This window comes from Bolinopsis microptera, chromosome 1, assembly GCF_026151205.1.
Source record: "Bolinopsis microptera isolate Bmic1 chromosome 1, MBARI_Bmic_1.0, whole genome shotgun sequence".
NCBI lineage: Eukaryota > Metazoa > Ctenophora > Tentaculata > Lobata > Bolinopsidae > Bolinopsis > Bolinopsis microptera.
The window spans coordinates 22,045,003-22,146,602 of NC_087072.1; the positions used below are offsets into that span (position 1 = coordinate 22,045,003).

Genomic DNA, 101,600 nt, shown 5'->3' on the forward strand with positions numbered 1-101,600 from the left:
ACATATATGCGTTTGAGTTTTAAAATTCTTATGTACTTAAAAATCTTAATAAAAGCGTCGTGCACGCGATCAAATCTGGAGCATAATTACTATTCAATATCGAGTACAATAACCATTTTTAATTATATTCAATGGACCAAAACTTTATTTGTAAATTCCATGAGTTTCTTTGTTCAAAATTCACACCCTTAATTAAACTATATTTGGCCACAATAGCTTGGTAACCATGAAAACATTTTCATATTCCTTACGATGTAACGAATAACTTGTAAGTTATTATACATATCTATATATACTATTAGTGCATACTATTTCATCAATGTTAGTGCATAATACTATTATATGAAAGCGATTCACGCCCTATTAAAGTTAAATCTTTTTTAATAGAAATGAAACCAAATAAATCCTATGCCGAACGTTGCTATACATTAATAAGTATCGACAGAAATTCTATTCACTATGAAATTGTAAATTGTATAATTTATTGGTGACAATTCGAAATGACAAAAAATTATTTAATGAAAATTTATAAATTGATAATCTGCAGAAAATATAAATGTTACAGACACTACGATACTGAATGGTAAGGATGGTGGCTCGCTGTGTCTAACAGAAGTGTTGGCATAAGAAATGTTGGGCTTGGAAATTTTATATCTAAACTTTTAAAAGGCATTTTGGGTCAAATAATAACTATGAGAGACGGAACAGATTTAATCAAGCAGTAATTATAAAAGTAAGTGAAAGCATATCTACACAATAATTAAATCGAAAAATAAAATGTTAAAAGTTCATGTTTAACTCTTTACTTTATGCCATACTTTCACAAGCTGGAAATAGAATAAAACTACTCTTCTCAAAGCTAATATTAACAAAACTATATCCGTACCTTTCTGTTAGTCCAGTCATTTAAACACATCAAATTGGCCTGAACATTTTCAGATTCTCTTAAAACTTTTCTAATGGGTTAACTTATCGAAACACGCTCGGAGACAAACAAGTTATCATGGGAATAACCACGCCCATATTGGCCCAACGATACAACTGCCTTTTTGCGTCTGAAAGTTGTAGAGACTTCGGAATCAGCTTAATATGCTTGTTTATATAACACAAGTTACTGACAAACATATTACCTTAACCCTTTACTTTTCATAACAAACGAGACAAAAATGGCAAAATGTTCTCCGAACGTGTTTCGATAAGTTAATAAGGAAGGCCTGTGCAAAGTTTCCGGAATTAATGAAGATTTTGCACCAAAACTAAAAGAGCGACCAAAATCCAATTTAACGGGTGATACTCGTAAAATATTTGTTTCAAATATTGTTTCAAGACCGTCGACGAATCCAACTCGGCGCGCGTCTTGGTAGGTTATAAACTTAAAAAGATCCAATCCTCTCCAAGATTTTATTCCATTGTCAATTATCTTAGTGAGCCTCACCGTAAGTGTCCTTGTTTTTATACCCTACAACGTAGCCATCATATTCAAGGGTGTCCTCCCTAGTTCCTTTCAGACCTTTACCTTTTCCGTCCGTTCCGAATCTTTCCTTGTGGCTTCCTGGATGTAGGCGGTTTTACTGGTAGTGGTATTTGTATTAACCATATTATGTTGAAAATGGTTTTATATCTTCAAAGTAAAAATAAAAACACTCCTCAAAAAATAATCTTACGATTGTAATTGTAGTAGACTTGTCGAAGTTAGCATGATCTTGCCAAAAACTAACTAACCAATCAGAACACAGAAAACTAACCTGTATATCTGCTGGTATCAGTTAGACGATCAGTTACTCCCTTCGTGCTGACCTTCTACAAAAGAAACATCATTTAAAACTTACGCCATGGTTGTATTGTGGCCCGTGAACAAAACAAATTCGATGAATTTGCAAAATTACTTGTAATTGTGTGCCTAAAAATTCTCGAAAATGTTAGCGTATCAATAGAAATATCAAATAATAGATTCGAAATATGACTTGCGCTAATCTACAATCTACATTCTGCATTGTTAACTATTTGAACAGATTACATAAAACTAATCCTAAACTAGCATCTGTCAAAACAGAATCTAGAAATTAGACTAACCGTTGTTCCTTTAGTTGTTGGTCCCTTTCCAGCGATAAGAGTCCTGATAGCTTCCTTCTTCTCATCTAGTGTTTCCTTTTTAGGAAACCTCTTTACGCACAGGTCGTCCAGTATCAGGTTAAACTCTTTCAGGGTTATCGTTCTACCTCCTTTCCTGATATTTACATATTTTAGATCGCCACCAGCAAGGAATTGAGAGGGGGGGGGGCCAATGGCATAAAATGGAGACTTTTTCTATGGAGAAAATGGAAAAACCCATGAGTAATTCTCCATTTTCTCCATTTTATGCCATGAATTTTGTCTTCGAAATTTCATCTTTAACAACATTTAACACCTAAATTGGACATCCTAACATGCTTATTTACGCTTACTAGGGGCGTAACAAGCTTATAAAAAGCTCATAATAGGCTACTAGATGCTTATACTAGGTTAGTAGAGGCACACTTCAGGCAAACTCATAATTACTCAAGCCTAGTGTAAAGTTATTTCTACAGGCTACAGCAGGGGTGAGTAATAGGGGAGAGTAATAGGCACTGAGAAGTGAGACCTACATCCTCGAAAGTCTAAACCAGCTCGCACTGCAAAGGGGAGGCCTGCCTTCCGAGATGCATTACCAGGGGGAAGCCTCGAGTCCAAATTTGTGTATCGAGGGGTAGGTGCAGACTTCGTTGACCCGAAAAACCAAAAAAATATTTTCGGCTAATAATGAAGAGGGTAGCATGAAACGTGGAGAAAAGTGGTTTTTAGAAAAACTTTGAAAAATTTTGACTTAGAAAATTTTCGGCCCGAGTCATTCACGATACGTACCACTCGCATCGAGAGCTCCCGATTCCGAGCTCGTGTTGCAAAGGGGAGGCCTGCCTTCCGAGATCGCATTACCAGGGGGAAGCCTCGAGTCCAAAATTGTGTACCGAGGGGTAATTTTCTAAGTCAAAATTTTTCAAAGTTTTTCTGAAAAACACTTTTCTCCACGTTTCATGCTACCTTGTTGGTTATAAGCCAAAAAAATATTTTCGGCTAATAATGAAGAGGGTAGCATGAAACGTGGAGAAAAGTGGTTTTTAGAAAAACTTTGAAAAATTTTGACTTAGAAAATTTTCGGCCCGAGTCATTCTCGAAACGTACCTCTCGTATCGAGAGCTCCCGATTCCGAGCTTGTGTTGCAAAGGGGAGGCATGCCTTCCGAGATCGTATTACCAGGGGGAAGCCTCGAGTCCAAAATTGTGTACCGAGGGGTAATTTTCTAAGTCAAAATTTTTTAAAGTTTTTCTGAAAAACACTTTTCTCCACGTTTCATGCTACCTTGTTCGTTATAAGCCAAAAAAATATTTTCAGCTAATAATGAAGAGGGTAGCATGAAACGTGGAGAAAAGTGGTTTTAAGAAAAACTTTGAAAAATTTTGACTTAGAAAATTTTCGGCCCGAGTCATTCTCGATACGTACCTCTCGCAACGAAAGCTCCCGATTCCGAGCTCGTGTTGCAAAGGGGAGGCCTGCCTTCCGAGATCGCATTACCAGGGGAGGCCTCGAGTCCAAAATTGTGTACCGAGGCCGAGGGGTAATTTTCTAAGTCAAAATTTTTCAGTTTTTCTGAAAACCGCTTTTCTCCACGTTTCATGCTACCCTCTTCATTATTACCCGAAAATATTTTTTCGGTTTTTCGAAATTACACAATTTTGGACTCGAGGTAATGCGATCTCGGAAGGCAGGCCTCCCCATTGCAACACGAGCTCGGAATCGGGAGCTCTCGATACGGGAGGTACGTATCGAAAATGACTCGGACCGAACATTTTCTAAGTCAACATTTTTCAAAGTTTTTCTGAAAACCACTTTTCTCCATGTTTCAAGATACCCTGTTCATTATTGGCCGAAAATATCTTTTTTTAAATAATTTTTCTCGAAATTCTAAATTTTTCAGGTTTTCAATGGCATAAAATGGCATAAAATGGCATAAAATGGCATAAAATGGAGACTATTTCTATGGAGAAAATGGAAAAACCCATGAGTAATTCTCCATTTTCTCCATTTATGCCATTGGCCCCCCCCCCCCCCCCCCAATTGAGATGAACGAGTGTCATATTTTATTGTGTTAACATTAACTCGTACGAGGTTTATATGTAAAATCTCCGTGCGGTAAAACTATATGAGCTAAATTGACAAGCACGATAAAAAATTAGTTCTCTTACGGTTTATATTTGGAGAAGATGATGTCGACATCTGTAGAAGTGACAAGTTTTCCCATAATCCCGGAGTCTTTACACAGCTTGCTGAATTTCTGGTTATCTAATTCCTTTCCGGTTGACTTAGTGTCTCCAAACTTTGAAAAGTTCGCAAATGTTTCCTCCATTTTTTGGTGATCGGACTTAAAAGTTTCTATGAATTTTATGAATAACATGTTTCCAAACATGTTGTTTTCTAAATATGGACAACTAAAACAAACAATTGGCATAAACAGCTTAATAAAGCGTTGGAAACTCAGCAAACGATATTCACAATAGCATTATAGGATATATTTAAATTTTCAATATATATTCACACACGTAATTAAAATGTATTTGGCCACAATAGCTTGGTCACCATGAAAATATTCTCATATTCCTTACCATGTAACGAATAACTTATAAGTTATATCATATTTACACTATTAGTGCATAATACTATTATATGAAAGTGATTTACGCTCTTATAGCTAACCTTTTTTAATCGAATTAGATGAAACCAAAAATCCTATGCCGAGCTTTAATATGTATTAACAAGTATCGGCGGAAACTCTATTCACTATGAAATTGCAAATTCATGCCTACAAAGGCATTATAATTTATTGGTGAAAATTCGAAATGACAAAAAAGATAATGAAAATTTATAAATTGATAATCTGTAAAAAATATAAATATGTTACAGACACTATGTAACTTCTCCTATGTTAAATTCAAATGTTTACAGTATCATTTCGCTAAATTTTACTACGACAACTAATTATTATTATTCTGCTCATAAATTAATATTAAAATCCTAAATTCGACTAATAAATATTCATAAATTACTGCAAACGTAGATTAAGAAGACACGACGATCAAACGTTCAAAAAACTGTGCAAAGTAAATTAACAGTTGACACTGATAATAACTTTCTGGAAAACAGGACACCTAGTTTTAAGGTTATGACATAAAGTTAATTTTCACTGCAATTTCGGTATTTCATTACCGTTTTAAAAGGCTACCAAACTTCCTTTAAAGGTCAAATTTCTTAAAAAGTGTACAAGTATCATATAACAATGTTCTGAGATAATTCGCATTCGACTCGAGAGAGATATCAGACAGGACGACTTTTTCAGAGTGGTTAATTCTAACAAATTGGAGTAATTAAGTTCAAGTCAGGCTCATTAAATAGAGAGACAGGGCCCTACGATAACAGTTTGATCTAGAATATAAAACAAGCGTCACACAAAACAACACACAGTAGTTCAGTTTAAATAGCTTTAAGGTAAATGTGAGTAATTTGCTGTGTTCATTGTAGCAGGTTACAAGCCAACATTCCACATTCCACTTGGTAAAAACAAAGCAAATAAGTCGCATTGTCTATACGTACAAATCATCATCAGCAGGACACAGGATCAATTAAAACTAACGAACGCACGAAAAGGACACAGTAAAAAGCTAGAGTATCAGCTCAGGACAAAAACACGCAAATTCTGATAAAACATATGGTAGTTTCTGAGAATGTTATTGACACAAGGTAAACAGATATGCACAAGGTTAAATTTTCAATAAAAACAGCCAGTCCATCGAATTTGTTTTTCAAGTTAAGGTGATGTTAAGGTGATGTTAAGGTGATGTTTCATATTGGTGTGAGGAGAATGTTTAAAAAAGCCTAGTTTCACAGATAGGTGCCCATCCTGTACCACCACAGATTAGTAGAAACCAGTGTTGCTCGCCAGACCCAGGACTCGTCTCTGTCTTGAAGTCTGTCTCCAGCACCGCTGTATCGTCTTCGCTGCTACCTCCTTGGTTTTCATGTGGTCTCTGTAGGACTGCTGGATGATAACCACTGCTCGCCTCATCTGCTCAAATGTACACTGCTGTTTGTATGTTCTGAATCTGAGGGTAAAAAAAGAGTGAGACGAGAGCTGGAGGGGGCGGGGGGGGGGGACAAGAGTAAACAGATAAACAGAAATATACCATGCCTGTACGATGCTTGAATTAACTTATTATTTTGGTATTTATATTTTTATTTGTTATTATTTGTACAGCAAACAGACCTGGTTTGAATCCTAATAGCAGCGTCGTTTAGTTTCTTCTGTTTGTAAGTCCTGTAGTGCAGCTGTATAGTCCGAGCAGCAGTCTCCCCCTTCTTGTTACCCAGACTAGTTTCATAGACCTCCCTGATGGGACGACCCCAGCCGTCCCTGGTACCCCTCAGTCGGGGGCAGCATCTCAGCAGGATGTAGATAGTGGGGGTGTGGCCCCCCACACAGGCCCACACCAAAGCGTTGTTCCCCATGTCGTCTAAAGAGCAGGGGTTACACTCCTGGAGCGAGGAGAACTTCAGGAGAAGGAGGAGGAGACGGGAGTAGCCGACAGCAGCTGCCAGGTGGACCAGTCTCAGACCTCGAGGAGCTCGGGGTAGCTTATCTGTTCTGGAGAGTTTTTTTAGGATGGTCTGGGAGATGGAGCACATCCTGGTTTGTAGGTCCCCGGTGAATTGGGTCGAGGACAGCATTCGAACCTGGAAAAACAAATAATTCGTGAAACAAATTCATAACCTGAGAAACTAGAGTAGGTAAATAATGAAACGTAAAATTCTATCGAAAATAGAATAAACTAAACTAAAAAATAAACTATCAGCTTGAAGTTGTGGGTTCAAAAAAACTATTGACTGAGCCTTCAATGTCGGAATGAAGTCTGCTGTGTCAGTTATAACTGTGTAATAATACCTGTGATTCTAGCGCCTCCAGCCGGTTGATAAGAGAATACTTGAAGTTAGAGTCCACAACATTGAGCCACTGACTCGGACTGTGTTGTTCTCTGTATGTAAACTTGGTCTGTGAGTCTGTGATGATTACACCCTGCCCTACAATGTGGACAGTAACCACACCCGGGTGGGGTGAGGCGGGGCATACGACTTGTAACACACCTGGGACAGAGAGGGGGAGTGTGATGTTGAGGGTTATTGTAATTACAACACAACAAATCTATTACATTTATTGAGGAAGTTACAGAAGGAATTGATTTAGTGTAGTTGGAGGAGTTCTAACTCTCCTCACGTCCATAAATGGAGTTTTCTTTGTATCATATATGAAGTCTCGATAAGTATTGAATTAGTACTTTAGTATCAAAACAGGATGATAATTCTGTGCCCAAAAGATAAAGATCCTTTTCAAGTATCTTACCATTTCGAAGGGGCTGAGCTGGTACCATTGTGTTACCAAAAACAACACAACATGGTCCCTGTATCCGTTCCCAATCCCCAACCAAAACTACCTGAAGTTGAGCTTGATGTTAATTGTTACTGAAGATTGCGCCTTTATAAATAATACAGATTCTTGAGTAAAATAATATCTAAACCAAGTAAGGAAGGAAGATAGTTGTGTTATTAATGCAGTTCAATTAATTAAGTTCATCTCAATATGCCATGTTCATAATTAAAATTGCGAGTCTACTTTGGAAATCAGTGACAGACTCACAGGTACATTAGTCAACTAGTTAGTCATCAGATGACATAGAGACGATGAACTAACCTTCTCTCCCCCAGCGAGGAAGGCCCACTCCGGGCTGATGGTTGTGATTGAGATACGGTACTCCGAAGTAGGAAGGACAGGGCTCGCCTCCGCTGATGACACAGGCTCCCTGGTGTACGAGTAACCATTCTCTGAGGGAGAGCTCTGAGCGACAGTGGTGATGCTCTGAGCGACAGTGGTGGTGCAAGGTGATATGGTGGTGATGTTGGGTGATATGGTGGTGATATGAGGAGAAACCGACGCGTCTAGCTCCATGGTATTGTTCTCAGTGTTACTGCTGTACTTCCTCTTTTGTCCAACTGGAACGTTCTCCTGCTCCCTTACATCAACCACTGAAATAACGGTGGATATTAATTTGGAGAGGTGCTTCATGTATCAGATGTGTGGTTTTTATTGAATATTATCTTAATTAACAAAACTATGTAGCACCTCACCAGTAGTGTGCAGAGATGCAGTGGGATCGTGTTGAAACGGAATATCTGGGCAACCAAACGACTCATGATTGGATGCCATATCAGCTTCTTCAAACAGTTCAAACAATTTCGAATCCTGCAATGCAATTCATCAAGGAGGAAGGAGGAGGAAGATTGTAGAATTTAGTTCAATTGTAATATATGCTACAACAGTAAGGCGAAACGGTCAAACGGAGCAGGTTCACTGATGACTTCAATGTCCACAGCTCTCATAACTTGAATCAGAATTTCCAAATTAAATGTAAATCGGGTGATGATAACCCCTGTGTTCCTGTGATGGATACTATACATCTCTCATCTCAGTACAGAGTGGTCTGCAATGTCTGTAATTGCCTGTTGTTTACGATACTTTGTCTTTTTTAAATTATTCGGTTTATCAACTTAGTAATTAATAAAAAAGGACCCAAACCTTGTCCTTGAGGGACGCCAGATCGTACTTCAGTAAATCTGGGTTGTTAAAGAACATGTCACATTCGTTCTTATTGTAAGAACTGGAGCCGGCGTCATCATGGCCCTGACAAAACAATGATATCATTCATCGACAATCGCTACGAATATATAAACAACAACACACAACAAACAACACACAACAAACGCCCGTACAAAAGTAGAAATAATAATCACAAAATATAACTCACCAAGTCACGGGGGGGGGGGGGGGGGGGGGGGGGGGATGGGGGTCACATAATGAATAACAGTCGAGGTACTTATTTTACAACGGTTTATCCAACAGCCTTATGGCTATGCATGGTTATGTAACCGCCAATTATAGGAACCGGAAGAACAATTAGGTTAGCGACGGTTGAGGAAGTGTTACTCCCCCGAGGCTTCTCTGCAATGGGCAGCTACTCATTTACCCTCAATCAGAGTTGCCCGATCATTCGGCTGAGTCAACCGAGGAGAGTTACACATATTTTTAACGTTGAATAGATCCAACGGAATCCTTAGCTTACTCCCTAGACTAAGCCGGTATTCGAACCGCCTACGCTCGGATTGAAAGTTGGGAATGCTAACCACTCGGCCACCTAGCCACTAAAAATGTTATAAAATCAAAAAAGGCTCAAAATTCGAAGCACATACATTGCTAAGAGAAGGAAGGATAGGATCAAGGAAAGGGTTGAGATCATCACTGCTAGAGTTGCTGAGGAGAGGGTTGTGTTTGCTGACCAGTAAAGAGTTTTGTTCCAGGTCCTCCTCCTGATTGTTGTGGACACTTTCCGTGTCCATCCGCTCGCTCTCTTTGCTTGTAGAGGGTACCGGACTCAAGGAGCTGTTACTGTGCATCACGCTGTCGTGCATCGTGCACGTGCTGTTAGACGTGCCGTTTTGAGTCGCGCATGCACCATTTCCTTCACAGCAGGAGTGATGTACGCTGGTACTTTGTATACATTTATCTGTCTGCGTATCTTTATCCTCCACCAAATTACCATTTTTACTGTCCTGAATTAATCAATTAATAATCACTTAGTCTTAATCATCTTCTAGACAAGATTGATAATCCTAAATTGAAAATGATTAATACCATCATTATAAAGTGAAGCAAAAAGTGAGAATTGAAACTGCTCACAAAGTAAAGACCTGGTAAATGAGCTGTTTGAGCTGATGACCCTGTTTCCTCAAGATTAGAAGGAGTTGTGAAGCCCGAGTTGAGTCCACCTCCGGAGAGGGTTGATCCTGATTTTCTTGTATCTCAGATGTGGGCGGTGAGCCGTTTTGGGAGGAAGTCACTGATCTCAACAGCTCATCCTCTGGTACGTTAACTGAAGGGGACAATGTTACACATTTACACGCTATTGCAAGAAACACGCAGTGTATAAAATATCAAAGTGGAACAAGCAAAGAGGTTGAATGTTAACATGGTCTAACATTATATGTTAAATGTTAGCATGGACTAACATATATGTTAAATGTTAACATGGACTAACATATTTTAAATGTTAACATGGACTAACATATGTTAAATGTTAACATGGACTAACATATGTAAACACTAACATATGTTAACATGGACTTACATATGTTAACATGGACTAACAAATGTTAAATATTAACATGGACTAAATGTTAAAATGGACTGACATATTTTAAATGTTAACATGGACTAACATATTTTAAATGTTAACATGGACTAACATAATATGTTAAATATTAACATGGACTAAATGTTAACAAGGACTAACATATGTTAAATGTTAACATGGACTAACATATGTAAACACTAACATATGTTAACATGGACTAACATATGTTAACATGGACTAACATGTGTTAACATGGACTAACATATGTTAACATGGACTAACAAATGTTAAATATTAACATGGACTAAATGTTAAAATGGACTGACATATGTTAAATATTAACATGGACTAAATGTTAACAAGGACTAACATATGTTCTGAAGTTGGGAGATAGCGTTATGAAGCTGTGAGATAGGTGGCGGTCCAGTCTGCACCTCCTCTGCTACGTACAGATAGTGTACTAGTACCACTTTAGGAGTCTGCAGGGGAACATAGTGTTAGTACAGTTAAGAGGACAATTTAGATGAGTTAGATAATAATATGTCTGAGAGCACCTGAAGCCTTACTCGGCAACCTCTCCCAACATTAACAACTAATTGTAACTTCTTAAACAACCAATTTGTTGCTGCAGATTTTGGATACTTGTGTATCGGTCGTGATGAGCCCAATTCACTATTAAAGAGGTTGTTAACTGTTAAGTCCGCTAATTTGGATGATACTACTACTAAGCCTGCTCAATGGTAATGTTCAGATCAAATGGTCAGGTCTGCAGCTGATGTCACATATTTTCTATTGAAGTATTACAGGATACACGCCAACTACTCCAACAAGCATGAATCTAAATCAGCACTAAAAAGCAAAAGTAAACGTTTCCTCGTATGCTTGTTAACTGTTCATGATGATCACATCCCCCGGGTCAGGGCTTTGTATTCTTGTGTCTTGGTACTATATGTTCGACGTTGCATATTGCATAAACATAATATAATATTGCATAAAGTGTATATCGAGTTACATGGCTCTACGCACGGTTTCGCCCGATGTGTCAAGACACGCATTAAGTCATAGCACATTGTAGTGGTCTGAATACATGGTTAATTTTCAAGTTTCGACTACGGTATAATCGATACCCCTCTTGCAGTTAAATAGATAGTGAGATAGTGGTTAAATTGAACTTGTTTTGTGTTAACAATTGAACTCTTCACTTCTTATTTGTGACAGAAGGAGCAGAGTTTTCATTAGTTCATGTTATGAGGAAACAGGGAGGAGGAAACAGGGAGGAGGAAACAGGGAGGAGAAAATAGGGAGGAGGAAACAGGGGGAGGAAACAGGGAGGATGAAACAGGGAGGAGGAAACAGGGAGGAGGAAACAGGGAGGAGGAAACAGGGAGGAGGAATCAGGGAGGAGGAAACAGGGAGGAGGAAACAGGGAAGAGGAAACAGGGAGGAGGAAACAGGGAGGAGGAATCAGGGAGGAGGAAACAGGGAGGAGGAAACAGGGAGGAGGAAACAGGGAAACATGTTATGCATGTTGAGGGATCAGGGCTCAGATAACTGATAAGGTATATGAATACTTCTAGTGAAACAGTAAGTTCAAGAGACATCATGCAACTACTACAGTACTAAGTACACACTACCAAATAGAATACTGTACAGGTGCAGTTTGTTTGTTTCTGTCTGAAAACCGGTCCCCTGCAAGAATCTAAAAATAGTATTGATATGCAGTATTTAAACGATGACGTCATAATGAAGGTGGGAACTCGTGATGCGAACGTAATCTTATCCCTTCTTTCCTTGTAGCACTTCCATGCGCCTAATTTCGCTTTACTCGATATTTCAATTTGATTATGCCTAAGTTATAAACATTATATTTACCGGTATAACGTTTCTCTCGCTTAGCCATTTGTCTTTGTGAGCGTTCACTTTGTATGTACATTTTGTGTACAATTCTTTGTCTTTAATTCGCATCACACTTTAATCTTTCAAGATGACTTTCCTATTTTAGTATTATATTTTAGTTCCTACTATTAGTAATCTTTTAGGATTTCAACTTGTCTTGATTATTCTACTTTCTAAATATCCCTACTCTTCTCAAGATGCAAACACTCTGATTCTGATTTGAATAGTAGAATTAAATAGAAGGTGGAGGCCTGGAGGGGATATTTAAAACATATAAGTGATACGAAAGGATTTTATTAGCAGGAGCTTTCAAATTACTTGTGTAAATCGTCTTCAGAAGGTGGGGGATTTATTAACTTTAAACCTGGTGGCACAGATTCATCAAACTTTATAGGAGTTTTAGTTTTTAGTCAGCTTGGGTATACTACAACTTGCTACTTAATAATAACACCAATGTTTATATAATAGTCAATGTGTACGAATACGAGGGACTATTTGGAGACAGTACTGAAGGATCAGAAAGCGAACATAACAGTGAGACCGGAGGATGTTTCATTTTGGGTGGTTGTCACTGACAGAGACCTATTTAGCTGTCTTCCTGTTGAACGTCAGCGATACTTGATATCGACCCCTTCTCAAGAGCTGGTAATTAACAATAGTTTAACTGATTTCGTTGATAAGCGAGTCTTTAATGATTACTACGACATCCTCACGGAAGAAAGTCAGAGGGAAATAGTATTCGATGACACAGTACTCAGTATAGGGGACAGTGAATACAGACTACTTGATAATAGAGTATCTGTGCATCTCTCCCTGCTGAGGACGCTAACAGACAAATCAGTATTGGTTGATGTCCTGGATTGTACTGTCTGGTTTCTCAGCAGTCCAGATAGGCTATTTAAGTATCTTGTTCAGCGTTATGGCAACTCAATCATTCACACTTTAGTCGACCATCAGAAAAAACGACTTTACATCCGATCCACATTGGACATAGTTCGCAATTTAACAGTTTTGAATGCTATGAAGATGAGGTTGAACAACAAGAACACCTTAGAACTGATGGAAAAGCACGAAGGCTGGATCTCCGATCTTCAGAATGAACTAGAAGGTACTATCTCAAACAAGGACTCTATCCACGTCATCGGATTTATCTCGGAGTTGTGTTTTGTGCTGCGGCTCTATAGAGACACAGTTACGTACGACAGGTATTTACACGACGATCAGGTGCAACTCATAAACCGGTCCATTTACAGACTCAACTCAACAACCATTTCCGCTGTGTTAAAACAGACTTTTATTTGTGTTAAAAAGATGTGGCTTGACTCGCCGGAAGACAAGGATATTGTTATAGAACTTCTGGTTTACATCAAGAAAATAGTCCGCAGAGTAAGGATGTCTTTGGGAGACGCAGATGATTTCAGTACTGTCATCAAAAAGACTTCAGCCGGGGATGGTACGTTTATGATTGATGATCTGTTGGATCTCATCAATTCTTCGTCACGCTCACAGAGTTCCATACAAAAGGAGGATTTGCATATTCTTATTTTGTCGTTTGACATCCTCCAGATCGTTACTTACGTCCCTAGAAGCCAAGAAATGGGCAACGAAATAGTTGCAAATTGGGCCCGTTATCTTCAGAAGTGGCGAAATCAGATAATTTACAGTACAACCACGGTACTCGCTAAAGTCAGATCAATACTACTTGTTGAACAGTGTTCAAAGATATTTAGCAACGTGCTTCTCCGGATACCAGAAGTTCAGGAGTATTCCCATGATTTTAATAGCCGGCATCTTACCGATGAACAGATTTCAGATGAGCTGATCAATTGTATGATAACTTTAATCAAAGAAATATCAGCAAATCTGATAGAGTGTCCTCTAGAAAGCTATGATAGACTACTATTTTCCTATTCTGTACCTTCTTCAGAAGGCAGATCATCCTTCTCCCTGGATACAAGATCAGAAGACTTGAGCTCAGATTGGATGAGAATATCCTGGCTATTTAACAACAATAAAGACGAATATGTGAAAGAGCTGAAGAAAAGGTTGCTTAAATGTGTAAAAGTGTGCACCAGTTTTGATGAACAAAACTTGGGGCGACTAACACGAATGATATTGCAGAAAATAATTCGTGAGGTCAGGCAACCAGCATTAGAATGTATCTTAAATATTTCGTCTGAGATATTGGACAAAAATGCCGTGACTGAGATGACACGGTTAACGTTCACCCTGTTGATCAGAATACCAAAATATCTCTCAAGCTTTTCGGGTACTGACGAAAATACTGGTGTTGGTGAGATGGACGCTCAAATGAAGCCGCTTATACCTAGACTATTGGAGTTTGCGATAAAACACAACCATCATGCAATGGCCTATCTGACCATGTGGTACACCTCCAACTACTTCAAGATAAACGTGGCCAACTTACATCAGTCTGTGTACCTGTCTAATGATTATCTCAAAGACGTTGACTCCCAAAACGTTATACACTCCATCGAAGATTTCAAACAAGAGGCTGGGGCCATAGTTACATTTTTAGAAAAATGTGCCAACTTTGAACCAAGTCAACACAACCTGGCCATGGAAAAACTCTTTGCCCACACTAAAGTTGTGCTCAACTCTATCAAGTGTCCCAGGGCACAATGTGAGGCTTTGGTCCACTGCCAAGATTTGTGGGGGAAACTTTCACAGATATTTCTAAAAGTGCCGTTTGGAAGCCACGCCGTGGGCATCTTCTTCGACATAGTTCATGAAATCTGCCGCAATCGAGACAAAAATATAACCAGTTCTAGATGGAGAAATAAGGCGATTAGCATTATTTTACAAGTTTCAAGCAGCAATGGTCTTCAACTTACAGATATAATTAGAAACTCGTTGCACGTCCACAGGATTTCAGATCGGAACAAAGTGTGCTACCTATCAGTTGTAAAGATGCTCAGTTCCCTAGTTAGCGGACCCCCTTATTTCTACCCTCTTTTCATCGACAAACAGATTTGTTTAGCATTATTGGGTGGCCTTAAATTCATAAAGGAGTCCGGGCAATCGTTTAAAAATGGAGAGTTTGACGATGTGGTAGCAGGTACAGCCAGAATCCTCAGCGCATGGGGATGCAACTATCCAGAAGATTGTTCGAAAGCATTCGACAAAACAACAAGAATCTTGATTTTGAAGCTGGACGCTTTGGAGATAAAAGAGTTTTACAAACGGTACTTGGAGGAGCGGGAACACAAATGCTATACCATGACGTCCAAGAAGGAATACCTTATGAGACTTTTCCAAGTTTCACACTACGGAGACTGTATTCAGCAGTGGTACATGATATTCTTCGGTTTGCTCTATCTGAGCCATGATGTACGTTCCAAACAATTTGATTTGGAAGATTTTCTACTCAATTTGATGATATTCCTGCTGTCATTTCTTTCTATGATCTACACTAACTATCTGTCGTTTGAGGCTCGTGTGCGACACAATAGAGATACGTTTACTTCGGATACTGTTATATGGGAGGGGGAGCAGCCTGATGATGGATCTACAATTTTAAGGAACAGAATACGGTATTATCTTATACCTTTCTCAAACAGCTTTTCTTATAATAACGTTTTAACTTTCCTGCAGATGCGACTGATTTTGGACGTGAAAGAGATTTTGAACCACAAGCCACAACTTATTCGGGTTCTTGAAAGAAAGATTAAAAACTTGTCCACACTCAAGCTTTACTTGAAACTTTGTGGTATTGTCAGTATGATTTTGCATTCGTTAGTGATCGCAAAAGTCATTCTCGCAACGGAGACATTCGGCGACTTGTTGCCAAACAAACAGGATGCAAATGAAACAATCCATGAAATCACAGATGCACGTGACATATTTCATTTCTTCTCCGTCATCTCTAACTCACCAATAACCTTGAAGATAGAACTCGCAATAGTGTTGCTATCAATGATTTGGAGTGCCTACAGCACTGGAGATAGTTTAGCTACATACGAAACAAATAGTAGCAGTTCCAACGACCGGCAGTTCCTCATTCTAACAGTACATCACTTCGTTGCGATACTCTGCCGTCTGATACTAGTGAACTTGATCTATTTTGTAAGTGGTACTTTTGCCCTCTTCTTTGTCGGTGTGCACACTTCCATATCCTTCCTACTAAACCTTCTTACCTCCCACAAATACCACGATCCAGCCTTAGATGAAGAGAAACAGAAAAGTGCTCTTCAGAGGCCTATCTTGCTCGCTCTCAGACGATCCACAACATGGGTTCAGGCTACCAGTCTCCTATTGAGGCTCCTGGCCTTCTCTGTTTCCGAAACCTTGATCGTCTCTGTGAGACATCCGATAGACATGCTAGATGCAATATACCACGAGTGGCACGAGAAGGCTGAATTTGACCTAGCTCCTACTTTTATATTACACATTGTGGAAATACTACTAGCCGCGGTCATTTTACAGAACTCTCCTGTTTTCATTATTATATGCATTTTAAACATTTCATCTTGGATCGTCCTGGTGGTCTATCTTAAAGCACGAACCAAAAAGGGGAACGAATGGGAATCAGAACAGAACACGTTTTGCGATGAGACCGTTGCCGTATGTAATGTTGAGACCTATGGTATTTGATTAGTTTTTTTAAAGTACCGTGTGTAAATGTTTGCCAATGAGATGGAGCTGTAAACTTTAGCTAGTAATCTGCAGTTACATTTCAGATAACATAAGTAATTACCATATTGGTGTGAATGAAGAAATTTGAGCTTAACCAGCTTACTACGTGGTTAAATATTTTATAGTGATTATATTTACAGTTATTATGATTTTACACCACGTAATTATGTGTTGGGTTTTGAGTTTGATGGTTCAGAATTCTGTATTATTTTGAGATAAAAATTATACAAATAAGTACTCAAATTAAAGATTGAATACTCATTTTGAAGACATTGAACGATAAGTAAATTGTAAAGTCCCTATTTTGCCATACGTACCTTTAATTTCCAGTAGCAACGGCGATGAAAGTTGGGCACTGCTTCATTGTGTACATACGCCCCGTAGAGACACTGTAAGTAGAAGTACTAGTGTAAATTGTGCTAGTGTTGCATACAATAGCACTTCTAATTATGAAAATTACTAATACAGCTCCGAGCTTAATTTGCCAAATGTATTGTACACATGTTTATGACAAACGCGCGCACTTCGAGCGATCAATTCCGTTGCACTAAGTTTTGGCACCAGAGTACTTTAAGTAATAATTGAGCTCTAAAACTAGCAATAGAAGGGCCGCGCGATGGTGGTATCATAGGCAATATCTATTATACGTTGCACCTTAAAGAAGCTACAGTAAAAATGATCATGCGAAAAAATCTATCATTGGCTTAATACGATAACTTAAATTTTTGAATCAAACTCAACATCAAGAAATACGATATGACAGAGAGTAGGACGACAGTCTCAGTGAATAGACTGCAGCAGTCAAAACAGATATTGTCAGGTTTCTTAGTGCGATAAAGTTAGTGCACAAGCTGTGATAATGACATAACAAGCCTTAAACTCTGTCTATATTTTCATGGCTGGCTAATTTAAAGAGCAGAGAAGAGTAAAGTTCCACGAAACAGTAGGGAGGTGGTACTAGACGCAAGTTTAGTGTACATTTTGAAATGCACGTGACTACTAATCAGCTTGCAGCAACCGTTCAAATTCCAGGATCGCTGTCAGCTGCATGTTAAAACAAACTTGTACTAAATGTTGCCATCTATTAGCTCAGTGTTAGAGCTATGTCAAACTATTTATTAGGAAATAAAGTACCGAAGTGTTGTTACCTCGACTCCGTTAACCTTTAGTTTCATGTGATCCTCTCTAACATTTTTACCGTCTTTTCTTTTCTTCCACTCATATCCATCTGTCTTGTAACGCACCTAAGATAAATTTCAAATTAGTAGGATACAAAATCAAGGGATGATTCAATGTATAGACTAGAAACTATAGTTCATGATTAAGACCAGTAGATGGGGGTGATGCAACGTCAATAAATGTCAATTAATGTCAATTAATGTCAATTAATGTCAATTAATGTCAATTAATGTCAATGTCAGTTTTGCAAAATTTTGGAATACTGACATTAATTGACACGATATTTTTCGACCAGAGATTATGTAGTTCTACCATATTTTTAGCACTTTAGAACGTTTATATCATCAATTTATTCACTACTATCACATATGGAAATGTGAAATGTGAAAAAAATTCAGATCATTAAACAATAAAACTAATATAATACGGTTTTCCTAAATTTAATTTTCTTAAATGGGCGTGGCCATCCAAGGGCGTGGTTCTCAACATCATCAGAACTTAAAACCCACATTAAACGAAATGCCTTCATGACATTTATATTTGAATAACGAATCTTAAACAGCTAACATTACTCCTTCATACTAAAAAAGCCGATTCTAGATATTTTACCTGTATAAGAAACCAATAAAATATGGGCGTGGCCGGTGGGGACCGAAGATGGAAGAGTTGGAAGCTGAAATTTTTTTTTGTGGTCTTTGAACCTCAGGATCAACAGATAAGAACATACTCATAATTATTCAAGGACATTTTGTTTTTTTGAACCGGTCTAACTTACATAGACGTGAATATCTGGAATATTTATCGAATAATGATAATCTCAAATTTCAAGACAAATTAATGTCAAATTAATGTTTTACAAACTATATCCTTATGTCCCTAGAAGGGTGTTCTGCTAACAGTTTTCGACTGACTTGAATGTCCTGCACAGCAGATTGAAGCTTCTTAAATTATTTTTTATTCTTATTGTATTACTGTGTAAATTTGATTCTAATTCTAATTCTAATTCTAATTAATGTCAATTAATGTCAATTAATGTCAATTAATGTCAATTAATGTCAATTAATGTCAATTAATGTCAATTAATGTCAATGTCAGTTTGGGGTTTTTATGAAATACTGACATTAATTGACGTTGCATCACCCCCCAGTAGATTAGCTGAAAGCCTTGATAGTTGATAAAGAATCTTTTTATAAGTTCCATGTAATTACACGACATTTTCGTCAAAGATCTGCACCTTAATTACACTCTATATGCCGTACACTAATAAGTAATAATAGAGTTGTATGTGTTACGTCACAATACAATTATTCTAGAATCGAAAGGAAATTCCATTCGAATAGCTAGACAGCTCTGTTATGAAATTGTATTTTAGTATTTGACGAAGGAGAGCTGTTTACCTTGACATATTTAGCGATCAAAATATTTAACGTATGCAACGATCCTAAGTCAAATAACCTAATTACATGACGACGAAAACAAAATTTTAAACATTTTAGCAAGGGTATCATGGTATGGCTAACTTGATATTTAAGCACTATTATCATCAGCTGTATAATTATCATTTCTTCAGGACAAATATCGTAGTTAGGTATTTATATACTGCATCCTAGCACAATGCACATTCAGACAGATTTATACTATTTTCCATGCCAAGTGGTCTTGAGGTATTTTAATTTGATGTGAAATAGTTTGGAGCTTAGACGAAGTGAGCCTTATCGCAACTTTTCTTTTTGATAAAATAAAATTAGAACTCGAGTTCATTGCCAAAATGAGGCTGGGAAATGAGAAAGAAGTATTTCTGACACCGCTATGAATATAATAATGCTGTTCTAATTATTAGTGCACAGTATAAAATGAATAGCAAAATGGGAGTGAGCGGTTACGTTACTTACGGTGTCCTTTCGGTGATAGTTTATGGTATTAATTAATGTTATGTCACAACTAATCAACTTATCAATAGGAAAGAGTATGAGAAGAGGGGCAACTACACAATCCAATTTTTTGGTTTGTAAAAACATAATATATTCGCCTCACGACATGTTCTTGGTAACCTTAAATACCCCTTAAAGGTCCCTAGAGTAACATTCCGGTCAGGAAAATTTCTGTGGAATATTCAAGAATGTGACGCAGCTCTACAGTTTTGTGCACATAAAATACCATTAATTATGCCTTTAAAGGTTTATGATTTGGTTGAATCACCTGCTCCGCTAATATAACACTTAAATTTAGAGGCTCCGTGTCCTGTTACAAACTTCATAAAATATATCGTTGCCATTTTCAGATTCAATTTCTCGATTTGAAAGTTTATGATATTACTTATGTTATAAAAGTATAATTATTTAAAGTATGATGTATCTAAGATGAGGTTACCTTGGTTCTGTCGAACAGTAGCATAGCTCCATTCTTGGCACGTACTATGTGTTTCTTCTTTAACACGTGAAAGTTCAGGCAAGCGTAGTTCAAGTATTGCAATATCTCCTGATAATGAGATAGTTTATTAACATTCAAGGCCACAGGGGGGGTCCAAGACCAAACAAATTTTTCCCCCCAGTTGGCAGACCACGTACTACCTGACGCTCGCGTACCTCCCCTAGCCCCCCAGAGCGCCTAGTTTGTCGTAAAATTGAGGTTAACATTGCCTATTTTATTAGTTAACATCACAAATAACCAGTTCTTAACATTTTGTTGCTCTCATCATAAGTTAAACTTATTCATGGGTACCAATTGGCCGTCCAACGTCAACAAAACTATTATATGCCCTTTATTTTGACGTTAACATATTTTCTTAAAAATCAGTCTTTTGGCTCTCCTGAAAACACCTTTAAAATCTATCTTCTCCTAGAGCTTTCATCCGTTTCAGCTCAAATTTGGAACACATGTTCCTAAGATAGTCACAGTTAGGAAGTATGGGGCGATTTTTAAAATTTTGCTTCTAACTCTTTTTATGAGGTTGACTGTCGAAAATTGTCGAAAATATCGTGACGCATACTTATTGTTAACCTCATATCTCAGCTTAGGGGCAAAATATCAAAAACCGCCTCATATTTCCGTTGGACAAGACCTTGAAAAACACTTTTGCCAAGTTACAAGGCCCATGATGTAAACTGTAAAAGATGATAGATTTCTGCCAAAACCTTAAGTTTTCATTTACAATAGAATTACAGGTAAACCTAAAACTTTGACACGCGATATCTACAGATGGGAAACTTTTTTTTCGTTGAGGACAAAAGCATTTGAAAATTTAGATCGAGCTCTACAACATATCTCAAAATCTCAGAAATGACCTCGGACCCCCCCCCCCCCCCCCCCCGCCCCCCGCCCCCCCCCCCCTCCTGTGGCCTTAAGTGTTGAGGTGATGCTGAAAATGAGGAATATATAAATAGGCTGACTATAATTCTTCAGCTAGGCTTGGTGTGATATGCTTCGAAACGAATTAAAGAGTTTACAGTTGCTTAATTTAAAATTACCTGATCCAACTTCTTATAGTTCATAGAACCAATCTTTATAATTACAATCAAGATAATCAAGATAAGATAGAATTAGGATAGAAGATACACAATTAAGTAGGTAGAAAACAAATTAAATTTAACGTTTCAAGAGAATACAAATCTAACATTTCAGGAGAATACAAATCTAACGTTTCAGGAGAATACAAATCTAACTTGAAATCAACTGACCTCGTTAGTATTCCAACGGTACTTGCATTCTGGAACTGCAAGATGAAATCATTTGACTGAATTGAATCCCAGAAATCAAGAGTTAGAGACCGTTGAAATTAAGAAGTGACACAAAAGAAATTGAAGATTATTTAGACAGGATCCCTAAAATCATGCAAAATCGAGGAGAAACTCTTGGACGAGAAGAGGATTATTTAACCCAATTTACGGATTTAAATGAATAATCTTATTTATACTTACTTTTCTCAATTCCCACCATTGAAAGAGAAAATATGTTTTATGCTTTCATTCTGGTAGTTGTTCAACATTTTCCATCTGGAAGATAGTTAAGGTTACAATTTTCTTTATTGTACATTATTCTACACTTTTGAAACAACATGTATAGTACTACAAATAAAAGACGAAATTAAATAAAAAGATTTACGTAATCTTTTCTTATTTTTTACTCGCTGACATCGTTTACCATGGGTGTCAAGCACGTCAGCTTTGTGACATCCCACTAAAATAACGACTACATTGATTTTACATTTAATTATCCATTATCAAGCTTGATGCAAGTGTTACATTAACCACATGAAGATAACAACAATAATCCTCATGGCTTTAGTCTGGTAATCTCTCAAAGGTAGCGGCTTACACTCGAATAAGATACTACTATCTGTAGTATCTATAGTATATCTTTCATTATTATTATTTAATCTCTATTATAATTTAGAGTTGTCTTTGTGTCTGACTACCCACCGTACATTACATTCAGGATTGTCATGGTTTACTGTACAACAACTAAGAAATTGCACAAAATATTGCACCAAATATTGACTGCCCACTTACAGATTAGGTAACAATTTTGCAGCTGTACATTAACAATAATAATAGGGCGTAAGTAGACATGTGCACAGATTTTTGGAGCGTCATTAGTCAGGAATTCTATTGTTAGAGATAAAACAGTTATGTTAGAAATTTACAAATCTTTGATAAGACCACACTTTGAATATTATGTACAGTTGTGGAACCTGCTACTCATGGTAGTTGGCAAATCATCCTTGAGTTGAAAGGTTTAAAGGGTTGAAAGGGTTAAAGGTTGAAAGGGTATTGGTATACAGCATGCAGCTTGGAAATTCGGAATTTAACTACATTGGTGAAAGGAGAATTCGCAGAGATCTCATAGAAATCTTCAGTGGTTTAGTAGAATACAGTTAAGATATTTTTAATATTAGTAGATCAAGTATGAATATTGTGCAATATTAAAAGGGGGGGGGGGGGGGGGGGGGGGGGGGGGGGGGGCCAATGGGTATTTTTTTGTGAAACTTGATTTCGAGATAGCAGTTGACCAACAAACTAGGACCAAACTGCATAGTCTGTTTAAATGTGGATACTAAGGCGTAAATACCCCAAAAAATGAACAAAACTGCCCGTATCTTCGTTCGCAATATTCGCAGAATTGATTTCATTTATTTTGAAATAACTCAATCAGTTTTTAAAATTTTTGTATGAAATTTTCGGAGTCGACTCTAAATCGCATTTCCACTTTATTGTAGGAAGCTGATTTTTAATTTAGGCCTCCAAAAAATTTGGCGGCCAAATTCTTAAATTTTCCCGGCAAAATTCAGAATTTGCCGGGAAAGTTAAGGAACTTCATAAAGTCTTTCTTTCCGAGAAATTTTAAGATTTAAAATCTAGAGTGTTTTAAAAAGAATTGTATCCTAAATGAAATTTATTATGTCTTTATCATTGGAAAGTGTCAGATTAGGTGAATGGTGATAAGTACTAAGTAGGAAAAGAAGGTGTCATTATTATTTGAGTTGATTCGATTAGGGCTGTTGAGCCTGATAGCTCATAATTTGAAATGTCTGATTTATTAAAATTAACTTTGTAGATGATCTTATTATTGATGATCTTATGTATCGATCATTATTTTGTTCCTGCTGGGAAAAGAAAAGCAGGTACAGACGACCGGAAGGAGAGTCGTGGTTTTGGGATCCTGAGTGGGTATCGGGATTGGATAGTGCTGTCAGACCTTGAGGGGCAGCTTAAGTTTCCCAGTGAGATTGTGGAAACACGGCTGAGGCCGGACCTTGTGATATTCTCAAGGTCGGCAAAGACAGTTATTTGGTGGGAGCTAACAGTACCATCTGAAGAGCGGATCGCTGAATCGCACGAGTACAAGCTCGACCGATACAGCGGTCTGCAGGCTGAGATTCAGGCGAAAGGTTGGTGCTGTTATAATGCCGCAGTCGAAGTTGGAGCTAGGGGAGTGGTTGCGCAGAGTTTGGAGAGAGCTGCGAGGAGGATTGGTTTTAGGGGAAGAGAGCTGAAGAAGCTGGTACGGGACAGCGGGAAAGAAGCAGCCCACTGTTCCAGATGGATTTACTTGTTATCGAGAAAGAGGGAATGGGAGTTCAGGAAGGTTGGAGCTTGAGAGTTCACTATAACATCTAGAGGTACCATAAACGTTATCTCGTCGCCAATTGCGAGCTCTAACGGGTCTCCTCAAGTGACTCTCGGATCAGATGGTGGTTCAAGGGTGGACTGCTGGGGCGCCTGACAGGAAACCGTATTGCGATTTAAGCCCCGAAACGGTGTCAGGTTGGTAACTGATGATTCTGATCCATGCTCCTGTGAGTTTGCTGTTGTATCTCAACTCGCTAAACTGAGGCATCTCCGCATCTTGGGTGAATATGAGTACATCTTCATACTAAACCCAGGTGTGGCATGTGTCAGTGAATACGGGCGAGCGGATGCAATAGCGAAGGTGGTGTGGCAAGGCCTAAAAGACACAGTCAGATAGTTGTCAGCTCGCTGACTGTAAGGGAGAAGGTATATCCGTATTTCGCTGCTACTGATGCAGTCCTTGATCTGGCAATCAAGGCTTCTCTGTTTTTCGTCTAACTATGTACCGTTGGGCTTGTGGAACCCTTAGGGGGGACATACATAGGTTAGAATGGTTTTGTGCACCAAGAGGAGTGAGGGAATGAGGGTTGAAGAGAGAGAGCTAGAGAGTTGTTAGGGTGGTTAGGATCAGTAGGTGGAGTGTTTGGTTGGAGCGTTCTGTTTTTGCTGTATAGCATTTTAGTCACTCCGCAGTTTATTAACTGTGTCTCAACTCTGATTATTGATGATCTTATGTATCGATCATTATGTATTTTTTATTGAAATTAACTTTATAGATGATCTTATTATTGATGATCTTATGTATCATTATGTTTTGATTTTATTTGATTTCTAACAATTAGACATTTTCACTTCTGAGGGTGTCAATATTCGATATTAACAAATTGTATTACATATGTTTCGATCTCATCCTTAACTACCGATCTTTGGTTTATAAACTCAGTGTCTTACTCTGCAACTGTAATAACGAGACTAAGTATGTAGTAGATAATGCTGTTAAGTGTTAATCTGGACACTGAAGCAGTAACAGTAAGAAGTCCTTTTGATAAGGCCTGGTTCAAACTTCAATTTCAAGTTAAATGCAAAAGACTGTGTTGGGAAGGTCAAAGGTGTTACATTATTGGGGACCATCTGTAATGATTCTTATTTATCTATTTACTTCAGTTTATGTTAATATTTACTGGTGTTCTAAATTGTTCAAGAATGCTATCTTTACCTCAGTGACTTTAAGTCATCCTGAATAAGGTTGCTTTACTTCTACTTCACCATCTCAAACACCTGCTCTAAAGACAAATGTACTTGAATTTCTAAAAGTTAAGTGTATAGCGAGCATATTTAACAATTTTTATGCAATAATGTGTTGCGAGCAGCTGTGACTTAAATATCGCAAAATCATATAACTCAAAACTAAAATTTTACTGGAATACGATGCAAACTAATACAAAATTAATGTCAGACCCGTCGCCACTCTCAGCAGTCATAAAAGCTTAACAGCGCCTGGTATGGGTCCTTTCACCAACTGTGCTAATGTGAGTGGCGGTGTGGTAAGACCCTTTTTAACAGCGTGTATACTGATTAAATACAAGCGCGCTAGCTGCTAGCATACTTGTATCATTTAATTTTAAATCAAATTTATTCGGATAAATATTTATTGATTGGTGATAAATAATAAAATTGTCTTTTCTCAAAAATTATATTTTCTTAGTAAGAGCTGTATGTATTAAATGGTGCCTTAGAGTATACTATGAGAATGGCAGAGCCCCAGTAATAATAATAATAATAAATTAATGTTATTTTTATACAGTTTAAATAATTTAAACTTAACCCTTATGCTCAGCTGTAAATGATACCTAATTGACAGTGGAGATTTTGCATCTCGCCTTGGACGGGGTGAAACTATTAGAAAAACAGACGTTTATAACTGCAAATTAAATCCTGACTAAATAAGGCAGATGCACCTAACAAGGAGTAATAATATCCCTCCAGGTTTACAGGTTATTTATTATTATATCGGATCTCAATAAGAGGTCTCGACTGCCTAGGCATCAAACCTTGGCAATCGGTAAATTTCCTCTGGCCCGGAGTCAGCAGACCCTAGGGACCAGAGGATAAAGACGTAGAGACTGTGTGTATCTACAAAAGTGGTCCTTTTTACAAGAGACAGGGCTTACAATGCAAGAAAAGAAAAATGGGAGAAACAATCACAAAGTGCATATTATATGCTTACTTACTTACTTACTAAAGAAAATATCGCCGAATGACCTTACATGTCTTGACAAGTGACAGAGTGTAAACAAAATTAGGGACACCGAAACACCAGTTGACTAGTAAACTGATCATAACAATTACATCGGGCCCTATATGCACCTATAAGTGAATCGATGCTGCAACCAAGGCATGCTAGGTTTATTTCATTGAACTAATAAGGTTACAGCCTAAAATATAAATATGGTAAATAACAATGTACCATAGATCATAATTATAAACACACTTTATGATGGTAACAACACTAATTGATGGTCATTATTGAACAAAAATGGTTTATCGACACATAGTTTAATTTGACTATTGTTAATGATTTGGCCCGGCGCGCGCTACTTCGTAGCACTTGCCATCGGGCCATTTCGAGAAGAAAGCGGCGCGCGCTACTTTGAAGAAATTTAGACGCGTAACATCCGTCAAAGTTGAAGAAGGATAGTTAAAATTTTAATAAATGTGGTCTGTGGAATGGTTTATATGTTTGACGGATGTTACGCGTCTAAATTTCTTCGAAGTAGTATAGCGCGCGCCGGGCCAAATCATTAACAATGGTCAATTTATATGTTTATGTTATAGTGTACGCGTGCGCGTACTTAACCATCTGTAGGCCAACATATTTAGTTTATGCTTAATTTCTTTATATATTATGTAACCACCATGGTGCCCAATACTTTTAGTGAAGGTCTGATGTAGAACTGTCAACCACCAACTGTGGTATATCAAAAAAACCATGTTTGTACGCGTGCGCGCGCGTACTTAACCACCTGGTATGGCACAGCATCGAGATATCACCATAATTCCAAAAGCAGAATACACCACTTAGGTGCCCAAAACTTTTGGCTATGGTCCCAATGCAATACCATAAAACCTTAAATGTGGCCTCAATGTGGTTAAAACAGTACATGTTTATATTTTGGACCTTTAGTCAACAGAAGCCATCACAAATTAATTATTATTCAGCAACCACCGAACTTTTGGTGCCTTATTTGTTTTGATATTTGATTATGAGAGATAGCTGAAGGATAATTAATAAATGATTTTAAAGATAATGCACCAGAATTTGTGGCCGTATGGCGGTTAAAACGTCCAAAAACACTGATTTAGGTCAATTTTAGACCTTGCTTGACGATGTCAACCCATTGAGCATTGAGATCGTTGCTCTGCTTCGCAGAGCAACGATCGACGATGCGAAGCAAGAATGCTAGTTCGCGCGGCGCGTCGAAGCTTGCTCTAACCAGAGCCCTCTCGCTTGCAGTAGCGCGCGACCGCCGGAGGCACATGGCTATGTGAAGACCTTTATTAACCATGCTGGATGCAACAAAGGACTCAGCAATGTTTCTGTGTATATAAATGAGCTGTTAGTTATATCTAAATAATGCAGCATGGCCAGCTATAGCTTTACAAAGTTAATATATGCTCTAAAAATGGTTAATTAGTGCAAATATAGTGTATTTTCAAGACATTTTAACCACCTTAGCTTTGACGGATGTTATTCGTCTAAATTTCTTCGAAGTAGCGCGCGCCGATTTCTTCTCGATGGCAAGTGCTACGAAGTAGCGCGCGCCGGGCCAGATCATTAACAATGGTCAACCTTAGCTGCACATTGATCGGAATGCATAAACTTCGAGTCAATTGTGCATTTGCAAACTCTCTCTCTCTCTCTCTGTTTCTGGCCTCTTACTAAAATGATGGAGGCCTTATCACCGTGCCCACAGAACGCAACTCCTGCTAGCTGCACGCCAGGACTCCCAAAGTATATACGAAATCATAAAATAATATATATCAATGCAACAGACCCCTGGAGTCTTGAAGCTGTCACTACCTGTCTCAGAGCAAACCCACTTCCGTTGTAATACTTCTGCGGGCAGACAAGGGACTTCCGAGCAAGGTCAAAGCCTGGGAGATATGTCTCTATGGGCCTAGGTTGAGTTCCTAGTATGGGATTTAGCGAAAGTTCCTGGTGAAGAATCCTAGGAGGTTACCCAAAAGGGTTTTCCCTATCCAGTCTTGTCGACTGTTCCACAAATTTGAAGATATGATTGTAGTTTACTGTTGTTAAGGTAGAGTTTACCAATTATCCTCATTCTGAACGTCATGATCTGGATGCACTGGCAGAGGAGGTCCTGGGATGTTTCTGCTTATCCTGAAAAGTGTTCACAATCTTGCGTCTCGAATTTGACGTTGTTTACCACGTTCTGAAAATAAACTAGTGGGCTGTGACCTATCCTGAAAGCGACCATGTTAGCCATCTGATGTGAGTTCCAGAAAAATTAAAGTTCCTGTATTTATATTTGTTGAGGAACATCTCAAGTGGAATGTTCCTCTGTCACTGAGTGTGGCCTAATTGGGAGGAAGGGTTCTGGTCCTATGGGGATGTTGTTGCATTGATCTTTCATTGTTCTTTACCGTGTACTCCTTCATGTCCTGGAACGAAGTTCTACTCGATGAGAATACCTAGTGAGTTGAGTTGGTCTGAGATGTTCAGATCGAACCTGGAGTTAAAACTGGTGCTGTTAAGCGCTTTAAATGCAGCCTGGGAATCTGAGAGGAATTTATGATTGATGGAGATCCTAAGATATCATTTGTCCAGATACTTGCCATGTGTAACGCAAATAGCGGGTACGATTTCCTCAATGAACCTGAAGAAGGAATATCTGTCCTGAATTGATACCATGTAACGTCGAGCTAAAAAATGAATCAAAAGTTCGAGTAAATCGTTAAACGTTGTATGTCCTATTTGCATCCCCTAAGCATTGCATTGATGTTTATTCCTGGCCCAGTTAGCTTTGCTTCTCAGAACTAAAGAGGTCCACTATGCTTTGGTGAGCTATGCTGTCCACCAGGGTACTGTAGATCTAAGGGTTCCCCGTGTAATGGGGCAGGCTGTGATAAAGCATCTCTGCAGGATGTCCGAGATGAACTGTTTTCGAGTGTTGAGAACTTCCGCTGTAGAAACTGAATAGAACCAGTAAGAGTGTCAGTCAAACTCTGCTGCTACTAGATGATTGTAGAGCGTCCAGTCACACTTCAATAAAGAGTGTGCCAAAGCTAACCCGGTCCCCTGAAAAGTGGTTACTGGAGGAAGAAGTGCCAGGAATTCTCGCTATCAGTGTGTCCTCGTAGTCAGAGTTGAAATACCTAATTCTGTCTTATCACGAGCCTGTGTCTAGCGTGTGTCAGCCCTTACGCATTAGCTGTCTTAACTGAAAAGACCTGAAAAGTGGTTACTGGAGGGAGAAGTGCCAAGACTACTCATTATCAGTGTGTCCTTGTAGTCAGGATGAGCGAATTAAAATCCCTAGCTCTGTGGTGGGTGACTTCGATGGGACCTGAAAGCTGAAATAGAATTTCCTGGTGATTTAATAGCTCTTAGAGCTAGGTATCTGTGTCTAACATATCGTCATTTGTGTGTGTACTATCTTGTAACCTGATATCTGAAAGAGAAATTTCCTGGTGCTTGGTAGCTGTTAGTGTTGACTTCCTGGTTCCTTTGGGAACTGTGAGTTGGCAAGTCCCAACCTTTGTACTCAACAAGAGAGCACACCACCCGTTAGTGCCAACCAGGCCACACTACGTGGAGGTTCGGAGAGGATTTTACTTTAATAGATCTATGCCTTGTTCAACAGCCTAGCAAGTCATATAGCCCTTTTAACCACTTTTATGACAACATTTCTTGATAACTTTTATCAAAACCCTTCAAATGTCCTTTGTTGACCAGAAAAATTTGACTAAAATCATTAATATTGTTTTGATTGGTGGTTAACAAAATATTTTGATGTTTTAACCATCTTTTTACCACTTTTTACGAATATTAACCACTTAAAATTAACCATACTATTAAATTGCACATTTGTGATGAAAAATTATCATCCATGTACAAATGAACAACCACCACTATACATCTATAACCAGAGCAATATTTATTGCTCATTCTCATCTTCCATTTAACCACCATTAGGACCACAAAATGCCCCCAATGAGGGTTTTAAACTTTTGTTAATAGTTGCACCATGGGATGATCTACTCAGTTCATAATATCATATCTCAAAATGGTGGTTAAACCTAAAACTGGTATTTTAACCACCATAGTGGCCACATAGAGGATTCATTAACCTCAATTATTAAACATAACTGTACTGCAGTGTTTTGTGCACCAGAAAAACATCACTCCAACATTGAGATTAACCACAATAATCTGCAATATCATGTTGAAGTCAACATACACAAATTTTGTGAAAAAAGTCAATGTCCACCAAGTTTCCCCAGATTTGCTGCTATTGCTGGAGTCTAACAAGTTACATATAAATGCAGGGAAAAGTTGTTATATGCATTTTCAGCCAGGTTTGTCAAGAGCAACACAGACCTGTGCTAGAACACGGCCCTTTAACAGGAATCTAACGATTTCAATAGATGGCAAAAAGCTATAAAAAGTTCAATGTACAAAGTTTCTTGGGGTGATAATAGACGAACAGCTAAGTTGGGAACCACATCTTAATCATTTATCTTTAAAGCTGAACTCCAGTATTGTATTGATTAAGAGAATTTGCAAATTCATTCCCAAATCTGAATATTTGAAACTAAACTTTTTATGTCACATCTTAGCTATTGTATAATAAAACAAATATTTAATAAAACAAATATTTATTTTTACGGCACAATCAAACAATTATATCAATAATAAATAAATCAGGGGAGATTTGAAGAGGTTTCAAGTGCCGAAGGCCACTGCTTATCTTTAGGATTTGAGAGTGACCTGTGCTTGAAACCCCCTTAACCATTTACTACGTCAATATACTTATTATACAAATATAGAAAAATATAATTATCTAAAATTGCTTATTGGTCTAGTTTGGTGACACAGGAGAGCCCAGTTGAGTTTTAGTTTCGGTTTAGGTTTTAAATCATAGTTTAAAAGGTTAGCCATGTTTCATGGCAGAGAGAGATATCATGTGTGCAGAGCCGTACCGGATGTAGAATTTGAGATACAATATAGATTAGTTACCATGTATTAGGGTCATCTCGATGTTGAAGGGATAGCAAGTGCTTTTTAAGGTTAGATTTAATAATACCTGACGAGGCTGATAAGTCTGAATTTTTGGAAGAACCCGGGATTATTATCCCATCTTTATTAGCATCACATATTTCGAATACATAGGGGATGAGATCGTTCCAAATTTTTGTAGAGGTGTACAAAAAGTTCTGTTGGGAGATATCTAACCTCAGTAATGGGACAATCAGACGAAGTTTTTCATTTCTAGGACAGAACTTGAAAAGATCTTTAATCGAATGGGGGACTCAAATTTTTAGAAGTAATACCGATATTTCAGTCATTTTAAACGTTTTTTTTGCTGATTTTTTTACTGAACATTATTTACAATCCGTACAAGTAATCCTTTAAAGGATTTGTAATTCAACAATAAATGACGAAGTTACAGACCAAACAAGGTCGAGAGAGGCAATATTGAAATTTTTGCAAAAAATCAAAGTTGTTTATTTATACTAAGTCGTTTGAGGCCACATTTCATACCTTAAAACTCATAATTGAGAGAAATCCTGTTCAAAAAGTTGGATATGATTATCAGCTACACTCACAAGAATTTTTGAAGCGATATCTTATGACCTGGGTGATTGGTAAAATATACCCAGTTATAAAATCCTTTTAAGGATTACTTGTACGGATTGTAAATAATGTTCAGTAAAAAAATCAGCCAAAAAACGTTTAAAATGACTGAAATATTGGTATTACAGTGACAGACTTCTCAAAATTTCCAAAACTTTCGAAAAAGAAAATAATTTTTTTTCAAATGTGCGTACTCTCAAAAAAATTTTTCAATGCCTCAAATCTTACAGTCGTTATCTATACTTTCATAATATGAAGTCAAATCCCGGGTCCCAGAAAAAAAGGTTTTGGTGTATGTCCCCTTAAATCCCACAAGCTCACGGTCCCACACTATGTAGCTAGAGAGATGTGTGATATGACAGAAGACGATTTTGAGGTTCCTATCAAGGGTGTTATTGTAGGAAATGGAGCTGTCGGCAAAAGCTCTATGATTCAGGTAAAGCTATATGATTCAGGTAAAGCTCTATGATTCAGGTAAAGCTCTATGATTCAGGTAAAGCTCTAAGATTCAGCCTTCAGGTAAAGCTCTATGATTCAGGTAAAGCTCTATGATTCAGGTAAAGCTCTATGATTCAGGTAAAGCTCTATGATTCAGGTAAAGCTCTATGATGCAGGTAAAGCTCTATGATTCAGGTAAAGCTCTATGATTCAGGTAAAGCTCTATGATTCAGGTAAAGCTCTATGATTCAGGTAAAGCTCTATGATTCAGGTAAAGCTCTATGATTCAGGTAAAGCTCTAAGATTCAGGTAAAGCTCTATGATTCAGGTAAAGCTCTATGATTCAGGTAAAGCTCTATGATTCAGGTAAAGCTCTATGATTCAGGTAAAGCTCTATGATGCAGGTAAAGCTCTATGATTCAGGTAAAGCTCTATGATTCAGGTAAAGCTCTATGATTCAGGTAAAGCTCTATGATTCAGGTAAAGCTCTATGATTCAGGTAAAGCTCTATGATTCAGGTAAAGCTCTATGATGCAGGTAAAGCTCTATGATTCAGGTAAAGCTCTATGATTCAGGTAAAGCTCTATGATTCAGGTAAGGCAATCAGGAAATGTCGTTTTAAACTGCTCAAACCAACTTTTCTATATCTTCATCAAGTGAGGCCTTGACATGAATTAAAATTTGCCACTTCTGAATCGGACTTCCTCGTTGGAAAGAAAAGTTTAGCTCTAATCAGGATCACATGATGTATTATTATTTTTATTTTATTGTAATGTACTCCTTCAGCGATACTGCAAAGGAATTTTCACATCAGAATATAAAAAGACGATCGGGGTAGACTTTTTAGAACGACAATTAAGGTAATTTCATATTTTTCTTTTAATGATTTCGAAACAACAATAACTGTTGTGAAAAAGTGGAATTTCTAGACTAATTTACTGTCCTGTACTTTCATATTCTCCACTGTTATACTGCACTCAGCACTGTTACACTTCACTGTTACACTTCACTGTTACACTTCACTGTTACACTGCACTGTTACACTGCACTGTTATACTTCACTGTTATACTTCACTGTTACACTTCACTGTTACACTGCACTGTTACACTGCACTGTTACACTGCACTGTTAAACTGCACTTTTACACTACACTGTTACACTGCACTGTTACACTGCACTGTTATACTTCACTGTTATACTTCACTGATATACTGCACTTTTACACTACACTGTTACACTGCACTGTTACACTGCAGTGTAACACTGCACTGTTACACTGCACTGTTACACTGCACTGTTACACTGCACTGTTACACTGCATTGTTACACTGTACTGTTACACTGCACTGTTACTCTGTACTGTTACACTGCACTGTTACACTGCACTGTTACACTGCACTGTTACACTGCACTGTTACACTGCACTGTTACACTGCACTGTTACACTGCAATGTTACACTGCACTGTTATACTGCACTGTTATACTGCACTGTTACACTGCACTGTTACACTGCACTGTTACGCCGCACTGTTACACTGCAATGTTACACTGCACTGTTATATTGCACTGTTACACTGCACTGTTACACTGCACTGTTACACTGCACTGTTACACTGCACTGTTACACTGCACTGTTACACTGCACTGTTACACTGCACTGTTACACTGCAATGTTACACTGCACTGTTATACTGCACTGTTATACTGCACTGTTACACTGCACTGTTACACTGCACTGTTACACCGCACTGTTACACTGCAATGTTACACTGCACTGTTATATTGCACTGTTACACTGCACTGTTACACTGCACTGTTACACTGCACTGTTACACTGCACTGTTACACTGCACTGTTACACTGCACTGTTACACTGCACTGTTATATTGCACTGTTACACTGCACTGTTACACTGCACTGTTACACTGCACTGTTACACTGCACTGTTACACTGCACTGTTACACTGCACTGTTACACTGCACTGTTACACCGCACTGTTACACTGCACTGTTACACTGCACTGTTACACTGCACTGTTACACTGCACTGTTACACTGCACTGTTACACTGCACTGTTACACTACACTGTCACACTGTACTGTTACACTGCACTGTTACACTGCACTGTTACACTGCACTGTTACACTACACTGTCACACTGCACTGTTACACTGCAGTGTTACACTGCACTGTTACACTGTACTGTTACACTGTACTGTTACACTGCACTGTTACACTGCACTGTTACACTGCACTGTTACACTGCACTGTTACACTGCAATGTTACACTGCACTGTTATACTGCACTGTTATACTGCACTGTTACACTGCACTGTTACACTGCACTGTTACACCGCACTGTTACACTGCAATGTTACACTGCACTGTTATATTGCACTGTTACACTGCACTGTTACACTGCACTGTTACACTGCACTGTTACACTGCACTGTTACACTGCACTGTTACACTGCACTGTTACACTGCAATGTTACACTGCACTGTTATACTGCACTGTTACACTGCACTGTTACACTGCAATGTTACACTGCACTGTTATATTGCACTGTTACACTGCACTGTTACACTGCACTGTTACACTGCACTGTTACACTGCACTGTTATACTGCACTGTTATACTGCACTGTTACACTGCACTGTTACACTGCACTGTTACACTGCACTGTTACACTGCACTGTTACACTTCACTGTTACACTGCACTGTTACACTGCACTGTTACACTGCACTGTTACACTGCAATGTTACACTGCACTGTTATATTGCACTGTTACACTGCACTGTTACACTGCACTGTTACACTGCACTGTTACACTGCACTGTTACACTGCAATGTTACACTGCACTGTTATATTGCACTGTTACACTGCACTGTTACACTGCACTGTTACACTGCAATGTTACACTGCACTGTTACACTGCACTGTTACACTTCACTGTTACACTGCACTGTTACACTGCACTGTTACACTGCACTGTTACACTGCAATGTTACACTGCACTGTTATATTGCACTGTTACACTGCACTGTTACACTGCACTGTTACACTGCACTGTTACACTGCAATGTTACACTGCACTGTTATACTGCACTGTTACACTGCACTGTTACACTGCAATGTTACACTGCACTGTTATATTGCACTGTTACACTGCACTGTTACACTGCACTGTTACACTGCACTGTTACACTGCACTGTTATACTGCACTGTTATACTGCACTGTTACACTGCACTGTTACACTGCACTGTTACACTGCACTGTTACACTGCACTGTTACACTGCACTGTTACACTGCACTGTTACACTGCACTGTTACAGTATAGAAGAAAACGACGTGAGGCTGATGTTATGGGACACAGCTGGACAGGAAGAGTTTGATGCTATAACCAGAACCTATTACCGAGGTGACTTTAATTACAGAGATATTAGTATTCCTTTTTACCTATATAAGCTGTCAGTTATAAACTTTAACTAAATAAGAGATATTAACAAGGATGTAGGCAACATACGTGGTAACCATGGTTACCAATGTATATTTAGGTGGTCAAATAGCCGTCTTAGCATTTTCAACCACTGACAGAGATTCATTTGACGCCATACCTTCTTGGAAAACGAAGGTAATATTATTTTCTCCATCTTTATACATGCCTTTTTATACATACCTACAATATTCTAAATTTCTAAAATCTTAATTTCCTACTTTGTTGCACGTAATAGTGACTCGTACAATCAGTGAACGAATATTCGTGTTGTAAAGTTGATGACGTCACATTGTAAAGCTGATGACGTCACATAATCAAATTGTAACTTTTATCAGGTAGAAGATGAAGTTGGTGATATAGTTATGGCTTTGGTTCAGAATAAAGTGGATCTTATTGATGAGGCCCAGATGACTGTGTGAGTTGGTTATTTACGGTTATTAGATTTAGGTTGTTAAAGTGATAGCTACATCTTTTCATTACTTACAATTAGATTGGGATTTAGTAAATGAACATCTCGACTTTCACAACGTTGGAAATCCTGCTGAATCCTGATCTTGTCGCTTTGTTTAAATTTAATTTGATCAGATTTTTCATCTTGCTGCTTTTTCAGGGAGGAGGTTGAAGAAATGGCAAAAAGGCTAAAAGTAAAGCTATTTAGGGCCTCAGTTAAGGAGGATTTCAATATAGAAGAATGTGAGTATCTGGTGACATTTAATACTCGACTGATATTAAATTATAGGATTACTGTCCTATTACATACCATTGATCTAACACTAAGCATTATTAGAAGGGATCTTCATTTCAAATTTAAGATACTTATTTAATTTCTTAAAGCCAGCCGTTCACTTGATGTTGCAGATGGCATACTTTAATTTGATTATGGGGACACCGATTGATTCTCTTATTATTAGTTATTACGATTGAGAAGTTTGGAAATGGTTTGATTGCCGAGTTCAATTCTTACAGTAGATTAATTGCTGTGGTCAAAATGTAGACAAACTCAAAAGTTACTTTTGATTGGGTTCCAAGCGATATCTAATAGTTGGATATGTGAATTGTCTGCTTAACAATGGTGTCTGGTATTATGTTCACCCAAATCTACAGTTTTTGCGTCAATTTGTTACTTGACCCAAGCGCCGTAGTCTGCATAAAATTTTTGCTACGAATGCATATTTTAACGTCGGGCGCAATATTAATTTTACATGGCAAACAAAAATTGTTTGTCTGCAGTATAGCATTTTGTGCGTCGCGCAATAGCGTGCATGACGTGCGCGTGGCTCTCTGTCTTAACTTACCGATTAACCTCCTTTTCAATTTCGAGGTTGTTTTCACTGACCTAAACTTATTTTCAGTATTCAAATATTTAGTCTCCTCCTACTTATCAACGCGAGATAACGTAGTACAATTAACCGTTCCCGAACACAAGCGTCCAGCAAATCCAGTCACAGGTACTCGTCACGCTCAGCTTGTTTGACAGCCTGCCTAGCAACAGCGTGTGGATCATATCGTTCACTAATTAGTGCTTGATATTGTTGCATCACTGAACTTATAATATAGTTTACTTATCATAGACTTTAGACACTACTCTCTGTCTCAACGACATAATTGGTTATCGATCCACCGTGTTGCTATGTTACCGCAGAGCTGTAAATTGACCTACTAAACTTTCTTGTTTCAGATAATCATAGCAGTAAGCCTAGTCAACCAGATAATAACCCCACTATAAGACTTCCTGTTGCGTCTGGAGGGCCGGAATCAGCATTTGAACTGAAACCTAGTAGGGGGAACTCTAGCAAGAAAGTGAAAGCCCCCGCATGTACTCTTTTGTAGCTTTATAGTGAGATTAAAGAATATTTATGATGTTGTAAAATATTCAATTTGGTACAATGATGAGTGAAGTTTTGAGTTAATGTGATCAGTGAATTTGGCAGTATTATTAGACTTTTGTGTTCTTCTGTAAATAGGTAAAAAGATAAAGCACCTCTCTCAAGTTATGTTTGACGGAAATTTATTGCCGGGTATAAGATTTTTATGCGGGAGGGAATTAATCCCATCGATGTAAACTGTTGGGGGAGGTGAATCATATTTTTTTCTGACACTTAACAGCGATAAAATATTTAGCTTCCAGCGTTTACTAATAAAAACCAAGAATCACTGTCACGTGTCAAAACAAATATAGTTTAATAGTTAGCCTACCCGTCAGTATCCTGATCTGTTTTTGTTCCTTCGAATTTGTTTATTGGCAATAACATCGAGTGAGTCGATGATGATTTCATTCAATCATTCCCGTGGATCAATTATTGCGCTGTCGATAGCAGTGGCGTAGCCGTAACGTTGCCTGTTGCCCCCCCCCCCCCCCCCCCCCCCCCCCCCCCGCCGAAAAAGCGCCCCACTGTTGGCGCCCCCTCCCCTTTTGGCGCCCCTCCCTTAAATTGAACAAATTAGGTGATTTTAGAGGATACGCCGGTAAAATCTCTAAAAAAGTGTGTTACTAAAGCAAAACGCACAGTTTTGCTGGTACCTCAGTTAAGTTTTTCAAAATTGTCCCACATTCAAACGACGATTTGGTGCCCCCGGGGCCCTTCGTTACGCCACTGGTCGATAGTATTTAAGAGCTGTCGCAGCTGTCATCGAATACCTCTAATTGAAACCATGAGTAATCTGAATCAGAGTACTGGAATGTCAGTATTTTGAAACTCAGACTTCCATGTCTTGAAGTTGATTTTGGTAAAATCTGCAATCGTGAATTACTCAAATACGTCTTTAAATGTCAAAACTCCACGGTTTATTTCTCATGGCAGACGAAAAAATGAGGTAATGACGTCGTTATGGGAATCGACGAGCATAAATCGATTTTATTACAAGTCGTAAAATCTTACGTTTACCTTCAAACGTCATCTTATATTTTGTATATTTGTCTAAAAATCTTGAATGATGCAATCATTCTCAAAATTCGAAAGTATGTATTTCTTTGAAAGATTTATAATTGAAACCGACAGTTATCAAGACGTTTTATTGGTTCACATAAATTTATTGATTCATTGTAACCATCCAATGGATGGGAAGTTTGAAGAGCAAATTTAAGTATAACAATAATTAATATTCAATGTTCTTAATGGTCATAATGGTATTCTGATACAATAGATGTGTGGGGGAAATGCTCACACTATAGACTGAAGTTATCTAAATTCTGAATAATCACAAATTAAATTTCTATCTTGATGCTTCCAAACAAATTCCAATTAAGTAATACACTATTGTACAAACATAAAATTATCGCATCAAAAAATGTGTACATTATTCTACATTCTACAAGGCTACAGCATTCACATGACGCTATCCTAGGCTAGATCAAAATGGATAGACATAGCCTACTTAGTTTTCTACGATATCATGCCGTTGTTAATGATGCTAACTGCCAGTTTTATCAACATCCAAGACTCTGAATACTCAATACTGCTATCAAATGGACAGGAGATATTTCTCATAGTTAAACAAGGGTCAGTTATAAGATCGTGAAATGTGAATTAAAGAACGCATCATTAGTATATTAATAATAACAGTGAATAGTAACAAGTTTTAATAAGATAAAGTGAAATGTTCACTAGGGATAGTGAATTTCGTTTCAGTCGTCTGAAAATGGGGTTCATTCATCCTCTGTCTGAGAGCTAGTATAACTAAGCTGATCACTGTGTACATACCCACTGGTACAAGACACCGGAGACATCCTGCCCAGGGCACGCTCCGCCAGCCGCTCAACATCAAGACAGTCTGACACAAAGTAGAACCTCCCCCGGGTGAACTCTAAGATCCCCTCTGCTACTGATATATCTCTCTTGAACTGAGTGTATTTTGAAGATTTGCGAGGGGCTCTTAAAACGTGTTCCTCTAGCCGTGTGCTCGACCTTCTAACTCCAGTAATGCAGCTTTCTGAGAGAACTCTGTGGTCTTCAGACCCGATGTGGTCTAGTCTGAGCCAGGCTGTACCCGCTCGTAAGGTTTTTCCCGTTGTTAGAACGTAAAATTTGGTGTCCTGTTCCACTCGGATGGGAGGATCGAACAGGGCCCCGCAATATGGTTTAGGACGGAGCATAGCAGTTGGAGTTACAATAAAAGCAGTGGGGGTTGTCGTAACCAGCAGAGTAGACACCACAAGGACAAAGAAAACGAACTGGTGTACTTTCCAGAAGCTCCAGCCCCTGAGGATCAGGGTGAGAAGGGAGCGAGCCAGGGCCACAAGAACTGCACAACCGACAGGAAAGCAGTAGATCATGGTAACAACATTGTCTCGGGTCTGGGAAGCGGTTATCAAGTTGAGGACACTGTCGAGGTACTCCTCTCTGTTGCTCATCTTCTTCTTGGTTGAAGACCAACTCGATTCTCTGCCCTAGGTTAGAAGGTGTGCTTTTGTCGGTTGTTTCTTTGTGTAGCAATTTGGTGTAGAGATTTGTTAGACTTAACAGATTTGGAATAGACTGTTTATTTTTACTATCAAATACAATCGCTCCTATTCATAGCAATCTGTGGTTAAAGCCAGTGCACGGTCGATGTATGAAACCATTTCACATTGCCCTGTGATATCATTATAGTTACATTAATTTTCAATATTTGAATACTAGGTATACACGGCAGCATAACATCTTAACACTAAGGTTAAGAAACGACACCACCCACAAAATATAAAACCTTCTCTCTTAATACAGCGAAATTGAAGTGAAATAGAATCTATTGTGCATCTATTATTACTAAACAGCCAAAATTAATAAAGTCGCAAGGACCAATATTGAATATTTATTAGACAAATGGGGCTACTACTAGTGCTACTAGTGGCCATGTGACACACTAACATATTGCTTTACATTAGGACTGCTTTGAAGCACCTAATAGTAATAATATAGCTACTTCGACGGCATCGACAAATGCTAAGAAAGGTCCATTATAACTGTACGACGTACAGTACAGTAATGTAATTTTAGGCTTAAGCTCTGCTTTTTAGCACTGGAGCGTCAATTCGCTCTCTAAAAAGTTAAAATAAGCCGCTAATTGATTGTTTCGTCTAATGTAAGCATGCGGCAAAATACGTATCTAAAGACCTTCTAGTCTTCACTGTTAAAGTACAAAGTAATCATCGTTTAAGGAAGCGTAAAGGTTTGTTCGATCATTAAGCAGTTAAAATCGCAATAAATCTTGGTAAAATTCACAAAGAGAAATGGAGACAGCGGTTATTGCCTGCTAACAACCTAGCTCAAACGACCTTTTCAATTATCTACTGGAAATGACGATAACAAAATAATAGTTAGTCTCCTAGGATGCAGCTGAATAGTACATTACTTGAACCTTGGTCCCAGAGCCGGATATGGGCTCAAGCTAAACGGACCATCTAAACGCACGCTTCTGTAATAGTTAGCATGGCTCATTATAACTCTTACTCGCTTATATCTTATACAGTACATCATGTACTTGTTTTCTTATTGTATAAATGAGGATAATGTACCGTAAATTTGTATAGAGGAATTTTAGGCAAATTTGTGATTAGGCGTTGAATCGTTGATAGCACAAAAACTAAAAGAAACAATTTACATTTTGTTAAAAATTGAAAAGTTATCGAAATCAAAAATACATATTACAGTCATATTTACAAATTCTCAATTCAATATGTTCATAAGAAAAAACAGTCAGCAAACAATCATTGTAACTTTAAAATATGAATTCTTCAAAATACTCATCTGCAATTTCAAATTAAATCAATAAAATCTTTAAATGTTCCGTTTTTATTAACAAAAATAATCAATTATTCAATTATCAAAAAATTTTCAGAAACGCTTGCTTATAATTCAAAAGACATCTTGATTTATATAAAACACTAACAGTCTGTTTTTAGAAGGATTGTTCACAGCTCCTTACTGAGCTCACTAACCAAACCGAACATTGCAGCATATAATTAGCATCCAAACTTCTGACTTATCTCCAACTAGCCAGCTCTCAAGTGTTCATGTAGTCTGACCTGGTGATCTCTGCCATGCCTCTCTCGTCAACAAATCCGACGTTGACCTGTATGGTGGATTATTTTTATTAGCGCGAGGATCATGCTAACAAATTGTGCCATACAATGTGCAGTGATGTGAAAGGTTCCAACAGCTAGATCAATACTTAACAGACTGCTAGACTCTTTTACAAACCGGTTGAATCTCTGCTGGAGCCTCAGAATTAGGTCTCACCATCTCCACTTGAGCGTACTCGGTACCCAGAGGATCACCAACTATCGTATCCTCCGGCTGGAGACATGGCTTTAACTCTGCGGGTGATTTGTGTTCCTTGTAGTCGTTCTTGAAGACCACACTGTCCCCTTTGAAAGCCACGTTTTTGTACTGGAGTCCCGGCACCTCTCCCCCGTTGCTTGGACCCGGTGGATCGGGGGTAATTTCTACCTGTCAGACACAATATTGGGCTTCGTTGTTGCAAAATTTAGCATTTTAAAAATTATTAATATCAGATAACAGAAAACCAGGGGCAAAATATATGAAATTTTGGGTGGAGGGACATAACATACCACTTGAGCGACGGAGGGGCTATCAGCAGGATCTTCTATCTGCAATATAGTTTCGTTGTCTACGGGTACGTACTCCGATGCTGTTTTCTCCTGTTTACAAGATTATTTGATTTTATATTCTTTAAAATTTGCAAAAATTGTATTGTGCAAGTTAGAATCATCAAAGAGTTAATATATAAAAACTTCCTACCTTGAAATCCAGGAAAGCTTGGTAGTGATTGATTTGTCCTTCTATGAAACTTTTGATTTCAGTGAAGCTCGGCCTATCCGCTGACTTGAACTCCCAACACTGAATAGAGACGGAGTATCATATTATGTTGATATTATGTTATGTCGATCAATAAAAAGTCGGTACCTTTTGGTTTGTTTCATGATAGCGGGAATTATTTTAAGTGAGACCGAGTACCTACAAAGCTACAAGTTCCATGTACCTGAAGCATAATGGAGTAAATGAAGTCAGGGGTACCATTAGGAGCTGACATCCGGAACCCGTTAACAAGTCTATCCCTAAGAAGAGAAGGGTCTATACCCGGATACGGGCTCCCACCTGTCAGGGATTAGTTGGGGATTAGCTGGCATTAGTTAAGGGTTGACTGGTTACTGATTAGTTTCTATATTTTGAGATCAGGGTATAGCAAAAGAGATTTGACGATCAGCTCATTACTAAATCTCTAAATAAGCTAACTACATGATATGGGAGCGCTTAAATTATCAGAGACAAGTTTACTCGGATCTTCAAATCTACCGCTTAACACTTACCCCATGAGAAAAGCTCGTACATGAGCACACCAAACGACCACACATCACTCTCTGTGGTGAACTTGAGCTCGAATATGGCTTCAGGGCTCATCCACTTTATCGGGAGTCGACCACCCTCGCTTTGGTATTCGTCGTAATTATAAAGGTCTCGTGCCAGCCCGAAGTCGGTTACTTTGCACTGTTTGTTCGTGCTGATCAGGATGTTACGAGCTGCCAAGTCCCGGTGAACGAAGTTTTTCTTGCTAACATACTCCTGGAATCATTGTGTCAGGTTTTGATATGTAGCATAATGCATATAATATGAGGAATTATAAAGAGAGACTTTTCTCACATGAAAGACCGAGTTCAATAATCCCTGGTATTACCATGCCATTAGAGATCTGCCATGCGAAGAAGACTTGATCCTCTTGAGAAATGCAAGCCTGGTTTTTCTCTTTATTCTTCTGCAGGAAGTTCATCAGGTCACCCCCATCCACATACTCCAAAATCAGGCAGTACGGCTGATACACGACAATAGAGCCAACGATTCCAACAATATTGGGGTGGTTTCCTAGCTTCTTGCTCAGCCTTATTTCTTCCAGGAACATTATTCCGTCCCGTTCAGTAGCTACATCTGATGGTTGTGTTTGGCTTTAAGTTTCAGAACATTCTTAAAAATATGCCTTAAAATTGTCCACATCTCACAGCGAGATGCCAATATTACAGTAATCTGAGTAATCAAGCGATCAAAAATAAAATTGACAAAATATAAAATAGCCACAGATTTAGTCATCATTATACAAAATAATCACATAGAAGCTGATCTAGAAAAAATGAAATCGCCAAATAATTAAAGCACAGTTCCGGGAATCATAGCCATCGGACAACATTAATTAATTAATTAATTAATCCCGTCACTTTCTAGTTTGTTAGGATGGCGTAAAATAAATTTACCATAAAAGCGTTATAACCCCGATAAAAATGGTTTACTTACTGGAAAGTTCCTTTACAGCCACAACAATTGAGGAATCGTATTTAGGTTTAGTCAGAAGACTTCCCTTGAACACCATTCCGAAAGCTCCCTCGCCCAACTTGTCTTGCAGTTCCAGATGCTCCCTCTTTACCTGATATATAGACATGTCAACTGACAGTTACAAAGAGAGTCGAAAGAAATGGAGATGATTTCCATAGAAAAACGGCTTCATACCTACCAAAAACCAGTATATACATTCAGTAAGTGTAGCGAATAGCGATGGTAATGGTATTCGGATCGTTTTTCAACAACAAAACATTCTTGATGATACAATAAGTTATTTATACTTTTACCGAACTGAACGTTCGACTTCGGTAAGAGTTCGATCGCGGTGATTGCTTTTTAAAGTTTTTGGAGTTTGGCACCTTTTAAAGTTCATTGAGTGCGTTTTCTCGACTATGCATCCTGGTATTTGCTGTTGTGTTTTCAAGTGTCCATCTAGAACAGGACACTAATGGATGGGAACAACACTACAGATACAAACCTCGCTCTAAACACGTAGTTCCTCAATTACTGGGCCGAGAATCTGGAGAGAACGGAGTATAAATCTGATATTCCTTACGGCTTACACTGCTACAGTTAATTAATAATTATTTTATCGCCTGATCCTCAAATATATTCCTGATTAGGCCAGGGTATCGGTTCTAAAAATGATATCCTTTAATTCAAGATATCTATCGAACAGCCTTGGAAATATAAATAACAATGATTAAGCAATGGTTATAATGCTCTCCAACTTAAAATAAAACAGGCAAACTGTGAAAGTTCGCCGATTAAAATGATGCCCTTAAATTCAAGTTATCAATTGCTCAAAACTGACACAGTTAATCGAATACATAAAGCTTCATTTCTTCGTTTATTGATATTTCCTTGTGTGTAACGTGATATTGAGAAAGTTTTCGCTTAAAATTAATCGTTATGCCTACCATCTTTATTGTCTATATATATAATATATATTATAAATAATACCTATTATAAATAAAGAACATGAGGTCCGGATTTTAAAAGTTTGTTTAATAAGCAAAACCGTTTGATAGTCCTCGAGTAAAATTGTTGAGCTCAAATCAGTTCTAATTCTCAAAGTCAAGCCATGATAGCCCTCATGCTACATAAATTTAATAGCTAAGAACTAGTTAATCGCATATTTTGTTATAAAATAAGTGAAATAGTAACTTCAACCCCTACTTGTAGATCATCCGAGACAAAATCTATTAAAAATAGTAACCTGCAGCTGCGGACCCATTTAAATAGCACAGCATTTGCGCGCTTATATATCAGTCTGAGTGCACAAGGGCGGGATGATATTTCCTCTGATCAATGTCAGTGTCAGCCAAGCCAATGGCGTAAAGCTGTATTTCAGTACATGGTTCGGCACAGTCAAACTCAAACAGTTCGGCTGATATGTGCGCAGCCGCGGACCAAATATTCAACTTATGTGTCTGTCTGTGTCAACTTTAAACCACACATAAACTTATACCGAAAGCGTCGCGTTTCAGCTACTTCCGGTCGCGTGGGTAAACTATTCGGCTTTTACAGCATAGTGGGCAGTGGCGACAGTAATAGCGCTGTTACGTACTCCTTCGTTACCTTGGTTACTGCATGCAGATATTGCAAGGTCTCTGAATCTGATTGTGTGCAGCCAATTTACGATTTACAATCTCCACTGATTATAAATCTGCACAGTCAGCTAAATGAATCTTCTTGAAGAATTCTCACAATACACACCTCTAGTACGATAAAGAATAATATATTATTATAGTCCTACCTCCCAATCATCAGTAAGACGCTTAACTCTGAGCATTTCAGCGCGTGTAGCTTTAGCTTTCTTGAGGAAACAAGCAGCGGGGAGCACGAACACAATGATAGCTGCAAGGATCCCAATCACAATCCAATGTGTGTCTGAGAAGCAGATTAATTGTTATTATCTTCATATTTTGCAACAGAATTGTGTTATATGCTATAGTATCTCAAATGCAATATATCGTTGCATTCTTCAGAATTTTTCTGTGGTAGGTTCAAGGTTGAATTGCGCTGCAATTTATTATATTATTAAATCAAGTTTGTTATACCGCTAAAGATATAGATAAGCATTAACAGTTTAAGGAGACAGCTCCTCTGTCGTCTGGATGCATTTTTAGATATTATAGAAAAATTTATTTATTTTGATCGTTCAGGTTGAAAATTCGGAATGAATTTAAGTGAAGAGAGAAATCGGGTTTTTATATTAATGTTTAAATTCTATCGTGTTGAAGATGTATGCCTGCCTATATTCAATAAGTCAATACCAGGCATGTTGTCATGGTAACAGGCACTTGTAACATCTCTATTTAGTGAACTTGTCAGCGTTAATTACTTGTCAGCGAATTATTGGTATAATGTTCAAGATGAAGCCACGCTATTTCTACCCCGCTCTAACGATTTAAGTGTGGCATTATTACCAAAATGTCATAAGTCAAAGTGACCTATACTTTATCAAAGTAGCGAAGTTTTATTCAATAATTTAAATATTAAAATATTTGATGCCATTAAATATCTCATTACTTTAGTCATTCGTATTTGATATAAGATAGAAATCAGCTCATCTCTAAGAATTAATAGTTAAATTTAAAATCGCGATAGGGTGAAATTTGAATGTTAGGTTAACTTAAGTTGTCCATTTCAATAAACCATGAAATTTAAGATCGAGCAGACACAATCATCTCAAATTGCACGATTGTCGTAATAATTAGATAACCATACAAATACAAATATTTATTAAATTATACTCGAACAGATTTGGTAACCACTCCACTTGCCACTAGAGCTCGGTTCTTGAGGGGGATTGACAACTTTGCACACTTATGTTGTTAATCTTCTAAAACATATCGGTGATAATATGACAAATCCAACCAACGCAATGCAGCTGAGTTGTAAAAATTCGGTAAACGTTTGAAAAAAATCACCCGAACTTTAGATCATTTGAAGTAAATTTTCAGTTAATTGACATTTTTTAACTTTAACAGTTTTTTTATAATTTTCGTCCGATTGCTCAAAATTTCTAACTTGATGAAGAAAATCCATTCTTTAAAAATTCATCATTCTACACATCGGTTATATATGGGTATATTGAATACATGTTATGTGTTGTTGCTTTCAACATAAGTTACCTACGACGAAAAATGTGAGCTAAGATATCTCGTCTAATCTTATTCTTTGTGATTAGGTTACTTCGCTAGCACGTTTAAATCTTCCAATCAGTCTCATTAAAGTTAAACTTAAATATCCTGCAAAAACTTTAATCTCAGAATATCTGAACCAGGTCGTTCCCGTCAAACCAATTTTATAAATTTGATGACCCAGTTCAATGTCTGTAACTAGCATCAGAACACTCTTCACTACCGACTACACTTCACTACCGGCGAGAAATTTACCAATCTTTTCTTGACATGTATCAGACATAACCTGACACAAAATATCTGACACGAAATCTTAATGTGAACGAAAGTAATTCCGTGGAAGATCGCTATTGGAACGTACCGGTTTGACACAACTGTACTTGTAGCTGACATGATAGTTGGGTACATCTGACATGTGACTAATGGATATCGGACGCTGGTTATAGACTACCACAGTACCCCATACCTAGCAACTCAGACAGCTGGCAGCCGGACGGGAGCTGCTGCAGGGAGCTGCTGTTACTGGCCTCACGTCACACTATAATATTATCTCTTATACTGAGAGATGCCGCATTTTTCCAGTACCCTTGTCTTGCACTCTTTCTGTCTGGGGTTGTCGGACAAGAATTGTAATTCCTCTGTAGCTGGTCGGCTGCTTGATCTTCCGTAACATCTGCATACCTCGTACGCTCAACTAATGATTTGGATAGCTGCTTTGTGACCGAGTGTAAAGGACAGTGCTGGACAGTGAAGGCAGGTGGTAGATTGCGTGTTACAAATCTGTAGTGCTAGTTCACCTCAGGTACCGGATTATCTGTACAAGTATGAAAACTTTTTAACAGCGCATTCCGCCCGTTAAAGCGGCAATTTAAATAATTGACGCACTAAAAAGGCTCGGATCGGTAAAATTACGACTGCTAGAGCTTGTTTAACACTAACTTCACCTAACGGATCCGGCAGCTGAGGAATGTGACTAGTTGACTGCTTTGATGGCTCGTTAGGCGCCTCTTCCTTTTGATTGGTCGTATACAAATCCTTAAACTAGTCACTCTTACATATTGTTAATTAGTTTATACGTAGTAATATAATTATGTATAGAGTGCCACGAAGTTGTATTCTGTTGTTGTATTTTGCTTGGACAGTGTTGATTTAATCTCGTAAAAATTGAAGTCAATTTTTAAATTCTGATGCTATTTAAGTTGTGATAAACATAACATTTTACTTCAAACGGGTTCACAAAGTTGACCGCGTGAGCTCAAACAGGGTCTTCCTCCCGTGTGAGTTTTATCAGTTTTATGAGTTTTTAAGGAACTTGTTGAAATTCCAAATATCTTGATTGAGCATGCTATAAATTTTCATCCATTATTAGGATTAAATTGGACTATTTATCACTTTGTTTCATGCTGACGTACGTTTAACTGAATTTGATTGCTTATATTAAGATTTGTGTGGAGGGGTCATTATATAGAGCAGTGGCACCTGCTCCGGAGAAAACAGACACTCCTTCAACCTTCTTCTACATGTCTTTTGATTTTAGGTTCTTTACTAGTTTTCAGTCGCAAACCCTTTGACAAGTTCATTTTGACATGATATTTTATAATGAAACTGAATGTCTCAGCCAGGCTTTTCCGCCGCCGCCTGGTCTCAGCATTCCCGAAACAGTTTTTTCTCAAGGGTCGACTGAGTCCTCGGCCTCGGCCTCGGTTTAACCGAGGAATAGCGATTTTTCCTCGGCCTCGGCCTCGGTTATATCAAAGCAAAATTTCCTCGGCGTTGGCCTCGGTCGCAAATCCTGCCCTCGGTCGACCCTTGTTTTTTCTACTTCAACAACCTTGATAGATTCCTTTGTTTCTTATGCAAAACCTCGACACGTTATTAATTTTTTGAAATAATCTTGCTTATTATCCTATTAAATTAAATTTATCCAGCTGTAAAATATTTAAAAACCAGACTTACTTGTCCCCGGACACTTTTCCTCATCGAGTCCGTCCGCACAGTCCTCGTTACCATCACAAACCAGTTCCGTGTTAATGCACTTCTCCGGGCACTCAAACATGTCATGTTCAACACACGCTGGTTGGAGGAGGTACCTTCATATTACGCTCAACTTGATTAATCAGTACACATGATAACTTCTGTATAATAAAAAGCTCCTGTTTAAAAATAGAGGCCCCCCTACTTTGTATGTGATTTTATGATATTAGCGAGCAGAATCCGAGTAATAGAGTGGGTTGTGGCTCAGATAAACACATACTGATTGATCATACCACTGTTATACTTTATAGTAGTAACCAGACTAAGCAAAGTGTCGAGCAAACCACTCATTATCACTTCGCTGTATTTGAGTACATACAATATACATATTTATTACATATGTATAATGTATATCTTGAATAACTTGGGATATGGTCCCAGAAATAGTGGTCCACCATGCAGAGCCGTTAAAACTGTTAGCTGACTCACCTTGACATACTACTTCGCCCGCCGGCTCCCACTCTTGCAACTTGTTCTGAGGGGTGCATGTTTTAGTAGCGTTACTATCCACAGAGAGAACGGTAGCTCCCACACAATTGTAAGTTATCTTGTCTCCAGCCTCGTACAGTGTAGAATTGATCTGACCCTCTGTCTTGGTAAACGTCCCGGAGTCGACCAGGGGTGGCGCTGGACAGATCTCAACTGAGGGGTTTATAATGTCACGTGATACGATCAGAATCAGTTGTGCTGGACAGATCTCAACTGAGGGGTTTATAATGTCACGTGATACGATCAGAATCAGTTGTGCTGGACAGATCTCAACTGAGGGGTTTATAATGTCACGTGATACGATCAGAATCAGTTGTGCTGGACAGATCTCAACTGAGGATCAGAATCATAAATTAGTTGCTTCATTTTTTATTCATGTCTTCCGACCTAATCGAGTTATAAAAGGTCGATATTAATATAATATGTAGGTTCTTTTGCGATAGTCAAAACGCGACAACTAGCGCTGGATGGCGACAACTAGCGCTATCCAGCGCTAGTTGTCGCTATCCAGCGCTAGTTGTCGCGTTTTGACTATCGCAAAAGAACCAATATGTATATTAATATAATATGTATATTAATATAATATGTATGTATATTAATATAATATGTATATTAATATAATATGTATATTAATATAATATGTATATTAATATAATATGTATATTAATATAATATGTATATTAATATAACATGTATATAAATATATATATTATATAATATACATCATAAAATATGAACGACTCTCTCCGCTGTAGATACAGCTGGCCAATGTGTCACGGTTTATTAAAGTTGTTGAACATAGCTAGTCCCAGTTATTGGTTGCACCTTTCACTCCAGCTAATTTCATAGATTAGCCCTAGAGGGTCTGGGAGTTGGGTGCTGGACCTTATACGTAGCTCTATGTTGTGGGTTACCTGGGTAACCAGTAATGTTGTGGGCTGACAAATTGTTTATCGGCTAACATCGCTTAGCAAAACCTATAACGCGAACGACATTTAAGCGATATTGAACTTTAACTGAATGTAGTGAAAATATAATGATCTGAATTAGCCATCTCCTGAAATTTTCGAAGTCCAATTTTAGAATTCTAGAAACATTTCACCACTATTACCATTCAGATGAGCAGATTTGATTGCTAGGAAGTCGGGAAATATTTTTCGTAATTTTCTTCATTCAGGCAACTAAATGTAAACCGAAAATGGCGTACATTGTATCTATTTCCATGTTTCGCTGTTTTCCTCATTTGCCCAAAAAGTCTGTCGATGGAGAAAAAAGTCTTGCTCTGTCATAGCTACAATGTCACGCCCAGTGCAGCTGATGATGACGCTTTCAATGGATCTCGAACATTGTATTAACAAGTTGCGCGATATAAAGGCGATTATTTGTTTACCGATTCTTTATTTACCGCATAGAATATATTTATTATAATTATAACTTCTAACAGCATATTGTATAACTATAATCTATATAGGCTGTCCGCCTTTTCGTATTATTTGTCGATAAGATTCTTGGTGTGTCCCTGTTTAAATGCAGCTGAGCCGTCACATAAAATTAAAGTAGCGGCTTTAATTCATGTTGATGTTCTGTCAAAATCGTGGAGCTGATATTTGACGGACTATTGCTTAGAATCCCCAGATAATATACACATCACGTTAACTGGTGATGTGTTCTCGAAACTTCGGATAATTTGCTTCTTGAACGTTTGGAATTTGGCTAGGAATATACGCTTGATATTTTCCTTACCCACGACGATTTTAGTTTCTGAGAAATCTAGGTCAGATGCTCGGAAAGTCGATTTGTTAACCTTTTCATTTAACGTTTGTTACCTTAAACTGTTACTGTTAAAGCTAAATTACACTCTTTACTCTTTAGTGGAGCTACTTAGGGGGACTTACATCAATCATCGGATTTTACTGAATGGGAAAATTCAAGTAATTTTATATTTCTTGCAGCAGTTTTGACTTTGTCACCCAGCAATAGTCTGGCTACACGTTTAGTGGACTCATTCATGAACCTATTTCTAATGAACATCAATTCAACTATATCATTTCATCTTATCTCAAAATAGCTTAACTTCACAGGTCGCATGATATCTGTTTGGACCAAGACGCCTGCTCAAAACCAATCGTGTTATCATTATCCGGGCCGGTTTGTGATAAGAAATGAGTTTTGTAACACGCGAACACGGGCCGGTAGTTAAGATCAGTGCAATCTCTTATTATGTTTACTGAGCGAGAGAAGGGGGGTACATATAATCAGGACATGGTCGCTACACTACTGTTCTAAATACAGAACAGCCATGGGGAGAGAGAGTGAGAGAGAGAAAGAGGGAAGGTTGTTGTGGACGAGCTACTGCGATTCAATCATCTTGATTGCCTCTTGTAAAATAGCTGTTTTGGTGAAGCTCACAAGTAACATATCGTAACTATCTACACAGTATCACCATTGGTATTCCCTTTAGTTTAACAGTTCATCAACGGATTGGTAATGCCCGAAAATACAAGGGTTCTGTTAATCACATGGAAATTTGTAATAATAATTTGTTAGATAATTCCCACTCTTGTTCCATTGCGAGGGTTCGACATCATCTGTTTGTTTGTTGTTAACTTTCATGTGATACAAGGCAGTCAGAAACGTCCATTAGATTATTTTAGGTATTTTCGATGGTTACAATTGGGTCGCGTAGTAGATTATATTGACAGAGATGTTTGTAATTGTATAATTATTATTTACAAAATGACAAATCTTCAGCATCATGTGAAATGTATTGTAGGCTTCGGAGGACAACCAGTTCCATGTGATTTCGTCATTTAAAATTTATCAAATCTTCTTGGATTTTGAATATTTTCTTGGATTTTAAAATTTCATTTGGATTTTAAATATTATCTCCGAAATTTCAAATCTTCCACAGATAAAGTACTTATGCGCAAACCATGGCACATACATTATACAATTACAGCATTTCTTACGGTTGTCATAAGAAGAATTTACCATTGTGGTAAATAGGACCACCTTGTCAGTACTTGTCCCCTACCCCAAATTATTCTAGCAACACCAACCTTTAACCACTGAGTGTTTTGTGTCTTTCTACTAACTTACTTCACAGCTAATTACTACTATTCTGTGAGTCAGGAGTCTTCTTTATTGTTAGTACAAGACCCATTATATGTCTTTATTGTTACCCTGGCCTTAAAGACTTGGCCTGACGTCATTAGGCCAAGTCTTTAAGGCCAGGGTAGTCCCACGACCCACACGTTTAGTCTTGGTATCGACCTTGTTCATAACTTTTTAACTTTCCGCTTAACCGTTACGGATAGGTTGATCAAGGGGGATTGAAGACTGCAGATTTAATTCCGACTTGAAGGTATTTTTCTTATTCAGTAGTCTGACTCTTAGTCAGTACTTACTTGATTGCACTGTTATGTCTCCTCGCTTGTTCTCTAGGATAGTCCCCCAATTAACCAGAAGATCGTCCTCATGAACTTCGTTCCTGTTAGAAAGATTTATTATTTAATTCATTTTCATATACGGTTGTATGTATAGACTATAGTTATATATAGTTAGTCCAGAGTTGTTAATATTTTTTAATTTAAGTTGAGTAATTATGATGAATATTCATTTTATGCATTATGACGGCACGAGTTTCAATGATCAAGGGTATTAATTTTATCATTAAAACGTCGAGTCATTTGTTCCGCTGCTAAAAATATAATAAGTTTACGTCATATTTTATGCGGTTAATTGACAGTATTTAACATAAATATTAATAGAGGTTGTTGGTATATCTTGATGCGTTATTTAACTTTTTTATTTTGTTGAAGTTTAAAATTTTGAATTATTACTTTTACTTAAAGTTTTGTTAGTTCTTATTGAAAAATTAAATATTTAGTTAAGGTAGCCGCCCTGAACCGAAAATTTGCATTTTATAATATCTATCCTCGATACGAGCGAGATTTAATACCCTGTTTAGCTTCATTTAATTCAGTAGTCTGGAACCGCCCAGTGACCCGATAAAATGGTGAAATGTTTTACGTCGAAAACTGCTGAGTTATTGTGTTCAACAAGTTAATGGTTATAGTATAACGGAACCAGTATAACTTATACTGGTTCGTCCACAACTGGTGTGGCTTGATTATTGCTGTTATACTGGTTCCGTCCACAACTGGTGTGGCTTGATTATTGCTGTTATACTGGTTCCGTCCACAACTGGTGTGGCTTGATTATTGCTGGTTCCGTCCACAACTGGTGTGGCTTGATTATTGCTGTTATATCGACTGATCAAAATAAATGAAGAAATATTTCGACCCGTTTCGAACAGGTATGGCCGATATTTCTACGGTAATTTGATTACTAATCAAATTAAAGTCAGGCTCCAGCTCAAAATATGGGTAATCAAACTCGAAAGACTTAATCCTGACATTATCAACTGACACTTACCACATTCCCGACAAGACACCGCACAGGTGTCATTAACATATGTTCCCGAATTTCCCTAATTGTATTAACTCGTCTCACCTATCGACCATGCTTTTGATCTGTTGTGCTGTGAGTGCTTTTCCCCAGAGATTAAGTTCGGTGATATCACCCCCGAATCCCCGGTATCCTCGGAACGAGTTGAAGCTCTTCATGATCCCCAAATAGACCGTTCCACCACCAGATATTGTCTTCCCCTTCGTTAGAGTCAGCAGCCCTGAGCAATGTATAGTTTTTCTTAAATATCTTGAATTTTAGTTTTTCTTAAATATCTTGACTTTTAGTTTTTCTTAAATACCTTGACTTTTAGTTTTTCTTAAATACCTTGACTTTTAGTTTTTCTTAAATACCTTGACTTTTAGTTTTTCTTAAATACCTTGACTTTTAGTTTTTCTTAAATACCTTGACTTTTAGTTTCAGCAGCCCTGAGCAATGTACAGTTTTTCTTAAATACCTTGACTTTTAGTTTTTCTTAAATACCTTGACTTTTAGTTTTTGTTGATCGCTCTACTCAGATATAAGAATATTTAACTCGTTTACACTATTTTAGGAATAGAGCAGTAGGTATATTAGTACTAGTAGAGCAGTAGGTACTAAAGCAGTAGATATATTAGTACTAGTAGAGCAGTAGGTATTTAGGCTAGATTTTAAGTTTTTAAGTCTACAAAAACCTCTTGCTGTACTTTTATTTATTTTTGCAGAACATTTATTTTGGCCAAAGTAAGATAATATGCCCTCCATCATTCAGCCATTAATCTTTGCTAGTGAAACTAAAACATCTCTTAACCGTACAGTTAACATCTCCACAGCTTATGAACTACCGACTGGAGATATCAATATTAAATTAAATAGCCGTCAAAAAATTGTTGCACTCTACAGCTTTTAGTCGGGAAGTGCAGTAAATAGGTGACAAGTAGGAAATGTGCATAAAGCTGATCATTTGGAGCGTCGTTTAGAGTTCAAAGTGTCTCAATAACTGTGCTTATCCGCTCCTAATATCGATTATCTCGTATTTGTCATCACTTCCAAACATATTTCTCGGACTATGACACTTTCTACGCCCGTTGCCCCACCTTGTGCTCACGAGGAAAATAACATGACATAAGAAGTTGAGGAAGTGATAGCAGGTAATATTAGTTCAAACCTGTCTGGTTGTTGGTGACCTCCTGTCCGTCCCGGTACCCCCTCCAGCGTCCCGTATTGTCCCACGTGAAGCAGGTGGTGTACCACCTGTCCGTTGCTATAGCGATGGAGGGAACTGCTCCAACTTGTTGGTCGATCCCAGCCATGTAGAAATGCATGTGTGTCTGGGTGTTTAATAAAGGGGATTACAGCAAAGCACCACCATGCGGAGTTATTGTGCCTAAAATCTGGTTACTCGCTCCCAATCATGGAGAGGTTAGACCTTTTAACGTGATCATTTCCAGGAATTTTAAAGTAAATTTTTGACTGGAAAAGTGGTCTACACTATTTGAAAAGTCATTGAGATCTCATGTTGCTTAAAAATCTGGTTGATAGCTCAATTCTGTAATCCTGTAATCTTAGGTGCTAAAAGCTTAAATGTGACCATTATGTCAACGTTTACATACGTAATCAAAATTGCTCGAATTATCTACCACAAACAGAATGAATCCGCTCTTCCAGTGACTCTCTTACCGATTATATTACGTTACCTTACTTAAAACACTGAAAGGCGGAAGAATCTGATTGTATAAATGGAGCTGCAATATCAGAAGACCACGTGATAAGGACCAGCTCTTGACTGTTTCATTTCAAATTAGATCAAAGCTCCCAAGTTGGATTGTGGGCAATATTAATTGAAAAGCCACGTGTTGCTTAAAAATCTGGTTCATAGCTCTCAATCATGGAGAGGTAAGGAATTACAACGTGACCATTTCCAAGAATTGCGTTTGACTCGAAAAGCATTACCAATAATTATTATATATTATAATGTTAGAACAAATATTTGCTCTCATGAACTTTATAATAAACATTGCCAGACAGTGAGGGGACCATAAAAAACTTAGCTCCTAAGATTATATAACTCCGTAATCTTAGGTGCTAAAAGCGACCACTATGTCAACTTTTACTATGTATTCAAAATTTCTCGAATAATCACCATAAATAGAATATGTCCGCTCTTAAAGGCGACCCTGGCCTTTATATTACCTTTCTTTATTGAGGTATTAAAACACTGAAAGCTAGTTACGCGATCGCGAGTAATTTCAATTCTGCTCGTGCCGAAATGAGAGAGTACAACGTGAGGAATAGCTGTTAACTGTTTCATTTCGTTTTTCAGCTGATATTTTCTTTAATTATGTCTCAAGCTGTCAAGCCATTATTTGATAGTGTCATTGATTTCTGATCCACTATCGTTTATTTCATATTCTATGTTCATGCTGTAAGCATTTTGTTCAACATTACCGGTTACCTTATGTTTCTCAAGGACGATCTCTTCTTTGAACCCATCCACTGTTGTCACGTAAGAAAATATCGTTCCGATTTTCACGTCTGATTTGATGATTGCACACATCGTAAATTCTGAGGGATAATGTTTGGTAATTATGTCAATGTGCATGCAACCTGGTGAAGTTATTAATTATTTATCAGACTTATAGCACTGAGCAAATATTCCAGAAATGAAATTGACAAGTTACCGTGAAACTGCCATCATTTGAAATATTCGTAAAGTCGAAAAAGTGAAAATCAAACTGACACCCCACCACTCACCAGTTATTTGGTACAATCTGTCAAAATTGATATTTTCCCGGTCAACCGCGTCACCGTGATGGCATAACTGCAGTCTCGACTACCAGCTAACTGCTTAGTCGGACTTTAAAACGCATGATGAAGCTTGCTCACATAATCTTGACCCTTGCCAGGGTCGCAGTTCAGCAGTTACATCCTTACTGGCCTTAGCTAAAGATTGCCAAGCTACAATTGTGGCCTGTCGCGGTCTGTATATTTTATGAGCACTAGCAGGAACCCGTCTAACCATAAAGTGGTGTCAAGACTCAGGAGACTAAAATAATTATTACCTATTTAATTCGCGTTTTTGATACCACTTGGGGGTCCAAATTTTGGGCACTAAAATTCTTATTCCTTGGCCAATTTTTTTTAATGCTGATTTGAAGGCCATTAAAGCATTTGAACTTTTCAAAAAAGTTTAAGTTGTATATCTTTTACGGTTTTTGCGGAAAGTCGTGTTAAAGTTGATGCCGTGGTGTCAGTAAAATGGTACGGATATATATAGGATTAAACAGGATTAAACAGGATTAAACATAAATTTGTCAATGAGAGCCCTAACACTCACGTCTTGACTATACATCAATATAATAGAAATAAATAAATAAATAATGTGCAAGAGTGTTCTTAAAATACAAATTTAAAAATCATAAAAATTTAACTTCGTCACATCTTTTGTTGAAAGAGAAACAAGTGCAAATAAAATAATTTAATTCCCATGAACATGTTCCAAAATGATATTATATGGTGATCGTGATATGAAATGAAGCTCGACTTGACCGTCACGTATCCGCCGAGGAGTTCTGTTGAGGACTGAGGACTGAGGTGTAGCGGGGACTTTACAGCTGGACTTCAGCAGATCCTTCTTAGTGACTTCCTTCTTCGGGAAACGCCTGTTGTTTGCTCTCACCAAGAACCTCGCTGTCTCTCTTATGAGGCTGGCATCTGTGAATAGCCCCTCTAAGTTAGCGAAAAGACAGGTTTTGGCTCTCTGACTAAAGCGGTGTCGGTAGTCTTCATACAGGGAGCAGGTCCGGAGGACGTGTACCTCATCTTCGATGATGGGGTCGAAGAATGGCATTTCTGCGAAACTTTCGAGCATGTCCATGTCCTCTGTTGAGCAAGCTTTACATATCCGAGGTACGATCTGGTTTCTTTTGTGGGTTCCATGACGTCCTGTCTCAATATTGAAATTGTGTGAGCTTGATCTGAATTGAGCCAGCTTTTTGGATTCAGCGTGCGACAGGTTCATATTGAGGTACTGCTCATAGCCAAAACTCATCTTTATGGTGTTGTAGAACGTTAGTTTCTTGTTATCTCTCAGTGTTCCATATCTGTCTGAAGTTGGAACGCATCGCTTCTTTGATTTGTGAAGGTGAGAGTTTTAGATGATGTCCATTGGGTTGGTTTAGAACCGACCGTGCAGTCTCGATGTTGGTGTTCCAAGAAAGACTGAGGCTGCGTTGCTCTTTGAAGGCATGTCGCACAAGACTGTTAGATCCAGCTTTCTCCATTTTATCTAATCTTTCCCAGTAGTTATACACTTGGGATGATAGCTCTATCGCCAAAGGGTAGCGTCCTGTGTCACCCCAAATTGCCGCATTTGATGTTTGTTTATTGACGTTGAGAGTCCACTTGAGAAACGAGATGTGAAGTTTTTCTAGTGGATCTTGCCTGATCTGTTTTAAGTTGGGAAAGTTACCCGATGAGAAGGTACCCATGAAGTATGTCTGAGGGAGCCAAATCTGGCATCCATAAGAGACTACTGGATATATACATATATATATATCGTCTCGCTTTATAGTTTATATATAGTAAGATATTCATGTTATTAAGTTAATGAAATTACGTTATACTGATACCAAGTTTGTTTCATTAGTCACCTTAGAGTATTTGATAGAATGATCACAGATTACAATTTAAACAATAAAGCGAGACGATAGTTTTCCGTGCCATTTTACTGACAACACGGCATCAACTTTAACGCGAATTTCCACAAAAACCATAAAAGATATACAACTGAAACCTTTTTGACTGGGTCAAATGCTTTAATGGCCTCCAAATCAGCATAAAAAAATAAAAATAGGCCAAGAAATAGGAGTTTTAGAGCCCAAAATTTGGTACCCCAAGTGGTGTCAAAAACGCGAATTAAATAGGTAATAATTATTTTAGCCTCTTGAGTCTTGACACCATTTTAAGGTTATACGGGTTCCTGCTAGTTTAAACAACTAAGTGCACTTTGCAGAAACTGCAGGGGGTTTCTTTAGAACCCCCCCCCCCCCTCTATTTTATGAGCATCTCTCTTAAAGTCAACATCAAGTTCAAAATAGCTGGCAATGTTAATTACCTGTCCACTACTTTTGACGTAGATCGCCTGTGATGACGCTGATTCATTATTTGTTTATGCTACGAAATCTATCAGATATCTACCTAACGCGAATTTGGACCTCACTGGGTCTTTACGAGCTGATAAGAACATGGAAACAAAATCATTGGAATTAATCACAACTACGTTACTGATCAGGCTCCAAGGGTGTACACAAATATAATGCTCTAATTCTGACGACCAAGTAGTTTCATTTGAGAATTTGGGTAATCAGCTATCTAATGCACATAACAGTGTGTTGTCGCATGTCCTCCTTTTTAAAAAGTCCTCCCCTATAACTTTACTATACTTTACTCTGTAATCGCCCAACAATTTTTAAAGTTATTTCCTCTAATAAGTGTTTCTTGACACATTTTGATAGTTTATGAAGAACAACCTACACATCCTACACATCCTACACATCCTACACACTACACATCCTACACATCCTACACATCCTACACATCCTACACATCCTACACATCCTACACATCCTACACATCCTACACATTCTACACATCCTACACATCATACACATCCTACACATCCTACACGACTATCATTTCTTTACACAGATCAGATAATCCTGTCTGAACACTAACCTCGTGATTACTGTTAAAATTGTTGCCAACTAGAAGGCCCTGCAAGTCTCATTTGTAAGTATCATCTTTCATTTAGAGACTGTGTCAAAATGTAGCAATGAGCTGTGTACATCAAGTTATGTCGTACACTTTGTAGACTCGATTTGAACGCTTCTCCGATATAATAGTTTGGCCAGTTGGTAGATCACCGACCGGCTATAAGCCGGCTACTAACCGGCTATAAGCCGGCTTATAGCCGGCTACAATTTTTATAGCCGGCTATAAGCCGGCTTATAGCCGGTTAGTAGCCGCTTACATTTGTTGTTGAGCGACGGCTATTAGCCGGTTATAAGCCTGCTATTAGCCGTTTTGGTATTAAAAGTGGTTATAAGCCGGCTATAAGCCGGTTATAAGATATTAACTCAACTACATCGTACTGAACGATAGTCAGGAGCCGGCTATAAGAAATTCAGTGAAAACGGCTATAAGCCGGCTATTAGCCGTTTAGGTATCGAAAGTGGTTATAAGCCGGCTATAATAAGCCGGTTATAAGATATTAACTCAGTTCAGTACGATGAAGTTAAGTTAATATCTTATAGCCGGCTTATAGCCGGCTTATAACCACTTTCGATACCTAAACGGCTAATAGCCGGCTTATAACCGGCTAATAGCCGTTTTCGCTGAATTTCTTATAGCCGGCTCCTGACTATCGTTCAGTACGATGAAGTTGAGTTAATATCTTATAACCGGCTTATAGCCGGCTTATAACCACTTTCGATACCTAAACGGCTAATAGCCGGCTTATAACCGGCTAATAGCCGTTTTCACTGAATTTCTTATAGCCGATACCTAAACGGCTAATAGCCGGCTTATAACCGGCTAATAGCCGTCGCTCAACAACAAATGTAAGCGGCTACTAACCGGCTATAAGCCGGCTTATAGCCGGCTATAAAAATTGTAGCCGGCTATAAGCCGGTTTATAGCCGGCTTATAGCCGGTCGGTGATCTACCAATTTCCCAATAATTATTTATTTTCAACTCTCAAGTTTGTTTTGACTAATAAGTTTGAGAACAAGAAAGGTCGAAATCGATTTAATTTAGCTAACCTGTTGATATCTGACATTAATTTCAGAAACTAAAGTTTCAGAAATGTTCAATATCTTTTCAAGCTTGGCGATTTGAACGGAAATAATTTACGAACACTTTTAATTACTTAGGTGACTCGTTAGTTTGACTAGCGGGATTAGTTTTAATTCTCTCCTAAAAGTTTATAGAGTGCAGAGCAAACATATTATTCATTCATCATCGTGCAATGGTGCTAGTAATTAGTAATAAGCCGCTTCTGATATTGTGATCACGTTTTTCTACTTGGGTGGCGCTGATGCGTTAGTTTTACAAGTGAAACTTTTTAAAGTTCATGTCACTTGTCGTGGTTTAATATATTTCTAAAGAGGTAAATGTCTTTACGCTGAGACTGGATTTTACTTTGATTGCGCTTTTGAATAACCTATTCGGTTTCGCACCGAAATGCATAACGTTAATGAAATACTTGCCATTTCAGTATTAAATCGGGGCGCTTTATAAGGGACACCAAAACCATTTTAAGTATGGTACTTTTAAATACCTGACAGATCAATACTGAAAGCGTTTTCGATTTTTGCGTAATTCTGGACTTGGTTACTAAGGTTGAGATCCTCGTTGTATGAGAACTCCAGGGACGTCCCACCGTAAGTGTAGCCCTCGCCTGCGAGTTAATATATTTTATGGGAAGTGGGGGATCAATGTTTTGCATTGTACAATGTACAATGTACAATGTACAATGTACAATGTACAATGTACAATGTACATGTTATATAAATACTGTGGTTCGTATTCTTGATCACTGAATGATTACTGGAATTTGGGATTTTATAATTTATGCTTCCCATCGCTTTCAAAATTAGTCATAAATAGGATTCTCTATTTGTCTCACAAATCTTAAGTTTGACGATTTTATCTTTGATACATGTAAAAATGACCCTTCGATTTTTTTCGGATATTAGCGCGGTAAACCTTATTGGATTTTACTGGATAACGTTTTAAAACTTGTTTCTGATAGCTTGAGGTAGCCAGTTCAGAGGAATTATTTAAATCTTTAATGAAACTTACTGCAGACTTGCTGTCCAAATGTTGCTGAGACTTTGAGGTCGCTTTTCTTAGGATCCAATAAATCTTTCCAGGAAAGAACAACTTTCGATTGATCTGAAAACGGAATTTTCAAACTCAAAGTACTCATTTAGAAGCCATTCATTTAGTATTCTTGTGGCGTTACATTTTTATTTAAATGGCAAGGGTTTAGGCCCTTGAGGTTTTGTTCGGCCGCCAAGCGACCGAACAAAATAGCCGTACCTACGTTCCACCTGCATTCTGAGGTGACCACCACGCAAGTTATAATATATATTCTAGCTTGAGAAGATAACTAACTAAAATCATTAGTCATTTCTGGCTCATTTAAGGAGTTAAGCGGGTGTTCTGGTTCTTTTGCGATAGTCAAAACGCGACAACTAGCGCTGGATGGCGACAACTAGCGCTATCCAGCGCTAGTTGTCGCCATCCAGCGCTAGTTGTCGCTATCCAGCGCTGGATAACGCTGGCCAGCGCAAAATATAAATGTTCGATAATTGTCGCTATCCAGCGCTAGTTGTCGCCATCCAGCGCTAGTTGTCGCCATCCAGCGCTAGTTGTCGCTATCCAGCGCTAGTTGTCGCTGGCTATGCGACACTGTCGCACGCGATAGTTTGCGATGGCCAGCGCAACTGGCCATCGCAGAAAACAGTTCGATAACTAGCGCTGGATAGCGCTACTCGTCAGCTATAGCGCTGGCCAGCGCTGGCCAGCGCTAGCCAGCGCTAGCCAGCGTTAGCCAGCGTTAGTCAGCGCTAGCCAGCGCTAGCCAGCGCTAGCCAGCGCTAGCCAGCGCTAGCCAGCGCTAGCCAGCGCTAGCCAGCGCTAGCCAGCGCAATGTATCAAAATCATATACTTGCCATATTACTAATACTCGGATGATGATTAATCACTTTACACTCGACTGTCACGTGACTTTTTTAACCCATTCTCTGACTCTAGCTGGTTCTGAACGACTTTTCGAAACCCTAAGGCTACCTAACCCTCTAATCTGATCCCAACCCTAACCCTAACCCAATCCTTAACAAAAACATATGCTGAAAGTGAAACCCTAACCCTAACGAGAAATTAGACTAACTTCCTTATACGGTCATATCACGTGATCGATACAGTTTTTCGCCAATATCTCGTCAGGAGAGCATTTTAACCCTATGTCATGGGGGTTGATTCGGAATTAGCGTTCGAAAATACATTGCATCAATTGAAGTTGGTTACAACCATCGGGGGCCATTTTAGAACAATCTCGAAGATCGACTGTAGAGTGATTTAGCACGCTCGATATTAGTATTACTCGTCAGCCAGCGCTAGCCAGCGCAATATAGTTGCGATATTACTCGTCAGCTAGCGATGGCCAGCGCTGGCTAGCGCTGGCTAGCGCTGGCTAGCGCTGGTTAGCGCTGGTTAGCGCTGGTTAGCGCTGGTTAGCGCTGGTTAGCGCTGGCTAGCGCTGGCCAGCGCTAGCTGACGAGTAATAGCGCAAAAATTTTGCGCTGGATATCGATGGCCAGCGCTACTGCTAGTTGTCGCTTTCCAGCGCTAGTTGTCGCTATCCAGCGCTAGTTATCGAACTGTTTTCTGCGATGGCCAGTTGCGCTGGCCATCGCAAACTATCGCGTGCGACAGTGTCGCATAGCCAGCGACAACTAGCGCTGGATAGCGACAACTAGCGCTGGATGGCGACAACTAGCGCTGGATGGCGACAACTAGCGCTGGATAGCGACAATTATCGAACATATATATTTTGCACTGGCCAGCGTTATCCAGCGCTGGATAGCGACAACTAGCGCTGGATGGCGACAACTAGCGCTGGATAGCGCTAGTTGTCGCCATCCAGCGCTAGTTGTCGCGTTTTGACTATCGCAAAAGAACCGGTGTTCTAACATCTGTTTTATTAAACATTATGTGAATATTAATAAAATTCCTCCAGAGAACTCCCTATACTATTGATTGACGGATTATACGCGTTAAAATTGGTTCGTTGTGAGCGGACAACCAACCTATTGAGGAATCCAGAACAATTCAAAATTATGTTAAAACTTGATATATATTCAATACTTAGGGTTGGAAAAACAAAAGTATGGTAGCCACGTATGCTGGCATATATTATACAGTTTATATTATATATTTGACCAAAACCCATAATCATGGGTAGAGTGAACCGCTGCCAGTGTCTCTCTTTTCCAAACAAAAGAAAATGATATTAATTTGAGGAACCGTCCGCAAATGCAAATTGATACCGAGAATGAAATCGGTCGCTCGCTTTTCCCATTCAATAAGCTTTATTACAATACGTAAGCCGTGAATGAATGGGAAAAGCGAGCGACCGATTTCATTCTCGGTATCAATTTGCATTTGCGGACGGTTCCTCAATTTAATATCATTTTCTTTTGTTTGGAAAAGAGAGACACTGGCAGCGGTTCACTCTACCCATGATTATGGGTTTTGGTCAAATATCATCTCTTTTTGATTATAATGTCAGGATAATTTACACAGTCGAAACTTAATAAGGAGGTAATTTCAACGATTTCGAAATTTTACCTTTGAAAATGTTTCCTTGTGTTTAGGTAGGCTTATCTGTCAATAACAGACTGAATATAGCACTTTTTACTCATTCAAGTTGGCATTAAATTCATATATAATGCCATTTTAATATCGTGGGAAAGCAGAATATATTCGAAATCACGAATGAGCAAAATTCTCACCTTTCGCACGTGCAAACTTTGAGCGGACGTTGCGTGCGCATAAAATATTGAATCACCATAAATTTTTGCATAGTGTTATTTAATATATAGTTTGATAAGCATGAAAAGTTTCAGAAGATTTCAAAAAGAACCTGGATCACAACGGGACTCCAAAGTTGGTAAAAATCGTGAAAATAACAATTTTTAGTGATTTTAGCTATTTTAAATGAATTTGGGCGTGTCCCCACGTGTGCAACTTTTCGATTTTCAACTTTAAAACTAGCCTATAACACAATTTAGACCTTTAGGAAGCAAAATTGAGCTCCACAACCCAAGGGATGGCCCAACACCAGAGAATACTAATTCACAACTTTTGTGTTTTTATAAAATTATTCTTCAAAAAAGCACAAACTTCAATAGCGAATATCTTTATGAAGGAGCAAAGTAGGAAAACTTTCCGGTAGATTTTCAGAATGCTTGAACAATTATCTAAGGTGAAAATGTCCTCAGATTTTGAATAAAATTACTCCTTAATGCTTTAAAATCGATTTGAAAAGTTATTATTTTGTCAAAAATCAAGTTTTAAAAACACTTAAATTGATGACGTCATCAAGTGATGATGATGACGATAAATTATTTTTCGATATAATGTAAACTAAAGTATAAACAATTATCTTTAAAACCTGTGTTTCGAAATGACTGTATCTTTTAAACTTTTGAATCTACGGACACTTAAATGTAGGCTACAATTTACTGCAAAAGCGTCTATACATATCACAGTGCTGGCAAGCACGAGCGGTGTCTTTATTGGGGGTATACTATGTACCCCCTTTACTATTCCATCCCCTTTACTATTATACCCCCTTTGGTACACGTCGGAAGCCTCTTTCGTGCACGCGAAGCGTGCACTCCGGCTGGAGGCGGCGGCCGAAGGCCGACGCCTCCGGCAGGAGTTTTTCAGGCATTAAGACTCATCGGAAGTCGTTCAGCAGATTTATTTTTAGTTCAAAATATTCTAATTTGATGTCAAAGATGTCAGAAATAAGAAATAGTTATGTTGAGAAATTTAAAAAATTTGCATAAAATACTCGCCAGCACTGTTATACGAAATTCGGTAAAAAACCCGAAATCGCCATATTCAGGTGCCTTAAAAACCATGTTAAAATTGAGTTAGAGATCTGAAACTTTGCAGGGCGTCTAGACGTTGACCTAATCGACTGTAAAAAAAGTTTCAAGTTTCAGGAGCATCGGGAAATTGGTTTTCTAGAACCCCTGTTTTACGACAGATTGTCGTGATATATACATACATATATATATACATATATACATATTTAACCAAAACCCATAATCATGGGTAGAGTGGACCGCTGTCAGTGTCTCTCTTTCCCAAACAAAAGGAAATGATATTACTTTGATTGACCGTTCTCAAATGCAAAATGATACCGAGAATGAAATCGGTCGCTCGCTTTTCCCATTCATTCACGGCTTACGAATTGTAATAAGTTTCGATTGATTACATCAATCAGATGCTGTAAAAATCTCTTTGGGTTGCGTTCGGGTCGATACCTAGTATTTCGGGGTAAGGGTGGTAGTTATTAGTATTACTTATTGAATTAGCTGAAGTTTATTGAATCTTCATTGCCGAGTACAGCTGCCTTTGGGTAGTTCTTCTTAATCTATTACAATTGTAAATGAATGGGAAAAGCGAGCGACCGATTTCATTCTCGGTATCATTTTGCATTTGAGAACGGTCAATCAAAGTAATATCATTTCTTTTGTTTGGGAAAGAGAGACACTGACAGCGGTCCACTCTACCCATGATTATGGGTTTTGGTTAAATATCATCTCTTTTTGATTATAATGTCAGGGTACTTTATAAAGTCGAAATATAAACTGATATCTTCATTAATAAGGAGGAAGTTTCAACGATTTCGAAATCTATCCTTTAAAAACATTTCCTTGTGTTTAGGGAAGCATATCGGTCGATCACTGACTGAATATGCCACTTAATACTCATTCAAGTTGGCATTAAATTCATATATAATGACATTAAACTGTCGTGGCAAAGCAGAATTTGTTGGAAATAACGAATGAGCAAAATTCTCACCTTTCGCACGTGCAAACTTTGAGCAGACGTTGCGTGCGCATCCAATATTGAATCGCCGTAAATTTTTGCATGTAATTGTTTTATATATAGATTGATAAGCATGCAAAGTTTCAAAGTATTTTAAGAAGAACTGTAATCACAACGGCACTCTAAAGTTGACAGAAAATGACGAAAACAGCAATTTTCAGTGATTTTAGCGATTTTCTATCAATTTGGGCGTGTCCCAACGTGTGCAACTTTTCGATTTTCAACTTTAAAACTAGCCTATGACACAATTTATACCTATAGGAAGCAGAACTGAGCTCCACAACCCAAGGCATGGCCCAACACCAGAGAATACTAAATCGCAAAATTGACGTTTTTATAAAATAATTCTTCAAAAAAGCACAAACTTCAATGACGAATATCTTTATGAAGGAGCAAGCTAGAAAAACTTTCTGGTAGATTTTCAGAATGCTTGAACAATTATCTAAGATAAAAATTTCCTCAGATTTTGAATAAAATTACTCCTTAATGGTTTAAAATTAATTTTAAAAGTTATTACTTTGTCAAAAATCAAGTTTTAAAAACGGTTAACTTGATGACGTCATCAAGGGGTGTTTATGACGTCATATAATTTTTTATACAATGTAAACTAAAGTATAAACAATTATTTGCAAGACCTGTGGTCGGAAATGGCTGTATCTTTTATACTTTTGAATCTATGGACAATTAAATACAGGCTACAATTGACTGGCAAAGCGTCTATCCCTGAATATATATATATATGTATATAATATGTATCACGACAATCTATCGTAAAACAGGGGTTCTAGAAAACCCACTTCCCGATGCTCCTGAAACCTGAAACTTTTTTTGCAGTCGATTTGGTCAACGTCTAGACGCCCTGAAAAATTTCAGATCTCTAACTCAATTTTAACATGGTTTTTAAGGCACCTGAATATGGCGATTTTGGGTTTTTTACCGAATTTCGTATAACAGTGCTGGCGAGTATTTTATGCAAATTTCTTAAAAATCTCAACATAACTATTTTTATTCCTGTCATCTTTGACATCAAATTAGAATGTTTTGAACTAAAAATAAATCTGCTGAACGACTTCCGATGAGTCTTAATGCCTGAAAAACTCCTGCCGGAGGCGGCGGCCTTCGGCCGCCGCCTCCGGCCGGAGTGCACGCTTCGCGTGCACGAAAGAGGCTTCCGACGAGTACCAAAGGGGTTATAATAGTAAAGGGGGTATAATAGTAAAGGGGGTACAATAGTAAAGGGGGTACATAGTATACCCCCAATAAAGACACCGCTCGTGCTTGCCAGCACTGTGATATATATTCAGGGATAGACGCTTTGCCAGTGAATTATAGCCTGTATTTAAGTGTCCGTAGATTCTAAAGCTTTAAAGATACAGCCATTTCGGACCACAGGTCTTGAAGATAATTGTTTAGACTTTAGTTTACATTATGTTAAAAAGTAATTCAACGTCATCATCACCACTTGATGACGTCATCAAGTTAACCATTTTTAAAACTTGATTTTTCACAAAGTAATCATTTTTCAAATCGATTTTACGCCATTAAGGAGTAATTTTATTCAAAATTTGAGGACATATTGAAGTTAGATAATTGTTTAAGCATTCTGAAAATCTACCGGAAAGTTTTTCTAGCTTGCTCCTTCATAAAGATATTCGCTATTGAAGTTAGTGCTTTTTTAAAGAATAATTTTATAAAAACGCTAATTTTACGTTCTAGTATTCTCTGGTGTTGCACCATCCCTTGGGTTGTGGAGCTCAATTTTGCTTCCTAAAGGCTCTAAATTGTGTCATAGGCTAGTTTTAAAGTTGAAAATCGAAAAGTTGCACACGTGGGGCCACGCCCAAATTGATAGAAAATTGCTAAAATCACTGAAAATTGCTGTTTTCACCAATTTCCGTCAACTTTGGAGTGCCGTTGTGATTACAGTTCTTCTTGAAATACTTTGAAACTTTGCATGCTTATCAAACTATATATAAAACACCATCATGCAAAAATTTACGGTGATTCAATATTGGATGCGCACGCAACTTCCGCTCAAGGTTTGCACGTGCGAAAGGTTAAAATTTTGCTCATTCGTGATTTTGAACAAATTCTGCTTTGCCACGACAGTTCAATGTCATTATATATGAATTTAATGCCAACTTCAATGAGTATAAAGTGGCATATTCAGTCAGTGATCGACCGATATGCTTACCTAAACACAAGGAAATGTTTTCAACGGAAAAATTTCGAAATCGTTGAAATAACCTCCTTATTAATATTAATGAAGTTATGAGTTTAAATTTCGGCTTTGTAAAGTACCCTGACATTATAATAAAAAAGAGATGATATTTTACCAAAACCCATAATCATGGGTAGAGTGGAGCGCTGCCAGTATCTCTCTTTCCCAAACAAAAGGCAATGATATCAATTTGAATGACCGTTATCAAATGCAAAATGATACCGAGAATGAAATCGGTCGCTCGCTTTTCCCATTCATTTACAATTGAAATAGATTACATGTTATAAATCGAAACTTATTACAATTCGTAAGCCATGAATGAGTGGGAAAAGCGAGCGACCGATTTCATTCTCGGTATCATTTTGCATTTGATAACGGTCATTCAAATTGATATCATTGCCTTTTGTTTGGGAAAGAGAGATACTGGCAGCGCTCCACTCTACCCATGATTATGGGTTTTGGTAAAATATATAATATATATATAGCTTCACGACAATCTGTTGTAAAACAGGGGTTCCAGAAAACCCACTTCCCGATACTCCTGCAACATGAAATTTTTTTTACAGTCGATTTGGACAAGGTCTAGACGCTCTGCAAAGTTTCAGATCTCTTACTCGATTTTAACATGGTTTTTAAGGCACCTGAATATGGCGATTTTGGGTTTTTTACCTAATTTCGTATAACATGCTGGCGCGTATTTTGCGCAAATTTCTTCAAAACCTCCACATAACTATTTCTTATTCCTGTCATCTTTAACATTGAATTAGAATGTTTTGAACTTAAATATACCTGCTGAACTACTTTCGATGAGTCTTAATGCCTGGAAAACAATAAAGGGGATATAATAGTATAGGGGGTACATAGTGTTGTGAATATGAGGGCAACGGTTATGCTTGCCAGCATTGTGATTATACGGAAGTTGTAAAATGTATTATTTAAGACATGCGTTAAAATAGGATACATTTTATTCCTCATCCTTGATATTACCTAATACAGTTGAGCATCCGTTATACATTTTGTTGAAGGTCACTTCGTCGACGTTTTCATTGAATAGTGTTAGCCCCATTACATCTCCCTGTAATAATCAGAGTGTAATTTTGCTTATGTCACTACTCACTAGAATATGCAATCATGAACTTGACTCTGTTGCTTGGCTAGTCTTAATGATTTATGATGGAAGATGTGATCTTCAGCTGTGTTCGCTCACTGATAATCCAAATATAAATTTGCTTATGTCACTATTAGTAGACGTAACTACAGTTGTGATCACAATTCGGTTCGTGATCACAACTTAAATGCAGTGTTACTGTTAATAGTACAGTCTTAATGCGGAGTAGTTATAAGGTTTTGTAACTACATACTATGGAAAATGTGTGTTTCTGATCGGTAAACTTAGCGTTTGTGATCCATTCTCTTTTATAAAAAAATTGTTGTACATTTTTCCAGCATTTAGCTGAAGTTTACAGATTTATGACATATGAATAGTTGGGGGGGGGGGGGGGGGGCGGGGTGGTACACGTTTGTTATGACACGTGAGTCGTGACCTCCGTACTATTGTTAAAGACGGTTAAAGACGTTTGAAAAGGTATGATTTGTCATAAAGGTGGCACGGCCAGAAATGTTCAACCCGAGGCTATAGTAACCATAGTAACCGTAGTAACCGTAGTAACCATAGTAACCATAGTAACCATAGTAACCATAGTAACCATAGTAACCATAGTAACCATAGTAACCATAGTAACCATAGTAACCATAGTAACCATAGTAACCATGGTAACCATAGTAACCATGGTAACCATAGTAACCATAGTAACCATAGTAACCATGGTAACCATAGTAACCATGGTAACCATAGTAACCATAGTAACCATAGTAACCATAGTAACCATAGTAACCATAGTAACCATAGTAACCATAGTAACCATAGTAACCATAGTAACCATAGTAACCATAGTAACCATAGTAACCATAGTAACCATAGTAACCATATTAACCATAGTAACCATAGTAACCATAGTAACCATAGTAACCATAGTAACCATAGTAACCATAGTAACCATAGTAACCATAGTAACCATAGTAACCATAGTAACCATAGTAACCATAGTAACCATAGTAACCATAGTAACCATAGTAACCATAGTAACCATAGTAACCATAGTAACCATAGTAACCATAGTAACCATAGAGTCCCGATACGTCTGATCATAGACTGTCATATTATATTAGTGTCCCTCCAGATAATTGCAAAGGAGTTATCGTTTGTTTTATTCCAGCTAAACATGCCTTACTCCACATTTTCACCTTACCGAGAAAGATGGGGGAAATTGCTGGTTAATGATTCAGTCTACCTACTCAAAAGGGGGAATCTGAATTGGAGTTGCTGACAGCAATCGAAATTTCAGGTAATTAAATCCAAATTGCTGCGTAGATCTGTAAACGAAATTTGATATCAGCATTATAACAATGTCACTTTTGAGCACTAAAATCGACATGATTGGTTGGGATCGTACTTTTGTATAGTTTCCTTGGTTATACTTAAAGCAATTTTTGCACGATACAAGCGATGACTTACGAGGGATATCTAAATAAAATCGCCAATTTTCAGGTATTTAAATCCAAATTGCTGCGTAGTATTAGACGCTTTTGCGTAAAATATATATATATATATTTTTTAATTTTGGAAGCGATTTTACAAATAAGGTGAAGGGATTGTTAATTTTAAACTTCCTTTGTGTTACTAATACTACCCCTTTGTGAAAGAACCCTTACATCTTTCCTCAGAATTGTTAACCCTCTCTCACCTTGTGAAAGGAAGCTCCTTCACTATTTGCCATTTATACAGGGATCTGAAAGCTTGGTAGTTTACCGTTTGTATAGTTATTTTGCCATAGTAATTGTTTCTAGTTCTCGGTAGTTCGTCAGCTTAGACACAATGCCGTCTCTAACTACATACATTCTTGGCTTATATCCCTTCAACTCTAGTACCTTCTTGCCTAATATCCCGGCAACTTTCCAACGAATCTTCTGGGGCTTCGCTGATATAAACGCAGCTGAACAATTTAATCGAATATTTTGTGGTCTTTGATCTCATGGACCATCTCTTTGAGGGATTGTTTTTGAGATTGAGTATTCTGAAGAATAGAGATTTAAAAAGTTCTAGAGATTCGTTGTACAACTAACGGTTCTGGGGAATAACATAAATTTGAGTTGCTCAATATTGAAACAAGATCCCACAACACACCAAATGTGCGGGTTTGCACCAAATGTGCGGGCTTGCACCGCCGATCCAGTAAGAGTAAGTCGCATTGTTGAGTTAGATACTATGGTTACTATGGTTACTATGGTTACTATGGTTACTATATTAACTGAGTGCGAGATAGATGCATGTCTCCTCTTATGACTGCAAGGATTTGGTGTTTCCCTGAGTTACGTAGAAACAAAACGTATTCGTCTCATTTTAAGACAGATTTGTGGTGAATTCGTTCTATAGCTTGAAATTTTGTGAGTGTGACAGATCTGTATTCAGTAACAGCTATTTGATATCAGCATTTGATAAGTATATTCAAGCGAAATAACAGTGTCGCTTTTGAGCACTAGAATCGACATGATTGGTTGGGATCGTACTTTTGTATAGTTTCCTTGGTTATAATACTTAAAGCAATTTTGCACGATACAAGCGACATCTTACGAGCGACTAATTAAATTTGCAAATTTAAATATTTGCTGTTTGTGCAACCGAAAATATCCGTATTAAAGTAACCTAATCGTGTTGATATACTTTATTTACGGTGACAAATTTATTAATCATACATAATGATAAATTACCAGGTACGGTACGTGTTATTTCTAATAATTTCCAGATAGGAAGCTCCAAATATTACTATGCAAGTAATACTCAGCCGAAGCTAATTCATCTATTTGTAGGAGTTCTTGAAGTTGAACGTAATACATGTTTAATCTACTATCCGATGATTGGAAAATGATTCTGTGCGAGAGTCGTGGCTTAGTTCTAACCGCGTGGAAGTCTCTAAAATTGGTTGATATTTGACCAGATGGCTGATAATGAGATAGGATTGCACGACGTTTTTTCACCATGTGAAACTACCACCTTATTTGGTGAATACGAAACTTACCAAGATTTGCATTGACACCCACTTAAATCTTAAATCCTATCAAGATTATTCCCCGCATCAAATATTGACTATAGTATTTGAATAATCGTACTTGATCTTGTCAATATCTCAAATCTGGTGATCTATTACCTTCAGTAATACATTGTCAGCAACTCAATTGATTTAGAACCTCTAAAGTTTATACTAGATGACGTGATCGTACCTCTAGTGATCCGATGTCGTTGAAGCCCATCTCAACCACGTCTTCCTTCCACAAGTTACCGAGTGCCAGCTTCCCCCCTGTTGCTCTAACCTTTAAACCTTTCGATAGCGGCAAAATCTCTGAGAGGAATAAACGATTGAAATTGATTTTCAGAAGGACGTAATTGACCTTTTAAAAACAAATCAATTTTATTTGTCTCAGTCTGAAACCGTTCTTTATGACACCCAACATTTAAGTGGACCGGGGATTATTAACAAAAAACAGCTGAAAAATTCTAATCTAGCGATTTTCAATGTTCGGCTTACCGGTAAAAACTTCATGTTGTTCGTCTCCTTTCTTTCTTAGGATGACCTTGGCTTCTCCTGTCTCACTGTTCCAGTTGGCACAGAAGAATCTCCAACTGTCGTCCTTTAGAGCGATCTTTGGGACAAGTCCATGGTCGGTGTGGAGTCCAGCCATTGTGAAGTGAATGTGACTCTGAAGCAGATAAACATGATACAACTAGAATAGCTCCTTGCAGTAAGGGCATTTTCCCTTTATTTTTCTGGCGGTTGGCATTTCTTCTCTGGTGTGGCAAGGTTTATAAATATAAATGTGGTGATTGTGGTTTGGCCCTACCGTGTGTGTATCGAATCTGAGAGCGTTCCAATGATCTTCATTAGCCATACTGAAAATAGACCCGACGGCATCCTTAGTCCTCAGCCAGAAGCATAGAGCTAGTTCTGTCAACTCTGTGATATTTGAACGTTTTAGTTGCTCTACTTACGGTACATTTTTAATAAATTAATAGTAACAATCATTGCTGAGTCACAGATCAGTCAATAACTAATGGTTGTGAACGCTGACAATGTAGCTCTCTCTAATATTCTATCATTCAATAGTATCAGTATCTGATGTACCTTCGGCAAACGGCTCGTCTACAATAACGTAGCTTGAGAGCGTACCCTCAAAATGAGCAACTTTGTTGTCGAATTCCTTCAACTTTTCTTCCGTCTGAAAAGATTTATGATCTTGAAACGAGCATTTTTTTTCATTGATATCAGTAACTCAATGACACTATAAGCGTATTATTTGAGTAATGTCCTGGAACATGTTTATTATTTTGTGAGGATGCTGAAAGAGTGGACTAAGGTTCTCTTTACGTTTGTGTCTTGTATGTTAATACATTGACTGACATTTCCCGGTTAAGATATATGATGTAATGAAACCATGGTGTTGATGCATTACCATATCGAGGTATAGTGATGCAAATGGTTCATTAGTATCTCAACTATTAAATAAATGAGCCAGAGATCTCAAAGGCCAAGGAAGCAATATGTGTCAAATTTTCCTTCTAATATATCAAAATAATGTTATTTTATGGCAGCTTTGGTGACTTATAACGCTTTTTGTTAATTTGTAATTCGTGCTTGCTGAGGTGACGCATAGATCATACTTCATATTCCAAAATAGCAAAATGATGCAATGTACGCCACTTTATAGAACACGTTTCTTGGGGCATAGTGGATTCATTTTATGTGTGATTTTGTACTGAGAATATATCTACATTAATCTGTATCTGTAAACCTACCAGATTATTGTAAAGAAAACTGACTTATTTCCTTGGCAACTATATGCAGAATGATAAAACTGTAAACCCAAACCTGGGTAACACTAAAAGCACAAATACTCATATCAAAGGAATGTAGCTACCTGGCAGCTGTAACTAGCAAGATCTGTTTCAGTCTGACACGTGACATCCTTTGTCTTGCTGTGATCAGGAAAGAACGTATCAGTGACGTCACTGATACACCTCAAAGTGATAACCTGAAGTTTTGATTAGTTTCATTTGTCATTTTTATAACATATCAATACCAGAGTCTTGTAGTTGTTTGATCTTCACGAGCCAATATTATGTAAAATAATGATAAACTAAGATCGTAGGTGGCCGATATAACGAGATTGGTGCGTATGACGCACAGATTGCTTCATGAATCAAGTTAAACGGATATATAACATATATTATATAAGTTTAGTATATATAAGTTTAGTATATATAACATATATTATATAAGTTTAGTATATATAAGTTTAGTATATATAAGTTTAGTATATATAATATATATTATACAAGTTAACATTATAATAACCTCTGAGGGTGAGACGTGCTCATTTGCAGATCTGTTCACGTACTCGACGTTTAGTGACGCAGTAAAATCGTTTAAGTAGCAGCCTGCAGAAATATTTGCGATCCTTTGACGCATCAAACGGCAGTTTCCAGTAATGGGTTAGCAGATCAAATGGAATAGTTTAGATTATTCCACCATAAAGATGCTTTTACAGATCAATTATCTAGTGCTGAGTTCATAAATCCTTGGGCTTGGTGCTATCTAGAATAAAACCAATCTCTCAGTATAAACTGGTACTATTCCCTACGTATTTTCAATAATGAAGATCAATTTTGTTCTGATAAAACCAGTTTATGTTTTGAACATTAATTAACAGAAGTGCTTGTCTAACAATAACATACCACATATCTCCCCGCTCCACTTCAATATTCCCTGACATTCCACCTCCGAGGTGGTCACCTGTGTGATCATCTGTCGTATCAAATCAAATTATTTGTCATTATGTTAATAAATCATGATATGCAAGTTTTAATTTTTAAAGTTTTGAAACCGTTTTAAACCCGGTCCCCAAACAAAACAAACAAACCTCCTCCCGGCCCGTCAGAGTTAGTCTGTAGTGAACTGTAACGCTTGTTTCATTACTTGTAGTGGCATTTCCGATGAAGTCTATCGGACCGTACTGCTTGTCCGGCTCGCTTTCAGCTTCACATCTGTTTAGGGAATCGTGTTTAAAGTTTAGATAAACCTTGATCGTGAGCACATAACTAGTGTTTTGAAGGCTTGTATTTGTTCTAGAACAAGTATTACCGGACATAAAGTTCACTTCTTTGTCCTATGTTCATACACGTGTATTCCAAATAAGAGCAACTGTACTCAGTGTCAATAGCTGCTTCCAACTCCTGAAAAACAGAGAAGATGATGAATCTATTTTCCAGAACATGTGCATGTCTTTTTTTAATGATAAATATATTAAATAAATATATATATTAAATCTGATTATATTATTAAATCATTTCAAAACTGTATCTACAGCTGGCAAGGTTTTAAGTTTATATCATATCGTTAATCGTCAGCTCGCTTGTTATGAATCAATGCGAAGAGAACCAGGGAAGAAATTATCATTTCCTGGTGTGTTTCAAAACAACTCACATCAAAGTGCTGGTATCCCTCGTTGCAGATACGCTGTTTTTCTTCCCCCACTGTACCCTCAACTTTGAGACGTAGAAGATAGGTGCAGCTTGATATGGTGACAAGGACTGAAATTAAGAAGCTTTAGTGAAGTTTACCCAGTAATATAAGTGAAGTGTGATCAGATTGTTTGATCGAGTGTTAGTGTAACAGAAAATTAATGGGGAGACTGCAATTTTGAATTTATAAATTTACGACCTACAAAATGTAAGAACATTAAAAACATTAGATACTGGCTGGACGAGTATATCGCCCTTTTTCGCTATTACTGTAATCAGTTCTTACCTGATATAGCGATTAAATGCAGTGGGTTGGGTACCATACTGTGTAACCACAGAGACTATTTCAATCCCTTATTAGCCTTGGATGAAGCTGATAGTGGATATGATAATTTATTTGCTATGCTTATCGTCAATTTAAAGGGCTTGATTTCAAATCTTTTTTGCGTCCCTCAAATCAGCATTCACACTATGACTATAAAGAAGAATTAAATCCAAAAATTGTACACCAATACACAATGTCCAATGTTCATATAGTATCCCAGATACTATCCCAGATAACAGCAAAGCCTGATTTAATCAGATCAACATTTAGAACAATAAAAAGTTCTAAACAGAATCTAAGAGCAAGGTTTATCGAATGGCGCATCTTTTCAATGACAGAATATTGGACCGCTTCTTAAACAAATGGTAAGTATGAAATCAAAATATATGTCAGGGACGGACTAGATATAATAAAAAGCACTTGTTAAGATATTGACTTTTGTATTAGCTGTTTCGGACAATTCTTCATGTGCTTATGCGGGTGGCGGCCAATGATTCATGATTAATCGAAAGACGAAACTATGATTTCGCTTTTCAAACCTGAGCAACGGTAATCAATCAACTCTCGCAGACTTGAAAATTGATAAAAATGCAACAAAATGAAATAAACTTTACAGTTTAGGGCCACATTCTGTAGAATAGCATTTGTTGTCTCATTTTGCTACTCAAGACATGATTTGCAGCATTTTCTCTAAAGCACTGGTCGATTCTTCGCATAAGGTTCTAGGCGGCTTACCAAATGTATCCTGTGATCTGTTCTGTAGGAATGTTTTCACGTTATTTTTACAGTTATATCAATGACAATATGGTGCCGACTAGTACTACCAGTCGTCTTTATGCTACATTAAAGTACTCATCGGGAGATTTGTGGTAATCTCAAGGGCCGTACTATACAAATACAACTTTTACAATCCTGTAGAATGGCAGATTGTAGCAGCTTTATTCGGTAGAACTGGAATATCAAAAGAAAGAGGCTATTTGCTCTGATAAGCTCATTTTCTTCTGTGGCAAAAGTCTTCGTTGCATGTTTTCTGAGCATTAGCTTAACTTATATTAACTTATTAGCTTATACAGGGTGGCCCATAAGTGACTACCCACACGCAACCTCTTAATAACTCACGTAATTCGTCTCCAAATTGCACCAAAATTTCAGAGATTATAGATATGGGTCAAACTTAGATTTCCTGAAAGTTTCGTAAGCCACGCCCAATTACAGTGGGCGTGGCGTGACACTCCCTCTTTTTCACTATTGTCTTCATAAAATGAGAACGCTTTAAGCTAAGAACTCAAATTTTTTTGCACACATTTGGCTTGATAATTGAAAACTTTTCCCAAAGTTTCAAGTTCATTGGTTAAAATATGGCTAAGTTATGAGCATTTCAAAACTCATCAGATACGTGATCCGAGCACTCAGTCAGTGATCTCGTCACTTGGTTAATGGCCTGTTTGGCTCACATGCACCGCTTGATTGGTTGCAGCCTGCTTATGGGCCGGCCTATACAGCTGACAGCACCTATAGGTGGAATCCTAGGACCTTACTTTTACGAAGAAAACGGAAGTAGAGTGACAGTCAACGGAGTTCGCTATATGGATCTGCTGGAGAACAAGTTTTATCCTGATCTGTCGCAGTTCTCCTTCAACAACCCCTACCTCACCACGGACTTCTTCCTGTGGGGGTGGGTGAAGGACCAACTCTATAAGAGATATCCTATTGCAAACATCACGCAGCTAAAGCACCACCTGATCGACATCATCCATAATATGGACCCAGCGTTTGCTACGAACGCTTGTCGGAGTGTGAAGAAGCGGTGCCTCAAGGTGATTGCAGCTGGGGGACGACAATTTGAACATCTTAATTGAAATTATTGAATTGTGTGGGAATTTTTATTAGTTGATTTCATTTATTGATTTATCCTAAAAATTTGTGTTTTCCTTTCTAGCAAAGTCATCATCGGTATCCAATCAAAGCCTAATGAACCTCATTAATACACGCTAACGCCTTACTCTTGATCAGATTGGGTGACGAGATCACTAATTGAGTGCAAATATCACTGACTGAGTGCTCGGATCACATATCCGATGGATTTTAAGATGGTCATAACTCAGCCATATTTTAACCAATGAACTTGAAACTTTTGGAAAAGTTTTCAATTATCAAGCCAAATGTGTGCAAAAAATTTTGAGTTCTTAGCTTAAAGCGTTCTCATTTTATGAAGACAATAGTGAAAAAGAGGGAGTGTCACGCCACGCCCACTGTAATTGGGCGTGGCTTACGAAACTTTCAGGAAATCTAAGTTTGACCCATATCTATAATCTCTGAAATTTTGGTGCAATTTGGAGACGAATTACGTGAGTTATTAAGAGGTTGCGTGTGGGTAGTCACTTATGGGCCACCCTGTATGTGTGCGGAATTATAAGCATCACATGACTGACGTTATAATAGAAATAGTAAGAATTAATAGAAGGTACAATGAGATGTTTGATTCTAGATAGTGAATAATAGAAGCGATCACCAAGAATCAAGATTCAAAATACAATCTGTAACTTGAAAGTGGACTCGAAAATTTGGACCAAAATCTGTTCTGACAATGTCACTACTTTTCTTGCCGAATTTTTACTGAGAAGGTGCATCATTACAGTTTATCATAAAATTTGAGTATAAGAAATACTCTCGAACACACTAGATCAAATTAAAATCGGGCTCTAACAATGTATTATGTCATACCTACAGCACAGTCACCATCTAAGAATTTTGGAAGAGCACCAAAAATGATATTTTTTTTCGGATCATAAAAAATTCCAACCCTTGAAGTGGTGATCTTATTCCTCTATGGAAGATGATGTAATTTTACTGGTGACCAGTGTGTGACCAGTGTGTGACCAGTGTGTGACCAGTGTGTGACCAGTTGGTGACAACCTTTTACTTCTCTCGTACCAAGCCATTTAAGAAAAGTACCAAAACCCAAAAACGCAAACAACTGAAATATATTAGCGGAGATAATTATTTTCGCAACAATTATGCAGCAATTATACATACAGTAGCAGATGGTTCCCCAGTGAATCCTCTTTGAAGTGCCCTATTCCACAATCTTACATCAAACGCCTGATCGACGACAAAGTCACCAGACTAAATCAGGAAACCTGGTTAACTGATGGTCCCAGACACACTAAACTGACACTCGGTCACAAACACATCAACATCATCAAAAATCTTAACACTACACTCAGCAACAACAGACAAATTACAGAACTGCAGTGCACTTCATCACGGGACATTGTGGCCTTAACAAACACCTCCATACCATTCGCAAATCAGACACAAGTGCTTGTCCTATGTGCAGCTTTCAAGTCCACTTTCTAGGACAGTATCCGGCTATTGCCCAAATAAGAGGTCAATATTTCCAGGAATATTACCTCTCCGTCAATGACATATTCGACAATCAACATATCTCCACTATTACCAACTTGGCAAACCGCACCAAACGCTTAATTGTGCCAGAGGAGCTGGACCAGTCACCAGACCGGTGTGACATAGCGACTACTCACACGTTGTCTTAGTTCACATTTCTCTTCCACACTAAGCTGCCACTTAAGCGTTCATTTATGACACATCTCTTAACATTTACCATCAACTTACACTACACATTCTGATTTCTCCGGCATCCTCCCATAGGACTGCCATACCCCAGAGGTAGGCAAAGCATCCATATGCTATCCTATCGTTGGCCACCCAGGCCCAGCCTCTCTTAAAAAAGAAACAAAAATATGGTTCTCCACCATGGCGCGTGCTCGCTACTATGGTAGAGCAGTTACCAGGTGCAATTTCCAGGTGCAGTAGATTTCAGCTTATAAAGTTATAACAGGGTGTGTGCATTGTAGACTTGCATTGAGATGTTAATCACAGTTCAGAGCGATAACAGATCCACCTGGCTGGTCCTTGGTCTTTAACAGCTCATTTTAGGTTGTTCGTTGAATTTTAAAGTCTGAACAAAAAAGAATATATAATATATATCCTCATGGTATCATCTTATCCAACACAAATTACGACTTGACTAATGCAACTCAGGAATATTGATATAATGTTATCGTTTCCAGTAAAATTAAATAATAAGACCATGTTTGGTTTATTACGGAAAGAAGCTTATAAGTGCTTTTAAACAGTTCAGTTGATTCGGTTGGGATTTTGGAAAGAGAAAGAGAAAGTTCATCAATGGACAAATTATATAAACATAGCAAATAGTGTTTTATTCGTTTATGTTGGTATCTTTCTTTAGCTTCATTTCGGAACATGACAGATAATTTTACTACTGCTAACAACGGTCTACGACTCTTCGCACTCTTCATTCTGCAGGAGTTTTACAATTTAACACGTGTCTTATTCCGCAAAACTATAAGCGTAACACTGTCCCCGGCTGATAAAAAACCTGTGTTCCATTTGATAATGTCCTAAGGATTCCTGTTACTTCCCGGAGAAAGACTTAAATACAGGTCGGAAAAACACACAATTGGGAAATAGTAGATGAGACAAGGAGGAGAATGTTCGGCTGTAGACAGGAAATAGTAGATGAGACAAGGAGGAGAATGTTCGGCTGTAGACATGAAATAGTAGATGAGACAAGGAGGAGAATGTTGGACTGTAGACAGGAAATAGTATATGAGACAAGGAGGAGAATGTTCGGCTGTAGACAGGAAATAGTAGATGAGACAAGGAGGAGAATGTTCGGTTGTAGACAGGAAATAGTAGATGAGACAAGGAGGAGAATGTTCGGCTGTAGACAGGAAATAGTAGATGAGACAAGGAGGAGAATGTTCGGCTGTATACAGGAAATAGTAGATGAGACAAGGAGGAGAATGTTCGGCTGTAGACATGAAATAGTAGATGAGACAAGGAGGAGAATGTTGGACTGTAGACAGGAAATAGTATATGAGACAAGGAGGAGAATGTTCGGCTGTAGACAGGAAATAGTAGATGAGACAAGGAGGAGAATGTTCGGTTGTAGACAGGAAATAGTAGATGAGACAAGGAGGAGAATGTTCGGCTGTAGACAGGAAATAGTAGATGAGACAAGGAGGAGAATGTTCGGCTGTATACAGGAAATAGTAGATGAGACAAGGAGGAGAATGTTCGGTTGTAGACAGGAAATAGTAGATGAGACAAGGAGGAGAATGTTGGACTGTAGACAGGAAATAGTATATGAGACAAGGAGGAGAATGTTCGGCTGTAGACAGGAAATAGTAGATGAGACAAGGAGGAGAATGTTCGGTTGTAGACAGGAAATAGTAGATGAGACAAGGAGGAGAATGTTCGGCTGTAGACAGGAAATAGTAGATGAGACAAGGAGGAGAATGTTCGGCTGTATACAGGAAATAGTAGATGAGACAAGTAGGAGAATATTCGGTTGTAGACAGGAAATAGTAGATGAGACAAGGAGGAGAATGTTCGACTGTAGACAGGAAATAGTAGATGAGACAAGGAGAGAACGTTCGGCTGTAGACAGGAAATAGTAGATGAGACAAGGAGGAGAATTTTCGGCTGTAGACAGGAAATAATAGATGAGACAAGGAGAAGAATGTTCGGCTGTTGACAGGAAATAGTAGATGAGACAAGGAGGAGAATGTTCGGCTGTAGACAGGAAATAGTAGATGAGACAAGGAGGAGAATGTTCGACTGTAGACAGGAAATAGTAGATGAGACAAGGAGGAGAATGTTCGACTGTAGACAGGAAATAGTAGATGAGACAAGGAGGATAATGTTCGGCTGTAGACAGGAGATAGTAGATGAGACAAGGAGGAGAATGTTCGGCTGTAGACAGGAAATAGTAGATGAGACAAGGAGGAGAATTTTCGGCTGTATACAGGAATTAGTAGATGAGACAAGGAGGAGAATGTTCGGCTGTAGACAGGAAATAGTAGATGAGACAAGGAGGAGAATGTTCGGCTGTAGACAGGAAACAGTAGATGAGACAAGGAGGAGAATGTTCGGCTGTAGACAGGAAATAGTAGATGAGACAAGGAGGAGAATGTTCGGCTGTAGACAGGAAACAGTAGATGAGAAAAGGAGGAGAATGTTCGACTGTAGACAGGAAATAGTAGATGAGAAAAGGAGGAGAATGTTCGACTGTAGACAGGAAATAGTAGATGAGACAAGGAGGAGAATGTTCGACTGTAGACAGGAAATAGTAGATGAGACAAGGAGGAGAATGTTCGGCTGTAGACAGGAAATAGTAAATGAGACAAGGAGGAGAATGTTCGACTGTAGACAGGAAATAGTAGATGAGACAAGGAGGAGAATGTTCGGCTGTAGACAGGAAATAGTAGATGAGACAAGGAGGAGAATGTTGGGCTGTAGACAGGAAATAGTAGATGAGACAAGGAGGAGAACAGGGGGATGAGTTTTTGAAGAGGAAAGAAGAGGAAAGAAAGGGACCCACAAATTTCCAAAAAATTGTGAAAATTGTTGGTGATTTTTTAATAAGTGTTTTACTCTTTTTCTGAACTCTAGAATGTGAATGAGGAGTGATTATATTTGTCCTAGTATACTAATAAGCTAATATAGTAATCGGCTACACACAAATCTACGCATATGTAGGGACACGCACACTAAAATTAATGGAAATAATTACCGGACTTTATTATTCACGGACCTTAATACCACAGACATTATTTTCACGGACATAATTATTCACGCTAAGGTCTTCAGCGTGAAAGTAATGTCCGTGATAATTATGACCGATATGATAAAATATTAAGACAACATTAAGACAACATTAATACAACATTAATACAACATTAAGACAACATTAAGACAACAAACTCATTTAAGACAACATTAAGACAAGGAATTTGTTGCTTTAATGTTGCCTTAATGTTGCCTTAATGTTGTCTTAATGTTGTCTTATCGTTTGTTGTCTTATTGGTGTTTGTTGCGTTAACGTTGTCTTAATATTGTCTTATTGTTGTCTTAATGTTGTCTTATTGTTGTCTTATTGTTGTCTTAATGTTGTCTTAATGTCCCATCGGTGTTCGTTCAAGTGGCCCAAGTTAGTCGTATAGTAGAGGTTCCACTCAGTACCAAGAGTCCTATAATCACTCTGTCTCTATCCCCTCCAACTATCTATATCTCACACAGTTACTCTCTCTCTCTCTCTCTCTCTCTCTCTCTCTCTCTCTCTCTCTCTCTCTCTCTCTCTCTCTCTCTCTCTCTCTCTCTCTCTCTCTCTCTCTCTCTCTCTCTCTCTCTCTCTCTCTCTCTCTCTCTCTCTCTCTCTCTCTCTCTCTCTCTCTCTCTCTCTCTCTCTCTCTCTCTCTCTCTCTCTCTCTCTCTCTCTCTCTCTCTCTCTCTCTCTCTCTCTCTCTCTCTCTCTCTCTCTCTCTCTCTCTCTCTCTCTCTCTCTCTCTCTCTCTCTCTCTCTCTCTCTCTCTCTCTCTCTCTCTCTCTCTCTCTCTCTCTCTCTCTCTCTCTCTCTCTCTCTCTCTCTATGTCTCTATCTCTCTCCCCTCTAAGTATCCCCATCTAAGATTGAACCACAGAACACCTCGCTTAATTCATTAAACATATCCGTGGTCGCCGCTCCAGTTGTCCGACTACTATACTGCACTAGTTTGCAGTAACTTCTCATCCAAGGTTGGTATATCTATATTATCTTATAATGCGACCCTTAGTGGGGCTCTTCGTATGGGGTTGGTTTAATCATTATAATGGATTGGCTATATTCTGCTCAGGTGTTATTATGACCATTTTATAACCGATCTGATCCGCCCGTAAACTAGAGCGGTTGTAATATCGATTTCTTTTCCGATGGTGTACGTGACTCTTTTAACAACGTCTAAGGTTCGTCATAACTCATCTCATTACTTATTTTTCGACAGAATGTGCCTGAAATATTTATTTAAGTAAGGACTCGTTTTTTTAATGGTTGTTCGAATAACCGTCACAATACATTTGTTTCCCTAGTCAATGTACGATGTTCCATCAAAACAGCAGAGGAGTTTTAATTTTCTTTATCGCGTGTGGATTAAAGTTCCGTCCACGTCCCCTAAAATACAATTAACATCAAATTCCTGTTATAATCATCGGTTATTGCGGAAATATGGTAACATCCAACCCTTATAACCATATGATCAATTTCTTACTTACATTTATTTGTAGCGGCAGGTCTATTTAACCAATCTACCACGTTTAAGAAAACATTTAAACTTAAAACTTTCTAATTTATTTTGCTTGGTCTAATTTCTCTGCCTCGTATAAAAAATATGCTTTTAGTTACGCATCATCCTTGGACGCATGTACAGCGGCATATATTATGTAGTCCACATCTTACGGTGTAGAGAATTCAAGTCAATTTTCTAAATTGGGTTTTCCTCTTGGTTAGCTCTTAACATCTTCTGTTAAAAAGTGAACTGCTCAGCACACACGGCGGTTATGAATACGGGATCTAATAAATGAAATGCCCACCTTCAGGCTTCTAATCATTCTCTGACCAAAGTAAAGGTGATCACGCTCATTCCATTAATCACTCTCGGGGAGTAGGATGGTTTGTGTTCACGTGATCGGAGATTAATACGGGGGGTAAAATGGAGAGAAAGCATTGCTTTCTTACTGTGTGCTCTTACTGTGTGCTCTTACTGTGTGCTCTTACTGTGTGCTCTTACTGTGTGCTCTTACTGTGTGCTCTTACTATGTGCTCTTACTGTGTGCTATTACTCTTTGCTCTTACTGTGTGCTCTTACTGTGTGCTCTTACTGTGTGCTCTTACTGTTTGCTCTTACTGTGTGCTCTTACTGTGTGCTCTTACTGCGTGCTCTTACTGTTTGCTCTTACTGTGTGCTCTTACTGTGTGCTATTACTGTGTGCTCTTACTGTTTGCTCTTACTGTGTGCTCTTACTGTTTGCTCTTACTGTGTGCTCTTACTGCGCGCTCTTACTGTGTGCTCTTACTGTGTGCTCTTACTGTGTGCTCTTACTGTGTGCTCTTACTGTGTGCTCTTACTGTGTGCTCTTACTGTGTGCTCTTACTATGTGCTCTTACTGCGCGCTCTTACTGTGTGCTCTTACTGTGTGCTCTTACTGTGTGCTCTTACTGTGTGCTCTTACTGTTTGCTCTTACTGTGTGCTCTTACTGTGTGCTCTTACTGTGTGCTCTTACTGTGTGCTCTTACTGTGTGCTCTTACTGTGTGCTCTTACTGTGTGCTCTTACTGTGTACTCTTACTGTGTGCTCTTACTGTGTGCTCTTACTATGTGCTCTTACTGTGTGCTCTTACTGTGTGCTCTTACTGTGTGCTCTTACTGCGTGCTCTTACTGTGTGCTCTAACGCACGGGTGCTGGCCAGGTTTAATAAGCTTTCAGCTCATCTAATATATAATACATCTAATGCCCTGTGAATTTCAGTTTCTTTTTATCGGTTCGGAGTATGATATGTGACATATTTGTATGATATGTATATAAATATTACTTTGGCCACGTTACATATTCACTCTGGCCACACGGGCCTTTTAGTAAAAGAGCTTTTAAAAATACGTTCATGACGTCATTATTGACGTCATTATCACCATTTCGTCGATTTATTTTGACATAACTTTTTCACGAAAAGCATAACTTATACTGTTAGTGTTGTTAATAGAGTATTGGAGATGTGCCTGTACAGCTGTTGTCTATACATTTGACTATAACACTACAACATATATTCGATTATTATCTGTTTTTTTTTCCAGTCTGTTTTTAGGATTTACATCAATTTTAAGTGAGCTATCATACGTACACCTATAGGAAATGCTGGACCCATAGTGGTACAATACAAGCCGTATTTTTCACATGATTCAATGGCATGTCCATATTGTAATATTCAACCTCATTTGTTATATATATTTGACAATTCTGTTGAGAGACCAGGTGTTCTTGATTTAGATTTGGTAGGTGGTTAGATAGCAGTTAGCGTTGTTAGGCGTTATAAGCAAACTATCTTGCAAACAGCTGAGTTAACAGACTACTTCGAAATGATAATATGATACCTCCTCAAATCTTATAGACATCGCCAAATCTGTTAGATTTCGTAAAAATTCTATAAACATCTGAACTCTGAACCTCGATGAACCATGAATTTGCTATGTAGTATTCGTCAGGTGATCAATAACCAGGTCACGTGAGACTGTATCAAGGTCACGCGTGACCAGTTGGATACTCAGCGTCACCTTTTGATCGGGCCACGTGACCACTTCAGTCCTTTATTCGGGGAGTCTGGCAGGTGGAGATGTGCACTGTCAGAAAGTCCAGTTTACCAGCTCCCACTTCATTGTGCTATATTTACCTGCTCTATCGCTGGTACTCGGGTGTTTTGTAATTTCACCTGATTCTCCTGCAGTATCTAATACCGGGGACAGCAGGTGTGCCACTCACTCCCTCGACTCATGCCGGCAATTCCGATCAGTCCGGGACACCTTGCCTGATATTTGTGATTTGTCACTTCTCTCTCGTGCTCTCTTATTGTTATCGATTATATAGGCCGATAGGCGGAGTTACCAGAAGGTGTAGTGCTGAGTATTATATTTTGGGAGATTATCATAAAGCTATGTTCAAAAGGTGTTAGAATATCCCCTTATTAGCTTTAATGTGTTAGGGTTAATGATTGTTGCAAATTAAACGGGTTTATTCTGCCCTTTCCTTTATATAGTTGATAGGATAACCTTAAAAATGTTTAGATTTCATAAAGTTTGAATCAATTTTTAAAAGGTTGCATCACCTTCAAACCTTAAAATGTTTGTCGTCTGGCTAAAAATCGCATACCGAGACATTTTAATTGTTTTATGGCTACGTATCCGTTGGCTGTTATCATATTATTCATTTATGTTTCTATTCGTCTAACTAACTACGCATATAATGCCTTATAATAAAGTTATAACGAGCCTATACCAATGCTAAGTTTCAAATATTAGGTTATATTGCACGAGTCATAATCTTTTTATTGAATCTCAAGTATTGTAAGATGCATTAGCCATATGGTCACCTACCAGCTATCTGGCTGTATGCCGAAACCTCTTAATTATCCATCTTCTACGTCTACTTAAATTAGAGCGAGCTTGAAAATGTTTATCCGTTATGTGAAACCCAAACCACTGTTCTAGGGCACCCTCAGCTGCCCCAACACTTGCAATTTACTAATTTCGTAATCAAACTCAATGTCAGCTACTCGGCTGACAGTTGAAATAATGGTATGCCATATTGACGCACACTACGAACAGGTTCGACGCCATTTGTTGCGGTAATTTCCCTTTTTGAGACAGTGCATGGAGATACTCGTTAGACAATGGAACAGCTGGTGCAGGTACCTATTGAACCTATTGCAGGGGCAGGTTTTGTGGTAATAAAGTAATAATAATAATAATAAAATTTACGGCACATGCGCCAGTCATTCTGCTGAATCATTTGTTGATAATCGTGTATTTTGTTTCAATTTATAGTAGTCTTATATCAAGAACAGACTTCCAGACACATCTTTAACGGCGTGGATAAATCATAGAGCGCCCATGGTATGAGTAGGATAGATAATTCAGTAGAATACCTGACAAATCAGAAAGCAGATATCAAAGTATTCGATTTAAAGGGTTCTGGAATCATAAGAACATGTAACGCTCATCAATATTTCCGAGGAATAAATAATCTTTCAGTCGATTGCACTGCTTTGATCTTAAATGTTCGTTAGATTGTTCTGAAAAACGTTTATTTCTGGAGTCGCATGTTGAGATTTTTATTTACCACTATTCAGCAGTGTTGTAAATAGTTGTTATCCCTAATACTCTGCGTCTCGATCTCACTCGATTCCAGAAAACTCTGTAAAAATCTGTTACTTTTGTTAAGTACCACATCCTACTACATCCTACATCCTACCACATATCCTACTTGTACCAAGATGCCTTAACCCTTATCATACTGGGGTGCTTGGAGCTCATTCATTACTGGGGGTGGGTTGAAAGGACCCATCCCTAATAACTTTGGTTCTAGACGGTATTCAGCCACCACAAAAAGTGGAATGCTCTAGTTATACTTAGTTCTACAAGACTCATTATGTTCTAAAGGGCCAGATAGTGCACAAGTGCACAAGATAGTCTCCTGCGTTAATTGAGAAATCACGTGGGATATCACAAGTTTATCACATGATACAGGCCTCAAAGTGATCCATGATCTCCATATAAGGAGCGGTTGTTGATCTAATTAATCCTCAGGTTACTGGGGGTGGGTTGAATCAACCCATCCCTAAGAAACGATTGTTGATTCGATTTACTCCTAGAATACTGGGGGTGGGTTGAATCAACCCATCCCTAAGAAACGACTGTTTATCCGATTTACTCCTAGAATACTGGGGATGGGTTGAATCAACCCATCCCAAATCAGCCCGTATAAGGAGTGCTTGTTTTATAAATTGAGTTAAATTTTGCAGAACGCTGCAGGGATTGGTCAATCGCAAACATGAGTGTATGTGTGTGAATTTGAAAGTTGTGAACTATGCGACTCTACTCCAAATTTCATTATCAAGGTAGATACATTTTAGGAAAGACTCAAACAAACGAAATTTAAAAATAAAGTCAAGTTTTCGATCATAATCAGTGTAAAAAATATATAACATTTGGATATGAGTATTCGTACGAAAGAATTAATGGTTCATTTACACGAGTCACATTATGAAATAAGATGAACCTTCGTGCACATTCTAAGTCCACAACTTGGACACTGACTTTTGACCTTCGACAAACCGCAGACCTTCTTCTTGTAACCAGGTCCTGATGCGTCCTTTACACACTGAACACACCGACTAGGCAGACCTGGACTCACCAAGGGTAGCAATAGTGTGTTTGGGTCACGACTTGTATCATGATCCGTACTCCTCAGAAACTTAGGGTCTTCGGTCTCTAAGTAGCAGTTGGTAAGGGTCCAGGTGCTAAGGCCGTGCAAGGACCTGTTCCTAATAGCAGGAATGAAGAGGGCACGGGCAAGGTCTAATGGGCTTGATAGGCGTACGGGTATATCACCGAGTTGAGTGCTTTGATGATAATAGGTACCATACTTTGCTGGTTTGCTCTTCATGTACTGGAGAAAACGGATGCGCTTTCTAGTCGGATACAGACATTCATCAACTGTGAGGTATACCTCACAGTTGATGAATGTCTGTATCCGACTAGAAATATATTGATCAGGTATTAGTTCCGTGGCGAAATTAGCTTGGCACTTTTCGTAAAACTCGCGAATTGCCGTGAACCGGTCTCTTTTCCAATGCTCTGCTCTATCGTGTCGCATCTCTTTAGTTTCGAATGTTATTTTCGTCGACAGAAAGAAGAATCTGTTCCTGGACATCACCGCAGGAAATGCTGGAAAGTCCATCAGAAAGTGAGTAAATAGTCCGCAGACCGTCAAGGGCAGCTCCTCTCCCCGAAAGTAGATAAGGCCAATGAAAGCACACATCTCAACCTTGTCAGTTATGCTAATGTAGGTGTACTTGTCATTCAGTCATTCATAAGAAGTTCAGGATTAAGTTTTTCCGACGATTCGAGCGTTGGTGTCCTTGACGTTTCAGGTACATTGATGTTATTGTTGTTGTAACCCGTTCAAATAATTTACAACAACACTTGCAGTTGAAGTTAAACATTCAGACGAATTGGAGATATTTTTACTAGCTAACAATGAAACCTTTCAATAGAGGGTCGAAAAGATACATAAACTTTAGGTTGCCATTGGTTCTTCTACTAATTAACATTATTTCAACAATTTCTTGAAACATTTATTCAAATTCGCAGATTTTTCATATCGTTTCTCGTAAACTATAGCTCTATAGATGTTCAAGCGGTCGGTTCAAGTGTGTTGAGTTGAGTGTAAGCTTGATTGGATTAGCCATTGACGTGCATGAAAGGGTGAAGTGCTAGACCCACTATGCCGTTCACTAGGAACCTCAATTCGGTCCCAGAGCTCCTGTATCACGTGATGTGACGCAGTATACCACGTGTTCAGCTCTAATATAGGAAGCAAAATCACTAATAGGCTAGAGAGCAAAAATTGCACTAAAATGAAGCAATTTCGGCATAATTATGCTAATAGCTCTCCGGCCGATTGAAACTTGTTGATAAAAATAATATGGCTGATAGAGGAGATGATGCTGATAAAAGTCATATAAGTCAATATAAAATTGAAATTTATTAAGTAACATTTATTTGTTACTGAACGGGAGGGATGGACGAATCAACCCACCCCCAGTATGATAAGGGTTAAATGTTTATAACATCAACTTCTGCCCACTTTTTACCAGCCCTTTTAGTATGCTTGTGAGATCGTAGAGGGAGCTGATAAACATTTTGGATTCTGTAGAATATGCATTCTATTTAAAGTTAAAAAGTGCAACCTCCAGATTAATTGCTTAAACCCTGAACTGTAGATAATATCGATAGGTCGGTCAGATTTAATCTCGAAGGCCCCTTGACGATACAAAATAGAGATTAATAAGGGCTTTTCAGCTAACACCTTGCCAATCCACTCACTAAATGTAGTAGCTTGAACAGTTTGCATCAAGGGTGACTAGTATGCAGTATTAACACTCGAACTAATGTAGTGAGGACTGAGGAGTAAATTGGATGGTATTCCATTGTTACCGCGGACCGCCCATCGCAGCTTTAAGGCAAGGTGTGATACTCAATGAGCTAACAACGGCTCCTCGGTATAATACAGTTTGCGCAGTGTAAATTGTACATTCTGGCAATTTAATCAAAATCTGTTTGGTCGCGAACCCAGGGTCACATGACTGAGGTACGAGCGGTCACATGACTGAGGTACGAGCGGTTGAGAGGGCAATCACGTGGTTAGGTGAAGACCACGTGAGCCTGGCTATTCAGTCTCGGACGTGTCACTGGATGAGAGGCTGGGATGTGTTTACTGTTGTCAAAATATGGGACCCACATTTCGTAAACATTCCAGGATTGTAGTCGCCTAGGATTGTAGTCGCCTAGCATCTCTCTAAGAGTTGTTTTGCTCATCCTTGATTTGATGATGATAGATAGTTCTGGGATGTGTTGTCCTATTTTCTACGCATGCAGATGAATGATCTGATAGCAAAGGTTTACTGCAGTGCAGTATTCCCTGCTACTGCAGTACAGGTGATAAAGTTTATTGCATCCATTTGTAAACTGTTTAATTGTCCAAAACTCCATCTCTTTATCTAATAAACTTATAACAGGTTAAATATGAAATGAGGTGCAATAGCATTTTAAATTCGTTTGCAATCTTTCGAGATCTTAAATCTGGCAATCATTGATCTAACATTTTTTTGCGGATATTTTATTTTAGATGATGATTGTTGCGTACTCAAGTACTGCAGTATAACCTTGCCAGCATTGCTGTACGTCCGGTCATATCCACATTCTTGGCTGCTAGCATGTGTTTTCAAAATGAGTTAGATTTCGATTTTGTTCGACTAAAAGTTATTTTCATCATATTGCAAACAAAAGGAAAAAACATGTTTTCGCGGGGTCGTATTACTTATTATATTCCATGTGTTTTGTTGCAAGTCTTTGATGCTTTTAGCAAGATAGATATAGATATTAGATATCATTGTTGAGAATGCTATCATTACATTACTGTATCTCAAACTAGTTGTATGCTTTTTATAATGAATATCACTGAACATGATTCTAACGGTGTCATTAGAGACGCATGGCCCTTTGTGTAGTAAAACTTAAAGTAGTTTTTATAGCTATTTTTGTTGCGATGTTTTGTTCAGGCTTGCAGCTTGATTTCAGTCTTGGGAATGATTTTTTTCTCACTTTTTGGTAAGTAACGATGTTATAAGATCACTTTTTAATTCTGAAGCCAAATGAGGCAGCTTTTTTTTGCCATTGTGTTGGCCAATCATAATAAAGTATTGAATAGCAATAAAATCGTTCTCTCCCATTCACATTACAAAATAAAAAGCAGATTACGTGACGAATGTCGTAACTAGACTAATCTGTTAAACCCCCCTCCCCTCCCCCCTCCCCCCTCCCCCCTCTCTTTCCCCCTCTCCCCCTCTCCCCCTCCCTCTCCCATCTCCCTCTCCCCTCCCCCGTCTCCCCCTCCCTCTCCCCTCTCCCCTCCCCCTCCCCCTCTCCCCCCTCCCCCCTCCCCCCTCTCCCTCTCCCCTCCCCCCCTCTCCCCCCTCCCCCCTCTCCCCCTCCCTCTCCCCTCTCCCTCTCCCCTCCCCCGTCTCCCCCTCCCTCTCCCCTCTCCCCTCCCCCTCCCCCTCTCCCCCCTCCCCCCTCTCCCTCTCCCTCCCCCTACCCCTCTCCCCCCTCCCTCTCCCCCCTCCATCTCCCCTCCCCCTCCCAGTCCACCCATGAGCGGACGTGGGAAAGCTGTAATCCTTGTGCAATCTATCATTACAACTAATTAAGATATATTATAATAAACAATTCGGGAAAAACCTTTTAGCTTTTAGCTTTTAGTGCGTATAAACTTATAGAAATGGCTTTATTTTTGTGTTTGTTCCAAATGCTCGCACATTCTCATATTTACGAGATCCAGCAGGAGTCACTGAATCGTTTTACTTTGTTTTTATTTTTTACTACTTGACCTGCATAGTGCAGTATATGTTTGCTAACCAATTCCATTCCTCTAGAAACTAGAAATGTCTGTCAAGACTTCATCAGCTGCGGAGATTGTCTTCATGTCCACCCCAGTGGTAGTTGGGTGAGTTCATTTTATTTCCTATTTCATTATTTATCACTTTCATACCACAAAAAAGTTAATTTTTATATGTTTTCACTTTTATTACCTTCTGTATTAGTTTATCATACTGCAAGCCCCCCCCCCCCTATCTAGTATCTATCCTATAATACAGTAACTCACAAATCCTATGCCTGCTTATCGCGAAATCAGCTCTTTTAATGCATTTCTTCCAATGTACATTGTAATCGGTGCAGATGTATCATGGTCAGCAAATATCCACTCCAACTTGGTCAAGCTTTGAAGTGCGTCTAGATTGCTTGTCCGTATCTATTAGTTGAGACGCTTATATAGTTAAATGTACGACCTCACAATTATTTCCATGTCAACAGTGCTATTTTCAGGGGTGTGTTTGCGTCATATGTACTGTTCTGCATAGGAGGAAACAGGTCGTTACGAAACAGAATCCCAGTTAGGATTATGACGGCTGTTTTCCTGGCCCTGTCCATCAACTCTGTCTCATGGTACGTGAGCTAAATACTTGAGTCTTAAACGTTAAAGTTTAGAACGTTTAGTGAATCTGTTCTACAAAATTTTTAATTTTCAGCAAACTCTGAGTCGGCGACTCATGATACATCTAAAACTGTTTAGAAAACTTAGTAGGCAAATTACTAGGGAGGTTACTCTTACGCGCAAAATTCCTGCAATTGATAAGTTTCGTTTAATACGTGCTTAATAGCGACCTCAACTCATTCAACTTCAAGGCATCCACCAAGATTAAGAATATTAAGCACAAATATTTTCACTAGATCTGTAATATCTGAGGACAAATGCTCTTTTTTTAAAGTTCAGCCAGGTAATAAGTCCAACTTTTATAAGATAAAGTTTAACCAAGTATTCTACTCACTCCGATACTCTAGCTTTTAAAGTAGTCGAATTTAACCAAGTATTCTACTCACTCCGATACTCTAGCTTTTAAAGTAGTCGAATGTAACCAAGTATTCTACTCCGATTCACCCTCAGGTTCATCAACATAATAGTGAGCTCGAAAATCAACAATTTCACTGACTCTGCCTCCTGTCTGATAAACGCCTATGTAATGTCTACTCTGCAGTACGGTATTGTTGGTAAGTAGTATTTCTGCCGAATACGCTTCATTATTTATGGGAGCCATCTCGATAACATTACAGTATCACCAAAACTGTATTATTAAATAAATCACGCCTTTACATATAATACAGACTACAGAGCCAAGCTGCATAATATTTACCAGATAAGATAGGCATATTATCATAATTTATAACATAATTTATGTTATAAAAAACATAATTCATAACATTTAAATAGACCCTCACTTTATAATACTAAGCCTTTTGTTCACAGCGATGTTGACGTTTGTGATCGTGGACCAGTACATTGCCTGCACCATGCCCCTACAGTATCGGAGTGTAATGACCCTAAAGAAGTGTAACCGTATCATGATCCTCCTCTGGACGATAGTGTGCCTGTTCGAGCTTCCCCTCCTTATTACTATGGGTTAGTTAGCACGAGTCATGCGGTCCCAGTATCTTATATACATGATATCTAGTATTTGTTTGATCATAAGATCATAGTCTAATATTACATGTGCCTAATATGGTTCCTTTGCCCCACCAGTCACATTATTCAACATAACACGGCCATCGTTCTACCACTATTCTTACCTCTACCTCTCTCACCTGGTAACACCTGGTAACACCTGGTAACACCTGGTAACACCTGGTAACACCTGGTAACACCTGTTAACACCTGGTAACACCTGGTAACACCTGGTAACACCTGTTAACACCTGGTAACACCTGGTAACACCTGATAACACCGTTAACACCTGGTAACACCTGGTAACACCTGGTAACACCTGGTAACACCTGGTAACACCTGGTAACACCTGGTAACACCTGGTAACACATGGTAACACCTGGTAACACCTGGTAACACCTGGTAACACCTGGTAACACCGTTAACACCGTTAACACCTGGTAACACCTGGTAACACCTGGTAACACCTGGTAACACCTGGTAACACCTGGTAACACCTGGTAACACCTGGTAACACCTGGTAACACCTGGTAACACCTGGTAACACCTTGTAACACCTTGTAATACCTTTTAATACCTGGTAACAAATGGTAACACCTGATAACACCTGGTAACACCTTGTAACACTAACATTAACTAAACTCTAACCTTCAGGTGGAGCAAAAGATAAGGGACCGTCTTATTTCGACCTTATCGGAGTGTGTTATTCGTCCTACGTTAACTTCGACATCTCTGGGAACTACATGGTGTACATGTGCTGGTCTCTCTTGGAGGTTACTGTCTCTTCTAGTTCTTAACATTCTTCTTCTCAGTTTTACTTCTTATCAAGTGTTTAATACTGCACTTGTCCTAGAGCCGTCAATTAAAGAATTTAGGTGCAACTTCTGATGTAATGCCGTGTGGTACAAAGTATTGTATAATCGTTCATTGAGTAGGTCTATGACTCTTTCATAACTTTGTAACTAGGGTCTTCTTTGAATACCTGGAATTTCTGTATAACAGAGGCACCAGGGTCTGAGGTGAAGTCATATAACCCAATACTTTTAAAAATATTAACTCACCTGCTCGACACTCAGCAATCGGTCAAATGAATGCCCTAAATTGTGCACAACAAAACAAATATGTGACTTATATTTCATTTCAGCTGACGGTGGTGTACGTTGTGCCGATATACGTTATGGTCCACCTGTCATATAACTCTTATCGAGTGATGAACCACAGGAAAAGAGCGAGCATGTTCAGTCAGAAGGTAACTTGAAATATTGTAAACAATTAACCCATCTTGGATTCATTCTATCTACCCCACTCCATCTACCCCACTCCATCTACCCCACTCCATCTACCCCACTCCATGTATCCCACTCCATCTACCCCACTCCATCTACCCCACTCCATCAACAACACTCCATCTACCCCACTCCATCTACCCTACTCCATCAACCCCACTCCATCTACCCCACTCCATGTACCTCACTCCATCTACGCCACTCCATCTACCCCACTCCATCTACCCCACTCCATCTACCCCACTCCATCTACCCCACTCCATCTACCCCACTCCATCTACCCCACTCCATCTACCCCACTCCATCAACCCCACTCCATCTACCCCACTCCATCTACCCCACTCCATCTACCCCACTCCATCTATTCCACTCTATATCTAAATATGACATTCTAATTTTGTAATCCTTCATCTTATTAACTACTATATTTAATATTTATGTTCGACATAATTCCGGTGACCTAAATGATTTGGGAACGAAAATATGGGAATGATTTCCAAAAACCGTCACATTTCGTACCCCAAATTAAATCATGGTATTTGGGGATTATTTTCATCTCCTTATTTTACAAAAATGCAACCCAATATTTGATATAATTGAATACAAAGATCTTCTCTGATCAGCTGTTTCATCTTGTAAACAACCTTCCGGAGCCTTTGAAAGTTAGCCTCAACTTAACTTATAATCCTCCAGAGGGTATAGAAAACCGACAGTGTTTGTCATCTTCCTTTACTCTCGAAATTTCACCGCCGTGGCCAATAAAGTAGTGATAGAGCTTGCCTATTTTTAATGGAACGTGTCCAAAATCATTTTTAAAGCAATTCATGATCGAATACTAGTGTTCATTAATTGTTTGATGAATCATATTTATAACTCACTATATTGATAAGTTGATAGTAAATCGATAAAGTCATGATTAAGGAAAATACGTGAAAAATAATTTGATGAAAATAATGATGGTGACCTAAATTTTGGTAGTCCGAAAATATGGTGTTTTTTAAAGAAAAACCACCGACTTTCGTACCATTTAAATATGCATCTCGAAAGGTAACTGCTCATAGCTCCATTGAGAAAGCTTTCCAGTACTACTAACGTCTAGTACTTCGTTCCGATAGAGAACTTTCATTAGCCCAGGAAGGCAATCATCCTAATGAGATTATAAACCGAACCTAATGAAGCCACGTTTTAGGATGCGCAAACACAATCTATATATAATATATAATATCGTGTCCAAAAGCATCATATATAATATATCACGAGGTTTAATAGAACGTTATAAACTAAGGTGTGTCGAACTTCGAAATCGTATATTATATAATATGTTTATAAACATATATAAAATACTTAACAGATTAAACAGATTAAACAGATTAAACAGATTAAACAGATTAAACAGATTAAACAGATTAAACAGATTAAACAGATTAAACAGATTAAACAGATTAAACAGATTAAACAGATTAAACAGATTAAACAGATTAAACAGATTAAACAGATTAAACAGATTAAACAGATTAGACAGATTAAACAGATTAAACAGATTAAACAGATTAAACAGATTAAACAGATTAAACAGATTAAACAGATTAAACAGATTAAACAGATTAAACAGATTAAACAGATTAAACAGATTAAACAGATTAAACAGATTAAACAGATTAAACAGATTAGACAGATTAAACAGATTAAACAGATTAAACAGATTAAACAGATTAAACAGATTAAACAGATTAAACAGATTAAACAGATTAAACAGATTAAACAGACTAAACAGATTAAACAGATTAAACAGATTAAACAGATTAAACAGATTAAACAGATTAAACAGATTAAACAGATTAAACAGATTAAACAGATTAAACAGATTAAACAGATTAAACAGATTAAACAGATTAAACAGATTAAACAGATTAAACAGATTAAACAGATTAAACAGATTAAACAGATTAAACAGATTAGACAGATTAAACAGATTAAACAGATTGAACAGATTAAACAGATTAAACAGATTAAACAGACTAAACAGATTAAACAGATTAAACAGATTAAACAGATTAAACAGATTAAACAGATTAAACAGATTAAACAGATTAAACAGATTAAACAGATTAAACAGATTAAACAGATTAAACAGATTAAACAGATTAAACAGATTAAACAGATTAAACAGATTAAACAGATTAAACAGATTAAACAGATTAAACAGATTAAACCATCGATGGTAAATACGTCAAAAAATCGCCTGTAAATACGCCGTATTCAAAAATTCTAAGAAATACGTGAAATACGGCAAAATTTGGCGCTTAAATTCTTTGATGGTAAAATTTTTCAAAATACGCGCGTATCTCTTTCGAAATACGTGATTACAGATTAGTGATATTTGCGCGTGCGTCGCTGGCCCAGTGGTATATTAATATAGCAATACTGACAGTCGTTTTGGAGACTTCACGGTGCTCGAATGAAAACGCTGCAGCGACTTGCTATTCTTATGCTGAACCAACCAATCAGTTAGTCTGCTGCAGAGCAGAGCTTCTCAGGTTATAAAGCAGTTATGCCTCCCTCGAGGAATAGACTTTCAACCGAGACCCAGTTCCAGTGCATTTTTATCTATTACAATATTCGCAGACTAAGATCACAAGTCTCTCTTGCTTGAATTTTGAAACCGGTTACCGGATTAACACGGACTTCCCAGTGGCATAAGTTTAAAAAGTGACTAGGAATCCAGCCTGGAAAGAAAAAACGGCTATAATAAACTTTTAAAACGGCTATAATAAATTTTTCGGCCGGATGACGATTTCATTTCACCTTGCTAGTTATATTACAGAGGTATTTTTAGTTATTCATTAGTTATTCATAATTGCCAAAAAGTATGGGAAAAATTATCCTATCCGAGTCTCGAACTCGCAATCTGCTGATTTGGAGCTAGCGTATTAACCAATTAGGCCACGATTCCATATACTGTGATGTAATATTTATATATAGATCTTCGCGCGTTACTGCAACTTAATTTGAAATACGTAATTTATCATCGGGAAATACGTATGCGTAGTACCTACGCGTAGTCTCCCCAAAACGCATTTACCATCCTTGGATTAAACATAGCTAACACAGCCAACATCTTACTATATATAAAGCGAGACGATACGGGTTCCTGCTAGTAGCTAACATAGCTAACATAGCTAACGTATAGCTAAGGTATAGCTTACGTATAGCTAACGTAGCTAGTTTAAACTCATTACAGCACTACAAATCTATTACATTTATTGAGAATTATGTAATGTAACGTGATGGAAATATTTTAAACGGGCATATCCTGTCCAAACCCAGGATGCACTACATGAAGAATTCGTTGTAACTTTGTTTGAAAAACATTAATAGCTAACATAGCTAACCTATAGCTAACATAGCTAACATAGCTAACATATAGCTAACATAGCTAACATAGCTAACAGAGCTAAAATAGCTCACATATTTATTACTTAACATACTTTTAACTTTACTAATTTTCCACCTTCAGGCAGAACAGGAATTGAAGGAACAATCTAACAAAGCTGCAAAGATAATGGAGAAACAGGAGAAACCTATTGATAAGGATAAAAACGAAAAACTGAAAGCTCTTTTATCGCTCTACGCTAAGCCTATGGTAAATATGTTACACTTTTTAAAACAGCACAATATTCTTATTAAAAAGGGGATAACAAGTAACACTTCGGTACCCGAATCATGACCGACACAAATTGCCTGGAATTAAAACCTCGATTAAAACATCGAACTTAGAATAACCCGTCAAGTCCTAATTTCTCGAATTTTGTAACAGCAACAGATGAGACTAAAAGTGGGTTAAAATAATTTCAATCAACTACAAGTCAGGAGTGGATAAACCGAAATATAAAACAATGGAAATTGGAGTCAGTTCTAAATAAAAACCGCCATTTAATCCAGCTGACAAAATTAACTATTTGCGACCTCTTTAAGACCACTAACCGAATGGTCGGAGGACGCATCTTGTTCAGCGTCAAAGTGATTCAGTTAATCTGTCATGTCGCAATCGCTTTTAAGAATTTACAAAGTGCTGCGATGTCGTCATTTTATTTTTGCTGTTCTACATTTGGTGTCACTGTCAAACGGTTAAAATAAGACATAAGTGGCAAAATTCTTAAATTTTATAGAACTAGAAGAGTGGCGAACCTACCTATGTGCTGACCCCGCTACATTTTTTGGGCAGGCCTTCTTTTTTCCACTTTCAGCTTCCTGCAGCTTTTTGCCACCCCAAAATATTTTTTCATGAAGTTCGAACGTTCTAGTGGACGGGATAATACAACATTGGGACGTTTTTTTCTTTTAAAAATACGCAAAATTCGGGAAAATGCCGCCCAAAATTATTACAATTAGTGTTAATAATTGCTACTCCTCAGGTTAAGACAGCCCTAATCCTGTGTTTCGTGCTTCTCTCGTTAGTTTCTCACAGCTTGTTAAGGTTCTACGAGCCCGTTAAAGACTACTTCGGTCCTCAGTCTTCAGAGGTTTGTCAGCTTTTGTATCACAATTATTTGATTTCAAATATATTCACATTGTACGTCATTTCTTTTAACAATTCATTTTTTGACTTCCTAATTCTGATTTATAACGAAAAATACAATTTCCCATGAAGAAGAACATGTCATAAAATATCGTGTGAAAAACTAAACCTTTCTAACGAACACTGGCGTCTTTGTATTGAATAAATAATGATGAAAGTAAAATGATAATAATAATAAAAATAACCCTGTCCTCCTCCTCAGTCGATTCAACTGACGGTAAATTGTCTAAGAAG

General features: G+C 38.1%; 5 protein-coding genes across 6 annotated transcripts in view; 2 read left to right on the top strand and 3 right to left on the bottom strand.

The window, feature by feature from the left end:
• Positions 1-561: 561 nt before the first annotated feature.
• Positions 562-4,420, bottom strand: LOC134821301 (tubulin polymerization-promoting protein family member 2-like). Its single transcript, XM_063832028.1, has 4 exons — positions 4,260-4,420; positions 2,074-2,227; positions 1,746-1,800; positions 562-1,552 (listed from the first exon to the last, which is right to left on the bottom strand). Exons 1-4 carry the CDS (start codon positions 4,418-4,420, stop codon positions 1,422-1,424), a joined length of 501 nt encoding a protein of 166 aa, XP_063688098.1. The 3' UTR covers positions 562-1,421.
• A 95-nt stretch (positions 4,421-4,515) lies between these two features.
• LOC134813343 (calmodulin-binding transcription activator 2-like) lies at positions 4,516-22,029 on the bottom strand. Of its 2 annotated transcripts, XM_063821046.1 has the most exons (15): positions 21,953-22,029; positions 21,713-21,747; positions 20,406-20,513; positions 18,005-18,100; positions 17,174-17,245; positions 10,675-10,783; positions 9,862-10,043; positions 9,364-9,723; positions 8,693-8,797; positions 8,245-8,359; positions 7,811-8,142; positions 7,463-7,553; positions 7,007-7,206; positions 6,332-6,798; positions 4,516-6,170 (listed from the first exon to the last, which is right to left on the bottom strand). In XM_063821046.1, exons 1-15 carry the CDS (start codon positions 21,969-21,971, stop codon positions 5,984-5,986), a joined length of 2,478 nt encoding a protein of 825 aa, XP_063677116.1. In that variant the 5' UTR covers positions 21,972-22,029; the 3' UTR covers positions 4,516-5,983. The 2 variants fall into 2 exon arrangements, with proteins under 2 accessions (XP_063677116.1, XP_063677125.1); XM_063821055.1 differs by lacking the exon at positions 21,713-21,747 and having other exon boundaries at positions 4,518-6,170; positions 21,953-22,027.
• Positions 7,260-38,931, top strand: LOC134813359 (ras-related protein Rab-23-like). The gene is made up of 9 exons (XM_063821065.1): positions 7,260-7,279; positions 32,319-32,418; positions 33,207-33,280; positions 35,766-35,851; positions 35,988-36,064; positions 36,265-36,344; positions 36,540-36,622; positions 37,282-37,377; positions 37,608-38,931. Exons 2-9 carry the CDS (start codon positions 32,329-32,331, stop codon positions 37,757-37,759), a joined length of 738 nt encoding a protein of 245 aa, XP_063677135.1. The 5' UTR covers positions 7,260-7,279; positions 32,319-32,328; the 3' UTR covers positions 37,760-38,931.
• Positions 38,932-41,514: 2,583 nt separating this feature from the next.
• On the bottom strand, positions 41,515-77,293 carry LOC134821896 (uncharacterized). Its single transcript, XM_063832712.1, has 29 exons — positions 77,211-77,293; positions 76,887-76,993; positions 76,545-76,636; positions 76,324-76,447; positions 76,139-76,196; positions 75,759-75,841; positions 75,322-75,435; positions 74,529-74,622; positions 74,248-74,360; positions 73,935-74,106; positions 73,630-73,748; positions 70,279-70,366; positions 62,241-62,333; positions 61,717-61,836; positions 56,833-56,942; positions 55,546-55,708; positions 54,444-54,618; positions 53,336-53,418; positions 49,869-50,081; positions 49,362-49,478; positions 46,016-46,149; positions 44,212-44,341; positions 43,604-43,851; positions 43,239-43,491; positions 42,911-43,026; positions 42,670-42,768; positions 42,480-42,569; positions 42,109-42,357; positions 41,515-41,980 (listed from the first exon to the last, which is right to left on the bottom strand). The coding sequence occupies exons 1-29, from the start codon at positions 77,245-77,247 to the stop codon at positions 41,912-41,914; spliced, it is 3,663 nt and encodes a 1,220-aa protein (XP_063688782.1). The 5' UTR covers positions 77,248-77,293; the 3' UTR covers positions 41,515-41,911.
• Positions 77,294-95,308: 18,015 nt separating this feature from the next.
• Positions 95,309-101,600, top strand: part of LOC134825491 (uncharacterized) — a 6,377-nt gene continuing 85 nt past the window's right edge. Inside the window, exons 1-6 of the mRNA XM_063837745.1 lie at positions 95,309-95,459; positions 96,156-96,274; positions 96,646-96,750; positions 100,305-100,430; positions 101,203-101,310; positions 101,569-101,600. The exon at positions 101,569-101,600 is cut by the window's right edge and continues 85 nt beyond it. Coding sequence (XP_063693815.1) covers positions 95,309-95,459; positions 96,156-96,274; positions 96,646-96,750; positions 100,305-100,430; positions 101,203-101,310; positions 101,569-101,600 — 641 coding nt within the window. The remainder of the gene's footprint in view (positions 95,460-96,155; positions 96,275-96,645; positions 96,751-100,304; positions 100,431-101,202; positions 101,311-101,568) is intronic.

What these genes read in the sequence shown, in the direction of transcription:
- LOC134821301 (XM_063832028.1), bottom strand. Translation starts at nt 4,420, where the DNA reads ATGGAGGAAACATTTGCGAACTTTTCAAAGTTTGGAGACACTAAGTCA. An exon ending in ATCTTCTCCAAATATAAACC is followed by an intron (nt 2,228 to 4,259) that starts GTAAGAGAACTA and finishes TGTAAATATCAG; the next exon opens with GAAAGGAGGTAGAACGATAA. An exon ending in TGATACCAGCAGATATACAG is followed by an intron (nt 1,553 to 1,745) that starts GTTAGTTTTCTG and finishes GCCTACATCCAG; the next exon opens with GAAGCCACAAGGAAAGATTC.
- LOC134813343 (XM_063821046.1), bottom strand. An exon ending in TCAAACAGCTCATTTACCAG is followed by an intron (nt 9,724 to 9,861) that starts GTCTTTACTTTG and finishes TGATTAATTCAG; the next exon opens with GACAGTAAAAATGGTAATTT. An exon ending in TGGAGGCGCTAGAATCACAG is followed by an intron (nt 6,799 to 7,006) that starts GTATTATTACAC and finishes TTGTTTTTCCAG; the next exon opens with GTTCGAATGCTGTCCTCGAC.
- LOC134813359 (XM_063821065.1), top strand. Translation starts at nt 32,329, where the DNA reads ATGTGTGATATGACAGAAGACGATTTTGAGGTTCCTATCAAGGGTGTT. An exon ending in TACCTTCTTGGAAAACGAAG is followed by an intron (nt 36,065 to 36,264) that starts GTAATATTATTT and finishes AACTTTTATCAG; the next exon opens with GTAGAAGATGAAGTTGGTGA. An exon ending in GATGAGGCCCAGATGACTGT is followed by an intron (nt 36,345 to 36,539) that starts GTGAGTTGGTTA and finishes CTGCTTTTTCAG; the next exon opens with GGAGGAGGTTGAAGAAATGG.
- LOC134821896 (XM_063832712.1), bottom strand. Translation starts at nt 77,247, where the DNA reads ATGGTACCCAACCCACTGCATTTAATCGCTATATCAG. An exon ending in GTGGAGCGGGGAGATATGTG is followed by an intron (nt 75,842 to 76,138) that starts GTATGTTATTGT and finishes ATATTTCTGCAG; the next exon opens with GCTGCTACTTAAACGATTTT. An exon ending in ATCAAAAGCATGGTCGATAG is followed by an intron (nt 53,419 to 54,443) that starts GTGAGACGAGTT and finishes TCTTTCTAACAG; the next exon opens with GAACGAAGTTCATGAGGACG.